The 139,320-nt window shown below is 51.3% G+C and overlaps 4 protein-coding genes and 1 long non-coding RNA gene across 19 annotated transcripts; 3 read left to right on the top strand and 2 right to left on the bottom strand.

Annotated features, from left to right (window-relative positions):
* The first annotated feature begins 55,090 nt into the window (after positions 1-55,090).
* Positions 55,091-60,007, top strand: SRSF6 (serine and arginine rich splicing factor 6). The gene is made up of 6 exons (XM_068912844.1): positions 55,091-55,461; positions 55,816-55,964; positions 57,391-57,518; positions 57,729-57,937; positions 58,300-58,389; positions 58,507-60,007. Exons 1-6 carry the CDS (start codon positions 55,355-55,357, stop codon positions 58,868-58,870), a joined length of 1,047 nt encoding a protein of 348 aa, XP_068768945.1. The 5' UTR covers positions 55,091-55,354; the 3' UTR covers positions 58,871-60,007.
* A 7,387-nt stretch (positions 60,008-67,394) lies between these two features.
* On the top strand, positions 67,395-95,146 carry L3MBTL1 (L3MBTL histone methyl-lysine binding protein 1). 7 transcript variants are annotated; one of them, XR_011135250.1, is made up of 24 exons: positions 67,395-67,472; positions 72,593-72,755; positions 73,558-73,781; positions 74,674-74,818; positions 74,975-75,113; positions 75,961-76,084; positions 76,741-76,855; positions 79,114-79,205; positions 79,883-79,987; positions 80,725-80,860; positions 81,414-81,514; positions 82,606-82,757; positions 83,808-83,884; positions 84,330-84,415; positions 84,969-85,079; positions 85,365-85,479; positions 85,728-85,827; positions 86,852-87,049; positions 87,379-87,425; positions 88,418-88,575; positions 89,447-89,509; positions 90,374-92,696; positions 92,964-93,143; positions 93,245-95,146. XR_011135250.1 is itself a non-coding variant. In XM_068912127.1 (22 exons), the coding sequence occupies exons 2-22, from the start codon at positions 72,620-72,622 to the stop codon at positions 90,506-90,508; spliced, it is 2,523 nt and encodes an 840-aa protein (XP_068768228.1). In that variant the 5' UTR covers positions 67,395-67,472; positions 72,593-72,619; the 3' UTR covers positions 90,509-95,146. The 7 variants fall into 7 exon arrangements, 4 of the variants coding, with proteins under 4 accessions (XP_068768228.1, XP_068768227.1, XP_068768226.1 ...); XR_011135248.1 differs by having other exon boundaries at positions 92,964-95,146; XR_011135249.1 differs by having other exon boundaries at positions 90,374-93,143.
* Positions 95,147-95,843: 697 nt separating this feature from the next.
* LOC104146918 (T-cell-interacting, activating receptor on myeloid cells protein 1) lies at positions 95,844-99,124 on the bottom strand. Of its 4 annotated transcripts, XM_009679207.2 has the most exons (7): positions 98,735-99,115; positions 98,609-98,644; positions 98,140-98,415; positions 97,650-97,934; positions 97,049-97,339; positions 96,537-96,821; positions 95,844-96,177 (listed from the first exon to the last, which is right to left on the bottom strand). In XM_009679207.2, exons 1-7 carry the CDS (start codon positions 99,006-99,008, stop codon positions 96,053-96,055), a joined length of 1,572 nt encoding a protein of 523 aa, XP_009677502.1. In that variant the 5' UTR covers positions 99,009-99,115; the 3' UTR covers positions 95,844-96,052. The 4 variants fall into 4 exon arrangements, with proteins under 4 accessions (XP_009677502.1, XP_068768849.1, XP_009677504.1 ...); XM_068912748.1 differs by lacking the exon at positions 98,140-98,415 and having other exon boundaries at positions 98,735-99,124; XM_009679209.2 differs by lacking the exon at positions 97,049-97,339 and having other exon boundaries at positions 98,735-99,121.
* Positions 99,125-100,833: 1,709 nt separating this feature from the next.
* On the bottom strand, positions 100,834-104,408 carry LOC104146917 (uncharacterized). Of its 3 annotated transcripts, XR_011135277.1 has the most exons (4): positions 104,338-104,408; positions 102,667-102,967; positions 102,008-102,203; positions 100,834-101,827 (listed from the first exon to the last, which is right to left on the bottom strand). It is a non-coding gene; the product is annotated as an uncharacterized lncRNA (long non-coding RNA). The 3 variants fall into 3 exon arrangements; XR_694802.2 differs by lacking the exon at positions 104,338-104,408 and having other exon boundaries at positions 102,667-103,580; XR_011135278.1 differs by lacking the exon at positions 104,338-104,408 and having other exon boundaries at positions 102,014-102,203; positions 102,667-103,580.
* Positions 104,409-104,456: 48 nt separating this feature from the next.
* Positions 104,457-118,701, top strand: LOC104146950 (sacsin-like). 4 transcript variants are annotated; one of them, XM_068912139.1, is made up of 7 exons: positions 104,457-104,669; positions 105,015-105,102; positions 105,312-105,417; positions 105,962-106,108; positions 106,455-107,787; positions 108,057-108,145; positions 108,750-118,701. In XM_068912139.1, the coding sequence occupies exons 1-7, from the start codon at positions 104,647-104,649 to the stop codon at positions 118,217-118,219; spliced, it is 11,256 nt and encodes a 3,751-aa protein (XP_068768240.1). In that variant the 5' UTR covers positions 104,457-104,646; the 3' UTR covers positions 118,220-118,701. The 4 variants fall into 4 exon arrangements, with proteins under 4 accessions (XP_068768240.1, XP_068768242.1, XP_068768241.1 ...); XM_068912141.1 differs by having other exon boundaries at positions 105,274-105,417; XM_068912140.1 differs by lacking the exon at positions 105,962-106,108.
* Positions 118,702-139,320: the final 20,619 nt, after the last annotated feature.

The following is a 139,320-nucleotide window of genomic DNA, read 5'->3' as shown; positions in this document are numbered from 1 at the left end:
AGGTTTAAAGAAACCCAGACATTACAATTCATGAAGGTCAGGCTGAGAGGAGTGCTTGGTGGCCTCCATGCTCAGTTCCTATTTTACTGTCCTTCTTTACTGTCCTCTGTGTCTCATTCCCTATTTTCTTGTCCCTGTCCCCATCTCCTGCTTCTTCCCTGGTTTCCTGGTTTTTCTGTCACCAGTTTTGGCCCAAGCTGATATCTGCGGCCAGAGAAAAAAAGTTAAGCATCAGTCTCACTCTTGGATCAAAGTCTGTTTTTTCTAAACGCAGAGAGTAAAGATAGTTTCCTTAGAAATCTGGATCTTTTCCCCTTGCTGCCATACCCCCAGGCAGCATTGAGTCCTGATGTCCCTCCAGAGTCACAACTCCCAAGGTCCTCCTGCCCATAGCTGGCTCCTTCTCCCACTGCAATAATCAACACTCTCCCCAACCCCGGGAATCACAGCCTGAAGGATAGAGCTCAAAACCAACAGGCACCACCAAGATCTGGGACCTGCAGGGATCAACTGTGAGCCCCTCCTCTATCACAACAGTAGGGAACTGCAGGTATTCAGAAATGCCTGTGTCCTGAGGGCACCCTGCTTCTCATTTCACATGTCCCATCCCCTCCCCAAGGTCCCTTGCCAGGCTCAGGTCCAGGAGCTTGTGTCCATGGATTCTCCTGTTTTTATCCACTTCCTCCTTCTCCTTGTCACCTTCCCTTCTTATGCTGCTCCCTGTAGCCAGCACTGGTGGAGCCTGCTTTTAGGAAACTAAAAGCTTTCCTAGAGTCTATAGTTCATGATATGCGAGGGTAGAAATGTGCACAGGCACTAGGTCTAACACAAGCTGATTAAATACTCGCTGGATCTGAGGAGCGAGGCAAGTTCTACAAGGTGTGAATGCTCTGACACGCTTGTGAATTTGTTTGTGAGACACTGAGCAGTAAAAATGAGCAAGAAGAGTATCAGGATGGTGACAAATGAGGAAAACCCAAAACAGCTTGTCCAATATTCCCTTTCTGACTTTCTTGACATATGGGAAATACAGTTGTTTTTCCTTATAAGATGCATCTAAATCCCTGGGTCTGGGATGGACCCTCTACAGAATCACAGAATCACAAAACTGTTGAGGTTGGAAGGGACCTCTGGAGATCATCTAGTCCAACCTCCCTGCTCAAGCAGGCTCCTCTAGAGCACATTGCCCAGGATCACGTCCAGACGCGTTCTGAATATCTCCAGCGAAGGAAACCTCTCTGGGCAACCTGTTCCAGTGATCAGGCACCCTCACAGTCAAGAAGTTTCTCCTCATGTTCAGATGGAACGTGCTGTGTTTCAGTTTGTGCCCATTGCCTCTTGTCCTGTCGCTGGGCACCACGGAGAAGAGGCTGGCCCCATCCTCTTGACACCCTCCCTTCAGATACTTGTACACATTGATCAGATCGCCTCTCAGTCTTCTCTTCTCCAGGCTCAACAGGCCCAGCTCTCTCAGTCTTTCTTCAGAGGAGAGGTGCTCCAGTCCCCTCATCATCTTTGTAGCCCTCCGCTGGACTCTCTCCAGTACTGCCATGTCTCTCTTGTCCTGAGGAGCCCAGAACTGGACACAGCACTCCAGGGGAGGCCTCCCCAGGGCGGAGGAGAGGGGCAGGATCACCTCCCTTGACACTCTGCAGCCAAGGCTGCCCCCAACCTTCACTTCTCCAACTAGACCCTCTCTGTTGGTTAGTACAAGGTCTAGCAGCATGCCTCTCCTCATCGGTGTCTCCACCACCTGGGTCAAGAAATTATCATCAATCCTCTGCAGGAACCTCCTCGACTGCTTGTGCCTAGCTGTGCTCTCTTCCCAGCAGATGTCAGGGTGCTTGAAGTCCCCCAGGAGAACCAGGGCCTGTGATCCTGAGGCTACTTCCAGCTGTCGGTAGAAGGCCTCATCGACTTCCTCTTCCTGATCAGGTGGCCTAGAGTAAACCCCCACCACCGTGTCACCCATGTTAGCCTGCCCTTTAATCCTTACCCATAAGCTCTCAACTTGCTCTATACATTCTAGTATGGCAGAGCTCCATACATTCTAGTTGCTCCCTCACATAAAGAGCAACTCCAACACCTCTCAGCATTAGGCTGAGAGAGGAGGAAGAGAGTAAATAAGCCAGTGGGACATCTCAGTGGGGCTGAGGACAAACATGGATGGCCCTTGTAGAAACTCCAGATCTGTGCCACCATGCTGCTTTGTAGCCAATCCCATCAGCACTGGGAGGATAGGCAGGGGAAGGAGGACTGGAGAGGACTCAGCCAAAGACCTGGCTGGTGTGCCACAGCCCCTGAACAGCATGACGAGACCTCAACACCCCGAGTGCTTGCCTCACAGCCTGCAGCCGCCCTACTCAGGGCAGGTTCAACAGTGGTTCAGTATGCATCCGTCTGGATTATCAGCTTCACATGCACACAGCGGCTGCCACCCAGGTACTGTGCAACACCTAATTCACACTCATTATGCTGTAGCCACCTTCTGCAAGCTCAGAAGATACTGCTAGCAGGCAAACTGGAGCAGGTGTGCCAATGGCCATGCTGCAAGCCAGGGGAACTCAGAAGCCCCCGCTTGCAGGCTGCCAAATTTGAATGCTGGATGGCACACCATTAAAAGACCCTAAGTTGAAAACCCTGGTATGCTGCAGCAGCAGATCATTGGGTAGATGAATCATCCTGAACATGCCCTTGTCCCTGGAGGCTACTCATTAACAGGGATAGTGGACTAGGTGACAGCAGCTCCTCAGTTTGAGGACTGGTGACATCTGCCATCAGGGACAGCTCCTAGGAGCCCAGGCCAGCCTTGACCTGGTGCTGTCTCTCCCTGTCTTGAGACTGATTCCAGTTTTCCCCCAGAGCTGGATCCTGGCATGGCAGAAGGAGACCATGGTTTTATCTCCAGGGCTCATTTCCTCATCCTAAGCTGTCAGTACAGTGCAAGAGCCTTCCCATGCCATGGAACACCCACTGTCTCTAGCTAATGGCAGGAATAAAAAGGGGGCTATGACCCCACTAACCACCCCATTCCCTCCATCTGCCCCTCACACCAGCAGTAGAAGGAGCGCTTCAAACAACTGGCAGGAAATAGCAGTCTGTAGATGTTATTTCTCCTGTGTGGCCCAGTAGCACCTACAGGACTGAGCAGTGCATGGTCACCATTCCTGAGAGATCACGACTGTGATCCAGCAGAGGGATCCAGGATAGAAAGTCCAGAGTCACCTCACATATTGGCAGCACAGCCAGAGACAGATCCTGACTCCTGAGCACTAGTCCTAACCATGTGTCTGTGCCTCATGTAACCCATATGTATGCTGCTTTGCAGAGCAATTCAAGGGTATGAGTTAGTCTGTGACATTTAAATAGCTACTGCACCAGGTCTATAATTTTAGCAGCTTGGCTGCTACCTTCTAATCCTTCCCAAAGTCCCAAGTGAGAAGTACCATCACATACAGCTGGTCAGTGCAACCAAGGGTGCGCATCATTCCCCTTGCTGCCTTGTGGCTGGAAAATGTATAAATGTCCATGAGGATGCAGAGTCCTTGGCAAATAACTAACTGTGCATTTCCCAGAACCCACAGACAACACACAGACAGAATTCAATAACTCCTGCGTCTCAAATGAAATATGGATATCAGTTTGGGCTCCTTTCTAAACTCCACTGTGCAACCAAGGGTACCTCAGCATAATTTTCTCTCCTCTTCCATTCTGCGCAGATGTAGGCAAACCTACTGTACCCATAGGACTGCATTTCTGCTCACACTGCAGGGAAATGTATGTGCCTAGAAGTCAGAGGCCTGGCTGTCCGTCCCTCCCTGCTTTTCTGAAAATCCAGGAGCCTGCCCAGCCATCATTCACTAAGTATGTGTCACAATTAGAGGGAGGCAAGGGAAAGCAGTGCAGATGGAATGAGAAAAATAGCAAAGCAGGCAACCTGGCAATGGAAAACTGATACTAAGTAGAACCCTTGAGAGAGCTGAGCAGCGCAGGATGTGCAGGTCACAGAATCACAGAATCACAGAATGGTTTAGGTTGGAAGGGACCTCTGGAGATCATCTAGTCCAACCTCCCTGCTCAAGCAGGCTCCTCTAGAGCACATTGCCCAGGATCACGTCCAGACGCGTTCTGAATATCTCCAGCGAAGGACACTCCACTACCTCTCTGGGCAACCTGTTCCAATGCTCAGTCACCCTCACAGTCAAGAAGTTTTTTCTCAGGTTCAGATGGAACTTCCTGTGGTTCAGTTTCTGCCCTTTTCCTCTTGTCCTGTTGCTGGGCACCACGGAGAAGAGGCTGGCCTCATCCTCTTGACACTCCCCCTTCAGATACTTGTACACATTGATCAGATCGCCTCTCAGTCTTGCCTTGTCCAGGCTGAACAGGCCCAGCTCTCTCAGTCTTTCTTCAGAGGAGAGGTGCTCCAGTCCCCTCATCATCTTTGTAGCCCTCCGCTGGACTCTCTCCAGGAGTGCCATGTCTCTCTTGTCCTGAGGAGCCCAGAACGGGACACAGCACTCCAGGGGAGGCCTCCCCAGGGCGGAGGAGAGGGGCAGGATCACCTCCCTCCACCTGCTGCCAACACTCTGCCTCATGCACCCTAGGATCCCATTGGCCTTCTTGGCCACAAGGGCACACTGCTGGCTCATGCTTCACTTGTTGTCCACCAGCACTCCCAGGTCCTTCTCGGCAGAGCTGCTTGCCAGCAGGTCAGTCCCCAGCCTGTACTGGTGCATGGGATTATTCCTGCCTAGGTGCAGGACCCTGCCCTTGCCTTTGTTGAACTTCATGAGGTTCCTCTCCGCCCAGCTCTCCAGCCTGTCCAGGTCCCTCGGAATGGCAGCACAGCCTTCTGGTGTGTTAGCCTCTCCCCCCAGTTTAGTATCATCAGCAAACTTGCTGAGGGTGCACTCTGTCCCTTCCTCCAGGTCATTGATGAATATATTGAACAAGACTGGACCCAGCACTGACCCCTGGGGGACACCACTAGCCACAGGCCTCCAACTTGACTCTGCGCCATTCACCGCAACCCTCTGAGCTCGGCCATCCAGCCAGTTCTCAATCCACCTCAACGTCCACTCGTCTAGCCCACACTTCCTGAGCTTACCTAGGAGGATGTGATGGGAGACAGCGTCCAAAGCCTTGCTCAAGTCCAGGGAGACAACATCCACTGCTCTCCCCTCATCTACCCAGACAGTCATTCCACCAGAGAAGGCTATCAGATTGGTCAAGCATGATTTCCCTTGGGTGAATGCATGCTGACTACTCCTGATCACCTTCTTGTCCTCCACATGCTTAGAGATGACCTCCAGGATGAGCTGCTCCATCACCTTTCCAGGGATGGAGGTGAGGCTGACAGGCCTGGAGTTTCCTGGCTCCTCCTTCTTGCCCTTTTGGAAGACTGGCGTGACATTGGATTTCTTCCAGGCCTCAGGCACCTCTCCTGATCTCCAGGACCTTTCCAAGATGATGGAGAGTGGCCTAGCAATAACATCCGCCAGCTCCCTCAGCACTCGTGGGTGCATCCCATCGGGGCCCATGGATTTATGGATGTCAAGTCTGGACAAAAGATCTCTAACCTGATCCTCCTCCACCAAGGGAGAGTCTTCCTTTCTCCAGCCTTCCTCTCTTGTTCCCAGGGTCTGGAATTCCTGAGGACTGGCCTTAGCAGTAAAGACTGAAGCAAAGCAGGCATTCAGTAACTCTGCCTTCTCTATATCCTTTGTTACCAGGGCACCCGCCCCATTCAGCAGCGGGCCCACGTTTTCCCTAGTCTTCCTTTTGCTCTTGATGTATTTGAAGAACCCCTTCTTGTTGTCCTTGACATCCCTTGCCAGATTTAATTCCAACTGGGCCTTAGCCTTCCTCGTCGCTTCCCTGCACACTCTGACAATGTCCCTGTATTCCTCCCAAGTGGCCTGTCCCCTCTTCCACATTCTGTGTACTTCCTTCTTCTGTTGGAGTTTTGCCAGGAGTTCCTTGCTCAGCCATGCAGGTCTCCTGCTGAATCCGCTTTGCTGGATTCCTTACTCAGAGGGATGCACTGCTCTTGAGCCTGGAGGAGGTGATGCTTGAATATTAACCAGCTTTCTTGGACCCCTCTTCCTTCTAGGGCCCTACCCCATGAGATTCCCCTAAGTAGGTCCCTGAAGAGGCCAAAGTCAGCTCTCCTGAAGTCCAGCCTTGCAATCCTACTCATTGCCCTGCTCCCTCCTCGCAGGATCCTGAACGCCACCATCTCATGGTCACTGCCGCCAAGGCTGCCCCCAACCTTCACTTCTCCAACTAGACCCTCTCTGTTGGTTAGTACAAGGTCTAGGATTGCACCTCTCCTCGTTGGCGTCTCCACCACCTGAGTCAAGAAATTATCATCAATCCTCTGCAGGAACCTCCTCGACTGCTTGTGCCTAGTTGTGCTCTCTTCCCAGCAGATGTCAGGGTGCTTGAAGTCCCCCAGGAGAACCAGGGCCTGTGATCGTGAGGCTACTTCCAGCTGTCGGTAGAAGGCCTCATCGATGACCTCCTCCTGGTCAGGTGGCCTGTAGTAAACCCCCACCACTGTGTCACCCATGTTAGCCTGCCCTTTAATCCTTACCCATAGGCTCTCCACTTGCTCTTCATTCACCCCGAGGCAGAGCTCCATACATTCTAGCTGTTCCCTCACATAAAGAGCAACTCCACCACCTCGCCTTCCTGGCCTGTCTTTCCTAAAAAGCACGTAGCCACCCATGACAGCATTCCAGTGATGTGAGCTAGCCCACCATGTCTCTGTCACTACAATGAGATCATGGCCCTGCAACCGCACACAGATCTCTAACTCTTCCTGTTTAGGTCCCTGCACCAGTTTTCTCTGGATTCGTGAGAGAGGAATGATCTTCACTTGGAGCAACCGTCCCCATGCTACATTGGTTCTTAGATCCTCATTGAGGATCAGACTGTTCAAAGACTACTCAGACTTTCTTGAGGAGTCAGATTGTTCAAAGATCACTGTATTGGAGCCAAGAATTTTAATGCATTAGCATCTACAGACTGCATCAATGAGAATGTGACCAGACCTGCATGGGAGCTAAAAGGCACTGGCCTGCTGGACAGCTCAGCCAAATCGCTTCTCCAGTCTGTGCCTTGGTTTCTTCATCAGTAAAATAAAACAGGAGACATGACTCTGCCCTCCATTTAAAATGCCAATGGAAAACACATTGTCCAAGCTGCATAAACATTACAGTTCACAGGCCTTATCCTGAGGGGGTAAAACATATGGCCCTTTCTCTTCCCAGGGCAGTTACTTAGAGCAGATGCTTTATCTGCCTGGGGAAGGCCAGCCTGGGCAATGGTGACATCCCACAGTTGTCACAATGGAAGCGGAGCAGCACAGCACCCTCTGCATAAAGCTGTACCCTACACAGAGAAGGCATACTCTGGAGCAAAATACAGGCATTAGACAAGCAGATATGACATTTGGAATGTTGTCATATCTGGGCAGCTATCATGCAAGACGCCAGCTGTCAGAGTTGATTCTTTTGCAATGTGTAATTCAATTGCATTCTCAAATGGAAACTGTTTGTTAGTAAGGTTACAAGGCATAGTGCTGAAGTTGAGAAGTGCCAGGCCAAAGGAGAGCTGTGTCCATTCGTCCCCTGTGGCACCTTGCCACATCTTTAACGACACTCATGAGCTTTCTGTTCCATAAACCTCTATCTCCTCCCATGGATGGGACAGGACTCCCCTGGTGTTCTATCACCTAGAAGAAGGTGAGGAGGGGGAGTTGCCCTTTTACAGGCAGAGAGCAGCTGAAATGCATAGAGCTCTGCTTGGGGATGGAGAATGAGCCAGTTGAGAGCTAATGGGTCAGGATTAGTGGGCAGACCAACATGGGTGACGTTGTCGTGGATGTCTACTGTAGACCTGATTAGGAAGACAAAGAAGATGAGGCCTTCTTCACAATGAAAACTTACCATTGGTGGAGGAAGATCAGGTAGGGGAACATTTAAACAAACTGGACATAAACAAGTCCATGCGCCCTGACGGAATGCACCCACAAGTGTTGAGGGAGCTGGCCGATTTCCTTGTGGGGCCACTCAATAATCTTTGAAAGGCCATAGCAATCAAGAGAGGTTCCTGGGGAGCGGAAGAGGGCAAATGTCACCCCTAATTTCAAGAAGGGCAAGGCGGATCCAGGGAACTACAGGCCAGTCAGCCTCACCTCAATCCCTGGGAACATGATGGAGCAAATCCTCCTGGAAGCCATTTCCAGACATGTGAAGGACAAGAAGGCGACCGGGAGTAGTCAGCATTGATTTACGAAGGGGAAATCACACCTGAACAATCTGATAGCCTTTTACAAAGTAACTAGCTTGGTCAGTGAGGGGACAGCAATGGATATTATTTATGTTGACATTAACAAGGCTTTCAACACTGTCTCCTATAACATCCTCAAAGACAGACTGATGAAATATGGACTATATAAATGGATAGTGAGGTGGACTGAAAACTACCTGAACTGCTGGGCTCAAAGGGTTGTGATCAGTGGCATAAAGTCCAGCTGGAAGCCAGTCACTAGTGGCATCCCTCAGGGGTTGAAACAGGGGCCAGTACTGCTTACTTCTTCATTAATGACCTGGCTGATGGGAGAGAGTGCCCCTGCAGCAAGTTTGCAGACAAAATAAAACTAGGAGGAGTGGCCAATGCACCAGATGGCTGTGCTGCCATTCAGAGGGACATGACAGTCTGGAGAAAGGGGCAAATGGGAACCTCGTGAAGTTCAGTAAAGGGAAATCCCAAGTCCTGCACCTGGGGAGGAATAACCCCATGCAGCAGTACATGCTGGGGGCCAACTGGCTGGAAAGCAGCTTGGCAGAAAAGGAACTGGGGGGCCTGGTGAACAGCAAGTGGTATACATGCCAGCCACGCATCCCTGCAGGAAAGAAGGCCAACTGCATCCTGCGCTGTATTAGGAAGAGCATTGCCAGCAGGTCGAGGGAGGTGATCCTTCACCTCTGCTCAGCACTGCTGAGGCCACATCTGGAGTACTGTGTCCAGTTCTGGGCTCCCTAGCACAAGAAAGACATGGACCCGTTGGAGTGAGTCCAGCAAAGGGCCACAGAGATGATTAAGGGACTGGAGCATCTCTCATACAAAGAGAGGCCAAGAGAGCTGCGAGAGTTTAGCCTGGGGAAGAGAAGGCTCGGGGGTCCTTATCAATGTGTATCAATACCTGATGGTGGGCAGTACAGAAGACAGAGCCAGGCTCTTCTCAGTGGTGCCCAGTGACAGTACAAGAGGCAATGGGCACAAACTGAAACACAGAAAATTCCATCTCAACACACTCTTTTTTTTTTACTGTGAGGGTAGTTGAACCCTGGAACAGGCTGCCCAGAGAGGTTGTGGAGTCTCCATCCTTGGAGATATTCAAAATCTGACTGGATACAGTCCTGAATAAGCTGCTCTAGTTAACCCTGCTTTGAGCAGGTTGTTGAAAGAGAGGCCTTTTGAGGTCCCTTCCACCCTCAAATATTCTAGGACTGTGTGGTTCTGTGTTGAATAAAATCATTGATTTCATAGCATCAGATGCTTAATGCAACGGCTGTCAGATCCTTTGCAACATTAGAAAAGACTATACTACTCCCTGGTATCTTTTTCAGCTAAAGATACAGCTCCTCCAGCTCTGCTGATATGTAGCTGCAATATGCAAGATCCTAACCTCAGCCTCTTCTAGCGAGGTGCATGCATGATCTCCTGCTGCTGGCACAGCCCCACAGCTTAGCCATGTTGTGAACAAACACAGACGATTGTGTCCTCCTGCCACAGATGAGCCTCCCTGTGATGTCCTGCTTGGATTGCCTTCTCTATGCATGTGCTTCTGGCAGCTCAGGGCATGGTTTTAGGCTGCAGTCATCTGAGCTACTCTGTGAATGGTTTTTTGTGGGAAAATCCATGTGTCCCTTTGGGACGTGCAGGGCCACAGGAAGGAGTGGAGCCCGCCTGAGCCCACAGTGTGAAGCACAGGAGATGTGCTTTCTCACACAGGGCCATCCTCCCACTCCGGAGCCCATTAATTTAGGTAGAAAACACCCCTAGAACACCCCATTAAGGTTCAAGGTGTGTGGAAGGAGCCCAGCTCAGCAACACCATACAAGCAACTCAAGTTAAATTAAATCAGTGGAAGTGATTACCTGAATCAGGAGTGCAGCTGGGCATGCAGAAGGGCTGGCCTTTGCGCTCAGAAAGACAAGTCAGCTGAGAAAGGGGGCAAGTGTTAGCAGAAAGGGAAAGCATCTCAGATGCCTCCATCTCTACTGAAGTTCAGGGAGTAGACTAAAGCACAGGTCAGCTCTGTGGACCCTGCTAGCCCTCCGCAGGAAGGTAGGATGACTGATGCTGTGGTTGACATAGCAAAGATGGCATGGATAGAAGCAAAGAAAAAAGGCAAAGAATCAGGCCTGCTCAGATGTGCCAGACCTCCAGGCTGGGAGAACAGGAAATATATATGTAATTATGGCCTATAAAATAACATCCAAAAAGCAAGATCCATATTAAGTGAGGGTAATGGGGGTTAAATGCAGACACTAACGGGAAGAATAATGAGAAAACCAGGGTACTTTGACCTTTTTTGATCTCACTTCTGCTAATATAGAAGATATAATCATTAGATATAAATGGGATCTGCTTACCCACCAACTCTGGGCAAAATGGCAGCATATACCAACAACATGACAACAACATAGTAGTCTGTTTTACACACAGAGTGCCTCTGCCTTCCCACCTCTTTGGCAGGATTTAAGGTGATGTTTCTCTGCAGAGCCCCACACCCTGCCTGGTCCCTCCTGTGCAGGCAGGCCCATGCATCTCTGAAGACACATGAGGACCAGGGCCATCATGCTGTAGTTTCTCCCAGCTGAGGAAGCAGGGAGTTCCCATGCTCCCACTGCCCCTTTGGGTGACCACAGTGAGGAGAGGCTGTGACCAGCATGCAGCACAGCTGCTCCCAGTCTCATGCAAGTAGCATGAAGACAACACGAACTGCAGAACAGGCAGGGCAGGGAGGCTCCCATGCCACCAGACACAACAGTTTTCAGACAGAAGAAAGACTAATATCCAGCTCTGATACCAGAGAACAAGGAACCAAAACATATATACATGTTTAACATCCTTACGGAGTTTACTGGGTTTTTGCTCCTACAGCCACCTCTCTCCGAACAAGTGCCCCACAGCTTTGAGCATGCATGGCCCACAGCATGCACTGGCAGAGTTTTAGCTCAGGTTTCACAGTACTGCCAGGAGGAGTATGTCCCCTTTGCACCCAGATACCCATGCTTGGACATTATGACTAATACGGTTGGCTTTCTGGGCTCCCCATGGCATAGAAAGGTTCACAAAACCACTGGGACCAGCAATCTTCCCAATCCCAAACCAGACTCAGCCCACCAAGCCCAAACTGCTATGTTACTGCTGTAGTTTTTACAGAAACCTGTGGATTCTGGTGCTGTGGCCCCAGGCAATGTTTCTGAAGCACAGTCAATCCATGTCACACCCTAGGAACATCCCAAGCTAAGGCCTCTAGGCAGTTGGGAAGGCTGTGGACAGCCTCCGGCACCCAGTAGGTATCACCCAGCAAGGTTGGCCAAGAGCTGACGAAAACAGCAATCTTCCAAGGGCCCTGAGAAGGGGGAAAACCTGTTAATCTGAGTTTGGACTGAACCTTCAGCCTGATTTCCATGAAAACAATCTGCTTTTATGACCAGAGGAGCCTGCTTGTGGTACTTCCAACTTCCAAGGATCCCCAAGTGAGGGTCCAGGCCCTCAGAAACCTTGCGTTATTTTCAACTGAGCAGTCTGGGGACTTTTCATTCCCCTTACCATTTCTGAGCTTGCAATTTTCAATCGCTTAGAAAGTTCAAGACTACAAGTGCTGGAATAGCTTTTACTAAGAAAAAAATCTCAAGATGAAGTTGCTGTGCAATCTCTATTCCAACAACACAACCTTGGAAAAAAACAGCAAATATAATAAACAGAAAAAGTTATTCCCACTTCTTGTTTGACTAGAATTTCATCTGTTTACACAACTAGAGCCACTTCACCCAGCCCTATTTTTGACAGGTGAAGCTGCAGTAAATCACCACTCCTGAGCAAGGCCATCAAGATTTGGCCCTGTGCCTTCAAGACCCCTGCAGAGTAGCACTCCAAGATAGGACAGCTTGTCAAACTAGTAAAGCAGGTCAAATTTGAAGACTAACTCCTTTTGACAGAATCCCATCAATCTGAATAACAGATCACAATTTCCTTGCTAATTACCTTCATTAAGGATGATTGTGAATCACTCAGCCAGCCAAAATGCAGGTTTTGAGAAGGCAGAGGAGCATGTGTTGTGTGCAGAAACAGCTCCAATATCAAAATCAACAAAAGGCAGCCTAAAATTAATGGTATTTGCGTTCTTGGGGCTCTTGAACTATGGAGGAAATGGGTATGGGGCCCAGTCTTGTTCAATATATTCATCAATGACCTGGAGGAAGGGACAGAGTGCACCCTCAGCAAGTTTGCTGATGATACTAAACTGGGGGGAGAGGCTAACACACCAGAAGACTGTGCTGCCATTCCGAGGGACCTGGACAGGCTGGAGAGGTGGGCGGAGAGGAACCTCATGAAGTTCAACAAAGGCAAGTGCAAGGTCCTGCACCTAGGCAGGAATAATCCCATGCACCAGTACAGGCTGGGGACTGACCTGTTGGAAAGTAGCTCTGCAGAGAAGGACCTGGGAGTGCTGGTGGACAACAAGTTAAACATGAGCCAGCAGTGTGCCCTTGTGGCCAAGAAGGCCAATGGGATCCTAGGGTGCATTAGGCAGAGTGTTGGCAGCAGGTGGAGGGAGGTGATCCTGCCCCTCTATTCAGCCCTGGTGAGGCCTCACCTGGAGTACTGTGTCCAGTTCTGGGCTCCCCAGGACAAGAGAGACATGGCACTCCTGGAGAGAGTCCAGCGGAGGGCTACAAAGATGATTAGAGGGCTGGAGCATCTCTCCTATGAAGAAAGATTGCAAGAGCTGGGCCTGTTCAGCCTGGAGAAGAGAAGATTGAGAGGGGATCTCATCAAAGTGTACAAGTATCTGAAGGGGGAGTGTCAAGAGGATGAGGCCAGCCTCTTCTCCGTGGTGCCCAACAACAGGACAAGAGGCAATGGGCACAAACTGAACCACAGGAAGTTCCATCTGAACCTGAGAAAAAACTTCTTCACTGTGAGGGTGACAGAGCATTGGAACAGGTTGCCCAGAGAAGTGGTGGAGTCTCCTTCGCTGGAGATATTCAAAAGCCGTCTGGACGTGATCCTGGGCAATGTGCTCTAGAGGTCCCTGCTTGAGCAGGGAGGTTGGACTAGATGATCTCCAGAGGTCCCTTCCAACCTCAACAGTTCTGTGATTCTGTGATTCTGTATCTTATCCCATGTCAAAGGGAACACTACAAAAGAGGTCTGGACAATTTGGATGCCCTGAGAATGGTAATCCTTGTGCAGGGACACTTACCTCCTTATACTAGTTCAGAAAATGGCCCTCAGCAGCCATTCATGCTATACTGTGAGGACAGTCCCAAACAGAAAGCAATTACCCTACAGAAGTAGCCTTTGGCTGCTCATAGTTTGGGGAAAGCATGGCACAGAGTGACAGAATGTTCTGCAAAAGGGATACATTTCTGCTCTGAAAAGCACAAGTTTTGCAATGTTTCTGTTTTGACAATTGTGCTCAGTGCTGTATGCTTGCTAATGCTGTCTGCCCTCTGCTTCCAAGCTGGATGACCAAGAAGGAAGGATCAAAGTCATTTTTGCCTTATTTTGGTTGAAATAAAATGGAAAAACATTGGAAAATTAGGATGTTCTTTGTGCAGTGAAATAGGGTAAATTTTGCAATGTTGAGGGCAGTGCATATAACCGCAGTGAAAGTAGTACTCTTCAAGAGGGCTGGATTAATGAGGTGGTGTTCATTAAAGGGTTTGAAAGTACTAATTGCTCTTAAAGCTAAGTGCTATTCTTACTCCCTCTGTTTCATTGGCAATGGGTTTGCCATTCGCAGTTCTGCTTTTGCAAGGTAAAGGTTGTCCACTAGTAATTGACTCTTATGTTGCTCACAGCTCAAGAGGAGACCTGAGGCTGGAAGCAGATTTTCCCCATCAGCTCATTTGGAGTGCTACAACTTTCTCTGCAGCACCTGAGGACGGGCATTGCTAGCAACAAGTTACTGGGTTCTCCAGACACAGTTTCTTAAGAAAGTGAATTTGTGCTTGGACCTTGGGGAACTTCATTAGTGTTTCTTCTTACAGCAAAACCCAAGCAGTAGTCCCATGAATTCCCCACAGGGCTGAGAGCCTTGGGGCCAGTGTGCAGCACTGCAGGCTGTACAGTGCTTTACTCTTTGCTTTGCCCCTCTTGATGCCAGCATTATCTCAGGTGCCTCAGGAGAAGGGGGGTTTTGTCTGCACATCAAACAAAGTGAGGGATATCGGGATGGAGGACCAGCTTTCCCATTTGAAGGAGGCCTTCTGCAAAAGGCAGCAGGGTTAAAACAACTCTCCATTTTCATTTCCCCAGGCTACTCTCCAGTACATTTCTTTACCCCCTGCCTAAGTGTCTGGCAGGCAATTTTCACCACAGATGCATTAATGAGCAGATAGCTGCTAGCACCACGCAGACTCACTGGCACTTCATGAGGAACAACTGCCTCAGGAAAAATGAGGGGGGATGGCATGCCTCAACCTTCATTTCTTGCAAAGAAGAGTGGAATTAGTGCAGGGGTGCAGGCCAGGACACCACTGTTTGCTCAGTGCTCCAGACTCATCCTTCATCATCTCTCCAGCCAGCAAGGTGAAGGATGCAAAGCACATGGTCCAGTGCTCAAGAGGCCCTTCTGCAACTGCTCTCCTCCCCAGCCAGATGCTGGCTGAGCGCTGCAAGGCTCCTGTGAGCACTGCTTGCTGCAGGGACATGCAGCCCCTGCAACACAAGGCCCTTCTGTGCAGTGAGCATTGTTCTGGAGGAACCAGCATGATGGCAAGAAAGGTGGGGGCTGATCACAAGCCATACCACAGCAGCTGTTTTGTGTTGCTCCCACTATTCTGCCTAGAAGGAGCATGGGGTGGGGGTGCCCACATGCTCTGAGTGATGAGACCTGTGTGCCTGCAGGCATGGGAACGGGATAGCCAGGAAGCACACAGAGCCAAGGAGCTTGGCAGAGCCCTGCTGCAACCAGAGCTACATGTTACCTCTGCTCTCCAGACCTGTCTGGGGAACAGGAAAACAGTCTCCAGCTCTTCAGGATCTCTTACTAATCTTGAACATAATAGGAATGTAAAACCCATTGCATATTTGTTTGCATTTCATTGGAAGGAGAATAGGGTGCAGAGTAGGTTCCCCATCCCATTTAACATCAGTTCTGGTGAACTCAGCAGCAGCTCCTTGCCCTTGCTCAGCATGGGAGCCCTACTCCATCTCTACGGATAGTGCTACTCTGGAGTGGCGTGGCGTGGCATGGCCTGCCCATTGGCTGCACCAGGGGCAGAGCTGCTCCTATGCCACTGATCACAGGCCCAGCGCATGTGGATGGAGGTACCAGGGAAAACTGCAGAACAGAAAGAGAAATACATTGGCAGGTACAAAGCACCTGATGTGAAATCACTTCAACACACAACTGTAGTGACTGTGATGCTGTTTTTTTTCTTTCTTTCTGATAGATCTCGCCTGAAACACAATGTTTGACTCTCATCATTAGCCACATTCCCTCTGCAGCAAAGCCAGCAGCCCAGGTGAGCATTGCTCAGCCCTCTCTGGCACTGCATCAGTGTTATCTTTCCTGAGAGGTGAGGGGAAAAGAAACCAGTGGGAATCTTGGAAAGAACATATGATAAGCAAATTCTGGTCATTTAGAGGTGAGATTTGCTTCATATTTCTTCTCTCTCAGTCTGGAGGAATTAGCACCAGACAGGTAAGAGAACTGCCAAGGCACTTCCAGCAGCCCTTGCTCAGCATAGCCTCAATTCCAGTCAAGCTTATTTCCAAAAGCCTGGACAGCTCTCTGCGGCACCCTCCAAAAAAAGACCAAAGGAGGGTCTGAAAGGAAGCTGCTCTGGAAGCTTTTTCTTGTGCAAAGGATGGCCTTCCATCACCAGTGCCTCTGGGCTCCGACATCCACATCCCTGTTTAACCTGGGAGCACTGCCAGCGGCTTGATATTTATAGTTCTTCAAAGTGTGCCAGGCTTTCGCAGAGCAAAGAGAAAGGCCCAGCATGGGCCCTGCCCCGGGGCACTGCCAACTTGCAATGTGACACAGTCCAAGCGAGAGGTAAGAGAGTACGCTGGGAGCCGCAGTGCTCAGCAGGGCACTGCCAGTCCTTGCCGCTTGGGATGCAAAGGCTCAGGGTGGCTGGGCTCCCCCAGGGGGTGCAGATGTGGTGATGGAGTGAAACATAACCCTGAATACTGAGAACACACCATTTTAGCTTTAAAAATACTCAGTTTTGTTCTCCTAACTGATAAAGGGGGCTCCTTTCCCAGGGATGCCATCCTTGGATCTCTGAGCTCATATCAGACTTTCTAGCCTGCTTCTACTGTGGTGAGAAGCAGTAAGATTTTGCTTTTGGGTGCAAGCTGAGCTTTATGCTGACCTCCGGCATGCAGAGCATCAGCAGGAGCCATGAGCACAGCAAGGCTGCGATAGCCCATGTAAGCTGGCAGCGCAACCTCCCACCTGTACCACAGCCACCTATCATCTCCTTTGGGTGGCAAGGCAAACACAAGATGTGGTTTGGAAGGTTCCTCTCTTTTCAGCCAGGGGTATGGAGGGATGCATGGGTGCCTATGGCTGCTGTATGGGTGCTCCTGAGCTGTTCCCAGGGACATCATGGTGGGTGAGCAGTCGAGGTCTGCCTGCTCCCCCCAGCTCCAGCGGGAAGGCAGAGTGACGTCACTCACAGGAGCACCAGCCAGGCATGCGAAGCCCCCAAGAACGCATGGGGGAGCTGTGGGGAGCTCACCCCTCAGCCAAACTCTGCAAGTGCTTTTGAGGTCTACATTTGTAGCTTTGGCTTTTAAAGCCAAACAGAGAAGCTGTCACAGTACAATGGCTGCAAATTGGGAGGCCAAATTAGAGCAACTGTAATGTTGTCATGTACAGGATAAGAGGGTTGCTGTGGCTTTTTTATTTAATTTATACATGTCAGAATAGTGGGCTAAAGGTTCCTTTTCTGTTTCTTCCTCTTACAACAGCTGCAGTGAAGAGCAGGAGTGTTGCTGTTGCTGGCGTGCTGAGCTCTGCTAGCCCTGCTGTGAGACTGGAGCTGAGTTCCAGCTGCAGCACGAGAAGGGGAAGAGGCAGATCAGGCTGCTAACATAGATGGGGAAGAGAGGGAACCGAAGGACATGAGGGGCCAGGACAGTGTGGGGCATCTTAAAGAGGGGCTGCACAGATGGATGTGCCCTCTGCCCTTGCCTGTAGCCCTGTATCCTTTGGTTTCTCCAGCTGCAGAATGGGGATAATGCCCAGGCAGCAGCGGTCACCAGGCAGCACTGCTCCCCAAGGCAGCAGTGGCTATGCAGTGCCAAGCCCCATCTGCAGGCACATCCATCCTCCAGGAAAACCTGGGGTGCTGCTCTTGGAGTGACTACTGTGTTTATGGAGACAGATGGCATCTCCTCCTTCCCACAGGGAAGGCCCTTTGCAAAGGAGAACACAGGTTCATTGCCACTAGTCATGCTTGCCACATGGTAGCTGGATAGAGATGTATCAGTGAAACACAGAAAACAGCTGCCTTTACACAGAATCACAGAATGAGAGAATGGCCGAGGTTGGAAGGGACCTCTGGAGATCATCTAGTCCAACCTCCCTGCTCAAGCAGGCTCCTCTAGAGCACATTGCCCAGGATCACATCCAGACGCGTTCTGAATATCTCCAGCGAAGGACACTCCACAACCTCTCTGGGCAACCTGTTCCAGTGATCAGGCACCCTCACAGTCAAGAAGTTTCTCCTCATGTTCAGATGGAACGTGCTGTGTTTCAGTTTGTGCCCATTGCCTCTTGTCCTGTCGCTGGGCACCACGGAGAAGAGGCTGGCCCCATCCTCTTGACACTCCCCCTTCAGATACTTGTACACATTGATCAGATTGCCTCTCAGTCTTGCCTTGTCCAGGCTGAACAGGCCCAGCTCTCTCAGTCTTTCTTCAGAGGAGAGGTGCTCCAGTCCCCTCATCATCTTGGTAGCCCTCCGCTGGACTCTCTCCAGCAGTACTGCCATGTCTCTCTTGTCCTGGGGAGCCCAGAACTGGACACAGCACTCCAGGGGAGGCCTCCCCAGGGCGGAGGAGAGGGGCAGGATCACCTCCCTCCACCTGCCGGCAACACTCTGCCTCATGCACCCCAGGAGACCATTGGCCTTCTTGGCCACAAGAGCACACTGCTGGCTCATGTTTAACTTGTTGTCCACCAGCACTCCCAGGTCCTTCTCTGCAGAGCTGCTTGCCAGCAGGTCAGCCCCCCCAGCCTGTTACCGGTGCCTGGGGTTATTCCTCCCCAGGTGCAGGACCCTGCCCTTGCCTTTGTTGAACTTCAGGAGGTTCCTCTCCGCCCAGCTCTCCAGCCTGTCCAGGTCCCTCGGAATGGCAGCACAGCCTCCTGGTGTGTCAGCCACTCCCCCCGCCCCCCCCCAGTTTAGTATCATCAGCAGACTTGCTGAGGGTGCACTCTGTCCCTTCCTCCAGGTCATCGAGGAATACGCTGAACAAGACTGGACCCAGGACTGACCCCTGGGGGACACCGCTAGCTACAGGCCTCCAACTAGACTCTGCGCCATTCACCGCAACCCTCGGAGCTCGGCCTTCCAGCCAGTTCTCCATCCACCTCACCATCCACTCATCTAACCCACATTTCCTGAGTTTAACTACGAGGATGTGATGGGAGGCAGTGTCCAAAGCCTTGCTGAAGTCCAGGGAGACAACATCCACTGCTCTTTAGTGCGTGTGCTGCCAAGAGCCATCACATCAACTCCACAGTGAATTTCAGCTTAACTACCTTCATCTCTCTCCAAGACAGATGAATCGCAGTGCCCACACACTGGACATGCTCCATACAGAGCTCAGTGTTGGCTAAGTTCACTGTGCTGCACAAGGTGGTTGCCTGGAGATTTTCTTTTGCTCTGGAGTACTTCTGATATGCATCCCCAGGTCTCAGTGGAGAGAGACACTTTTGACATCCTCTGTGAGAGGCTGACCTGACTCTCCATCCTAAAACTTCTAGCCTGGGGGTCTTTGCTAGTGAGAATCTGCCTGATACGATGGTGGACTCTGCCTAGTTGATGGCAGTATTAATTCTTCAGATCTACACATTAATGGTGAGTTGTCATTTATTCTATTGAGTTCAGACACTTCAATCGTCTCAGTAAAATAGCGCTAATGACACACACAATGAAAAATAATTAAACTGGAGCAGCAAAAACCATTAACAATCACCAGGCTTATTTTGTAAGATCAGAAATTTGCCTAAGTAGCTTGCGGAAAACCCCTCCCTGTACTTTCAGGTGCCATGTTTCTTACCAGCCGAGTGCTGTGCTCTGCCCCAGCAGCAGCTGTACTTGAGTGCTACCCCACAGCTGCAAGTCACAAGCAAGGCTAGCACCGGAGAGGGGCTCTCTTACATTTACTTTATTGGGTAAGGGGAAACACTTCTGTGTTCCAGCTGAAACCAGACAAATTTGACCCATAATGATATTTTCTTTTGTTTTGGTCAAAAAGCCAAGAAATACTTTTCTGAGGAAAAAAGACTATTCCCTGCCTCCAAACCACCTCTCCACAGAACCAGATCTGTAAAGGTTTGGAGACCCTTAGCAGGACAGAGGTGTCTTTAAGGTGCTCAGTTTGCTAGGTGCCCATAGGGTGAGGGGAAACGCTAAGGGACAGAGAGTGGGAAGGTGCAAAGGCAGAGGGGAGAGAAAACCAGAGCGAGAACCTGACCAAAGCAGCATTCAGTGAGAATCCCGGCCTGTCTGCACCTCAGAGCCTGGCTACTGCTGCTTGCTTAACTCTAGGCCAAAAATGCCATTTTCCTCTTTCTCCTCTCTTTTTAATTTCAGCCTGCCAGCTCCCATTAGCCCCCTTTAGAATGAAGCTACAGCATTGAGACAGAGCACCTCCCCCTGCTCTGGACACGAGCAAGGGAGAGGCAAATGGTGAACAGATGGAGAGACAGACATGGCTGCAACGGACAGACAGTGGTAGGCATTGCTGCCAAGCTTTGTGCAGCTACATGTGTGATATTTTATGCAAACAGTTTTAGCTAACTTGCCTGCCCAAAGCCAGGTGAGGCTCGTACTTCTCTGCCACTGCAGAACATGGAGCAGGACAGTGTAATTACTGCCCTGCAGGGAGGAAGCTGCTGGTTTGAGCATTTCCAAAGCAAGGGATGTCCCATTTTGGCAAAGCACCAGTTGTGGGACCTGATAGCTGCTCAGAAACCCATAGAGCAGCCATGCAAGCAGGGGAATTGAAAGTAAAAAAGGCATATCTAAACATCACGTGTCACAGAGCAAGCCAAGGGCTACATGGCTGTACACAGAGTCCCCACTTGGAGTTTTCAAAGCGTTAAAAAAAAAATACCAGGGGAAATTGAGATGTTCCTAGGGGAAAAACCCAGCCAATTATTTTTCTCTGCTGTTTAATCAGTTCCGCAACAGCCTCATTTCTTCTTAACCTTAAATCACTTTCTTCTATTTTCTGTGCCTCAGTTTCCCCACAAAGAAAATGGGAACATTAACACCTGCTTCCCAGAGGAACTGGGAGGATAATGCCATTTCTGCTTCTGCTCTCTCTCCCTTCATGTCCTGTTCCAATGGGGAATACCACAGTGAGCTCCACATGTTATAAATAACACATCCTGCACTGCCCTGCAACATGGCTGACCTGTTCCCACCTAGACTCCCTTCGCAGTGATAGACCTAGTGTACCTGGAAGCAGTGTGGATGTGATGGAAGCAGCAGTAGCATGGCAGCAGTCTGCCTTCCTACCTGATACTTCTTGTCAGAAAAACCTGATGCACATGAGCCAGCACGCTGAGGTGCAAGTGTAGCTGAAAAAAGCAGAGCCAAGTAGCAATCACTGCTGGGAAACACAGACGTTCAGAGACCATCACCATGAGTAACCAGGCCTTCAAAGGACCATGCTACATGCTGAGGGCTGAGAAGAGAGGGTAGGCCAGAAAGAAATCAATAGATTGTAATTTTAAAAGCAAGTCTCAGTGGGAGAAGCGGTCTGGAAAAGCAGTTGCAGATTGCCTTTCTAATGAGTTTTGTTTCACTGTGGGCTATTACGCTCCTGCAATGTCTGCAGCAGTGCCAGCTTGCACAGACATGCAGATGGGTGTGTGCACTTATTCGGCTTCCCTCATCAACTTGTCTGAAAACAAGAAAGCATGTCAACTCTTTATGCATACAGAAAGGCAGTTATATTGGATGGGACAGTTATTCACAGCCGATTATAACCCTGTGGACCTGACCTGCTAAAGGGATTGAATGCCCAGCAGCAACTGATTTTAGGAAAGAGGCTTTGTCTCCCTGCTTAGGTAGGGTAATGCTGAATGTCTCCTGCAAAACAGGGTGAATCATTCGGATTTAGGAACTTGAATCAATCTTTTATACTGCCTGTCTGCAGGGCCAGGGCAAAGGTATAATACAAGATACTGTGGGAAGCGAAGCTATGACATCTGCTTGTCAGTCAGAGTGACTCTTTTTCTGCACTTGATGCTATAGCTGAGGTGCTCCAAGCACTTCAGATGTCCCTTAGGGTCAGTGGATGGACAGTGACCTGTCTCTAAAGAGGACCCTAACCTTTGCAGCACGATCCCCTCTCAATATACAGGCATATCCAGCAATCAGCAGCTGATGACTTGACCTCGCTTCTGCTCTAACCATTTGTTGATCTTCTCTACTACTGAAGGTCTTCACAGAAACAACTGTTTCTCTCTCTACACAGCACCTGACACATGAGGAGCCTTTCAGTCTTATTGCAATACAATAAATGAGAAAGGTCATCAATGAGAAAGATCTCCATTTAAATGGATATAAAAGCAGAAGAGATGGGGAGGTGAATGGGGGCAGAGTAAATTCTGCTGGGCCACTCGACAGCAAGCAGCATGACAGCACAGCCGCAGGAGGCAAGGTGCTAGGCACAGTGACAGAGAGAATGAATGACTGGGCACATATTTGGAGGCTATCAGAATGCACAGATAATAAAAGCCAATTAGAGGCATATGACAGATTGTAAACCTCTTGTGTGTTGTTTAAGAAAAAACATGTTTTCAGCTTGTCTGCCTTTAGAGAGCTTCTCAATAACACAGTTTTACTCTGGCTGAGAAATTACAGGCATCCCGCCCACACCACGCAAAGCCTGACATTTCCAATCACATCATCTTTCCTTTCATATTTAACAGGAAAAAAAAAAAACCAACAAAAACACCTCAACATGAGTGATCATTTGTAAGTGGAGCCAGATGTGGTTCCATCCACAGCTTCTGGAGCTGATCAAATGGTATTTTGTCTTATAAATAGTATACCTGGATTGCTATTATAATTGGGTATAAACGAGTGACTACCTCGCATTAGCTTCTGAAGTTAATGGCAAGTCCAGCAAACTGGCTACTGAAAAGGGTATTGACATTATAATTTGTACTGTGTCTTCATGCAAATAATGAAACAGGTTTGATCTTTTATAAGATCCAAACAGAGGCTAGTTGAAATGGAAACAATTTTTCTTATGACGTCAGGACACAGCCATGACAGGGACGGTCACACTCTGAGCAGCCCAGGCTGCTGAAGGATGTGCAGACATGCAGGGGAAGGGATTTCTGCACCTCACTTTGAGGTACCGGGCAGGTCACAGGCAGGGGTGGTAGCAGTGCATGGGCAGAGGCTGTGTCTGCTGCCTGGTGAGCTCTCCCCTGCAAGAGCTGGCAGAGGAACAGGCATCATGCCGGGGTGTTTTCCCTCTCTCCTTATGCCTGCACAAGCAAGAGTGTTCAAGTGCGTTTAGTAGATCTGCTCTTGGATGTGTGATAGACTTTGCTTTGTATTCCTGGCAAAATCATACTGAAATACAGGACTGTGGAATCCAATTTCTACAGTGTAAAGGAGATCCGTGGTGGGATACTCTACCTCCCACTCACAAATAAGCATGACAAAATGGGTGCTTGTGCTCTTATCACTTTTGCAAAGAGGCAAGGACTCAACCACATCTTGAAATCCTTCCCAGCCCTTTTTTTCCTGGATCACATTCTGAAATCTGTTTTATACTGTGTGTTGAACAAACAGCTACACTTGGCCTGAGAGCTGCCTACTTCAGCACAGCCCATGTAACTGCAATGCCTGGGAAGAAAGGTGCTCAGCATCTTGTTAAAGTGTTGCAATGCCAGACAAGGCAACAGTGTGAGACCACTCATCCTGTCATCTCAGTCTGCTATTCCAGAAACCATAGAAACCCAGACAAGGACACCAGTCCAAAGTGCACAGGCTCTGATGGACAGCATTCCTATTGATTTCGGCAGAGGTTGGATTCAGTCCTCAAGCATTTTGGAAGACAATTGGCCTAAGAAAGTTGCGACGAGTGTCAAGCAAGCAGAAACCTTCCTGTGTATGTTTGAAAATGCCTTGCTAGGACGAACTCCTGGAGTACATGCGCACTTCTTTTCCTTGAGCAGTGGCAAGGGCTTGTTGGTTGCAGGAGCCAGGGAAGAGATTTGGAGGCAGCTCCCATGCTGGCCAGCTCACCATCAAAAATGGCACCTGCTGCTCCAGCACCCAGAGGAACATTAGGACAGCAGGCTGTCTACTGACATGGACAAAAACCCAGGGAAAGTCTCCAGAAAAGATGGGGCCTCTCACCAAGGGGGACCAAGCACCAGGAGCCACTTAAATCTTGTGTTGTTCATCTTTGTGGATACCTTTTGCAGAGGAGGATGAAGGAATGCAGTTACCGACACCTGCTGGAGAGCACTGAGCTGACTCTCTGGAGAGTCCAGGGGGACAATACAGGTGGGAGCAGCTTGGCTGGCATGGGCAGGGCCCATGTCATTCAGGCCTGCTATGCAAGCATGTCTCCTTTCCAGGGGGCTACCAAACCGCATGGTACAAGTACTGTTGCAGTGGGTCTGTTGGCTGTGCCTGGAGAGGAGTCCAAACCTACAGCTCCCCATACAAGCCTGCAAGCAGACAAGTTGGGAAGGAGAATTCAGGAAAATCCTGCGCTGCCCAAACTGAATGCTTCTTCTGCCAGTGGAAGTATCAGTGAGACAGGCAGGTTTATTCTCTTCATTTTATGTGTAATATCTGATTATAATACTAAACATTCCCAGGTCTTACAGCTGTTGCACTTGGTCATTAGAGGAACTATATTAAGAAATAGGGAATGAAGCCCCTGGCCTGGCAGATGTTTTAGAGAGTACTTTGGTGATGAGATGTAGCCTACAGTCAGGCACTCAGGTAAGAGGACTGGCCTTCTAAAACACAAAGAAACAGGAAATTGCTGTAGCTCCTTGCAAACACACACACACACACACACAAAACCATGGCACAAGTGGAACTAAAGGCTTGAAGACAGAAGAAAGGAGAAAAACATTGTGAGTCTTATTTTAATTTCATATTTCAGCCAATAATATTTGTATTCTACTTCTTGAAGTCTGACTCAGGATTTTGGAAAGTTTAATGCTGGCATTACTGAAGAAGAAATATGACGTGAAGATAAATTTAGTTTCCAAAGAACCTGATTCAAATGGCTACAATTTTGCTTTTAGGTAGTACAAAAAGCTGGACTGACACTTTTGTTGCAGTCTGGGATAACATCCCAGATGCATCTGGGATAACATCCTCCTCTGCAAGGAAAGGCCTGGCACACGGCCCTAGCCCTGCTTACACCCTGTTCGAGTGCTATTTAGTGGTTTCCAGGGGATTGCAAATGGGGTATGGGCTTTGTCCTGGCTCCCTGCTCATGGAAAGATGTCATTCTCCAGGAGAGCTGCTCTACGGACGAATCTTTGTGTTACTACATGCTCAAATAATTTTCATCTGAAAGTGCCTGCCTTTCATAACATTGTATCTAATATTCAGCTAGCAATTGCACCCATTATCTGAGAAACCTTAAAAAAAAAAAAAATCCAGAGGTCAGAAGGATGGTTTGTCACAGAAGTATCCCTTCCTGGCCTTGTCCATGACCCTGCTCCTGACTCTGCAGGGTCACATTGCACTGTCAACGTGCCAAGAGTGTGCTCGGCGGTTGTATTGGCTGAGACACTCAGAGCCCATCCAGCAAGAGCGACGATCAGTCCCCTGTCCTTGCGCTGTACCATATTTTGCCAGCTACCCATTGGATGGCAGTCAGGGAAGAAGAGATTGCTGTGGTTGTCTGGCCTCCTTCTCTACCCACCTTGACAACTGCCTTGCATTAAAGCTCCCTTGAAAGCATTTTAAACATTTCATTATCTTGCCTCTCCCAACATAATCAGCCCCAGAAGTTCCTGATTTAGCACGCAGCCTGCAGTAAACAAATCCATATATGCATGATATGTCATATTTTTTAGCCTAACAACTCTGGCAGTGCTCCTTAAGGGGAAATATTCAGCTAAACCCAGTGTTCAGACCGGGAGGTTTAAATTAGCAGGAGAGTCATATTGATACTGGCAGGTGCAACAGCTTCCATCATCCACCTACCTTGTGAAAAAGCACAACTGGCCCTCGCAGTTGGCAATGCTGGAGATGAAGCGAGACAGTGGGAGAGGTTGCAGGCAGAGTTCGGCAAGCATGTGAGGGCCGGGTGCTGAGCGTGCCCCGAGCTTGGATGTGGAGATGAGCGCCAGGTGGCCTCCTGCAATCCTGCGGACATAATGACATCTGCACTCATTGCATGTCCCTCTTTTTTTTTTTTTTTTTTGCCAAACACTCTGTGATACATTACATCCCGTCAGCACTGAGAGGGACACTGCCTCCGTTTTGGGAAATGAGCCACAGAAGAGTAACCAGCAGAGCTCTCCAAGAGGAGAAGAAGGAATCAAAGGCTTTGGGAATAACGTGGCAAATACATCCTACCACTGCTGGCCACCCGAAGGCAGCCTCAGCTCTGCCCAGGTGCATGGAGGTGTGGCAGTGCTGCACAGGGCACTGGTAATCTGAGCACCAACCCTCAGCCAGCCCCAAGCTTGTTCCAGGACAGCAGTGGGTGCCAGGGAAACCTGCTGCCACTTTCCTCCTGGATATAACCCACTGCCAGTTTACTCTCTGGGCTTGGAGGACTGCTGGTCTCTCAGCAGAGTGGTCCCTGGGCTTTGCTGGCAGCCTGGGATCCCCGCTCTGGGATGCTGCCAGCCAGGTGGCACAGCCGTTCCCTGCTGCGGCCCTATGGCTGCAGCCTCCCATGGGTAACCACCACCTTTGCCACAGCACAGGCCTGTGGCTGCTGCCACACACCAGCCCCACAGCTCTCACTACGTAAGACACTTGTACCCCCCGGCAACCCACGAAGCACTTCCCTTTCCCATCAGCTTTTCTCCCCCTACTCTGCTGCAGGACCAAGGGGAGCTGCTTCCCCATGGTACACAGGGCCCAGCTCCCTTCCCAATCTTTGCCTGGACATAAGGAAGAGCCTTTTTTCTTGCCTCTAAACCTAACAAGCTGCCTTTGCTCTCCATGATGTGAGAGCATGGCAACCCATGGCCCCACTCCCACCATCCCTGGGGATGGACATGGGGCAGAGAGTTCGCAGTGGCGCCAGCAGTGCTCCCCCCAACACCAGAGCTTCAGGGCTCTCTTCCACACTCAGAGGTGTCATGTTTGCTTGCAAATGGGCCATACTCTGGAGAAATGCAAGACAGATGATTGAATTATCACAGGCATGCATTACTAGGACTAGGCTATCGCCATGTTCCCGCCTCAACTTAGGGTTTCTCTTGGTGGAGCTAAAGCTAATGGTTCTGGTTGCTGTGGCCCATTTGGATTTGGTACATTTCGTCAGTAAAGGAGAAAGATGCAATAAAGAAAGGGCCTAAGGAGCAGGGTTGACAGATGTTCATTGATTGGTTGGTATCATATATTAGAAATACATCCAGTTGTTCAAGAGAAATGTGGCCCTAGGAATATTTGATGTGATTTACACACAGTCTCTAAGAACATGGTGAGATGAGATGCAGTGTCTTTATCTCACACTCTTCTAGTAGCCTTCTTCTTCAGAGCATTAATGTGAGAAGGGGCTGTCCATGTCACAGAGGTGAAGAGACAGGCCGGGAGAGTACTGCTGTTTTTAATCTGAAGTGACCTCCAAGCTAAGAAAAGCTGCTGGGCCCACCTTGGCCAGCTGGGCTTTCCTGAGCACAGAGCAAACATGCTGCCTCCAGGATGACAAAAGTCTGGAGAAGCTAGCATTTAAATGATCACAGAGGATAAAGAATGGAAACCAGGGGCCAAGATGCAGGTCATAAGGTAGAAATGAGGGCTCCAGAGGGAGACTGGAAATATTGATCGCCTCTGCACAAATCAGGAAAAGCCTGAAATTGCATACAAAAAAAATATATGATTTTTTCACTGGCAGGGAGCAGCAGTCGCTCCACAAGCCAGGCAAGGGCCAGCTCTGGGAGCAGCTCAGCAGAGCAAGGCAAATGCAGGAACACCAGTTAACGTGCTGGCAGGACATAGAAGTTTTGAGCCTGGAAAGCTTCTGAGCTCCCATGGGGAATGCTTCTGCTCAGCGGACTTCAAGTAAGATATGTCCAGGAGACCTGGGATAGGCAAGGCTAGGAGATGCAGTGGAGTAGCACGTGTGGGCCACCTTGGCCCCGTCCAGCCCTAGTGCAGAGGATGCAAGCTGCAGGCCCTGTGAAGCTTTAGCCTCTTGCAAGCTGAAATACCATTAGGCTTCTTCCTTCCAAGAGTTTATGTCTTCTTATTCTTTCTCTGATCAAACCCTGCCTTGCCAGTGTCTCCCCATACTGCAGTGAAGCCCCAGCTGATGGTCAGATCCTCTGCCCTAGATCCACAAAACAGCCTGGCTGTGTGATTCACACCTCCTGCAGGGCCCATAGGACTGGCCTAGCAGCCATACAGGCCTGGGCTCTGTGGTTGCCCATGCCAGGCCATGGTCTTCCCCAGAAAAACTGTTCCCCATGCTGCCTGGCCCAGTAAACCTCAGGATGGCCATGTAGAGCACTCCTACCTAGCACATCAGCACAGTACAGGAAAGCCCCACAACAAGCATCACAACTAGGTGGACTACCTCTTTAGAGGCCAGCGAACTGCTATCTGCAGTGTGTGCCAGGAGTGACCTGAGCTCGTGATCTGCAGGTGCGCATGCTGTGTCCAGTGCTCTTGCTGCACCTTTGCCCTGCCAGCTCTTGCCCAGTCACTCGCCTCAGGAGCTCAGATCCTTCACTCCCTCGTCAGTAGGGTCCAGGTATGCTGAATGAAAAGGGTCATTCAGGCAAATTCAGGGTTTTAAAGCTCACACACATTTCACACCTGGGCTCTGCCTCCAGAGACAAGCTCCATTCCTCTCTACATGGCCTTTCACAAGGACTAAACAGAAGAAAGAGGAATAGCTTGCACTAATCACAGCTTTGCTGTTGTGGCCCTCATGCCTAAGCCTGCTGCTTGGATCGGTACTTTCTTCCCCAGCTTATCAGCCTAGCTGCATTATCCCAACCATGAGCAGGGTACCCCCTTTCCATTCCTCATTTGAAATGAATCCTTCACTTGAAGCTGTTTCTTTATGGCATGCAGAGGGTTCCGCTTTCCAGTCTGCATTACAAAGTGCAGGTCAGCTCCAGGTGTCTTGGTCTGGTGGTTGTTTTATGTGTACCTATATTCATTTCCTTGACAGCTCCATGTGGATGTTGCCATCGCTAATACAATAACAAGCAGCTTTGGAAGCAATTGTATTTTACAGCGTATCTTTTCAGTACTGAGGATTTGCCTAATATCAGTGTATATTTGCCTAATACCAGTGTTCGTTTCTGCACACAGGGGCTCTCCATCCTCGGCTGTGCCGGCACCATGCATACAATATCACCTGTGCACAGACAGCTTGGAAGAGGAGCTCAACAACTAGCACAAGGCTGACTCTGAGGACAGGGTTTGCTAATGATGGTGCGCATGCCCTGGTAGCTTAGGAAAGTGCCAGGGAATACTTACAATCAAATAATGGCATTCTAAAGAAGCAAAACTGGGCACAACCCCAGTTGGGTAAAACTGTGGGTGCAGGAAAGGCCTCTGGTTATAGCGGACAGAAGAACTGGGGTTATGATGAGCTGGTGGACTTGGATGAAGCTGTAGATTGGGAAGGCAGTAGAAGGGATGATAAAGGTTAGGCACACCCTGAGAGGTGCACATCCTGCACCTAACAGAGCAGGGAACATCTCTGTGGGACATCTCTGTGTGACATGCCACCTCCCAAGGCAGCGAGGCAGAGCAGGCCCCTGGTCTCACCCCTATGCAGCACAGCTACCGCTGACACATGGCTGAGCCCTTACTTTCTGCCGAGGACAAAAGCCATCAACAAGGTCCTAATTAAAAAACAACCATAAAGCAAAAAGAACAGCTAATTGCTTTTTGACTGCAGAACAAAGGCTGCTCCTCTGCCTAATTACACTGTGAAAATGAGAAGAATTTAAACAGGAATTATAAATAATGACACAAGCAAAGAAATGGGAGTGAGCGCCTACAGAAACCTGAATGCATGCCTGAGCACAAAGACTCAGGCAACAGCTAAAAGAGGGAGAAGACAAGGCAAGTGTTTAAGAATCATTATCTGGAGATAACGGGCTGCTCCTCAAGTACCTTCCTTCTCAGGCACTTCAAGGACTTTGTGCATCCTGGTAACTTTACCCTTTACAATACTCCAAAGAGGTCCTAGGGGTCAAAATCATCTACTTTCTTTGGCAGATTGGGGAAAATACATCATTAAGAAGCCGAATGAGTCATTCACCCAAAAAGCCTGGGAATCCTGAAGTGCAGCCCCCACTCAGGGAAACAGGGATTTCTTCCTTCTCTTCTTACCGCTGAACCACAACTCTTTGCTTTGCAGGGAACCACACAGCTTTGCAGAGCTAAAGACCATATAAGGTCTCCTGAGAGCACTGCACCCCTGAAGATGGGTGCTACAGGATCTCTGTAAGGTGGACAAAATCAGACTCTTGTATGGGCAAAGGGTCACCAGTGACTGAGAGCCCACACCTGAACACTGCAGCTTGCCTCATCCCAACCCCACAGCTCTTCGGTGGCCTATGTGAAGTGAGCTGAGTGGACTGTCTCTGAAATAGGCAGCTGGCCTGGAGCACAACTTGGGGAAAAGGAAAGAAATCATTTTGTTCCTCAAACAGTCAGTGGGGGAGCAAGGATGTGGGGAAGCAGGAGAAGGAAAATAGGTTTGCATTTGAACCCTCGGTGTTCACATTGGAAGAATGAGTCCTGTGCTACTAAGGGCTGCAGACAGACGTAGGTCAGGAAAGACAGAAGCAGCCAAATTAACATTTCCCCAACCAGAGTGTAGTTAACCTGCAGAGCTCACTGTGCCATTAAGTCCATCAAACATAAGGTGTCAGGCCACAGAGAAAGGGATGTGACATATGACAGAGTAAAGTGTGCATCCTCATCAAGGTATAATCCAAGACCTGACCTGAACCCAATGAAGAGAAAGAAAGGATTCAATATCATCCAAAGGGCCCTGGACTCACTTCCAGACAGCTAGGTATCAAAAGAATGGAGACACAATGGAGACATTTGGGAAAGAGGAGCTTCCTAGTAGCTAAAGCACAGGACTGTGACTCAAGCCTGTTGCACAGGCAAGAGGCAGCCTTTGCACAAGCCACTCTGGCTCAGTCCCTTCTTCTCTGCTGCCCCCAGAGATGCAGCTCCCATGTCTCCAGAAGGGCAAGCAGAGCCCATCAGAGCTGGGTGCGGGAAGGGGCTCACACTGCTGCACAGCCTTGAGAAGCCCTACTGGGAACCTGCCCTTCAGTCTAAATTATCATGCTGAGCTCCAAATGAACCCCGGATGCACTCTGTAGCATCACAGCATTTAAGCCTGACTATTCCCACTTGCAGCAAGGGATGGGTGAGAGCTCCCCCTCTTAAATGCTGAGTGCTGCATGTGAATCAATAGTTGTTTTGTTTTTTGTTTTATCAAAGGGGATTGGGGAGGGAGACACCATCAACATGAAGAAATTAGAGCAAATGGAAATGACATGGCAACAAGCTGAAGTCTGAGTGAGCTCTCTGACATCAGTTGGAGATCATTCAAGTGATGACTTAGACATGCTTCGCAGAAAGTGCTGAGGGACTGTCAAATCACTATCAAATTCAGAGACACTGGAAAATATGAACTTCAAAAGCTTTTTGTCACTAGGTTTTGTAAGCATGGCTTCATGCTCCAGTTGACTAAGAGGGTGGCAGCTGTAGTCTCGCTCCACACTGTCCAGGGGTTACGACCTCAGCATCACTGACTCCCCAAGAGCTGCTGTGTGGCCCTGGCTCTCTGCACCCCACACCAAAGGAATGGCAAGGGTTCATGCCGCATGCCATATTTGTTGCTTCTGGGCATGGTCTGTGGTTACGCAGGGCCAGAGTCTGCTTCAAACTAAATCCAGCAGGCCCCTGCAGAGCTGGCCACACTGGGAGGGCCAAGTTCAGGGAACAACTTGTTACAGGGATAGGGCCTGAACTGCCTCGACATAGGTCCAGTACTTTCCTCTTGGGACCATGGGGCTTCACTCGGTGGCTGGCAGGGAGAGACATACCTGTGCAGGACGTACCATGCCTGTACCACGTCCGTACCATGTCCATACCATAACTTCTGCTCTAAAGCCCTACAGAGAGCCTGGGTTTGTGGCTTCAGTAGTGCCAAAGTGCTGCCTTGCTCCAGGGCAGTCCTTTTCTCTGCAGTACTGAGTCTCGCCTTTCATAGACAAATCCCCACAGGTTTGTAATAGAAAGTAATTGCCTGAAAATGCCAAAGTCCCCAGAAAGACTGAGAGGAAAATTGCTAGCATGTGATTAAAGATTTTCAGTGCTAGCATCACAAGATCTAGGATGATGGAATCACTCAACCTTGAAATCCCTGGTTTGCAACAGGAGGTGTGGGCTGGATCATCAATGCAGCCAGTCCAACACAGGCAGATGCTCTTCCAAGCCTGCTATGTACATCAGGTGCCTGGGAAGGCCCTCAGCATCTACTGCCACACCACCTACTGCTCTGTCACCCCCACGACTTCACTAGGGCCAAAGGGCCCAGTTATCACCATCACCAAAGGCCCAGCCATTAAGCTTTTTATGGCAGCAGGAATGTCGAGCCTCTGTAGAAAAGTCCAATGAGACTTCGAGTTCAGTAAATCCTGCTCACTTTAACTGCCCAGTTAGCCACCCCAGTAGGCTATAAACTCTGTGTGCATCTTACATTCATCACCACCAGCCCACCGTGCTGTGCTGTTTGCCTGTATTATTTGAAAACAAAAATTACTCTGACACACTGTAGAAAGAAGCAGTTTCTCTCTTAGGCCTTGACTTCACAAACTAAAAGTGAGGTTTCCTCTCTGGCTGGCAAGTGAAGACATTATCCAGAGATATGAAGACACCAAAGACAAGGATCTTCCTTGTGAGCCACCCTTGGGAAGTCTATACTTAAACTCTGCCCAGGGTTGACCTTGCTTCATTTACATTGCAATAAAATTACTGCGCCTTCTTTCTGCCACCTGATGGTCAGAGCTGAGGGCTGAGGATCAGGGACTGATACTATCCCTACAGCCCCCGCCACAGGTGCAGGGCTCAGAGAGCTGTGTTCCAGTGTGTCTTGACTAGGATGCTACTAACCCCAGCTGCTTGTCCCTACCACTTCCAGAAGTGGTTGCCAAACCTGTGTCTGTGCCGTGGCCATCCCACTTCACTGAGTTGGCTTTAGCCACTGGTGCAGGTAGCTTTATCCAGAGCGCTGAACTGTGTTCAGGAGAAGCAGAGATGCAGTGATGATGCCTGTGCCACCAACTCCATTTCAGGGCAGCAGAGGGGACAGGGGAGCATGCAGGATTCTGGTATCTCCAGCTAAGGGATTATACATCTGAGCCTGGGAGTATCAAGTCAGCTCAGGTTTTCCAAAGGTGGCAGCTCAGTTTAGCTCCTGCTGATTCTGAGCCTTGTAGGTGCCACGAGATGATTTAAATATTCAGGTTCCTGTGAGCAGTGGCTACTTTTGAAAATCCTGGCCTACCTGCTAAGTGCCTATATACCTCTGAGGTGGTCAAAGATAGGTAAGATTCAAGGAGAACCATGTCTGAATCATTTGCCTCCCCTGAAATCATGTGCTGTGCTGTCTTTGCCCTTAGCCCTCAGGAGAAGGCAGGTGCTCTGCACAGTGGCGTTGTGAGAGGAGACAAAGATAAGCGCATGAAGCAACTGAGCTTGAGCTCACATCTCCCCTTTGCTCCCACTGGGCTTCATGCAGGGTCTGGATTGAAGAGAGTCACGCAGAGAGGGTTGTTCTCAGGTGAATGATAAGAGAGGGTAGGAGGAACAAATATTCTTCTGTGAAGACACTTTTTTTATAGAGAAAAGTAATAATTCGTGAAAACAATCTGGTGAAACAGAGAAATGAGGATGACAGCAACCAACCAGATGGCAAGAGCTCACAGCCAGGGAGCTCTGCAGGGCACAGCTTCATCTCTTCTGCAAGATGGAGAGCACATTTCCTTCTTTTCTGGGATTGAAAATCACCCCCAGAGCCAGGCTCAGCTACCTGGATATCAGCTACCTGGATAACACCTCAGCTACCTGGATATCAGCTTCTCCCACACAACCACCACCACAGCATGATGTGCAGGGAGGGAGGCAGAGGAGTATGGGCCTGATCCTACCACAGGCAATCGCAGACCTCTCTCCTGGGCAGAAGGGGTCAGGACCCAGAAGATCAAGGATTGCTGAGGCCAGTGAGAGAAAAATCAGGAGCAGGATTTTAGGCAAAGGGTTGAAGATGAGAGAGCCAGATAGTGGACATGGGAGAACTCAGTGCTTGATCTTGCAGTGCCTTTTCCCAAGTAGAGGAACAGCAGTAATAGCAACTGTGCAAACTCCCTCCATCCTCTCTTGCTTCTGGCCAAAAGGCAGAAGGCAATGCAATCTGCTTTTTAGTTGTTTAATGGTTACTGTGGACACATGTTCAAGGGATACCTTACCCTAGAGACGTCATCTCAAGATGCAGGAGATAGACAGATAAACTTTTACAGAGGAGCTGTGCCGGCAGGTGAAAGGGCACCCGGTGCATCCCTGAGCTAACGTGAGCACTCAGGAGATCACCAGCCCACTGCCAATCGCCATCAGTCTTGCAGAAGGAGCTCCCAACTCTCAGAGACAGACTGAAGAATGGGGGGTGGCATCCTCCTTGCCAGCTTGTACTTAAACAGCCTCTGAAAGGGGAGCGTGTGCGCAGAAAAAAGCACAGAGGGCTTTCGTAACCACTGAAATCTCAAAGTCTGTCTGATACCTGATGAGACCTTTAGTCCATGGCTCCCCTTGCTCTATGCCCAAAGCCAGAAGTGAATCGTCAGTCTCAACTGTCCTGGTTTACTTGTGCTGGTGGTATCTGCTTCTCAGTTCACTGATTTGGCACCGTGTCTCTCTCTTCATCCTTCCCCAAAATATACTCAGGGATCCCTGCCATCAAACTTCCAGCTCACTTTTGACATCCCCTTGGCTGCAGGGTTGGAGGCATATTCCCAGGAAGAAAAATTTTGGTGCGTTTGTGCTAACCAGGAACACATCTGCAGCTCTGGCTGTGGGACTCCAGGAACAGAAAACAATTTTCTGCCCAGTCTGGTTTAGAAAATAACCAGTACAAGATCTTTGCTAGATTTCAGTTGAACCTGGTACAGAAAGCCTAGAATTAGCTCTATGAATATCTTAGGGCTTTAGGTCTGAGGCTGGTGGAACAAGAGTATTTTGATGGTTATGGGACTGGTCCAGCACTTAGGTCGTTTGAGATCAGTCTCTGTTTCATGCATGCAGGCCTCCTGCCTGAGTTAGTCCAGCCAGAGTGGGAGGGATGCCTGAACACCCAGGACTAGCTTACAGCTGAGCAATGCTGGGAGTTTTGGAAACCTAGCCTGCTATCCTTCTGTGCACAGTTCTGCATCTGTAGCAAGGGACTGCAGACATGCCCACCTAGCTTTACTTTGTCTCCTTCCATGGTGAAGCTTTGGTGCTGGGATCAAGTCCAGCACTGCATTCTGGACTCCTGCCAAGCTGAGACCTCATGCTACTGCATTTCAGTTAAGAGCTGACAATTAAACAAGACCTTGCGTTGGACTGATGCACTGGTAAGTCTTCTTCCCTGGCCAGTACAAAGATAAAGACAGAAATGTAGTGCAGAAAAAAGGATTTTTTTCTTGAGCAGTGGCTGCATAATAGGCTGTTACAGGAGTGTGGAGGCCTTCAAGGTCACAGCGTCCCTCCCTCTGCACTGAGAAAGGATAAATATATCTAGGCCAGCTTTCACAGCTGCCTGTTCGACCTGTTCTTCAGACCCTTGCGGATAACAGGCTCCACAAAGTCCTTCGGCAGCTGAGATTCAAAAGCTATTTTGAATCCTGCAGTAATGCCCAAGGGTTACAAGCTGGGTGCTGTACGCTTGGGGCTGGGATGTACATGGGTACATTCCTCTGCAGTGTCTGTAATTTAGTAACAACAGGTAGGGTGGTGCTGGCAGGCTGAGACAATTTGCTCTTACATATGGGATCACTGCATTTCAGGACTTTTAAAAACAGGACTCACAGTCAGAGTAAGGCAAACAGCTGGTGGATCATTTATCCAGATAAAGTCAGGTATGGTCTCATAGCAGAAGTGAAGGGAAGATTTTCTTCCTGCTTATCTTCAAAACGCTCTGCTGTTTCTGCATGCACTGGGTTTGCTCTAAAATCATCGTGCTTTAAGGGGAGCTGTGGCAGCTGCTGAGCAACAAGTACCTGAACTCACTGGAAGGGATTACGGCCCTCGCACCTAGCCATACAGCCTGCTATCCTGCTATCTCCTGGTCTTGCCTGATTTCTCCCTACGCTCCTCTGCTTCTGGAAAGAACAAATCTCACTTACTCCATCTTATACAGTGTTGGAGGCAGCACACGCTGAAGCCATTGCAGTGCATTGCACCTTGGTTTATTCTGCTTGTATACACCTCTTAGCGCTATAGATCTGGCCGTTGTCTTTGTTATTTGTGTCTCCAGTTCTTCCCCTACAGAGTACGTTAGTTACTATGGAAACAATTATTTCATTGGTATGAGTAATCTTCATGACAGCCACAAAAGCAGCAAAAAGTCAGTTCATATACTGTACCTTCTACTTAATTCAGTCAGGCGCTAATTAGATCTTCCCTTGAAACAGATCAAAAATTCTGCCACCAATATTTTCTGTAGGGAAAAATACAGAGTTTTGACTTGCTGCTTTGATCATTTTGTGCTAACACATCTTTAACGACACTCATGAGCTTTCTGTTCCATAAACCTCTATCTCCTCCCATGGATGGGACAGGACTCCCCTGGTGTTCTATCACCTAGAAGAAGGTGAGGAGGGGGAGTTGCCCTTTTACAGGCAGAGAGCAGCTGAAATGCATAGAGCTCTGCTTGGGGATGGAGAATGAGCCAGTTGAGAGCTAATGGGTCAGGATTAGTGGGCAGACCAACATGGGTGACGTTGTCGTGGATGTCTACTGTAGACCTGATTAGGAAGACAAAGAAGATGAGGCCTTCTTCACAATGAAAACTTACCATTGGTGGAGGAAGATCAGGTAGGGGAACATTTAAACAAACTGGACATAAACAAGTCCATGCGCCCTGACGGAATGCACCCACAAGTGTTGAGGGAGCTGGCCGATTTCCTTGTGGGGCCACTCAATAATCTTTGAAAGGCCATAGCAATCAAGAGAGGTTCCTGGGGAGCGGAAGAGGGCAAATGTCACCCCTAATTTCAAGAAGGGCAAGGCGGATCCAGGGAACTACAGGCCAGTCAGCCTCACCTCAATCCCTGGGAACATGATGGAGCAAATCCTCCTGGAAGCCATTTCCAGACATGTGAAGGACAAGAAGGCGACCGGGAGTAGTCAGCATTGATTTACGAAGGGGAAATCACACCTGAACAATCTGATAGCCTTTTACAAAGTAACTAGCTTGGTCAGTGAGGGGACAGCAATGGATATTATTTATGTTGACATTAACAAGGCTTTCAACACTGTCTCCTATAACATCCTCAAAGACAGACTGATGAAATATGGACTATATAAATGGATAGTGAGGTGGACTGAAAACTACCTGAACTGCTGGGCTCAAAGGGTTGTGATCAGTGGCATAAAGTCCAGCTGGAAGCCAGTCACTAGTGGCATCCCTCAGGGGTTGAAACAGGGGCCAGTACTGCTTACTTCTTCATTAATGACCTGGCTGATGGGAGAGAGTGCCCCTGCAGCAAGTTTGCAGACAAAATAAAACTAGGAGGAGTGGCCAATGCACCAGATGGCTGTGCTGCCATTCAGAGGGACATGACAGTCTGGAGAAAGGGGCAAATGGGAACCTCGTGAAGTTCAGTAAAGGGAAATCCCAAGTCCTGCACCTGGGGAGGAATAACCCCATGCAGCAGTACATGCTGGGGGCCAACTGGCTGGAAAGCAGCTTGGCAGAAAAGGAACTGGGGGGCCTGGTGAACAGCAAGTGGTATACATGCCAGCCACGCATCCCTGCAGGAAAGAAGGCCAACTGCATCCTGCGCTGTATTAGGAAGAGCATTGCCAGCAGGTCGAGGGAGGTGATCCTTCACCTCTGCTCAGCACTGCTGAGGCCACATCTGGAGTACTGTGTCCAGTTCTGGGCTCCCTAGCACAAGAAAGACATGGACCCGTTGGAGTGAGTCCAGCAAAGGGCCACAGAGATGATTAAGGGACTGGAGCATCTCTCATACAAAGAGAGGCCAAGAGAGCTGCGAGAGTTTAGCCTGGGGAAGAGAAGGCTCGGGGGTCCTTATCAATGTGTATCAATACCTGATGGTGGGCAGTACAGAAGACAGAGCCAGGCTCTTCTCAGTGGTGCCCAGTGACAGTACAAGAGGCAATGGGCACAAACTGAAACACAGAAAATTCCATCTCAACACACTCTTTTTTTTTACTGTGAGGGTAGTTGAACCCTGGAACAGGCTGCCCAGAGAGGTTGTGGAGTCTCCATCCTTGGAGATATTCAAAATCTGACTGGATACAGTCCTGCACAACCTTCTCGCTTACCCTGCTTGAGCAAAGGGATTGGACAGGAGTTAGAAGGGACCTCTGGATGATTTCCACAGATCTCTTCCAACCCCAGCTACTCTGTGATTCTGTTATTGTGTTACATGGCTGTGGTGTTACATCCCAGAGCAAAGTGTATTATTGAGCCCTTGCAGTCAGATGGGGGTTGCACTCAGCCAAGAGCCCTCAGGGAGGGCTTGCAGCAAATGCAGGGAGCGATAGCAAACTCAAGCAGGATCAGGGTGCAGTCTGCCGAGGCAATGGGGAACAGCCTGTGGCCCACTGAGAGCATGTGCATGTACTGGGTTCACTTACATTCCAGCAAGGTCTGGGAGCCTGCCTCTCTTCTTGCCCACGTGGGGGGCTCTGGCAGCCAGCTGGCATGGACGAGTGTACTGGGAGCATGCCAAGGGCTTTGGTCAGAGAGCTGGGAATGGAGCCACTTGGGAGAGCAAGAAGGCCTCCTTCCCCTCTGCAGTGGATGTGCTGCTCCTAAACCAGCCCCTGAGCCCTACTAGGAACAGAATAGCAGTTCTGGATGAAGGGAAGGATAAGAGTGATGACTGCAGTGCCCCAGCAATGGCTCACAAACATCACTGGGCTTGGCATCAGAGTCCTAACCTGCTCAGCACACCCCATGCCTGTTGTCTGGACAAGCTTTAAGCCTCATTCCAAGGATTCGCCCAGCAGGAGCTGGAGGCACACCCAGGACAAGAAGGGGTCTCAGACCACTTCTGTGGAGCAGTAAGAGCATTTACATGTGCACATGCAGGCACAAGGCCCAGGCTACCGTGCTGGGAGTCCCTGGGCACGTTCTCTGCTGCCCACGACCAGCACTGAGTGGTTTGCATCCACTCCTGCTGCAGAAAGGCAAAAGGCTCCATCAGCACTGGGCTTTGCTGACACACAAATGAGAACTCAGGGCGTTGCTGGAATATTAGATCTTCTCTCTCCCCCAGCTTGATCTCAGCACTGCCAGGGCAGAATGGGCTGGCACAGACCCACCAGGACCTGAGTCACCCAGCAGTGAGTGCCTGGGGTGAGACTGAGGGTGCATACTCGGCTGACCCCTTCCCTCCAGATGCCACACAAAGCCCATTTGCTACCTACCCTCCCTCATACCAAGTACAGCCCCTCTTTCTTTCCATCTATCGTTGTTGCCCCTGTCCCAGCAAGCCAGGATGCTCTTGTCCACCTATAAGACTTCCGAGCAAGAGCAAACCTCACTCACAGGGATATGCCACAAAAAGATCCTAAAGCACATAGCAGGCAGAAATGCACCAAGGCTTACCCTCTTTCCCAGATGAGGGGAAAGTATTTATTTCCCCTGTGTGGTTTGTGGAAAAGGCACATCCTGCAAAAGGAATCCACTGTGGAAGCTGCCATGAAGCAGTCAGGCATCATAGCGTTGCATTTCATTTTTGCCCTGCCCAGGGTGCCTTGAGCATGGAGACACCTGAGAACACAGGGAAGGGACCCACTGCCCATCCAGTCAGGCTCAGCACCCCAATCCTTCATTGGGCAGAGCTGGCCCTCCAGACATTAACCCCGGTCCTGCTAGCCCCATCACCAGCTCAGCCCTACAGGGTGCAGAGGCATTTGCTCCCTCGGCCTCTGCCGAAAGTGCTCAGGTCAGCTCGTGGAGGGCATTTGCCAGGCTGTGTATGGACTTTGATAAGGGTTGTGATGTTGCCCTGCGGGCCCCGTCCAAGCTATTCCAGCTCTGCTCTAATGCAAGCCATTGCAATACATGTGATTTCAGAGCTCTCAGGACCCCCCCATTCAAAGGCCGGAGGGTTAATAGTTGGGAGAGAGGCCAGGACAGATGCCTGGAAGGAAGGAAGCCTAGCATGCACAGCCCTCGGACACTTCCCTGCCCGTGTTGCTTGCAGCTTGCCCTGGGGAGGTGGGTCCCACGATGAGCAGAGCCAAGGCAGCATGGGACACCCCTGCACAAAGAGGAGAATTCCTGGGCTGAAGGGACAGAGTCCTTAATTTAAGGTTATATAAAAGTTGCTGCCAGGCCACCACTAGGTTTCCCTAGGGTTATTTTCCAATTGCACAGAATGATTTTGGCACCTTAGTAATGGATGGAGCAGCTCTCTGCTACTCCTGCTGCTCCTGAGCCCTCTGAAGTATGCTGGGATTCATTATAGTAGCCCAGCCCCTTCTCAACTGGCCAGTCCTAGTTTTCCTCCTCTTACTTCCTCTCTTCCAAAGGGAGGAAATTTTCCTTTTCAAATGATATCACAGCCCAGCGTTCAGCAGAGTCCTCAGTCTCTGATTCATGCTACCAAATGATTGAGGCCATTGCCTGGGCTGGAAACATCTGCAGGATGTGCAGGCTGTGTGAAAATTAAACACGCTAGCTGAGGCTCTGTATGACTTGGGAGTCCTATGGTGCTACATGGCATTTCTCAGAGCTGCAGTTCCTGCAGACAAGGGGATAGAAAGAAATACCAGCTTTCACTAAAAAGTTTCCAATCTCTTATTACCTTCCAGTTGCTAAGAGAGTAAGAAAATGTGATCTGAGTTTGCAGTAAAGCTACAAAAAAAGTCAAAATGTGAATAAAAAGCCATATAACATGAAGTTTTAAAAATAGTTAATGGAAAACCAATGTCTCAAAAATTAACTATAAAAGCAAACATCTGGGACGTTAGGAGATAATTTCAGACTCTATTTTGTTCTTGGCCAGCTCAGCAGGCCTGACTTTACTCTGTCTGTGCCTTCCCGGGAGCTCAAATGCTTGTGGTCCTAATTCAAAGGCACTCCTATTGTATCATTGCCATCCTCAAAAAAGCCTAATAACCCCCTATATTTCATGAAATCAGCAGACTCTTCTCATTTTTGAATTCACTGCTAGGTACAGATGACCTCTAATTGCCTGTCAACTGTCATCAGCCACCTTATTTTCGTGCTGCGTGGTCACCACTGCCCCCAAAGCTCTACGGCCAGCCCTGGTAGGGACAGGATAGTCCTCCTTGGCCACGATGTGCTCATCTCTCAGATCAGTCAGGCAGCAACAGCAGGGTGCAAAGCACCAGTATTCAAGGACGGCCTGCTGCTGGCAAAGGGGAATGCGCCACTGTGGCCGCTGGTGCAGCCCTGGCCCATACACTGGGACTTTATGTGCAAAGCCAGGGTAAGGTCTGCAGCACTGCTTTGGCTTCACTCTCCCTGCCAGCTCTTGCCGCTACAGCTGTTCATATCTGTGCAATGGGCGCAGGAACTTGTGCAGCCTGCTTGGTCCCTGGGAATACCTGTGGTTCATGCCTTGGCAACAGACTGTCTGTTTAGCTTCCGCTGTTGAAATGGGCATCTCCTGGGCTTGTCCTGACTCACCCAATATCCCTCCATCCTCTGCACACCCAGAACTCCCCATGACCTGGGGATGCTGGGGCCCTGGGGATCCCCACACCCTGTCCATGAGAGCAAAGACCAGCCAGTTTTTGCTCTGGAGAGCCCAAGAGATCCAGAGAGTGGCAGATCTCCATACACCCTTCCTGCCCCTTTTCCAGGTACCTCTGGTGAGTGCCTCAGTCAGTTTTAGAGAGTGGGACCCTGCTTCAAACTCAACCCTCCCAGGCATATCTCTCTTTGACTCTTGCAGTCAGTAGCCTTGTTTTGGGTAAGGCTGATGGCCAAAAGAAAGTTCCCTTCTCTCAGGAAACCTTCCTCAAACTCCTCACCTGCTACAGCCAAAGGCAAAGCAGCTGCTGCTTGCCTGAACCCAGAAGCCCTCATCCACCTCTGCCATTCTCCCACTGGGGTGGGGGTAACACCGAGACCCACCTGGGCACACCTTTTTCAGTAATGGGAATGAAATCCCTCCTTTGTGGCCTTCACATTGATGTCTCGTGCTCAGCCCCATTCCTTGCTGGGAGGGGGTTCCGGCCCAGCGGGGTTTTGGGGTGCCACCATCTCCCCAATCCCAGGGGAAGCTTTGCTTGGCAGCGGCCTTCTGTGCCCACCACACTTGGGAGCAGGCCCTCTGACTTCTGTGCCTCTCCTTAGCACCAGCCACAGGAGGCAAAGATGCAGGAAGATAATCAGGAGGTCAGAAGCCTGGCGATTCAAAAATCCTAAACAGGCTAACTCCTAGATCATCACCTTCCCTCCTTATTACCCTCTTTACTCAGGAGAAACATGCTTCTTTAATATGTTCTGCTACCTCTTCAAAGCATTTGGGATGCTCTGGTGTCAGCGGCAGCTGAATGGCAGCTAGAGGGACCACAGACTCCTCTGACAGGTCCTATCTGCTTGGTACTGGAGAAGTGAGCGCTGGAGTGACTCCAGTTTCGCTGCTTGTTCCATCACCTGGGGAAACCAATGCTGTTCACCGTCAGCAGACTGCGCCCTGGAGGACACACTCTGGGGTAATCCAAAAAAATGCACATTGCTTTAGAGATAAGGCTGTGGCTGCTACTCCAAGACCATCACGAGAGAGAGTAGCGGGGACAGGAAGAGAAAAACCTATATCAACTGGTTAAATAAGGACCAATTCAGCAGCCAGCAATTGTTTGGATGGGAGAATCATGCCCAAACTCTCTAATACAAAAGGCTCAATCCCAATCAGGAAAATCTTTTTCCTGTCTAAGGGAAATCTGTCTAAGGCATTTGGAGAAAGTCTTTATATTATCCCTTGGAGGAAAGAGCTCATGTTTGCAGCCGACTGTCAGGTTTCCCCTACTTAGACTTCACAGTGAATATCTTGTTCTGTGTTTGTATAGCACTGTGCACTACGGTGCCCATGCCTGGTCTTCCAGTGTGCTACCAGCATCCAGGGCAGCAGCAATAAGAGCAGGCAAAATTTGCAAGTGTGACTTCTTTTGCCCCAGTGTGTATCTCAAACTGATCCACTCTTGCAACGTGGGTTGCAGTGGAGAGGAAGCCCAGCATTGTCTATCTGGCTTGCCAGAAGCAGCACAGATTTCAGTCACTGCTGGTCCAGTCCCCTTGGGCCAGCGGAAGGTTTCAGAGAAAGAGGCTAAATGCTTGCAGATGGGATAATATCAGTCCAAGCAATCTATTTTCCATCCCCTCCCAGCAACTCCAGCATTATTAGAAGGTGCTGATGCTTCTAGAGTGATAAACAGGAGTAGAGGAACTGTGAGAGGAGACCACTGGTAATTAGCTGAGAGAGAAGCTGATTGCTTTTTTTATTTTGCCACCCTTTGGGCTGAAATTAATCCTTACATCCACCCCAGGAATATCTTATTTTAGAGAGAATAAAGGATGTGCTGGGTCCAGGCCAATCTCTGGCTTGCCTTTACATAGCATTCCTTTTCTAAGCATGCAGGAGTGCAGGGCTGAAATGCAGCCACTCCAGGCTAGCTCCTCTATTGCCCAGACAAAATTAACTTTTCTTTCTCACCGTCCCTACAGACAGCTTGACCTGTCTTCAGCTTTAATGCCTTGAGACCACCACATTTCACCATGCCCTATGTATTCTTATTTTATCCATATATCCCCGTCTCTGCCTGTCTGTATCCATCCTATACGAAACCTATGTGTTTCAGATAGAGGCTATATGCCAGGGCTGCATAAAGACCTGGCCTGGGGCAACTTTCCAAAGTCAGTGCATGCTCGCAGGTCAGACTCGCTGTAAGGACTTGAAGGCTTAGATTTAGCTAGCCAAATTGCACCTAAATGTCATATTAGCTGGCTCAAGGCTTCATTCCCAAGGACCACTATGCAGGAGCAGAAGGCAGGCCATTCAAGCTCTCAGAAGTGGTTGGTGGTTTGAGTAACTATGGATACCTATTTTTCAGAAAAGTTTAAGTATCTATCCTCCGATAACCAGGCCTTTCTTTGGCTTGTCATCATGATGATCAAGCAGTGCAATGCATTGATTGATAGGACTGCAGGATATTTTGCTCTAAGGTTCAACCCAACTTATGACGACTCCTTGTTTGAATAGGACTGAATCATGGAGGAAGCAGGCAAATCCCTGCACACCACCTACATCATGGTGAAGGTACCATAGGAATAGCAAGTGCCATCTCATGAAAGAAGAAGATCCACAATTGGTTTCAGCTGAAACCCACAGATCTGCTGCCCATGGACCCAAGGATCCTGGGCAAGCTCTCTGCACTGCTGTATGCAGGTCCCACATATCTGAGATACCAGCAAGGTGCCAGGAGCCTGGCCAGCTCTAATGTCTTTCCACCAAGTGGCAAATGGTGGATAACACAGTTTTTTCTTCTTCTGGAGCAATGGATGCATCTCAGGTTTTATTCAAATGAAAAGAGGGTACAAAATTTAGTTTATTAATTGACTCTAAAATAATCTTTTACTCGGGTTTGGATTCAGTGAAAACTAAACCATTCTTGTAAACAAGCTTGTCAGAAAGAAGTAGGAAAGGGGTAAAATAAAGCAGTAAATGAAAATTGTTTCCTTCTTTCTATGAAAATCTGGAATGCTGTCAAACTGGAAGAAAACAAAGAAATCACCCACTCAGTAAAATCAGTGGAAAGACATATTAATGAACTATTCCTACAAAGGTTAACCTTTCTTAAAATATCAGAAATGTTATCATTCACAAACATACTGATGTCCTATTTTATGTCATTTAAAAGCTACAAAAATGTTCTCTTTTCAGTAGCACCTCCCACCTCAGGCCCTGTAAGCACAACACAAAAGAACGTCCAGTCCTGTGAGTAGTTACCTGCAACAGAGTCATTCTCCTGTTTAGTTGTGTGTGGCGCTAAATATATCTCTCTCTAACAATGCATAGCCCAGAGATGTTTTGCTGGATTTACCAGGTTAATTCTGAAGTCAGATCACGTAAAGCTGTGGCAGAGAAAAATAAATTCAAGACATCTTAATTCAAAGTCCAGAGATATAACCATAAGATCCTTCGTGGAAGGCAATCTGCACTGCTGAGAATAAATCTCTATTTCTGCTTGCATATAAACGTCTAAGAATAAATTATTTGATAATGTTTATCCTTGCAACGTGTGTGAAAGTCATTAGATGTTTAGATTTTAGGATAAGCAGATATGCATGAGCACTGGCTGCTAGTCTCTAGACTCGATAGAAATGTTATGAGATCTTGTCTGAGCAAACAAATTACTCTCCCACTACTTAGATAGAACAGGGCCCTTGTCCAAAAGCCGTTCCTGAACTCAGTCTGGCTCTCATGCATCAGGACACCTCTGTTCTCTTGCCAGCCCTGTGCTAAAGGGGTGGCATGACCTGATCCACCCACCATCCACCTGTTGCTCCCCAACTTCTTTGCTCGACTCACCTGATCTTGGGGGCTGTGATTTTTCCATGCTTTTCCAGGCCCTCTAACAACAGGGCCTTGCTTTCCCCCGTGGCCTCATCACGGTGCTCCAGCTGAAAGACCTGCCAGCATCCCAAGACTCCCACCAGCCCAGCTGCAGCTCAACCCAGCCCAAAACAATGGCAGAGGAAAGGACACACATGGAGCAGCTTCCACATGCCACAAGCCCCACGCAAGGTGCACCAGCAGCTCAGGCCAAGCAAAAAGGTGTGAGACCTTAACTCTCCAATTCCTTTCAGAAACATTTTAATTCATCCCTACCTGGCTGCAAACCCGGTTCCTTCCCTGTGCTTTGACAGAACCTCTGACAGATTGTTTCTCTTACGGAGGTGGTCTCTTTGAATTCCCAGCCAGAAGGGTTTAGATTTTATTAATAGTTTGGAGTGGGTTTTTTAATGCTAAGTAAGTTTTAGCCTGAGCCAGGGAGACCCAGTATCATGGGCAGCATAGAGAAGAAGGATTCAAAGGAAGGATTCACAGAAGTTAAGGAGGCTTAAAAGAAAAAGAGTTGTGATTAATCTCCTTAATGCAAAGAGAATTTTCTGTGACATCAGTTTAATGAGTCAACACTTCTTCAACAGTGCTGCAAAGTCCTCTGCTTGCTCCAGCTCCTGGCGTCCTGAAAATTTCTGCTTTTTATTCAGAATAAAAGCTGCTGAACCCCCTGGGTCAAGGAGAACTGCTGGAAAATTGAATAAAAGTCCCCCAGGAGGGGACATAAAGGGGTGCAGCTCATCATTCTTAAACCAGCCTTAACAGTTTTGGAGCCTAGTGCCCACCTTCAAGCGGTCCGCCACTGCCACCAGGCTCTTCCCACCCTCCGCCCCAAAAGCCCTCAGTGCCAGAGGCCAGTGCTCTTATCTCCACTGTGCACACAGGGAGCCAAGGCAGCGGGGCACAGCCAGGTGTGGCAGCTTGCCATGCTGCCCATGTTGCAATGTCAGGTGCAGGGACACAGAGGGCCAGCACAGGACCTGCCTGTGGGGACGGAGAGGGTTGGGGCCATCAGTCTGGCTCAGCACGTGCCACTGCCTTGCACAGAGCTGGCAGGTGGCACCAATGCTGTTGGGGACACTGGGGAGGCATAGCCTCAGTGAGCACATATCAGGGTACCCCAACTGGCTCCCTGCACCAGCATCTCCAAAGAGCCATCCCTTGGTAGCACATTTCAGCCAGGGCTGATGGGAACAGAGAGCAGATGGGCAGAGGCTGGAAAGCAGATGGAGAGAAGGAAATTTGGACATAATGTGAAAGCCCTTAAGTGTCTCGTTAGGAAAACACACATAATGGGCAGCTCTCTGAAAGGCAGACCAGCCTACATCCAAGCATGAGCACAAAGCCAGAAAGAAAAGGATGCAAGAGGACGGCCAAGCACAGCTACCAGTCACGAGCAGATCTTCACCAGTTCAAATCACCTGGGGGTTGCAAAGAGAGACAGACCTCCTGGGAGAGACATGCACCCAGCGCCTCAAATTTGCTGGCTGCGCTGCTGTGAACAGAGACGCCACCTTTCATCAGCCCTCAGAGGCATCCAGCCATACCACCCCAAGCAAATAGTTGGGCCTGGCATTGCCCTGAGCTCTGGGCTGGGGATGCAGGTGTACCTGAGGCCAGAAAAGGCAAGGACAGCTTGGTCTTCCATCCATCACTTGGAAAAGGCTGGGACTTTGGTCAGACCCTAAACTAGCCTGCCTTGATGTCATGCATCAGTGGAGCACTTCCTCGGGTTTCTTTCACCTCTTCCTTTCAAACCCACTACCTTATGGTCTCAGCCACATTCCCTGTGCTGGCAACAGCGCCCACAGAAGGCAGCCCAGTTTCTGGTCATTGCACTGTTCATGGCATGGAAGCAACAGGACATGGCATGGAAGCCTGCAGCGACAGGAAAACCCTTTCTTTCCACCCTCCCATCCCTGTCCTCTCTTTCCCTGTTAGCTCCACACTGCCCTGCGACTGCCAGGCCTTTGGGCCTGTCCCTTCTGGCAGTACAGCTGCCACCTGTCCTCTCCCCCAGCTCTCGGCGCCTGGCTCTTCCCAGGGCGGCAGGGTTGGCTACAGCACCGTGCCCAAGCTGACGCGTGCATGGAGGTCCTGCAACTCTGTGGTCCTCAGCCCCAAGGTTGGCAGAGCTCTTGAAGCCTCCTTAGTGTCACCGTCTCTTGTGCGGAGGGGTACAGGGGATGATGATCTGTCCTGGGAAGTGACTTGAGAAGCTGTCTGCCAGAGAGAGCAGGATGGGGGAAAACAGCCAAAATGGGAGTGTGTTTGCTGTCTGTATATTGGTTTCTGCACCCCTCTGCTGGACAGTCAGTAAAATTGCTAAAAAATATGAAGAATCACAGGCATAAATGATGAAGAAAAAAAAACCCCACTTTTTTCATGAAAATGCCAGTGAAAGAAAAAGCACGTCATCAAAATTTCACAATGTGGAAGATCTCCATCATCTACATGGCTAGCCAGGCTGGAATCAATGTTAAACCACCCACCCTCAAACATATTCTGTTCATGGAGGGGATAGGATAAAAAAGTAAGATTTTCTTCAAGAGAATCATTGAAACACACATAAGCCACAAATCCTTGACCTGCTCTTTATGTGATATCAATGCTGAATAGGAAGCATTTACAAAAAAATCACTCTTAATTCACTGAACACTCACCTTTTAAAAACATAAGGTAGCACAGGTTGGGGATCTAGGCTTCGAGACATCCAAATTAGGGTGCTTTTGGTCAAAGCTCAGCCAAAGGTTATTAGCTGCATGTGTCACATGAATGTTGTGACACGTTATTAAACTAGCAGTGTGCCAGCTATAGAGAGACTTTATACAGAGGGATAGAAAGATAGTTTTATCTTATACTACTATATGTATGCATCACAGAATCACGAAATCACAGAATCACAGAATGGTTGAGGTTGGAAGGGACCTCTGGAGATCATCTAGTCCGACCTCCCTGCTCAAGCAGGGTCCTCTAGAGCACATTGCCCAGGATCACGTCCAGACGCGTTCTGAATATCTCCAGCGAAGGACACTCCACAACCTCTCTGGGCAGCCTGTTCCAGTGATCAGGCACCCTCACAGTCAAGAAGTTTCTCCTCATGTTCAGATGGAACGTGCTGTGTTTCAGTTTGTGCCCATTGCCTCTTGTCCTGTCGCTGGGCACCACGGAGAAGAGGCTGGCCCCATCCTCTTGACACTCCCCCTTCAGATACTTGTACACATTGATCAGATCGCCTCTCAGTCTTGCCTTCTCCAGGCTGAACAGGCCCAGCTCTCTCAGTCTTTCTTCAGAGGAGAGGTGCTCCAGTCCCCTCATCATCTTTGTAGCCCTCCGCTGGACTCTCTCCAGGAGTGCCATGTCTCTCTTGTCCTGGGGAGCCCAGAACTGGACACAGCACTCCAGGGAAGGCCTCCCCAGGGCGGAGGAGAGGGGCAGGATCACCTCCCTCCACCTGCCGGCAACACTCTGCCTCATGCACCCCAGGAGACCATTGGCCTTCTTGGCCACAAGGGCACACTGCTGGCTCATGCTTAACTTGTTGTCCACCAGCACTCCCAGGTCCTTCTCGGCAGAGCTGCTTGCCAGCAGGTCAGCCCCCCCAGCCTGTTACCGGTGCCTGGGGTTATTCCTCCCCAGGTGCAGGACCCTGCCCTTGCCTTTGTTGAACTTCAGGAGGTTCCTCTCCGCCCAGCTCTCCAGCCTGTCCAGGTCCCTCGGAATGGCAGCACAGCCTCCTGGTGTGTCAGCCACTCCCCCCGCCCCCCCCCCAGTTTAGTATCATCAGCAGACTTGCTGAGGGTGCACTCTGTCCCTTCCTCCAGGTCATCGAGGAATACGCTGAACAAGACTGGACCCAGGACTGACCCCTGGGGGACACCGCTAGCTACAGGCCTCCAACTAGACTCTGCGCCATTCACCGCAACCCTCGGAGCTCGGCCTTCCAGCCAGTTCTCCATCCACCTCACCATCCACTCATCTAACCCACATTTCCTGAGTTTAACTACGAGGATGTGATGGGAGACAGCGTCCAAAGCCTTGCTCAAGTCCAGGGAGACAACATCCACTGCTCTCCCCTCATCTACCCAGCCAGTCATCCCGTCATAGAAAGCTATCAGATTGGTCAAGCATGATTCCCCTTTGGTCAATCCATGCTGACTACTCCTGATCACCTTCTTGTCCTCCACATGCTTAGTGATGACCTCCAGGATGAGCTGCTCCATCACCTTTCCAGGGATGGAGGTGAGGCTGACAGGCCTGGAGTTTCCTGGCTCCTCCTTCTTGCCCTTTTGGAAGACTGGCGTGACATTGGCTTTCTTCCAGGCCTCGGGCACCTCTCCTGATCTCCAGGACCTTTCCAAGATGATGGAGAGTGGCCAAGCAATAATGTCGGCCAGCTCCCTCAGCACTCGTGGGTGCATCCTGTCAGGGCCCATGGATTTATGGATGTCAAGTCTGGACAAAAGATCTCTAACCTGATCCTCCTCCACCAAGGGAGAGTCTTCCTTTCTCCGGCCTTCCTCTCTTGTCCCCAGGGTCTGGAATTCCTGAGGACTGTAGCAACCTGTTTCTGAGACGGTACTTCTTTGTCAGTCTGCTTCCCTCCCCCATTCTAAGGAAGCAAAGTTTATCCTTTGCTCCCTTGCTATGCTCTTTGCCTCTGGAGCTGTGTGAGAGAGGAAAGATGGTCTCATTGATAGGGTCCTTGGCAGCTTGAGGCTTCGTTTCTAGGCCTGCCAAACACCCGCCAAAAACCTCATGTCTTCTATGTCACTCTAAGCCTCAGTTCCCCACATATAAAATGAAAACCCTAGTACATCTGCAGTTAAATACTTTCTAGACGATGAGATGCTTGGCCTCAGGTACCACAGTACCTGAATACACTCGCTAATGGCCTGAACTGAATTTACCCATATTTTGCCTATGAATTCAAACTTGACCTCCAGTATTAGTGACTGTGAGATTCATCCAAAGAATGGGTGTGAAAACATGACAAAAGAGCCAGTCCAGACAGCCTGCACAGCATTCATCCCTTGAGCTGCACCCTGGCTTCAGAACTAGGTTCTTTGTCAGAGAGAAGCATGACAGGGAGGAGTTGATGGGAGAGAGAAGTGTAATAGAAACACTGTCAAACACTTGACAGCAGCATCCTGAGACAGTAGTCTTGCAACAAACAGCTGGTGCATAATAAATGCATGATATGCATATTTTATACTGTTTGCATGAGACACTCGCATGTGGCTGTACCCGCTGCTGGCAACATTGGAGAAAGATCATCAGTTTCACACTGAGGGCTCCTTTGACAACAGATTATAAGAAACTACATATGATTTTTTTTTATTGAACTAACAATAAAGGACCCTTAAAAGATTACCAGAGTTCTGCTTTGTCTCACAGATTATGATTAATTACAGACTATGAGCCTTTGCAGCAAGAGTTTAGAGTCTTTCACCCTTAAAAGGAAAAAAGATGAAGTGTAATTTCTTCTTATGACTGTCCTCCCACCTTCCACTGTATGAAAAGACTGTAATATTTATATTTCTCCATTTCTCTGTTCCTCTCTTTGTCTTCAATGCCCAGCAAAAAGCACCAAAGGTTTGAACTTCCAACTTGCGATTTATAATGCTGTAAAGCCTGCAGGCCTGAAAAGACACATCAGTCAGCTCTGGTGCATCAATATCCCATAGAATAGGGGACTTCATAAGTTATATGGTCGCATCCTCTGCATCCTTATAAAAAGCATATCCTTATAAAAAGCACAAGCAATGCTATCTCTCTGGAGAAATGGCTCCTGCGCATGTGGAGATAACTGTGCAACTCTGTCACTGGCATGCAGTCACTGCATGTATGATGGAGAGCTGTTCTGCATGTATGCTTTACTGCTCCAGAACTGCAGAGGTCCCTGTGCCCTGGCTTCAGGCAGCTCTTGCTCTCCTCATCAGCAAGGTGCATTACTAGTGACCCAGACTAACCCGAGAAGTGATTAGGCAACTGTCCATCCTTTCCTTTCCTACGCAGGCCCTTCATTTAGTGAATGCATTCACAGTGCTGTTCTGCCCCTTTCCAGACTCCTCTCCCTTCCCCACTTCTTTGCTGCTTACTCATTTTTTGATTTTTCCAATTTGCTCTTGCTTTTTGGAGGTGGGGTTGTCTGATGAAGCAGTCTTGTTGCAGGACAACTGACTTTCACTTCTTTGCTTTTCTTTCACCACACTCAGGATAGGTAGGTCCCAAGTGCAATTCTATGCACACATAAAAACAAACAGGCTAGAAAGTGGTGCGACTGCCTCTATTCATTAAGTTATGGCCCTTAGCTGAATAGACTGGTTTTTCTCCATTTCTATAGCATTATTTGAGGTTATTCTCCCCCCCAAAAACTATAAAGCAGAGAAATAAATACCAACTGAGGACACAGAGTGCGTAGGATGCATGGACAGGACTTTTGTCACGAATAATTTATTTTCCTGTCAGAAGGGGGAAGGAAATTCCCCATACTAAGGGTTGATAAGAGGGCAGAGATGTTGAAATGAGTGTCATCACCTACGAAAGAGAAGCTCCATGGGCTGTGAGGAAAGCAAGGAACTGCAGTCCTTTCAGGAGAGGCAGTTCTTTAAGGCTCTGATCCTGCAGAGCATCTGCTTATAGGGAAGCCCTTAAGAACAAGCTTAGCTTTCCTTTCTCATCCTTGAACTTAAGCACGGGCTTACACATCATATTGAACCAAAAATGCGAAGTTTTAGCAAGAGCTATCTAATTGAGTTGTTTGCACTGAATCTCAGCATGTAGCTCTCCTATTCTGTGGGTGCCAGCACAGACAATTTCAGATGAATGCTCATATCCAGGATTTTTTTTTTGATTTGGGTCAGTGAATCATTATCCTCTTATGAGAACAGGTAGTGAAAAATATCAGAATTTGGCTGTGCAGGGGAGAGGATTTTTATGATCAGACATTATAACCTGCAGTTATCTCAAAGAAGACAAATATGACATATAAGAATGGACTTTTTTAGACTGTTTCTGGTAGGAGGAGCCATTCTTTAGCTCTGTGTATGCAACATGCAGCATAATGGTCCGTGGAAGAGGCTTATGGATGCTATCACATTTTAGCAATAAAGAGCTATAATACTTTTCTCAGTTACCTTTATCTGAGCAAGAGCTGATGTTTCCAAGCTTATTCTCCAGACAGAACAGCTGCAAGTTGAAGACTATGACTGTGGGACACCTCAAGTCTTCTAAGAGTGTGTGAACTGCCTACTGGTGATAAACTTCTGATTGCAGTAATGAACTGGAATTAAAGGACCAGGTTAGGCTGAAACCCTTACTTTCATTATAGTTGCTTTTTATGTGATGGCATCAGAAAGATCTCCAGCTCCACAGATACTTCTAAATGGGGTATGCCTTTATGTTTAGCTATGCCTCAGGCTAAATGCTGCATGTAGCCAGCAATCCCATGTAGCCAGCATTGTTGGTTGACTCTGTTTCCTAGTACCAGTGAGTCACTTCTACATCTGTGCTGCATAATAGGAGTTAGAGAGACATCCCTGCATGACTACCTCATAACTCATGTAGCTAATGAGTAAGGTATTCCCACCTCAGCCATCAGTAGAACTTGACCAGTCATTTTCCTTATCTCTATAAAAAGAGCAGGGACAGCCTGCTGTCATGGTGCACTGAAGGGCACCCAGCTTGAACTGTATACCCAGGAACTCTGCAGCAGCTCAACTTCAGAAACATGCCAGGCAAACTCTGATGGCTGCTTTAGTTCATGACCCTCTGGAAAATGGTCCCAATAGACTCATTAGGGGGAAATTGATACCCACAGTTTGGAATTTCCCTCACCATCAGTCTTCCCTTTGGTGTTTGTCCTTTCCTTCCTTCAGTCTACCTGTAAAACCTTCCCTTTCAAAAGCCTCAAATGGCAGCTCTAGACTAACCAGCAGAGCTCGAGAGGCCTCTCCCCTTCCTGTTAGCATAAGTCCAAACCTGTGCTGCAGAGAAACTGGCCCCAGTTTTCAAGAGACAGTCACAGGGCAGGACTGATGGAGGATTCTCCAAAAAGGGCTATATTTTCTTGACAGAACTACAGAAAATCTTTGTAGTTCAGGATGAATTTTGCAGGCTTAGGAAAAATACTTATAAAGCCTTTGAAGAGGGGCAATAGAGTACTACAGTAACAGTGTCCCTGTTACTACAGCAACAATACCTGCTAGGACTGAGGCTGAGTTAGTGATCCCAAGAACATCTTCTAACTCAGTAGGTTCAGGGCATGGTACAGCACTGGTACTAGTGCTGTTCCCATCTATGCCGGGCTATTCAGGACTACACAAAGCCTTTAGAATTTCTGCACAGTGTTCTGATGAACACAATAGCCTGGGCTAATAGCTAAACTAACCCCGAAGTCAAAATATTTCCTGGTGACAGTGTATGAAAAAAAATACAGTGGTCCGTAAATTAGCGAGTAATCTCCATAAATCTTTCTGAAGCAGACAGAAAACATTCAGTGCGTTCATGAAGTCTTCTGAGCGCTGTCCACTATGATGGAAGAGAAAGGGGTCACCTGTTGCCTGTTCTATTATATGGATCAAGCTTTTACGGAATGAGAAAAGGTAAGACTCAGAAACTACCACTTCCTTAATACACACTCAGCAATTGGTTTGCTGTAGATATACTCCGGGACTGGAGCAGCATTGTGAAAATCTGAAAGCAATTTTGGTGTCTTTGGTGAGTTACATTACCAAGTGAGGCTCACAGGAGACTCACAGTGAAGTGTTAGGAGAACATGAGTCGACTTTCACACAGCTAAGGCAAGAAAATCTAAGAGTAGGGTTCTTTTTCTAATATATTTACATTAGGAAATATGTATTATTAAATGGTACAGTATACAAGTCTATATAGTATAATGTATATTACTATATGAACATATTTATGTTAAAATATGTAAAACACAGTAATATATACTGTGAAACAGTGCTTCTGCAAAATGCCTAGCAGACTGATATAGCAGTTTTATTAACATATAGGGAGAAATGGTTTTGTTATTTAGAACAGATATTAAAGGGAAGCCAGGAAACAACCGTTGTTAACCATAGGTCACAATTATGGGTAACTCTCACATAACTGCATCTGGAAGGCCTCTAAAAAGAGAGACCCCAGGGCATCTCTCAGCTTGCAAGGTCCATTATGGATCCTAGAAAAACTAGTTCTCTGGTCCCATAGATTTGCTGTCTGAATCCCTGACAGACCCCAAGTTATGGGGACGTTCGTCTCAGACAGACTGAGAAAAAAACAACCGAGGCAGCAACCATTTTCCCTATCAGTACAGCACAGAGCACGTCCGCCAGGCCGCGAAACAACACGGGCAAAGACCGCCCGCCCGTGCGCAGCGCCGCCCGGCTCGCCCCGAAAGCCAAAGCGCGCCAACGCTCTACGCACGCGCAGTTCTAACCCTCACCTCGCGAGCGCAGATCCCGAGCTCCGCGTTTGCGCGCAGGCCATACCACCTCCCCTCCCCCGTCTCGCCACCGCCTTCTCGAGGCAGCGTGATGACGCACTGGCCCGCGTTTCCCTTCCCCTCCACCCCTTTGCTGTGACGTCTCCACGGGAGCCCACCCCTTGCTATAAAAGGCCGCGCGGGCGGCGGGCGCCATTGTGCTGCGGAGCAGGCCGCGGCTTTCGTGGTGTGTTGGTCTTGCAGCACCGGCCTCCGCGCCCCTCGCGCCGCTCCCTCTCTTTCTTCCTCACTTTTTCTTTTCCTTTCCCTCCCCTTTCCCTTCCCCTCCCCCTTCGGACATGCCGCGCGTGTACATCGGCCGCCTGAGCTACCATGTCCGGGAGAAGGACATCCAGCGCTTCTTCAGCGGCTATGGCCGCCTGCTCGAGGTCGACCTCAAAAACGGGTGAGCGCCTTACTGAGGCCTGTGGGGCAGGAGCCGCCCAGCGAGCGCCGCGGCCCGCTCCCCTGTACGACCGAACCGCGCCCGGCCGTTCTCTCTCCCGGCACCCCCCATGTTGTCGGCGGCTGCCGCGTGGCGCCTGACTCAAAATGGCGGCGGTGAGGGGGGAGCGGAGGCGCTGTGGCGGGGCCGGCCGCATTGTCCCAGCGCGGGGGCTGCTGCCTGCCCTTGCCCTTGCGAAGCGGGCGGGGGCGGGAGAAGCCGGGCGGGGCCGCCACTCGCGTCGTCCCCACCCTGCTCGCATCGGCGCATTCAGGGCTGGGCTTGTGGCTGACAGGCCCTTTTGTCTTCTCTTAGTTACGGCTTCGTGGAGTTCGAGGACTCCCGAGACGCCGATGATGCCGTTTACGAGCTGAACGGCAAGGATCTGTGTGGGGAGCGGGTGATCGTGGAGCATGCCCGCGGGCCCCGCCGCGACAGGGATGGATACAGCTACAGTAGTCGCAGTGAGTAGGGCCCTATCTTTTTGCTTGGTTATAGGGCTGCTCGGGCAAGGGGCAGAAGGAGGCAAGGGGAGGCAGCTCAGCTGTGTTGGCAGGGCAGAGCCTGGGGTGACTGAGTGGATGGAGCCGAGTCCCATGGAACTGTGGGGTGGGATGTGTATCGCAGCAAACGAGGTGTTAGAGGATACCTGGTGCATCGTTGTGAGCAAGCTATCTGCTGCCTTTGCCTTACAGAAATTTTTCCCAACACCAACGTTGCACTCAGCTATTCTCTAAGCAATTTGGGTGTGAAACTGAAGCAATTCTAGCTGCAAAACTGTGGCCTTGGTTTAGAAAGGGCTGCTTGTTAATCAGAAACTATGCTCTGGTACTTTAAAGGCTCCAGTGTTCTCAGAAGCATTTAGATGAAACAGTGATGTTGCATCACTAATGCTGAGTAATAGATACCAATGCATAATTGGGGTAGAAGCACTCAGATGTGAACTTTAATGTGATAAACTATTTCAGTTGAGTATATAGAATAAAGTCGTGGGTGGGGGAGGACTTCAAGCAGGAGTCTGTACTAAGTGGGGGATGTTGTAAGCATTACTATATTCAGCTGACCTGTATAGTTTCTTGAGGAGCTGTGCTATGTTAAAACTTAACTGACCTAGTACTGTAGTTTAAGTACTAAGGTTCATCTTTCAGTAATCTCTAGAGTCTTGTTATTGGGGGGGGTGGGAATCTGTCTTTTTTTAAAAAATTCAAATGTATGTTGTTTAAAATTGTTGCATGTTCAATTCCAACTTTTTAACAAGTCCTTGATGTTTCAATTTAAAAGTGACCAGTGGGGCTGAGGCTGTGTCCACTGAGGCTAAGATGACTGCCTTTCCTGATTGGCCATGGCTTTTCCATACATTGTGTGACCCTTGCCCTATGACCCTTTGGCTGACCTTACCGGAAGCCATGACGACAGCAGCCTTTTGCCATTAGACGCAGGGTGATGGTGAGGATTCCAAGGGTTAGACAAAACTGTTTAAACTGAACTAGGTGACTGTTACCTTGCGTGTTTTGTGGCCAAACCACCACCAAAAACCTCATACTGTGATGTAAGTACTTAGTGTAACTAGTAAACGTTTTTGTAAAATGTAGAAATGCATGTAATCAGTTAAGTTTTATATTTTACAATGTTCTGTAAAATAAAACTTAGCAAGGTGAATCTAATAAGGAGCAGTCACTCTCTAACAGATCTTAGGAGCACAGACTTGTAGGATTTTAGTCTGTATGATTTGCCATTAATATAGATTATGGCAAAATTGCAAGTTTATTGGAGGCTTAGAGAAATAAAGTCCTACTCCAGTAAATATAACTGTCTTAACTAACTTTTTCAGAACATTTGATTTTCTTTCTGCTAGGAGATGATCTAACTTTATTTCTTTGTACAATAAAGGTGGGGGTGGTGGCGGATATAGCAGTCGGAGACAATCTGGAAGAGATAAATATGGACCACCTGTTCGTACAGAGTACAGACTGATTGTTGAAAACCTTTCCAGTCGCTGTAGTTGGCAGGATTTAAAAGTATGTATTCATGTTCTATTGTAGAGTCTGTTGTGACTAGCAGGAAGCTGTAACTTTTTATATAAATACTTAACTGTGATGTAGGCTGAAGTATTTGAAATGTATTTGCCTGTGACTTTTTATGCAAGTCTTGTTCAGGCTTGTCTTAATCTAGTTGCAGGGCATAAACATGTGAAATGGTTGTGTAACTCTTATGTACTCTCTCTAAAGGATTTCATGAGACAAGCTGGTGAGGTAACCTATGCAGATGCTCATAAAGAACGTACAAATGAAGGAGTAATTGAGTTCCGATCTTACTCGGACATGAAGCGTGCCCTGGACAAACTGGATGGCACAGAGATAAATGGAAGGAAGATCAGGCTGGTTGAAGACAAGCCACGATCAAGCCATAGACGATCTTACTCTGGCAGCAGGTCCAGGTAACTTTGGGGATGTTAGTCTCCACATCAACAAGACAGCTTACATTAAAAAGAGTATATATGTGTAGCCTTACTTCTGTTGTCTTTTTAAAGTTAATGTTAGTTGCTATTTTAGGAATAGGGTGGTCCCTGGGAGTGTGGAAGGGGCTACTGTATTTAATACTGTAAAACTGGCTTTGAGGATATTTAACTCTCTGAGTGATTCACTGACAGTGTATTGAGTTCAAGTGGATTGATGATGTATCTTGATGTAGTTACACTTGTTCTTGAAAAGTTTATGAATGCCTTATCTTATGTTAGATGGACTGTCTCCCTTTTTCTTAGTCTGGTATAGCCTGCTATGCCATTTGAAATGTTTCTAGGTCACGATCTAGAAGGCGGTCTAGAAGCAGAAGTCGTAGGAGTAGGAGCAGCCGCAGCAGGTCCCGCAGTGTCTCCAAAAGCCGTTCGCGGTAAGTGATGGGTTGTTTCCGGATAGTGCAGGAATTGTTACTTATTAATTAATAACTACTTAGGACTGCTGTAAGTATACTTCAGTTCATGAAAAATAAACACTGTTTTCTTGAAAGATCTAAATCCAGGTCACGAAGCAAAGACCGCTCACGTTCCAGATCTAAAAGCAGGAAGTCTAGATCAAAGAGCAAATCGAAACCCAAGTCTGACAGGGGTTCACGCTCCCACAGCAGATCCAAGGAGAAGTCTGAGAAGTCTCGGTCCCGGTCCAGGTCCAGGTCTCGGTCTCCCAAAGAAAATGGTAAAGGAGATGCTAAATCTAAATCCAGGTCAAGGAGCAGGTCTCGTTCCAATTCTCCACAGCAGCAGCCATCTGCCAAGGCTCGTTCAGAGTCGCCACCCAAAAGAGCTGCATCGAGGTCCCGCTCTAGATCTCGTTCAAAATCTCGCTCACGATCAAGATCTAGTTCAAGAGATTAAGACTAGAACTCTCCTCTTATGTTGCACACTATTATGGAACATTTTCCTACTTGTCAGGCCATTAGTGTTATGTTAGTACTTCAGAAGTTGGTTCCTTCTCTTGCAGGAGTGAATGGCCTAAGAACTAAGTAATGAGGCATAAAGGTTTGACTTGTATCCCAAATTTGAACAGATGAGGTTGTGTGGAGATGGTGGTACAAAGCAGGAAAAGCCCCCTTTTGTAGAAATTCAACCAAGTTTGATTTTATAGCATTTCAGCAGGAGTAACTTATCTACTCTTCAGTGCAAAGTGGTTTTTATATTAAAAATAAACTGAATATAAGAGGCTTAAATCTGAGGTTTTTTGGAAGTATCATTTTTTCCTATTTTTTTCATGGTTTTAGAACTATGGGTATCATTAGCTTAGTAGGTTACAGCTTGCTACCAAAGGCAGGATTGCCTTGCTGGACGTGTCAGATAATTCTCTGGTTTAGCTTAATTTGTGATAGCAGGCTGCAAACTATATAAATGTGTAACAAAACTAGGCAAATTTTAGACCAGCGATAAACTCCAGTTGGAGCACTTGTGCTGAATCTTAACTCAACTTGCCAAAAGAACATTCCCCCCATACTGTGACTGTATTAAAGGTAATAAAGGTACTCTGTAGCCTGTGTCATGCAGTATTGCTGAAAATCATAGGTTTCAAAGTTGAAAGAATGAAAGCTTTGTGACGTTTTTTGCTTGAATAAGTGACACTCAGTTGTCAGACACTGTCTCTTGGATGTGGTCCAAGTCACTAGTATCCTGTATGGTTTGTCAGCCTCTAAATACCTATTGGATATGAAAACTAAGTAAATGAGTCTTCCCTCCCCTTTGAATCATTTTTTACTTCAGAATAGGAGAACTGCAATCCTATTGTGTGTGAATCTGAACTTTATTGGAAGTGTAATCTCTTGGAGCTAGAGTTCTAGTCTTAACAAAGGCTTTGCTAAACCACAGTTGCCAATTCACTTAAATTGTGGAATAGAATTTGTCCCCAAAATTCCCCTTTATAGCTAAATTGATCTTTGTAACATGCAATAGCAAACATTAGAACTGCCTTGTACTCTTTATACAATGTGTAGTTTGACTTGTATAAAATTAAATCAGTGACTTGAACTCTTGTGTTTATTGCAGTGTAATGGAATTCCTTTTTTGCCTCTCATGCTGGGGGTTCACAGTTGGTTCATGATCTAAACACCTACCTAGAAAAGAATCTTGGGTTTTCACCGTCTCCTGATCACATTCAGAAAGCTTGAGCTTTTATTGGCTGCTTCATACAAGCCATGCTTGTACAAGAGATCTAAAGATCAGTAAAGTTTTTATTTTGCCTGACTTGCAAGCATTCATTATGAAACTTGAAAATGAATGATTTCATAGCTTGATATCTTGCCAAAAAGATGAGGCTACTTGTTGCTTTTATGTTGTACAGTTTCCATGCTGTATTTATCCCAAGTGTTGAAAAATTTGCACTATATTTGAGTTGCTGAGCCTAGCTTTCACATGACTCTCATACAACTGTAGTCTGCCACATATCCTAGCATAATGAATTCCACACAGCAAGTACATTTAGTATTGAAGTTTTATGCTTTGCACTTGGAATGACAGGAGACTCTCATCTGTTCAGTTAATTTGGGATGAACAAAGCTTAAAATATGGCTGCAGTTTTGTCTTTCTAGTTAAGATATATTTTAACATAAAACTGTTAAAAGCTGTGTTTCTGATCACTGTGGGTAGTATCTTCTGTGCAATGGACATGAAAATGGGGGGCTACTGGGGGCTTTTTCACAGAAGTGAAGAGCATGCAAGGAGAATAGTTTAATGTGCATTTCAGTTAATTTGTCTGGGGAAGTGTTATGAGCCTACACTACACACATGGAAATAGTTTTACTTCCCTTAAAACTGACATTAAAGCACGATATTACCTTCATTTTTATCCTGAACGTATGGGGTAGGTCAGAGTTCATGGAGAACTGCTGCTCTTTGTTTATCCTCCAGGGTTTTTCAGTCGAATATACATTGTACTCTTGAAAACAAGAGCTGTAAGTTTGGAACTCAGTAGTACAAAAGATATATACACCTACATTTTTAATCTCTGTATGTCCTGCCTTGGTGGTAATAAAACAAGATGTTAACAATTACTTTTTTTATACATGCCTGTAGATTATTAATAACTTATTTCTACAACGAGTTTCCAGTCCCAGCCTGAGAATGTCTTGGCATTATCATAGCAGTTACCACCCCAACATCAATTAGCTATGCATGTGTTAAGGTTTTTAATAACCATATTCTTCGCTTTCTGAAACTAGATTGTTACAAAAATAGTTAGGTTTCAAGTCATCTTCGTTTATCAATACTTGTAGGCAGGGTCTATAGCTTTAGTGGTGTTTAACTGGGAGCAATTTTGTGCATTGTATAACAACTCAATCTGAATGGGAGAAAATGGGAAATGGATTTAACCAGCTTGCCTGTAAAAGCTTTAAATATTGGAGACTTTTTCTGTTACTGGAACCATGTGCAGTGTCTCCCTTAAATATGATGCAAAAGAGAAATGGCCCATTTCATAGCCTGTGTGGCTATCTTTTAAAGGATGTGTTCATGTAATAGGTGTCCTGACTTTTGTTTTCTGCTTTTAGTATAAAACGATACAAATTTGTTCTTCAGAAAGCAAAAGATAAACATGCATTCTCATAGAATGTGGAGTGCAGGATTGATTTGAACTCTTAGTGCCTAGTATGTTTTGAAGGGGAAATCAACACTGTACTGTTAGAAAAATTGTGAAATTTACAATCTCTGTGGCAACATCTGGAGTCTGTACCAAGTCTTGCTTTATTTCAAAGTCTTTAACTGTTCTTGTGTTTAATGCAAGTTCAGTACTAAAGTCATTAGCAATTTATGTGATGTAAAAATACATACTTTAAAGTTAGATGGTGAAAATACCTCACCCCTTTAGTATATTTCACCTAAACCCTGCTGGATAATTGGAAAATGTTTCTGTTTTCTCTAAGTGGTAAATCAGAAAACTTAAAATAAAGCCACTTAGAGCTTTGGAATTGAATTGGAACCTTCCTACATAGCAGCTTCTGCACTGGGAGTTTATCAGGAATGGTTATATTCTACATCAGGTCAGGACTAATCAATTTTTTCTAGATACACACTGCAGCAAGTAATTTAGTTCTCAGGTAGGAGCTGTGACAGTGTTTGCCCCTCTTACCTTGGGTGGCAATAATACAAAATAGGGACACAGGGAAATCTGGTATTAAGCAAAACTTCAGAACTTGTTGGTGAACTTGATCTGAATTGCCCGTGTCAGCGTGTCCCAAAAGTGTGTTCTTTTTTCACACCTCAAAGTGTGCCTTGCTCTCGACGTGCTTTAACAGGCAGGCACGCAGGCAGGTCTCATGGTAGGTTGTCTTGCAGGGTAAGTTACTTGACCCTAGATAGGGAATCATGGCGTGGTACAAGGGCTAGCCAAGTGTTTAGAAGTCATTGCTTCAAAGAGAACAGGAGATGGCCTAAGAAAAAGTGAATTTGAAGTTTGCTGTTGCAAAATGTTTACTCGTTGAAATGGCAGTTTATCTTACATTGCCAAATGAGGTACAATGGATATGCGTTTGGTTGCTGTAAGGAAGAGCACAACTTTTTATTAGGTATACACCAAAATATATACTTCACCAGGTAATGTTACTGTGTTTTGAGTGGAACTGTGAGTAACTAGAAAATAAAGGCACTCCTTTTTCCTCCTTTTGCATTTTTAGAATCAATTTACAAAGGGGAGAAAACTATGTCTAAAGCAATACTGCAGCTGTGTTAGCATGATGAATAGGGAGGAGCATTTAATATATACTTGCTGAATTTATTATTTCACAGAGGGAATAACTTGAGCTGTTTCCAGTTCCTCCTCCTCCAAAATCTCTTTGGGGTGGGTTTGTAGTGAAGGTGTCGGTAGAATCATTACATGCTTAAGTCAAAGAGCAAAAACTGGAAAAGCGGGAATTTGGCTCAGGAGCCTGGAAATCCCCAAAACTTAAGTGAGCTGGCATTCAGTATGTCCTTTGAAGATGGAGCAAAAAGCTTAGTAATTTGAGAGGTGCGTAACTAAAATCTTGTTCATCAGAAGGTAAAGTTCCTGCAGCAAAGCAGATCTTTGCTGTATTTCTGATGTGGTTTATGATGTCTGTTTAATGCGAATAGGAAACCATTATTTTATGCAGGCAAGAAGCAAAAATAATATAAATATTGATTTCTGTAAGTGGCAGATATTAACAATTCAAGAATTGTAACTTCTTGAGATCATAATGGCATCTGTTAACATTATGTTCAACCCTTTTCCCCCATGTTTTGTTTTGTGGTTAAGTGGGAAGAAATAGAATGTTGGCTCTCAACTCTCAAGGCCTCTTCGCACGTTATTGTTTTTGCTAAATATGTATGTAGATGTTGGAGGGGAAGTTTCAGTAGTTTCATTTTACATCATTTAGTGGGATTTGAGCTTAATCCAATAAAAATTTGAGATAAAAAACAAGCTGCTCTTAAATGTCTCTTAAGCCTCCACCCTTTTAGCTACATCTTTCAGTAACATGTTGTTGGTTTATATATCGGTTAGACAATCATAGGTGCACTGGCCTAAAGAAAGAACACATCACAGGAATTGGTACGATTTACACAGCTGAAAAAGTAGTGGCAATAAAAAGCTGTCTACACCTTTGGGATGTACTTCACAATGGTTCTCGTTAACCCCCAAGATCTGGACATACAGTTCTGTGAAAATTCTCTGACTCAACAGCTGCATCCTCTTCCTCTTGCTCCCAGAAAGTGGCTTGTGCAGGGAGGTGTACTTAAATGTAAAACATCAAATACTCATTCAAAAATAGTACTGCAAAAACTTAAATTTTGCTCAAATGTTTTGTCCGTGGGCAGGAATAAGGTACAGTAATTTCAGTTCAGAATATACACAAATAATGGAGAGAGAGCTCTGCAAGTGAAGCCAGGATCAGATGTGCTTGGAAGATGAAGACTCTGCTGTCAGTTGGGGGTGGGGGTTTTACTGTGGTAGATTTATTAATGCTGTGTGCAGCTCCTGGAACAAGACTCTCTTGTATATATGAATAATGCACATTAGTGCCATTAGGTAAGTAGGTGTGAAATAAATCCTGTCTCATCTGCTGGGTGTAACCCACAATGCACAACTGCGCCTGACTGATCTGCTAGTCAAAGGGTAATGCTGCTCATGAAAATGGGCATTTTAAAGTGTAAAAAGCCTTTGCACAGCATTTGTTTCTCTTGGTGTTGGTTGTCAGCCTCATTGCTCAACACCAAAATGGGAGGAAAATTGTGCAGCAGAGTCTCATGTGATCGTAGTGGTAATGACAGTGAAATTGTACTGCTAACAGGAGGGGTAACGGAAGTGGCTGAAGGGCAGTATTAAGCAGCTGCCCTGTGATGACAGCTTCTGTTCTGCTCGACTTCTCTGCTAGGACTCATGCCACTCCCATGGTGTAAGCACTGACAGGAACTCCGAAGGCAGGAGAAAGCTTTCTGAAAGACCCTCTTAAGTCATCTCATCATGGTCTGTTTGCTGCTGATTAAAAATTGTGCTGCGAGTTGAAAGTGTAAACTACCATTTGTCATAATTTGAGTGTCACCTATTATGTCTGACAACCATAAGCAGAATTATTTTTGTAGTTATCTGTACATAAAAGCCATTTAGAGACAGTGAAACTGAGGAACAGAATTGAAGTGCCTTGCCCAGTGAAAAAGTAGCAGGAATAAAAGCTAAGCATTCCAGTTTGTAATTCTTGTTAAGCGCAGCCCTGTTGCAGCCTGCACTAATTAGGTCTAGTGGCATAAGTGGCACAGTGGAGTCTGATTAGCCATGTAAAAATAAATAAAAGCATTATTAGAGTGAAATTTTAATCAATAAAAGTTAAGATGCTTTACAAAAGAGGATGCAGAAATGGAAACTGAGGCACACGAGGGTAAAATGGTCTTGTACTGCATCAGCCAGAGTGCATATGGTGAAGCCAGGAATACCATCTCTTTTTTTTCCTTAAGTAGCTGTTTCGCAGGAATTCAATATTCTGAAGTCATGAATTTTTAGGACAAGCATAGGCAGGACTAGGGATTCTATGGGATACTCTTTCAAAGTGGAGAAGGTGAATGAATGCTGGGTTGCTTTTTAGCTGAGTTGCACTCTGCTCCTGATCTGAATTGATCTGAACTTCCCACAGCAGTATATAAAAGCATTTCTATGTGACTTCCTTTTTTTCTTCACTGTATTATTGAAGGTTCGTTTAAGAAGGGGGTGATGAAAGCAGCAAAGGAAATACCTGTTAGATAATTCTTCATTATCAGGATCTAATTACTTCATCTGACTCCCACCTTGATTTTTTTCTTTTTTAATGTATCAAAAATGTTGGGATACAAAACTCAAGGCAGGCACTCGTGCCAGAAACAAAGAGCTTGAACCCTGAAGTAAGCAGGAATATTAATTGCCTCGCAATTCAGCATGACAGGACTTGGCCTGCAGCGTGAGCAGACAGTTTCCTCTCCTAGCCCTGCCAAGACAAAGTGCTGTTCTTACCAGGTCTATAGCTTTTTGCGCGCTTTGGTCCTTGTGCTTCCGGTCTTGGTTCCTTCCAAACCCAACTTCTGTTCATAAGTAGGACAAACATTGTGTAAGTGTGTAAAAGGCATTTTTTGTGTGGTGCTCTAGGTAGCCATTGAGCGCTGGAAGGTGGAAAAATATGCTTTACTAGTTTTTGACCAGAGCACTTCTTAGTGTTACCCAGATGGCGGCACTGTGCAAGAGCAAATGCTACTTTTCCTCCAAAGAGCTAGTTAAAGCAATGCTTTTTGCTTTTCAGTGACCTTTTTGGATTTTATCTTAATTTTTTCCAGCTGTTTTTTGTGCCTGTGGTATGGATGCCTAAATAGGCAATCCTTGCCCCTCTCCACTGGGAAAGCACATGCCTTCTTGCCTATCTCCTTCAGCTGAGGCCTGGAGCAGTAGTTCAATCTCTGGAGCATCTTAGCTGCTAGACAAGAGGTAGGCACGTTACCATCAGCGATGTATTTCAATTGCTCTCCAAGGGGGTTAGATTAACATTAGTGTCTTGGAGAGGAAGCAGCTTCCACCTTCCAAGCCCCACTGCCCCACATAACTCAGTTTGAAGCCTAAGTTTTAAGAGAGAGAAACAGTGAAAATTGTGTTTGAGCTCCACCTCAAAGCAAGGATGCAAGATGCTGGGACACCAGAGCTCAACATTTGCTTTAATTTCACCATCACCAACCCCCAGACTTCTCAATAGCACAGGGAAAACAGCTTCATGCCTTCGCTTGGGCCAGGCCGCTTCCGCCATAGGAAGGGGTGGACAAACACTGAGGGGGCAGAGCTGGATTTACTGTTCCTGACAAAGTTAAACAGTTACAAAGATTAACAGGTCAGTCAGCATTGCTGAATGGGGCCACTGCCTCCAAGAGCCACCAAAGCTGCCCTGTCTTGGCCATCCTGGCCCTCTAGGGACTGGCCGTAAGTGGGGGAATGGCTGCTTTGCTGAGGAGAGGCTTACAACACCCCTTCTCCTTGCCCAGAGCTGGCACCACAGGCTGTGCCCAAGCTGGTGAGCTCTGCATTTACACATCCTGCCAGCGCTGGCGGTCCGTACTGGGCTGCTTGTCTTTAGTCCTGCACAGCAGCTATCAAGCTGCCCTGTGCAGCAGCAGCAGCCGCCTCTGGTGTGGCTGGGCCAGCTCTTCCACAATGCACCACTCTTGGTGTCCCAGTCGCAGCCATCTGTGGCTAGGCTGGGCGTGCAGCAGGACACAGCGGGGGACTGTGGAGACCTGCTGCCCGCCATTCCCAGAGGCCAGGCCATCCTGGCAGTGTCTGGAGCAAGGGACAAGGGAGCTGAAGGCGGGAAGTGGGCGGTAACAGACCATCCCACCCAAAGGGCACCATCTGGCCCAGGCATTTGGCTCTGAGCTGTTTATACTCCTCTGTGACTGTCTAGGGGAAGCTTCCCTTACTCCTGGGGAAGCTTCTGGGCCAGGTCCCACGGTGGCCTTATCTCCGGGTGCCAGTGCCCCAGATCACAGCCAGGCCAGGCCGAGCTGCGCCATCACCATGGCGACCCAACTTCCACCGCGAGGCAGCTCCCCTCCAAAATCATGCGGTGGGATTAAAAATTGACACTGCAGCGTGGAAGAATACACAGGTTACCATAGCGACGGCGCTCGTTAAAGACATACATTTGAAACCTGCCCAATTACCGCCCCCCGCGCGCGCACACACAGACGCACCCACACACGCCCCGGCCCGGCCCGGCCGTGCCGTGCCGTGCCGTGCCGTGCCGCTGCGGGCCAGCGCGGCGGGCCGCCCCGGCGCGGGGCTCTGCCGTCACCCCCCGCCCGCCCGCCGGCGGCCCGCCACCGCGCCGGGCCCGCCAGCGCCCCCGAGCCCGCCGGCCCGCGCGCCCGGACCTGCGCAGCGCGAGCCCGGGCCGCCTCGGCGCGGGCTGCAGCGCGCCAGCACCGCCCCGCCGCGCCCCGCGGGCCGCCGCCGCCCGGACCCGCCGCGCCGCTCTAGGTAAGCCCCGCGGCGGACAGGCGTTGCCGGAGCCGCGCCCCGGCTCGCATGGCGGGCAGCCGGCGGGGCGGCGCGCCACCCCCGCGGCAGCTTCCCTCGGCTTTTGTTTGTTCCTTTGAAAAAAAACAAAGAATGGTAATAAAGCAGCTGTGCACTTTGGTCTTGCAAAGGGCAAAGTGGGAGGCGGGAGCTAACGCCGCGGCGGGTACGAGGCACCCCCGGGGGCTGTTCCTGATGGGTGCCGCGAGCGGGCTCTCCCCGGCCTCTGCGCGGGCCGGCGGCGGCGTTCCGGCGCCGGGGGTGCGGGGCGAGGGGGCTGGCACCCTCCAGGGGAGCAGCGGGCAGGGTTGTTCCGGCAAACTTTCTCCTCCGCGCCCTCGCCCCCCCCCCCCCGGAGGAAGCGGCGGTTTCCTGTGTACAAGAGAGTGTTTTTTAAGAGAACGGAAAAAAAATTCCGCCATTTTGATGTTTAAAAAAAGTCACCCAGTGGGGCCGGGCCGGGCCCTCGCTGCTGCCGGCGACTGGGCCGGGGCGGCCAGGCCTGCGGGGCTGCGCGGCCGGGCTGGGCCAGGCCGGGCCGGGATGCGCTGCGGCGGCTCCTAGCCTTGGAGCGGGGCCCGGTCCGGCTTCGGCACCCTGCGACTCCGGACACCGTTAACATGGAGGGAGGGGGGAGGGAGGCTGCCTTTCTTGGTCAGGCTGCGGTTTTGGCCGGCTTCGCGGGGAGGCGCGTCCCTTTGTGCCAGGCGCGGCCGTCGGCGCTGCCCGAGGTGCGGGGCTGTGCCGGGCGGTGACAACCCCGCGTCCCCCCGTGGAGCCCGGCGAGAGCCGAGCGGCCCGGGCGCTGCCACTGCCTGCCTGCACCCGAGGCTCGTCTCTCTCTGCCCGCATAGCAGAAGGTGGGAGAGAGCGTGCTTTGGACCATGTTATGACTGTTACATTTATGTGCAGCAAAAGTATTTTGTTTCTGCACAATTACACTAAACGTGGTGGTGGGGAATGTGTTACTGCACCCCCACAAAATTACATGCGGGTTTGCATCTCTTTCAGAGGAAACTTGCATGAGCTGGTGCTGCAGAGGATCACGCTGGGCTGACCTATACCCCCCTGCCCCATGGGCTTTGCTCAAGAGAAGGGGATGAGCCCCTTCCTTCCCTCCCCACTGTGGTGCGCTTTGCTGACCTGCAGTGGTAGTGGGCACGGGATCTGTGTGTTGTTAGAGGTGCTCTCCCTCGTCCGGTGGAGTGACCCAGGAGTGGCACTGGCACGTGGAGCTTTAGCTGCTGCGTCCAGTGACTCTGGCTGGGGCAGGGGCTGGGGAATTGGGGGTTGGACTGCTTCTTCTTGGGATTCTCTCTGAGATGCGCTGAAGTTGGAAGTCCTTTCCAGGATGGATGCTTGGCAGTGTTCCTTTTAGTGTTTCTCAAACGCTGCATGAAAACATGCTGTCCTGGAGCCTGGCAGGGACACCACTGCAGTCACTGAAAGTGTCCTGTAGGATGGAGGACATTAGTCCGGCCTTTGCATTTCCTGGGGGGGGTGCCGAACAGCACAGGCTACTGAAAGAAGGCTCTACACGTTATAGGACAGGCTCTGTATTTATTTCCTGACTAATTATGCAAAAAGATAAAAGGCTAGACTTTTTGAAATATTTGGGGACCATGTTTCAATTCTCCTTGAATGCTTTTGCGTACTACTAAGTGTAACTTGTACTTGTGTGCAAAAAATACCCTGCATTATACCCTAAATCCATGCAGGGCTGGGTCCCACAGATAGGCTGGCACAAACTAAGTAGGCAGCGGCCTCTGGCACCAGGCATGTAAGGTGGGACCCGGGCAGCCCTGTTGTCCATCTCACCGCAGTGGCCTGGGGGTCTGCACCTAATTGGAGCTGCCTGGGCTTCAGGACACTTTCTGGCCTCAGCAGCGGGCCTGGATGGTGTCACCTGGAGCCATTTAGGGAGGGTGGTGCTTTGGGGACACTTGCAGTTTGCCGAGGAAAAAAGTTCCAAGTGTCTCTGCTTTGTTCGCTGTGTCTGAACCTGAAGCTAAGGCAGCTTGTTGCTTTCTTGCCCTCCTTCCTTCCATCGCTGTGCTCACAGCATCTATTCAGCATTTTAAAATGTACAATACAGCCTCTCAGTGCACTAAAGGGCATTTCATCCTGTTTTGCAGTGTTGATAAATATCACAGCACAGAGAATGGCAAAGAAAACAGCTTCAGTCCGCTCTAAACCTCAGCCCTTGCTGAGCAAAACTGTGCAAGGAGAAGAAGGGTTTTGTGCCCGCTGATTTAACCTCCAGAGGACATTTTTCCTCCTGGGCTTGAAGCAGCAGTGAGATTTGGAAGAGCAATCATCTGTGTTTGTCTTACTCTGCTGGGCCACCTGCCTGTGTGAGGGGTATTACTGAGTGTGCCCCAGTGTATATGCAGAGCAAACACTTTCTGCATTGCTGATAGTCTCTTGCTTTAACATCTGCCCTGGGCAATGCCAGTAGGCAGAGGAAGATCCAAGGAAGCAGCTCCCAAGTGACTGTGTCTCCAGAGTGTTCTGTTTTACCACTTGTAGTTTTAGCATGATCACAGGTGGTGCTTTTTCTTAAAGGCTAAGTTTTACCAGTGGAGGCAATTAATAGTCCACATCTCAGCTGCTGTTACAGATGGAGAATTTGTCTGTTATGGTTGAGGAAGAAATTCTCAAAAAAATAATTCAAGACATATAATAACTCATTTTAAAACCTCAGAAACCACAAAGCCAATATACATGTTAATATTGTTTTAAATGTGGTTATTCTAAGCCAATTTTATGATGAAAAAGTATCCATATTTTGATTGGACTGTGATTTTGGAAAGCATTGGCTTTCAGGGCTGTACCATGTCTCTGAGCTGGGAGCTGATTTCTCCATGTTCCCTTATGGCCTGTTGCCCTGAATATATCCTGTGCTATTATTTGATATTATGTTCACAGAACAGACTACTGTACAGAGGTGAGGCAAGTTTGAGCATCACCCAGCTTGGGCACTGGAACTAGTTGTTTCTCTCTTACTTTCTGTTTGATAGGCATTTGGAGTCCTGAGTCCTGTTTAAATGAAAGGAAAAAAAAAAAAAAAAGCTGCCCACACAAAACTAGGAGCTGTCCTAGAAACATTTGACCCAAATGGTGAAGTGAGGCTAAATATCAGATTTAAGTGACTAGAAAAGCAGATAGGTGCCTGGTGTGTGTTAGGAAGCATCCTAACAGATTGGGAAGCGTCCTATTTTATTTTGGCTTTCAGTTGCAGTCAGGTGTCTAGCTGAGTTACTACTTTCAGTTCTCCTGCTACTTAACTGTGCCTTTCTGATGTTGCCTCTAGAGCATGTTAAAGGTCTTTATCAGCTGGCAGTCAGATATTTCCGATCACAAATCTGACAGTGTTCTGGGAGAGGGGAAAAAGACGTTACACTCTTCATCATCTGATTGTAACAAAACGTCTATTTTATTGTTGTCTTGGGGTTCAAAATACCAAACTCAGGACTTTGTAGCCTAGCATATTTGTATTTTAAAAAGCTTCGATGAAGCGCTCCCCTTTTCCACATAGCTTCCTTCTCTTTCAAATTCAGGTTGCAGAAACATAACAAAGATGCGAGTGTGATCCTGCCAGGTAGTCCAAAGGGCAGCCTCACTTCCATCCCATCTGCAAGGGTGGCCAGCTGGTAGCAGGCACTTTAAGAGAGCACAGGAAACAGGGCAAGTCTGAAACCCTTCCCTAGTCCAGCAACCTCAGTTTCTGGGACCAGCAGCATTGAGGTGATATCTAGACTGTCAAGTTCTGTAGGCACAGAGAGACCTATCTTCCTTAAATTAATCTGAGGATATTACTGTCTTTAATATTGCAGCTCAGTGTTTGCATTGCATTTTTCATTAGGGTAGGAGCAATATTAAAAATCTTCCCTTGCTTATGCTCTCTGAATAGCAGGAAATAACGCTGTTGATGCCTCCACTTTGCAAATGAGCCTTGGTCTGGAGCTCCTCTTCTGTTGTTACTGTTCTCTCTGTCAGGGCACAGCAAGAGTTGGCTGCTCCCTAAGGCATGGGGAACCAAGGTGGATAACACAGCTGGCAGGACAGGAGCCTTGCTAGCCAGGGCTCAGTCCCACAGTACCCAAGTGATGCAGGCCAGGGATGGCAGCCAGGTTCAGCCAAGAGTCCAGATCACCAGGCGAGCTCATGGTGCTGAGGCAAGTCCAACATCAGACCAGGAAGTCAGCTCACAGCTCAGAGTCAGGTCCAGTAATTGCCAGGCAGTTCCAAGGTCAAGCTGAGAAGTCAGCTGCAGGTTGGGGGTCTGGATCAACAGGGTCCGTAACTAGGCACAGCTGAGCTGGAAACCAGTACTCCTCCAACATAACTCAAGCGGGGACTAAAGGCAGCAGACTGAGCTTAAATAGAGCTCCTGGGCCTATGGTCAGGGGTGGGTGCAGACCCCAGGGGAGGCTGGTCAGGGCCAATAAGGCCTTCTAAGTGCCCTTCAGGCCATGACACGCCTTCTCTGACCTACTCCTTCTAATTCATGGCTAAACAAGTTGAACACTGCGGACTGTGTGAAAAACCTGATAGTATGCTGTGAACTTCATGCCCTCCTCCTACTTAACTCATGTCACTTGTGAAATGTAGTCTTATAACCAGTTAGAAGGAAATCAAGAGTAACTGCCCAGACAGAGAACTAAAAGGGGGAGGTCAGGGACTTCTGTCTTCTCCTGGGTAAGGGTTCCCAAACCAGCAGTTACAAGCCCCATCAAAGTGGTACAAGCCCCAGAGAGAGCCAGGAATAGCCGTTGCTTGTGGTGGAACCCACCACGCTCATTCCTTCTCTGGTGGTGCCGTGTAAGAAAAAACCCTTGGTGCTTGCAGGCTCTGAGCTGGGATCTCACAGCAAAGACTTTCCTAGATCATGTTGGTACCAGCAGTGACTGTCACGCTGTTCTCTGTTGGCTTTGCTCCTCCATTAAGTGGTACTTTAATGTATCTTATGGAGTGTCCTACTAGGAGATGGTGAAAAGGGACCATCTTCCACAGTGTCTCTCTCGCTCCATTGTCAAATTTGTACTACTCAACTTGATTTCTTCCTTACTGCCTTCCAGTTTTATGCTCCGTGCCCAGGCAAGGTGATGGACAGCAGAGCAGAGATGGAAGTTGTAAGAAGCACAAAGGGGAACCCTGCTGGGGAGGTCAGCGTCCACGTGGTCACCACTGAGAGCACTGTGCAGAGCACCCACCTGCCAACAACTGCCTTCATCATACCAGGTATGTGGTATCCTCTGTATCCGCTGCCTCTACAGCCTTCTAACCATGGATCACTCCTCTCACGCTCCTTGTGTGTCTGTGCTCCTCACAAGCCCTAGGAAGCAAAGCAGTGCTGCTACGACCATCTCTGTGGCTGACCAAAATCTCCTAAGTCTTAAACTGAAGGTCTAATCTTTGGGCCAATGCAGCACAGTGTGCTGAGCTCGGACGCCTGCTTGGCAGTGCATGCAGGTGCCTGAGCTGTAGTGTTAGGGCTGATCTGGCCCAGCTGACCAGTGTCTTTCAAGAAGTGTGCAGGCAAAGCCCATGCTAGCCTGGATGTGCCTACGTTAGCATGTAGGTGAGAATGGGGGTTTGATTTTGAAGCAAATCTCCCAGTTGTTCCTGCTCCCTGAGTCTTAGTTCCCACTGTAGAGAAGGCCTGGCCTGCAAACTGCATTTCTTTAAAATGAAACTAACTTGCAAGATGCAATCCAGGTACTCACCACTACAGTCCTGCCACAACTGGGCATCCTGGCCATGGGGACAGGCTGAGGTGAGGCTAAAGTAAGACCTCCCTGAATGTGGATAGTGTGGGTGCCACCACCTATCAGAAGCTGCCTCTGGCTGCAGATCCTGTTGAGTCACACTATGTGCTCATGGATACTTTAGCCTACAGCACTGAGCCCCTGGCTAGGAGACTGTCCCCTCTCCATCACTTTGTGCTGCTTGGGGCTACTGCATTGCCTTTGTGCCTTGTTTGCATCTATGAAGTGTTTTCTGTATGTCTCTGGTTGTTTGTTTCTTTTCTTCCCATCTCCAGCAAATGCCACTACCATCAACCTTCCTGCAAGCACCTTAGAAATCCAGCGATTCCCCCGGGAGCCACAGAGAAACACAGGGGCCGAGAGGCCAGAGAGGGGAGCAGGGAACGAGCCCATCACAGCTACTGTCATCCCCCAGATCAGTGGGGTTCAGACCTGCAACACAGTCCGTGTGCTGGAGTGGAAAGACGGGGTGGCTACTCTGCCCGGGAGTAACCTGCGGGTAAGTGTAACCCTGGGCCACCGTGTTTGCCTTCCCAGCAGCTTGCCTTTGTCAGAGGCAGCCCCTAGGCCTGTGCTGGCCAGGGACTGCTTGGCTGTGATGCAGCCACCCTGGCAATACCTGCACCCCAGCTGGAGAATCCCTCGGCTGTTCCTGCTCTGCAAGGCTCTTCTTGTGCCCCATCCCAGCCACCCTGTGTTGTGAACTTAGCAGAGAGAGCGCACGCATGGCGCTTGGGGGTTGTGGCAGCTCTGTCCTTCTCAGGCGGCAGAGGGGTGCTGCTTGCTGTGCAGGGCATCTTGTGTTTCCAAGCTGTGCTGTAGAGTTGGCCAATTTCCTGTACTTACACTGCAAACAGTGGCCTTGCACTCCTCAGGCAATGGATGCCTTTAGATGTACCGAGGCTAGGGATTGTGGGGGCCTGGTAGCATGAAATAGCTTGCACAGAGTACACTTTCTCTCCTCCAATTTCTCAGCTGCTCTCAGGCCCAGGGCACCACATCCTCCAGCCATCACCTTGCCCCCATCGATGCTGCCAGCTGGTGCTGGTCTCGCCCAAGTGCAGGCAGAAGGCAGGGGAGGCTTGGGGGCTACATTCTCTCTTGTGCTTTGTCCCTCTCCTTGAGCCATGTGTCTCCCTGCTAGTACACCAGCCTGACAGGCTTAGCAGCCAGTGGAGATTGCACGGAGGGGTAGCCGGACAAGGGACTTCAGTGCTGTGCTTGGCTCCATCTTTGCTACCCTCAGCCTTGTGCTTCTGGGAGAGCTGTCCCCTTGTTGGACACCATGTCCCTCTCATTCTCGAACTTACATGCACCCACTAGCTATTGTGTTACATTTCTATCCTCCTTGTTAACTTTTTCTCCTTTGTTTTTTTGGGTCTATGACATAGTTTCGGATAAATGAGTATGGGACGCTGAAGGTGGTGAGTGCCGATAAGATACCTCCAGTGGAACCTATAAAGGAGGGTCACCTAGAGAAAGACAGGGACTCAGAAGTGGCACCCACCAGCAGGGACAATCCTACCGTTGCTCAGGGTAAGGGCACTGCTGTGGCACTTCTGGGGTTGGTACCATCATGTAGCAGGTACTGTGGCTTAGACCCTGAGCGAGGCAAATGCCTGCTGCTTCCTGCTCTCCTTCCTTCGCTGCTCCTTGGTCCTCATTGCTCCTCTTCTATCTTTCCTGACTCAGGTGTGCCAGAGCAGCCTAAGCTGCCAACAGCAGAGAGCATGTGCCACTGTGATACCTGTGGCCGGAGACATGTTTCGGACGGGGCCCGGGAAGGCAGGGGCTTCTGCAGTGAACACTGTCACCAGCAGTTCAAAGAAAGGTAAAGGAGAGGGAGTCTGTGCCACACACAGCTGTAACCATTTGTCTGTCTGCTTACTCTCTCTGATCTGTGCGCTGCAGCAAGGGATGCAGGTGCAACTCTTTCTGGCGGGTGCTGGGACCCCGTTTGTTTCCTTCTTTCCTGTAGGTAGGGTGGCCTGGCTACAGCTTGGTGGGATGAAGACCCCAGGGGGGGACACCAGAGTCCCAGGAAGCCAGATTTTCTCCTTCCTAGTTTGTGGCCTCATAAATGTGCAGTGGTTGGCACAGGATTGCTGCAGGAGCTGCTGCAAGAGGTGCACCCATGCTGAACTGCACACAGAGGCATGGGTCAGGAGAGGGTTTCGAATCTGACCCCTTACAGACACGTTCTCTAGGGTGTCACCGAGTGCAAGGTGTGACTCCCAGGACTAGGTTTCCATCTTCTCTGAGTGATTCTGATGCAGCTTAGAGCCTTGCTACAAAGCCAGTTCACCTGTGATTCATCCCCAGGTCCGGGTTTCTGACACTAGAACATGCAAGGTGGTTCAGACCTGTCCCACAGTTCACAGAATCACAGAATCGTTTAGGTTGGATGGGACCTCTGGAGATCATCTAGTCCAACCTCCCTGTTCAAGCAGGGTCACCTAGAGCATATTGCCCAGGATCACATCCAGTTCTAACCTCTTGGCAACTTTTCTCTAAGAGGAGTACATACATCAGTCAGGAGGGATGAGAATGTGTGCGTGTCTAAGAAATGGGATGACAGCGATTCTCCAGCAGTCACTCTCTTGCGGCCATGTTGATTGACACCCCAGCTATTGCCACATGCTCGGCTGCAGTAATTTCCTCTCGCTTTCTCCATGCAGGTCTGTCATTGTGGAAAACTCTGCTAGCAGCACCAATGTCACCGAAATCCTCAAGCCAGTGAAGAAACGAAAGAGGAAGGATTACCAGAGCCCTTCAGAGGAAGAATATGAATCTGAGCAAATGGTAGGAAGATGGGGGGGCTGCCTGCGTACATGACAATACCTGGGTGGCCCTTGGCCCACCCTGGTATCTGGTGTGTGTGTATGCAGTTCTCATGGGTGCCTTTTAGTGCCAGGTCAGCTTTGTGTCCAAGTGGTAACCAGAAGCTGTTAATGCCAAAAAGACTTGAATGCATGGATTGTTGTGGCTTCTAGACACTTGGCCTGCTGTTTGGCATGCCGAACATGCTGGATTATACAGCGCTGGGCCCACCCTGATTGGGTTGTAGGTGCTGAGCTCTCCCAACTGATCTCTTGAGTCTGGTCCACCAAACTCAGTGTTGAAGTAAGAGAGCATCTGTCTGCTGACTGTATACTGTGTTTCCTGAGGAAAGGAGAGTGACTTTGACAAGCCAAGGAACAGCCTTGCTTGCTAGCCTTGCCTCTAGCAGATTCACACCAGGTGTGGTTGCTACCACTCGGTGCCAAAATCCCCCTCAGGTTCCCATCACCAGATCCTCTTGGACACCCATTTCTGGGCCAAGCATCATCCAAATCATGGATGTTGTAAAGGCCCCTTATGGCACTGGCATGCGGGTACAGCACACAGTGTAAATCTCTGCACGGGAATCCATAACTTCCAACATAACGGGCTTCTGTTTTGTCTGCTGTCATGCTTAGGAGGAAAAGCAGGAAGAGCGGAAAAACTCTGTGGGAGACTCTACCATCGGCAATCCAGATGTTGAAGCATGGAACGGGAGCCAGCATGGTATGGAGGGGCTGGACGGGTTGTGGGGTGAGTGCTGTGCCATCACGACCCCTTCTCGCCTGCACAGAAGTGAGTGGGGCCACACAGTGGAGGCTGCAGGGTCCCTCTGCAGCGCCAAGGAGCTGGGCTAGCATTACAGTGCTCCAGCAGTGAGTCAAACATGCAGTGCCATGAGCCGATACATGTTCCTGAAGGCTTGTAAGCTCCTCTGCTTGCTTGGTCCTGCTCTCCCTGTCTCTTTCCTTTTCTCTCCTTCCTCTCTTTCTCTCCATGGGTGCACCCTTACAAGTGTACAGCTGTATCTTTTCCAGGAGTTGGGCTGTACAGTGCTTTCTGGTCTATCCCATTGGGAGCTGATTTTATTACTTGCTTGTGAATATGTTATTTGTGATGATCCCGTTTTGCTCTGAGAGACGTTATCGTGAGCTCTAGTGTGACTATATGCTACATCTGGCTTTGCCCCACTTTGGAGAGTCTCTTGGGGAACATCCCTCACAGGATCCAGAGACCATGAGTTTGGGGGCTGCTCCTGTAGGTGTGGTGCCACTGAAGCCCAAGGCTTTGCCATTGTCTAATCTCACAGGACAAGTTGTTCTTGGACCATGTCAGAGCAGATCTCAAAGACAGAACTGTGGGCACTGAGGGAAAAGAGACAGGCTGAGGGATGCAGTGTTTGATTTATTTGTTTTTCCCTTACAGTGTGATAAGGAAGAAAGTAAAACTTGGAAAAATATTGGACATAAACATTTATGGGGAATATTTCCTCTTTGGATAGTGAAAGGTCACGTTTAGAGTCATTTTGAAAAGAAATTGTTCCTGCTGCATTTCGGAAGCCCCTCCACAGCCAAGTGTAGGGACTCTAACAGGGGACAGGTTATCGGAATAAGTCAGTCTTTGCTATTACACTGAGTTAACCTACTAAATAGGGAGCTTATATTCACTGCCAGATCCTTTTCTCTACAAGTATTAGTCGTCTTTGTGGGAAGAGCAGGTTTCTACTTGCATTGTTTCTGAGCCCTGAACACGTAACCTTCTTTGCTGCTTACAAGTGAGCATCATTGAACCCTGTAATTTTCAGCATTTTGTTTTCTCCTATTTTAGAGATACATCAGTGGACAAAATACACACTTGGATACTTCAGTGCAGCAGAGCTCTATGTCTAGGCGCATTTGTCCAAAAGCGCAGAATTCATATTTACCCAAAAGCACCTACCGTTTTTTTTCTGTGTGCTAAAGATTAATACAGGTGTTTGTCACTCTTGAGCATTAAATGAAATATATTTGTTAGTGTCCTTTTTCACTGGATCTCAGCTTCAGTTTCTTCCACAAGTTTCCATTTTTTCCTTCTCTGGCCCCTCTAAATCCGAGGGAAGAAAGGAGAAAGGATTTGGTCTGTTTTCCCCATGCATTCCTGGCCTGCCCTACAGAAGGTTGCCTGCTGTCATGGCTGCTCTGTAGTTGCGAATTATTTTGTGCTGAACTAGAAAATCACACGCCCAGAATCCCTTCAGGTGTGCTAAGGAGCAGGGAGAGCAAGAGATTTGGGGTGTGTCTTGTGTGTATTGGGCAAGGCCTCTGTAGCCTTCCTGAGGAGGCTGAATGCATGAAGAGACACCTCCCTGCCTAAAAAGGGAGGGTGCTGTATTCTTTCATGAGTTTCCTAAGAGTAAATGCATCCCTAGGGCATGAGGGTGGCCGTGGTCTGCTGGGGGGGCTCATGTGGGTATTTCAGAATAGAGGATAGCAGAGCTGGTACCTCCAGAGCAGCTCTGCCCCAGCTGTGGTGGGAGGTGAGCCCGCTGCCAGCCTGACTGGCCAGGACCCTCTCTGCAGCTGGGGGTGACCTCCTGTTGGATTGCATTGGCTGGCCCAAATCCTTCAGCGCTGGGGCCATTTTGAGTGTACCAGCTGGAGGAGGAGCGGTTGCATAGGTCTCCCAACATGCTGTATGCTTTGCACAGGATGGTTTTTCCCTGAGGGCTCTTAGACACCGTGCCAGAGCACTTGTGTAGTGACAGAGGACATTTGGGGTCACGGGGACCTGTGTGAGAGGGGGCCCTCAGCTCTGTCCCTCATCGAACAGCCAGCCAAGTTTGCTGGTGAAGGGGCTCTGGTAGGGTGGTGCTGAGCTTCACAGGGATGCTGGACTGTGTGTGGGAGCAGGATGTGGCCTCAGCAGGACCCATGGCCTCACCTGCACTCCGCGCTGCCCCGAGGCAGGCAGGGAATGGGGCTGGAGCCGACCCTTAGCAGCGCCTCTTGTGTGTGCGTTTGTGCTGCGCTCAGGTGCCAGCGAGGAGAAGAAAGAAGGCTGGTCTTGGGCGTCCTACCTGGAGGAGCAGAAAGCTGTCGCTGCCCCTTTAGATCTCTTCCAGGATGTGAGTTGGGATTTTCCTGTCTTTTTCCCTCTTTCCTCTTTTCTTTTCTTTCCTTTTTTTTCCCCACCCCGCCTCTTTCTCCTCTCTTCCTTGCTTCCCTATTTTGCGGGGCTCTGTGCAATAAGCAAGCTCCCTTCTTCATCCAGAGGTGACCAGTTAGCCCCACTGCCTTTCAGTTGTGATTTGTCCCCACTCTTACTTCCTGATGGGATCCTGTCCCCCAGCCCTGCACGCCACGTGTGCCTAGGAGACCCTGGTGGCTCTAGAAGGGTGGTGGAGCCCTTCCAGGCCTTTTCTGAGCTCGTGCGTGAGTGCTCCAGGAAGCTGTGTGCCGTGTGGGACCTCTGCTTCCAGCTGGGTGCTCACCAGAGTGAGAGAGGAGCCCAGACCTCGGTGCCCCCGCTCTCCTGTGGCCCCAGGGCTGTGCAGCTCTCAAGCTGGCTAGTGGCCCAGGGACACCCTGTCCTGCCAACAACGAGAGAAGCAAACCCACAGGTAGATGGAAGAACGTGTTTTTCTACAGAGAAAGAATTAAAATTTGGCTGACAACTGATAACCTTTTGCCCACCATCTCCTGGGCCCAGAAGCTCCCATTACATAATGATTGCTCCATGGGATTTTTCTAGACCCCTTTACCTGTGTTGTTTTTTACATTTTAGTTTAATTTTTGTTTCCAGTACCAAGTAGCTTCCCAGCACAAGAATGGCTTTAAAGTGGGGATGAAGCTGGAGGGGATCGATCCACAGCACCCATCTATGTACTTTATCCTTACTGTGGCTGAGGTAAGGCACCTCCAGCTTTGAGAGTGTATTCCCTGGCTCCTTCCTTCCCTGTCCTCATGCCCAGGTAGTGGAGGGCTCAGCGGGAGAGGAGGTGCTGCAAGGAGGCTGGCAGAGGGCTGTAGGCCCTCATCTGCACATCGCTGTCAACGTTGCTGAATCTCTGTGCTGGAATCTCCTGCAAGTGCAGAAGAGGGAATCTTTGTGCTTGCCACATCTGGCAAGGTGCCCCACCATTTCAGAGTCACGCAACAGTTGAGGTTGGAAGGCACCTCTGTAGATCATCTAGTCCAAACCCCCTGCTCAAGCAGGGTCAGCTGGAGCAGGTTGCCCAAGACCATGTCAGATAGCTTTTGAATATTTCCAGGGATGGAGAGTCCACGACCTCTCTGGGCAACCAGTTCCAGTGCTCAGTCACCCTCACAGTGAAAAAGATTTTCCTTAGATTCAGATGAAGCTTCCTGCATTTCAACTTGTGCTCATTGTCTCTTCCCATTTCCTCCTATACCAGCATATAGGGCTGGGTGCACGGTGGCTCAACAATTACCTTGCTCCATGCTGAATGCCTCCTGGGATTGACATGTGCCTCCTGGTTCAGGGTCCTGGCCTATTAATATGCTTTTGGTTTTCCTAAGTGATATGCTGAGATTGTATGTGGGAAGGGAGGTGTACGTGATGCTCAGCCAGGGCAGCAAGAGGTTTCCATGGTCCTTCCCTTCTCCTGGCCTCCCTGCTGGTAGGTGTGTGGTTACCGGATGCGCCTCCACTTTGATGGCTACTCCGAGTGCCATGATTTCTGGCTGAATGCCGACTCCCCCAACATCCACCCTGCTGGCTGGTTTGAGGAGACAGGGCACAAGCTCCAGCCCCCAAAAGGTAAGGAGTTGGAGATTCTGGGTCCACAGGCCCTGTCGAATGTGGGGATGAAGAGCAGACCCTCAAACTGCGAGTGGGAGCTAGGGGCCAGGCTGGCTCCAGAGTGCCAAGGAGGGATGCTGCTGTGTTGAGGGTGTTGCAGGACAGCCCTGCGGGTACTCGTCACCACTAAAGAGCTTGGCTCACTCCCACTTTAGGGCAAAGCCTTGTCGCCCTGAACGTCACTGTGCTGCTGGAGTCCAGCAGCTGCGGCACCCCAAGCAGAACGCAGTGCGCCCCACAAGACGCCTGGGACCAGTGCTCTCCAGGGAGGAACTGAGCGCTGGATTTCCGCTCCAATGCTAACATTTCTCAGCATCCCTCTGAAACAAACCACTGGCGGGTGCCAGACATGGCCAGGCTGCAGGATGTCCCAGGGTGCCCTAGGGTCCATTCTCCCACAGTGGGGCAGCCTTGACAGGGCAAGGCCTGGCCAGACTGGGGTGGCTGGGCTCAGCCGTATGGCCTCCTGCCTGCTCTCTGTGAACTGGCTGCTCTCCTTTCCCTTCCTGAGGGGTTGTAGGTTATAAGGAGGAAGAATTCAGCTGGACAAACTACCTGAAGATAACAAAGGCTCAGGCAGCTCCTAAGCACCTCTTTGTGATCCGAAACAGTGTGAGTAGCAGCTTCTCCTTCCTGGAACCTACAGGTTCAGGTATAACTTCCTCCCTTCCATCCCAGCCCAGTCTCTCCTCCAGTTCTGGGCTTTTCAGTGTCCACCCCATGCCTCTGATCCCTCTAGTGCAAAGGGCCAGGAGAGCGCACTGCTGGCATTGCTTAATAAGACATGCTGTGACTTGCTGCTGAGGATCTGCAACTTGGACACTGGTCTGGTCTGCCCAAAACTGGGGTGGATCTGATACGCTATTTAATCTGGATCCATTTCATGTACAGTTAAATCTCTCACAGATGTACTGTGGGGGAGAATTAGCCTTTTTTCCAATCTGTTATTTTGCCAAAAAAATCCCGACAGTAAATGTTTCATCGATGTAATTCTTTTGTCTCTGTTTTCTCTTGACCTTTATTTTTCATATGACAGCTTGGGTTACCCAAGAAGGAGAGAATACAGTGGAATGCTAAACACTGATGGTTTCTTTGTTAGTTGCAGAGGAAACTCAACCTATTGATCAATCAGTCTCTCCAAGTTATTTATTATGTCTAAATCCTCCTCCTTGAATTGATGCATCCCTGACAAGATGGGGATGCATGATTGCTGCAGTGATCCCACTAATGCAGTGTTTTGCACAGATTTTGCATCCAAGAAATAAAGGCAAGGTACGATGCAGGGCTCCATCCTAGATCTTCCTGCCTAGGGGATTTAGTAGCTGCAAACAGTGGAGGAGCATGACTGCAAACAAGTATTTGGTGACAAAATCTGAACAAGTATAAGCTGGAGGCTGCTTCTCTCTTGGAGGTTACTGCTTATAGAAGATCTTGAGGGTCTGAAGATGCTTTTTCCTCTTTCTTTGTGTGGCCAGGTGTGACCACTTGGTAAGCCAAGTTACTTAACCTCTGCCTGTTTTCAGCAAAGCAGTGTGCTGCCCTCTGGGACCCCTAATTGGTCGCAGACCCCAGCTGGAGACCAGGGCTCAGTCTCATTCTGGGAGGGTTTGGGGAGGTGCTGCGTTGCCACAGGTGAGGGACGTGGTGAGGAGGGGAGCTGGGACCACAGACACGAGCAAAACCTGTCCTCTCTGTCCTCCCAGCACGAGGCTCCACCAGGCTTCGAAGTGGGCATGAAGCTCGAAGCTGTGGACCGCATGAACCCTTCCCTGATCTGTGTTGCCACAGTGACGGACGTGGTGGACAATCGCTTTTTGGTGCACTTTGACAACTGGGATGATACTTACGACTACTGGTAAGCACACAGAGGCTCCTGGACACCAGTGCTGCTTCAGCAAGAGTGACAGGGTGCTCTGGGATGCAGTGGCCTGATAAGGCAGAGGGTTGTCTACCTGTGCGGGAGGAGAAACCTTTTCCTGTCCTATGTCACTTTTATCACTTGCTGGGATGTAGGCATGTCTCTCCTATTAATGTGAGGTTGAAACAAGCCTGATCACAAGCCCTGACCTGGGCCTAGAGCCCACTTCAGTGTCAGGCAGGGCCACCTATGATGTAGCCAAGGCAAAGGCTGAAGGCCTGAGCTTAAAAGCAGTTTGTGGGGCCATGGGCAGGAGATGTGTGCCTATGTGGGAAAGGGAGTCGCAGCTGAGGCTGGCCAAGGCTGCTTAAGGTCAGTTAGTGCATTCAGGGTCCTGAGACCGAGTCTGCATCCTGCTTCATAGCTAGAGCCTGCAGACCTTCTCTCTCTTCTTGTTTGCTTCAGTTTCCTGCCCAAAGAGCTGTGTTTCTGTAGCTGTTGCTGTGCCAGCCATTTTAAATGCCTGACCCTTGCTGCTTGCTCCTTGCTTGGTGATGCTGGTCACAAGCAATGGCTCCTTTGTGCTGTGCCCCAGGCCAGACTTGCGAAACAGAAGCACCTGAGTGAGCTATGATCTGTTTGGGGGCCACAACCAGGGCTTGAGCACCCCAAACCACTCAAATCTGCCTGCTCTGAGCTCTGAAACGCACAGCGTGTCTCCCTTCCCACAGCACCCTGGGCAGCTTTTCCCTGGGCAGCTCCACTGCTGAGCTTGCATCCAGGACATATTTTCAGGGTACATGGCCTGCTCCTATGAGCTGGAGCCTCTCTTCCTCTAGCCCTTGACCCCACAGTACCCTGGGCTATTCAGGAAGGAGTATACTGTAAAAGACCCAGGCTCATGCAAGGCCTTCTGCAGATGACTCAGGCCTGGGCTGGGCTGTGCTGCCAGGCAGCCTACCCCAATTCCTGGCAGCCCACACTGTCCAGCAGTGATGATGGCCCAGGTGTTGCAGTGCTGCATAAGTGTACAGGTGTGTTTTGCAGGTGTGACCCCAGCAGTCCGTATATCCACCCAGTGGGATGGTGTCAGGAGCACGGCAAACCCCTCACACCTCCTCAAGGTGAGTAGGTGGTCAGGGAGCACAGCCTGCCCTAGCGCGTCCCCTTGGGGACAGGCTTACCCCAGGGAGACAAAGGTGCCAGGGGCTTAAATCCCACAGTCTCTGCTTGCCTGCAGGCCCAGGGGGTTTTATTGAGCAAGGCCACAGCCAAGGAGGCAGCATGCACTGGTCAAGGGTCTTGTACCTGTGTTCAGGTGCAGCGCCACTGTTGTCGGGCCAAGTGGAGAGGTCAGGAGGACCCATTGCAGGCCTGGATGTTTTTACTTCCTCTGCATTCTGTATGTCACGGTCCATTAGAAAATAGTAGCACATCTGGATGTCTTTCAGGTTCTCGTATACCTGGCGCAGGCTTGGTTGGTCCTTCAAGGTAATAGGACATTCTGGGATACTTGCTGTCCTCCTGCAGTCATGTGTGTCTCACCTTGCACATCATCCCCCCTTCTAGATTATCCTGACCCTGACAACTTCAGTTGGGAAAAGTACCTGAAAGAAACTGGAGCATCTGCTGTCCCAGCTTGGGCCTTTAAAGTGGTGAGTGCCCCATCCTCTGCTCCGCTGTGCCTTGGCAGGCCTTCAGGTTTTCTCCTTCGTCAGGGCTATGCTTTTATGAAAGATGATGTTTAGTGTGCTCCTGCCACAGCCTGGGGTTCAAATCTATGCTCAGGGTGCAGAAATCAGGGCTATGCTGGGCAAGTGGATGCAAACTGGGAAAAATGAGAAGTATAATCACTCTCTTGGCTAGATAGGAGCCAGGTGATGGGAAATCATTTCAGCTTGCTTGGTAGTTTTTGTCTCCAAATGCAGTAACAGCAGCGGTGTCAGGCCAACTGCAGCCACAACGTAAATCCCCAAAATGGGTCTCCTAGAAGCCTTTTTCCCTTGGCAGAGATTTCCCATGTTGTGTCAACACAGTTCAGATCCAGGAGACCCATCCCTACTCTCTCCTGCTTGTAACTGTGAGCTTGGGAAGGCTCCAACTCAGATGGGCTAGACGCGGGAGCTAGGCTTTGGGAGCACGTGTTGGTGGAAATATGGGGAAGCACAGCCCTGCTCCTCAATGACCTGGTGTGCTCCTTGCCCCCAGCGCCCACCTCATGGCTTCCTGGTCAACATGAAGCTGGAGGCAGTGGACAGAAGGACTCCCTCCTTCATCCGAGTGGCCAGTGTGGAGGATGTGGAAGATCACAGAATAAAGGTGGGTTCTGGGGTCTTGATGCTGAACCTGCATCCAGACACTGTCCTGGCTTGCTCCTGCCCTCTCCATTTCACTGTGCCAGTTGCAATGGCAGAGTATGTGGAGGTCTGTGGGAGCATTAAGTACACAGGATGGCAGGTCTCATTGCCCAGCTCCGAGAGTGGAGCAGAGCCTTCTGCTGCAGTTCAGCTCTACCTTGTCACTTGCCATCACCTTGGAGGGCTCCAGGGTTTCTCAGGGAGGTGTCTTGAGGTTTAAGGATAACCTTTCTGCTTGTCTCCCCAGCTCCATTTTGACGGCTGGAGCCACATCTATGATTTCTGGATTGATGCAGATCATCCGGACATCCACCCTGTAGGCTGGTGCTCGAAAACTGGGCACCCGCTGCAGCCTCCTCTCAGTAAGTCCTTGGCCTGGGGCAGCCCCTCACACTGGTGCCCAAGAGTGCCGGATCCCTACTGTCACTATCGCCTGACCATGAGCAGAAATGTGTGCTGGCTGATGGTGGGCAGGGAGGAAAGGTGTTTCCCACAGAGCTGGCAGCTGGAAATGTTCCTGCTGTTTGGAGCAGGCAGGGAGCACAGATCTCTGGCTCTGCCAGGGGCCGTGGCCGTGACCGTGTCTCTCCTGTTTTTCCCTCTGGTGTAGGGCCAAAGGAACCAGCCTCCTCTGCCCATGGGGGCTGCCCAACTCTGGGCTGCAAGAGCATCCCTCACACCAAGGGCTCCAAGTACAGCTTTCACCACAGGTGAGCTCCCCCAGCATGGCTTGGAGGGGCAGGGGTTTCCTGTGGGCCCGGCACTGGGGCCTTCCTCCTCTCCTCTGCCACCCATGCGGCTTCTTAGCACCCTTCTTTGCCCACATCCTGCCCACCACCCCAAATCTGGCTCTCCCTCCAGCTCAGGGTAAGCCCTTGTTCCCCCCATGCTAGGCCTGCATAAAGCACAGAGGCTCCATTCCTGGTGTAACTCCTTATGAGCTGGTGCTCCCTGCTCTGTACCTGCCCTGTGCCACTCAGAGCCCCCCAAGGGCACCCTAGACACCCATCTGCCTGTGGGGCCTATGGGCTATGTAGGGGACAGCCTTAGGTACCTTTATGACACTGCTCGTGACCAGCTTCCAGGATGGTATTCTTCCACTCCCTCATGGATGCTTTTTCCTGTGAGATTTTGAGCTGGGAAGCACTGAGACAGGACAGTAAATCTCCCCCAGGTCACTTGTGTGAGCCTTTTCTGGGGAAGTCAGGAATGGTGTAATGCTGACCCCAGCACAACAGGCTGGCATCAGAGCAGAGAAGCATGTCAGGTGGAGAGTCCTTGAGGACAAGGGAGGCAGATCAGGTTCCCAAGGGTTCCTCTCCTGGCTCACAAAACGTGCTTCCTCCTTACTCTGTTGATTTTGGGGTCTGTGGATATAGTCCAGATGTCTGGGGAGGGAAGAAGAGATAATGGAGATTCTGTGAACCCTACTGACCTGGGTTGATCAGTACTGTGGAGGCTTGTACAAGGTCGCAGTTACAGCTGTGTGGAAGGTGGGATGGGGAGTTGTACCTGGAGGGGCTAGACTTGTCCTACCTTTGAGCTCACGCACTCAGCGCCCTGGACCCAGGGCATTTGTTCAGCAAATCTTTGACCTCGCTGTGTGCGGCCAGGGCTGTGGCCTCCTGTGGTCTGGAGCGGAGAGGTAGCCCTCTGCCAAATGTGCTGGGCCCGGCTGGCATCCCTGTGCTGCCCTGTGCTGGGTCAAACGCTCGCCTACCCTCTGTTCTCTAGGAAGTGCCCCACACCCGGTTGCGATGGGTCAGGACACGTGACCGGGAGATTCACGGCCCATTACTGCCTCTCAGGGTGCCCGCTGGCAGAGAAGAACCAGAGCAGGCTCAAAGCAGACTTATCTGACACGGAGGCCTCAGCTCGAAAGAGGAACCTGATTGGCTTTTCTCAGCGAAAGAAATCTCGGCACCATGGGAGGTAGGGGCAAGCCTGATGAGGCCAGTGCAGGTAGTGCTGTGCTTGCGCTGTGCTGGGTGTCCTTGGAGGGGGCAGCTAAGCCAAAAGAGGCACCTTACCCGTGGGGGTGCATGCTTGCTGGCAGCTGGTGTTCATCCTTCCAGCTCTGTTGGGTCACCTTGGGTATCTCTCCTGCCTCTTCTTTCCACTTTGTATGATCTTGACCCTTTGAGTCAGGGTCCAAGAGGCAGTCTTTGTTCCCACTGCCGACGCACGGCTCTGTGCTATGCAGGGAAGGGCCCTCAGGCCAGTCCCAGCCGAGTTTGAAATCCATCTTCTTGTCTCTTTAGAGGGCGACCTCCAAAGTACCGAAAGATCCAGCGGGAAGACTTCCAGAGTAAGTGCCATCCTCTGCCATGGTGTCATTGCAGAGCAGGGACATGGCTTGAGGATTTGACATAGCGGGTGGGAGAGAAAGATCTCCCCTTGGTCTGTTTGGTCAGACCTAGTGCAGGTCAGTACCTTGTGGAGGGCTGTGCCGAGTCTGTGGCTCATGGCCTGACTGTCAAAGCTCTGTGACAGGGGATGTCCCCGCCTCTTACCAGAGCTGTGCTTGGTCCCTCATTATGTCTCTTGATTTACGTTTGTGATTCCTTTGAGTGCATTAGGGCAGGGATTTAGGATCCTCTCTCTATGGCAGCACGTTTTCCCAAGCCATCTCTCTGCTTCCAACAAGGATGTTGGGCCTTCATCCTGTGGGTGCCATATGTATCCCAAAACATCAGTGGGATTGTGAAATGTCATGTTATTGTCACAGCATAGCAAATTAATGCTGAACAGTTTGCTTTGTATTTAGTTCTTATGATTGAAATAAAACACTGACTGGCTGCAAGAGACAAAGACGTTTCTTCTAGCAGTTACCAGTTTTACCATGGGCTGATCTGGTGCTTACCCCAGCACTGGGAACAGATGGAAAGGATCTCTTCTTGGCAGACATCCCTGCCTCATTGGGGCAGAGAGCAAGAGAAAAGCTTTGTTCAGAAACTGAAATGAACTAAGTGATTAAGGATGGCATTCTGGTGAGAAATTCGGCATTAGAATTTATTTCAGTATGGAAACTGAATGATGGGAGGTAGTAAGAACAAGGAAATGACAAGCTTGTTGGCTCGAAAATTCTTCCCCCGCCACCTCCAATCCCACCTACCTGGGCCCTTTGATACACTAATAATCCTGTTAATACAAGGGACAACCTGGCTCTTGATAGTCTGGATCCATGAGACCATCTGTTCCCAGCCCCAGGTCCTCCCCTGGCAGGAGGTCTCTCTAAGGATGGGATGGGATGTTCATGTCTCTCTACGTTGTATCACATTTTGCTTTTTTTATTGCCAGCTATTTCCTCAGACAATATGCACCAGTCGCTCTTCATGTCTGCCCTGTCTGCCCACCCTGACCGCTCCCTGTCCCTCTGCTGGGAGCAGCACTGCAAACTCCTGCCAGGGGTGGCTGGCATCACAGCAACAACAGTGGCCAAGTGGACCATTGATGAGGTAAGGCAGTTTTGGAGAGAGCTTGCTGGCTCCTAACCCACTGGTGTGGCTGTGCAACGATGTTAGCACATGTGCTGGGTGCTGAGGAGCCTCGAGGGCCAGTTCCCTGGGCTGATGAGGAGATGGCCAGCTTGACACGCTTGTGCTCAGCAGGGGAAGGTGTGGACGCCTGCCAGTCAGAGGTGTCCTGGTGGCAGCTGCTGGGAAAGGCACATGCAGGATAGACTGCCAGAACTACCAGTTTGTGGCTTGGCTTGAATGTGACATGAGCTCAGGGCAGCAATCTCTTCATTTAGCCTATTACGGTTTTCCAAACAAACTAGTTTAATCTTTTTTAAGTGATAAAATTAGACCATTGACTCAGCAGATAAGGAATCACTTCCCTGGTTCTCCTCTCAAGAAATCTTTGTCTCAGTCCCTTCCTTATCTCCTCTCATTCACTTTCTCAGGCCTCTGTGGTAACCCTTCTTGAGGCCAGGGTAGCTGGACCTCTGGGCCCAGAGTGCCAGCCCTGGCTGCCAGGCTTGCCTGATATCCCCATTACCCTCCAGTATGTCCTTTTACTGCCCTAGACCCTAAATGAGAATCATCTTGCCATACTGGATACGGCTTGCTGGAGATGAAACTGCTGTGGCATTTGCTGCTGTGGGGCTGAAGAAGGCCAGCGTCCTTCCCCTGATCTGACAGTGGTCTCCCCTAGGCATAGGAGAGCGCTGCAACTGCAGCCCTTTGTCCTATCCAACAGGCATGTGTTACCTTACAGTAGGCAAAATACCACTGCGGAAGTGAGGGTGTGGGCTTGGGGTGTTTCCAGTCAGGGAAGTTACTTCTTCAGGGAAGTCTTGACGCTGCTCTCCCTGTCTGTTCCAAGGTCTTCAGCTTTGTTCAGACTCTGACGGGTTGTGAGGACCAAGCCAAACTCTTCAAGGATGAGGTGAGATCTGCTGGAGAACAGGCGCAAGCAGCCCAGGACAGTGAAGGGGGAGGGAGGGATTGGCAAGCAGCTTTTGGCGCGTAGCGCAGCCACTGAATTCTGAGAGTGTTTGGTGCCTAACAGCAATCCCATCCTGCTTTTTCCTCGCCCATTCATCCTCCTCATCCCTGCACAGTCTCACTAGAGCATCAGTCCAGCATCATTCCTGTCCATCAGCCATGTTCATAGTTTTTAGACTCCTCTGCAGACAGAACCACAGAGGAGCTGCTCTCCACCATATGCAGTATGTCTGGGACAGGCTGATTCTGGGTGCGCTGATGCAGTGAGTGTCCCAGCCTGTTTATTAAATAGCCTGTGCTTTAATTGTGCTCAGGCAATTGGAGCCCAGCTGGGGTAGCCTTCATGCAGGCAGGGGGCTGGAGCAGGGAATAGATTGGTGTTTGCGTGGAGAAAAACACCTGTTGGCTGTATGCTGTGCCTGCTGTGGTCTGGCCTGCGAGCCAGTTGGCTAGCTGCCGTGTGAGCTTTGTGGCCGCCCTTGGAAGGGCATTTCCCCCCTGTTCGTGGGTATGCACATCCCCCAGTTTTGGCTCACATGACACAGTGGATTGGGACATGGTGGGAACATTGTGTGTGGCTCTTGCCCTGCTCTATATGAACGGGGGTGGCCTAGAACAGGGAAGAGGCTATGGCACAATGCTTCAAAAGGCTTGGAAGGGAACAGCTCGAGGTGTCTTCTCCCTGCAGCAGATGTGAAGGTGAGTGTGAATGTGCGCATCCCCAGGGAGTATCTGCGCTGGTTGTCCCTCAGAAATTGCAGTCTGGCTTTCTGATGAATGCCCTTGTCCCTGCTCTCCTCTCCAGATGATCGACGGCGAGGCTTTCCTCTTGCTGACGCAGGCTGACATTGTCAAAATCATGAGCGTCAAGCTGGGCCCGGCACTCAAGATCTACAATGCCATCCTCATGTTCAAAAACGCTGATGACACCTTAAAGTGACTTTTCTTGGCCCAACTGAGACCTTCCCTCAGCACCGGTGCTGCCAAACTGTCTGGCCAGGACAGAGATCCCCCCCACAACAACTCACAGCTTGTCATGTCCTGCCTATGCCCTCTTGGATGTCTCATCTCTGCCCTCACAGCAGTCCATCTCCTTGACCCTCTTCCTCTCTCTTTCTGTCTCTCTCTCCGTGCTGCCACTCTCTTCCAGTGCTGGTAGAGGCTGACCTGGCAGAGGGTGGATGTGGGACTAACCTGCCTTAGCGTGAAAGCCACCCTTAACATGCTCCGAGCGCGGTGACCGCACTAGCTCAGGGGTTTGTTCAGGGACACTGGAGCAGCACAGAGGGAGCAGGGGACCAAGGGCTGACACCGCTGCTCAAGTAACCGAGGAAAGGGAAGGAGCTGACTACCCACAGGCATGCTCACACCCATTTAAAGGCTTGTCTTTCTTTTGCTCAGCAGCTGAGAGAGTTTTTTTACTTTTTTGTCAGCGTGTTCCTCTGTGGGGGCTTATCTTAACATATCTGAGGGACACTCTCTCGAGGATCTTCTGCTCACTTTGCCTTTTTCTCTCTGACTTCTTGTGACTCCCCCTTTTAAAGCCTGATGATAACTTTGCTTTGCCCCTCCGCTGCACTGGGAACCAGTGGCCAACTTCTTGCCCCTTTGGCAAGGGGCTCAGCTGTGGCTCTGCCCATGACCAGCATCAGTGTTTTATTGCCCTTTACTGTAAGGCAGCAGCCCCGGGGCCCCATGTGGCCGGGGCTGTACGGATACAGAACAAAGCTCCATTTCCTCTTATGCTTCCTGTTGTCTAGGCCAGCACATCTCTGGGGGAAAGGCTGCTTGGTTAATTTGTGCCCCTTGTATAGCAATTAAAAAGCCCTCTACAAAGGACAGGCAGACCCACTTTAGTCCCCATGTTAGGGGAAAGGCCCTTTCTAGCGTTGAAGCAGCTGCATAGGGCAAAAAGCCTCTATTTACAGAGCTTGGTTCCTAAGGAGTTCTTAAGATTGCTGACTCTGTCCTGCCAAGCTACCTTCTTGCCCTGTTTTGCCCTTGTGAGGCCCCCTAAGCTTTGGTATTGGAAAGGTAGGATTATTTGCTTTCATTCTCTAGGTTCCTTCCCCACAGAGCTAAAAAATTCAGCAGTGGACAGGTTTTTCTATCCCTTCAGCAGCATAGCGCCTTTCAGAAAGGGTGCAGGCACTTTGGAAATGCTCATGTAATGCTGTCCCCTGTGATGGAGTGAAGGCCAAGTAGTCTAGGATTTTTTTAGCCTGGAAAGTTGAGGTGAGAGGGGGTCCAGACCAGAGTCCCAGGTGTTTTCAGATAGTGCCCATGTCACCACCTGCCAGGAGGGAGAGGCCAGGCAGTGCCTATGCAATGCTTTTGGGGTCTTTTATCCCTGCCTGCATGCCCTCCGTGGGTGAGCACTGGAGCGAGGACACCAGGCAGAGGGACCAGTGGTGTGGCCATGCAGTGGTTGTGGTTCTGCTGTGATGCGCCAGGAGGAGGTCAGTGCAGGCTGGGCTGTGCGTGACTGGGGGTGGGCTCCTGGGCCCCTGAGAGCTTTCCACAGTCTGAAATGGTGTGATCTGGGTCCTGGATGCTCCTTATTTCCCATTCCCATGAGTGACATTTCAGTAGTGAAACACATCTTTTCCCCTTTCCCAGTGCTCAAAGATGAGTGAGAGATCTTAGCATGTGCACCAGCAACATGTGTCAGAGCAACACTGCCTTGGAAGCCGCTGTCACACATGGGTCAATTCGTGCTAGGCTTCCCATGGAAATGTAGCATTTTGACTTTCTTACTGAATATTTGGGGTCACATTTGACCTGCTCTTGAAATGTCAGCTGCTTGCTGTTCATGTGGGGCTTGTAGCTAGTCCGTGTATTTATTTTGTCAATGCTTGGGTTTGGTTTAGGCAGCTCTCCCTCTCCTCTCCCTTTTTGTTTTCTTCCATCTCTTCAAGCACTGCAGTGTGGCCAGCTGTGGAGAGAGGGTGAGTGGGAAGGAACAGATGTGTCCTTGAGTCCCACCATCACTCCCGGAGTCACCCTCAATCCGTAGTGAATGGTGGCAAACTTGGTCTCTTCAGCTGTCAGAGAGTATCTTCATGGGCTGCTTTGTGCTGGGGGAGAGGAAGAGGAGCTCTAGGACCTTCAGCTGTGAGATTCTCCAGGTAAACCGTTCTCTGAAACATCTCCAGGTGTGATCTGGATTGGCACATTGGCTCTCAATACCCTTGCACAGAACCTGGTCAGTGAGCTTATAAGGAAATATCTAATGAATCCTGTTCTCGTCTGCTCCATTTCCTTATGCGAAGTCATTCCTTCTTTTGGGGAAGGAACTAAGCACTTGCCCTGGATGTGCAGGAAGAAATTGCTACCATGGTATCAGATCTAAAACCAATGCAAAGGATGGAGGGGAAGTCTTTTGTCTTTCCCAGGGCTGCCCCAGAGAGCAGAGGTGGTGGGATGCTCCCAGGATCCCTGCTGAAGGGGAAAAGGAGCTGTAAAGCCAAACCATGGCTGGCCCGCAGGACCGCGTTGCCCACACTGGCAGCTGTTGCTTTGCTGTTGTGGCGACCAAGCCATACTCTGCCTGGGCCCTGGCAAGATGGGCAGAGGTGAGTGCTCCAGTCTGTGCTGGCCTCGGGCACCAGAGGGTGCAGCTGGAAGCTGCTCCTATTGGATACTGCCTTCCTGAGTTCTCATGACCTCCCTGTAGGAGCAGATGCAAACTGACTGAGTCTGCTATGCATGGCCACCCTGCTGCATGGCTGGAGGCAGGGTCTCTAGCTGGGACATTGCTGGGTCCAAGCTCTGCACAGGGAGCAGCTTGCCAGGAAAAACAGCCTCAAGGGAAGTGTAAAGTGAGATGTGAGGATTTCTGTCACACTGGCTCATCTGCTGTCTCGAGCATCAGTTCACCTGCCTCTTGGGCTGGTTCCTTTCAGTCCTTTGGGTACAAAACTTCTGAATTGGTCTAGGTGAGGGAGTTACAGGGTTTGTAGGCGGTCAAGGGCTATTTACTGTTAAAGCGTATAACTTTCTTTTTGTTTCCTTAAAAAAAAACAAAAACAAAAAACAAACCCAAAGCATTGTGTGTATGTGTGGATGGGTGGTTGGGGGTGCCGGTGTAGAAAAATCACAGTGCCATTTCCTCTGCTGCTGATCTGACAGTGTTTTACTGTGGTAGTCTCTGCCTGCCACAAGGATGTAGCTGGGGAGGTGGTAGGCCCTGGGCCCTAGGTAGTTGTGGCTGGGGGAGCAGGTCTCATTTCAGGGAGCCTCAGGCCCCAGCAGGGAAGCCAGGAGAAAGAAGGGTGGCTGCACTCTGGCTGCAGCGGGTCCTCCATCTCCATAGAGCCCCAACCAGGAGCCCCAGGTCAGGTAGCGTTGAGGCAGCTGTGGCCATGGCAGAAGCACCAAGAGTTTTTCATTCTTCCCTTGTCGACTGGCCAGGCTCCTCCTGGACACCTCCACTGCCATGTCACCGAGGAGCTGGAGCAGATGCTGGGGCTGAACCTGGCCAGCAGGTCTTTTTGAGGCTCTTTTCAACAGATGCGACAAAGGGCCTGAGTTTTTTCCGTTCATGGAGGATTTCTAAGTCAAATGTATTTCTTGAGTTGAGGCCCCTGAAGCCTGTGCTCCCACAGTCCTGCCTGTGCTGCCAGAGGTGAGGCTGGCTTAGCTGGGGCCATGGGAGACTTCCCGCCCTCTTACGGGTGCCGCAGGCACCACTGCCCCTCAAGCCCCGGCCTTGGGTGTGAGGGAGTCTGCCAGGATGGTGGGTCCAGGGATGGCTCTGGATGTGTTTGAGCAGTCTGAGCCTCCCAGGAAGGTGTTTTTCTCTTTAGTGAGAGCCTGAGGTCTCTGCAAGGAAAAGGGCAGGCCTGAGGCTTGGTGAGGAGCAGGACTTTTCTCTGGCCAGAATGTGGCTGGCTGCCTCTCTCTTGCTCCAGGAGGCCTGAGCAATTTCTGCATCAATCATAAGCACTTTTTAAAAGAAGAGGAGGAGAAAAATCCACCTTATACAGGAGGGTTGATGGCTTAGGGCAGCTGCCTCCTGCCAAGGCAAATCTGTGGACCTGAGTGCAATCAAGGGAGTGCCAGAAGAGGAGGGAGCTGCATGGAGAGGTGACTTGGCAGCTTCTCTGCTGTTCTCCTTTACTCCTTTGTTTCTTGGATAGAGGGGGGTGTCCTGAATGCAAAGGGAAGGGAAACAGCCAGCGGATGCAGCCCAGCTCTGTCCCCACTCCCCTCCTCTTCTTGGGCCTGGGGCTTGCTGTTACCTGGTGGGAGGAAAAGGGGGTTGCATTTTGGAAGGAGTGTGTTTGTGATGACAAAGCTTTTTTGCACTTTCATTCATTTTGCACTTGTTTTTAATTTCTATTTTTTGAGTTTTTTGATATTTGCACCTCCTCTTTGTGTTTTCATAATGGAAATACTATTGTTGTAGCCAGTGCAGGTATTCTAGAACTTTGTGTCCTGAGTATACAGAGGTTTAAAGATCTTATATATATAAATTTATGTTTGTACAAAAATAAATTTATATATATAGATCAGTGTGTGACATGTTTTGTCAGTGTTTCAAAATAACAATAAATAAATGTGAACAATGGAGTTATACACAGCTGGAGACTGGTTACTCAGCCCTGGGCTGTGTGCTGGCAAGGTGCTCGGTGGAGCAGAGAAAGCAGCTGCATCTGCCTTTGGCCTCGAGGGAAACTGGGGGGGGGGGGCGGGGTGTGGCCTGTGGCCTGCCCCTAGCCCCACCCCAGTGACCTGCCCCACCCTGGCACCCTCTGCCCCATGCCCAGCCCCACCACTGTGGTCCCACCCCCCCAATCAGCACTGCCTCTAGGGGAAAGTGAGAGGCTCCTGCTTTGCCTCTAGGATGTCCAGGGCAGAATTGGTCCAGATCACAGATATCAGGAAGTGGGGGATAGAAGGGTGTGGCAGGGCGAAACCTCTGTGGGGGTAGGGCTCTGTAGTCCTGTGGTGGTGTGAGGGACCACAAGGGCCTGGGCCATAGTGGCCTGGCCTGTATGGGACCCTGTGGGGCTGCCATGCCAGGTGGTGAATATGTTATATGGCCCTGTGCAGGAGTGACTGCATCTGGGGTTCTGAGGAGCCCGCGCTACCCTGCCATTGGGTGGGTGTCCCTGTGCTGCCATGGGGTGAGGGACCCCACGCTGCCACAGGGTGGGGACCCTGTGCAGCCATGAGGTGGGAGAGGTTCCTCCACTCTCTTGGGGTGGGGTTACCCAGGCCATACAGGGTCAAACATCCACCTCAAAACTTTCCTGTCCCACAAAGGCAGCTCCTGGAAGCAACAGGATGGGGAAGGACTGGTTTATTGCATTGTCAGGAGATAGAAGGGGATATCAGCATTCATTTACCAGTCTGAGTTCAGACAACAGCAGTTACTGGGAGCTCCCCATGCGGGGAGCATATGGGCCACCTCCAGCCTAGGCGGCCATGGCAGCATCGCCTTCTCTCCTGGTGATTTGGAGAGGAGCTCTGTTCCATTCTAGAGGGTACCCAGGTGTCCCAGTGTGGGCCTATGGCTGTGCATGGCCTCAGCCACAATCAGCCCCAGCAGGATGAGGATCCCGGCACCCAGGGCCAGGCGCACAGTGTTGCCCCACGTATAATCTGCAGAGGATAGGGAGGGACAGTCACTGGGGTTCCAGGGCAAAGAAGAGACCCCAGAGAGTTCCCAGAGCACAGGGGCCTCATAGGTGCAACAGGGGACCCCAGGGGACAAAGCAGGGACACATGGGGGCTCCCAGGGCAAATGGACCCATGTGAACAATGGGGAACCATAGGGGTCTCCAGGGCTAAAGGAGGATACAGGCAAGTTCATAGAGATCAAAGGGGAACCCAAAGGGCTCCTAGCTGCCCTGTTCCCTGCCCCACTGTGACCTCTCCCCAGTCTCCGACCTGTCACCCTTCCTGGTGTGTCCTGGCACTGAGACCACAGAGAATGCCAGGAATATGGAACCTGCCCTCACCTGCCACCACCAGCCAGACAGTGTTGCTGAGCTCTGATGAGAGGTAAGGCTGCTTCCGGGAGTGGTAGGTGCAGGCATAGGTGCCCCCGTGGTGCCCCATCACATGGGGCAGCACAAAGGTGGCCACATTCCCCTTTGTCTCTGTCTTCTTTATCATCTTCCTGTCCATCCAGAAGTAAACCTGGGCACTCTGGCCCACACCGGTGCACAACAGGGTGGCATTGGTTCCTGGTCGGACATGGCCCCGTGGCTCCAAGAACAGACTGGGCCTGGCTAGCCCAGGATCTGCCAGGAGGAACACACGGGGCAGTTGGAGGGGGACATGCAGCCCTTTCCTCACCCCATGGCCACCCTGAGCTGTCCAGATGCAGAGTATCCCCTCTGTGCTGGTGGGAGCAGTCCCCCAGCCCAAAGCCCATGCGTTTCGAGCCCATCTCAGGCTGACAGCTGCTCATGTCTTCACCAATCCCTAAGCCCAACAATGGGGTCATGGCCATGTTTCCCCCTCTCACCTTTCACCAGCAGCTCTACAGAGTGGCTGGGCTGTGACAAGTTGCTGGGGTCGGACTCATTCCCATAGCGGCAGATGTAGGTACCCCCATCTTCCTGGTCTACACGGGCGATGGTGAATGTTGCCATGTTCCTGACCACCTGGGCTCTTTTCCAGGCGCTGATGTTGCCAGCCTTGTACAGCAGCATGGCTGTCCCCTGGCAGGGACACTTGCAGAGAATTGTGGCCGGTGTCCCTAGGATGGCTCCATCCCAGGGCATCACAGAGATAGAGGGTCTGGGAAGCTGTGACTCTGATCACAAGCAAACATGGCAGCCTCTCAGGGCTGGATCAGACCCCATGCCCCCCCACCCCAGCTCGACCACATATCTTTCCCCTATCCTCTCCCCCCTCCCCCCCAGCCGGTGTCCCAGCAACACCATGTCTATAGGGTCTCTGAGGGGTTGGCAAACCTCAAGCGCATCTGGAGGAATTTGTAAACCTCTGCTTGGGACCCTATTTCAGCTGCTTTCTTTCCCCACCTCCTCTTTTCTAGCTCCCTCAGGATGTGGCAGATGCTAGTGAGGAAAAAGAGGGTAAGATGAGATGGGGGGATGTCTCACCTCTCACAACCAGCTCCAAGTACTCACTGGTGCTAAACCATTTTGGTGGGGTCTCTTTGATGTAGCATTGGCAGCTGTAGCGGCCCCCATCACCCTTCACCACCTGGGAGAGGTGGAACTTGGCTTCCCTCTCAGGGAAGTAGCGGACCGCCCCAGTCCGGCCCTCCAGGTACAGGAAACAGCCAGCATTGGCATACTGGAAGGTGCATTGGAGTAGCACACCAGACCCTGCAGCAACCTCATGCCCAGGCAGGATGGAGAGGACAGGTTTGGGGCCCTGGAGCTCTGTGGGGAGAGACATGGTGCCAGGAGCATTGTGGGGGTCTCCGAAATGCCACCACCTCACTAAGGTGGAGGCGCAGATGACCATCACCTCTCCAAGTCAGGGAAGAGGGGAAAAACCCTTCCCGTCATGCAGATGGGGAAGCCAAGATGCCCAGTGCTTCTCCCCACTCAGAGGGTGTTGGAGTGGCCATGACACATCCCTCACCTTGCACCAGAACCTCCAGGGTGTCACTGCGAGCCAGCACAGCCCCATCATCTCCATGCAGGTAATGGCAGCTATAGGGACCCGAGAAACTCTGGGTGGCGTTGGAGATGGAGAAATTGACCCTGCTGCCATGTGGCTTCCAAGTGTGGAACTGCTGCCCATTCCTGTACAGCACAAAGCTCCCACCGTTGTACTGGCACTCACAGTGGATAGTGGCAGAGCCTCCCAGTGGGATCACTCCAGGTGGCTGCAGGTAGATGGTTACATTAGGGCCACCTGCAGTGAGAGAGATGCTGCCAGACAGACATGGAGTGCTCTGGAGCCTAGCTGTCCTGCTGCAAATGTGGCACCAGCTTCAGGCCCCGTCTCCACACAAGGGTGAGTTTGGTGCTGTGGGGCTGGAAAAGGGCCCCGGGAAGTAGACAGGGGCTGTGTCCAAGCTCCCCATTTCCCACCTCATGATACTCACTTGTGGCAGCCATGCTCTGCACCACCAGCCAAGCTCCTGCAAGAAAAATGGCCCTGTAACATCTCTGTCAAGGGCTCAAGGCACCTTGTGTCCCCTCTGGGAGCCCACACAGCCACTGGCACTCACCAAAGGCTAGGATGTGGGTCACAGGCAGCATCGCAGTCCCTCTTGGCTCCCTCTGTCCCTGGCTCAAGCAGGGCTTGCTCAGGAGGAAGGGTTGCCGGGGAGGCACTGAGTCTGTTCCCTTGCAGCTGGGCGGCTTCTTGCTGTGTCCCGGCAAGCCTTGATCGTCACAAGCCACTTCCTGCCCCACAGCTTGTGTTTCTGCAGACTCAGTGCAGGGCTGGGATGGTTGAACTGGCCAAAGAATGTCCCGGTTACCCTCCGCCGGACTGTGCATCCACAATGACTGGTCTTAGGCTCCTGGGGACCCGAGGGGTGAATCTCTTGGGGCTTTTGGTTTCTCTTCCTTGACTCTGAGTCACTTGATGGGGAAATAGCTTCCTCTCAGCTCTTGTGAAATTGGGGCAGTGCTGGAGGCAGGGGAAGAGGATACTGAGACCAGCCATGGGGAAGTGTCCATGCTGCACCTTCCTCATGGTTGTGGGGGAGGTTTGGTGGCCTCATGAAATGGAACAACAGGGAACTGACTTGGCTTCCCTTTTTTTGCCACTTGAGAGGCTATTTCCTCCCACCTGGCCTCGTCTCCTGGCGACCCTGAACTCCAAAGACTCCAATTCCATTTATTGTCTGCCACCCGGCACAAGCCTGCTCTCTTCCCACTTAAATGATCTCCTAAAAGCTGGGAGGAGACATCCGCAATGTCTTTCATTGGGGCAGGGGTGGGAGCTAGGTGGAGGAGAATGGTACAATTAAAGCCCTAAGAGACAGCAACATCTCCTTCACCTGTAGGTCTGAAGCTACTCCATGTCCCACAGAGTCTGACGTATTCCCTGGCCATGCAAGCCTCCTCAGTCCTATATTGGTGCAATGGTATGGTTCTTAGCCCAAATAATTGCCCCTTTCCTCCACACCCTGAGCCTCACCTCCAGCCTCCCCATCCCCTCTTGGTTTGGCCAGTGGTGTCAGCAGAGCTCCCTTTGGCAATAACAAAGGGTTAGTTAAACTGTGGAAAGGCTCTATGTCCCTTTGGGTGACATGGGAGTGAGGCGAGCAGGGAAGAGAGGGGCTGGGGGACTGGAGCTGTGTAGGATAAGTGGTGGCCTCTGCTGTTTCCTTTGTACTGGCGGTGGGGGGGCCCAAAATGGGCCTAGTATTCTGCTCTGGCTTCACCAGTACCCAATGGAGGACAAGCTCCCCTTTCTTACCTTGCTGGTTGCGCTCTGGCTAATGTAGCCCACAATAGAGTTGGTGGCATTGCAATGGGGCCAAGCCATGGACATGTTGGACTCCTGGGTCTTCTGCAGAGCCTTTTCTCATGTCCCCTAGCCTGGAGACCTACCTCGGTGTCCAGGTCAAGGGTGTGGGAACATGGAGCTGGCTCAGCTCTCCGTCACCTCTGCTGAATCTTGTGGCCCAGAAGAGGTGAGGCTGCCACAGCTCCATGCCCCCAGGTCCAAACAGTAGTGAGGTTGGGCATGTATCCCCAGTAGACACACACAAACATGTATACGCAATACACATATACACATGGCTGGCCACACGGAACAACAGACAGAAACATTCAGCACTCACACAAACACCAGCAGCGCCAACAGCCTCATCCTGTTCCCCTCTCTGGCTGATCCGGATGAAGGTCCATTAGGGGGAAATACATATATACATATGTGCAATATGGATCCCTCCAGTAACTAGGCATACACCCACCACTCATCCAGGAGCTGGTCCGGTACTGATCTGGCACAGGGCATGGATGGACAAGTGTACTGACTAGCCCTGTTTACATGTGACCAGCCCTTTTTACCCCCTCTGTTTTCCCATGTTTGTTCCTCCCCAAATCACCTGAATCCCTCCCTTTCCCCGCCTTTTGTTCCTCCCCTAAACATCCCATAATAAGTCCAGTGCAATCCCCAGATGTTCTTCCCTGCATCTCACAATGTGTCCCGTACCCCAAGGCAGTAACCGCCTTCAGCCACAAAGGTGCTCTGGAGAGCTGGTCCCCTTGACTCACAGCGATGGGTGTCCCATGTGGTGAAGCTCTCCTGGGACAGCCTTGGGGGGGTGGGGGGGGAGAGGTTGAGGCTGGGGTGGGTTTCTCTGACTGGGTTATGGGGGGGGTCTCTCCCCGCCCTTGTGCTTCTGCGCTCCTTAGTGTGGATGGGGATGAGCCTTTCAGGAGTTGACTGTTCACCTGTGGTGGGCTTGGGAGCAGCTAGTGTAGGGTGTTATTCGGGTTCCCCTAGCTGCCACTGTGCCTCTGTGCTCCTGTGTGGGTGGAAATGAGATTATTATCACATAATCTAACAGTCACCAGGTCTAGGGGTCTGTTGTGCACTGGGTAGGTACCAGTTCTTTCTAGATCTCAGTAAGAAGGACTGCCCACTCTAATCTTTAAGTATAATACAATGTTTAATCAGGATATTCAAAGATAGGAGTGGAATAAAAGATTAGCAATTAAATCTTGCATCCCTTCTGATGCTGGGAACCCTGCAATGATACAGCATCAGATGGACCTCTCAATCAGGACATGGCACACTGTGCAGACCCTACCTGTGGTGAGGTTCACCAGCATTTTGGCCTTCTAAGCTTTTATAGGATTTTCTTAGAAGTAAACTATTCTATTCATCATTTCCACTGTCAAACCAAAAGGATGTTCCCATGAGAAATTGTTGCTGGGCTTTTAAAGATGAGGACGTGCAGATGGTGTAATTCCCAGTGCCAGGTGGGAGCTGCCTACAGGCTCCTTCGTTATAATTAGCCCGCTAAGTTTATCCTGCGGCCAAGCAGGACATGCGCAGCACAACACAGGCCTGTGCCTGCTCAGGTTAATTGTTACGTGGCTCTCTATCTCCTCGATGTACAATGGTCTTCTGGTTAGGATCACTACAGGCCCATTGTCTGTCTTGCTGACCTGGGTGAAGGAGAACTCAGCTGCATCCTCCATAGGTCCTGGCCCTGTGCAGGGCCCCATCTCCATCCTTGTAGAGGAGGAACATCATGTCCCAGCACAGGCACATGCAGCAGATGCTCACAGCTGCCCCCAGTCCCACCACAGCTCTGAGGCTCATGGAGATGAAGAGCTTGGGGGGGAGCATGAATCTGCATGGAGAGGGAGCAAGGCCATGAGGCACTGACCTGTACACCATCACAGCCAGGAGCAAGGTGAGAGAGGGAGGAAGGGGAGGAGGCATCCCGCAGACATGCGTCCCACTGCATCCCCTGAACTTTGTCCTACACTTGCCCCATGGCAGCATGTCCTACTGGTGTGATCACCCCTACCTTCACCTGGTCTCTGTGGTCTCCATACAGTGATCTGCAGTCATGTGGTCTCAATGGGGTATCCTTGTGGTCTCCATATGGTCTATGCAGTCCGTACAATCTCCATACAGTCTGTGTGGGCTCCATGATCCATACATTCCAAGTGTCTATATCTGGTCCCTGTGCAGCCCCATCATTCAGGGCAGCTCAGCTGATTCTGAAAAGTGGTCATAGACAGGGGACCAGAAACTGCACCCTCCCTCTGGAGGGCACAGCTGTCCTGGGGACATGGGTCCTATCCCCCCTCATCCTTAGCACTGATGTCCTCTGTAATCTTTCCCAATGGATCTGAGGGCATTTGCCATCTGATATCCTGCCTTGCCTGAGCAGCTGCAGTGAGATGGCAAGAGACATTGAGATAGCACATGCACAGATCGTTGGAGAAGGTCTCTGAGGCCCTGGTCTGAGATAGTCACCCTCCTCAGGCACATGTCCTGGTCCCACAACTCCCTGGATGCATGTCCTGGTCTCACATACTCCCCTCGGACACATGATCTGGTCCCGCCTCACCCCAGAATCATGTTCTGGTCCCTCAACCCCCACCTGGACAGATGTCCTGGTCTCACTTCCCCGTTTAAGCCCCTCCCTGATCCCTGACCCTTCTTCCCCTCTCCACTCACCTGGAAGGAGAGCAGCAAAAACTGAAGCCATGCTGGGGTCACGGATCCAAATTGTGCCAGCACAACTGCGGGATCAGCAGAGCTGGGGACTGCACCACCACCACCACCTGCAGTTACAGGAAGCCAGCAGCAGGACCCCTTCTCTACCCCTGTCCTTCACAGCTCACTGACATCACTGCCAGCCCTCACCTGCATCAACCACATCAGCCCACCAGCCCCAAGGGACCACCTTTCCTTCTGTAGCTGGCTCCCCAGATATCTCTGAGGGGATGTCTTTGGTGAGCACACCTTGGAAGAGTCCCTAGGAAATGAAAACACAGCTGTTGGGTTCGATGTGGAACAAATGCAGCAGGCCAAGCAGGCTGGACATCTCAGATGGCTCTAGATGTGACCTAGGCCACATCATTCCAGATGTGGTCTCAGCTGACCCTCAGTATGGCTCTTGTTACAAGCCTGCCCTAAGAAGATGCTTATTATGGCTGTCCACATGCTAGCTCTCCATTGCTTTCTGTCTCCCTAGCCCTGGATGTGGCGCTCAGATGGCCCTAAGTATGCCTCTGAATAGCTACAGATGTGCTCTCAGGCAGCCCAAAATATGGCTCTTGGATTGCCTTAAATGTGTCCTTAGACGGCTCCAGTTGTGGCACTCAGATGGCAAGAGGTGTGACCCAAAGTATGGTCCTCAGATGGCCTTCCGATGACCCTGAACGTAGCCCTCTGATGGGGCCAGATGTGCCCTCCTCGGAGGTCCAGCTCTGTGCTCAGCTAAGATCACAACGGCCAGCCTCCCTGGTCCTGTGCCCTACTAGGCCCTCTGTCCCCAGCTACCCACTGTGCACAGGGACACTGCAGGGGCAAGGACACCACATATTCTTTGTCCCCCAGTGCCATGTCCCTGGAGGTGCTTTTCTCAGTGCCCTCCATGTCCCTGTGCCCTCCCAACTCCTCTGCCCCACCCAGTCCCTCTGCCTGGGGGACTGCCTTCAGACCCTCTGGCCCCCTGTTTTTAGGGACTTGCCCCGTGGGACCCACCAAGTTCCTCTAATGGGGACATCCCTTCCTTTTGGAGGAGTCAGGTGGGTATGCAGTGCCTGCTGTCACCTCAGACTTCCCTTTGAGCAGGCAAGCAGGGAGATAAGAGAGACCTGCCAAGCCTTCCCCCCTCACCAATCCCACCCTGTGGCCATGTCTCTCCACCATGGCCTTCAACCTATGACGATGTCCCCATATCACCCCCACCCCACAGCAATCCCACCCCATAGTTATGTCCCAAAGTCTCCCCACCTTACTGCTATGTCCCATATATTCCCAAGTCCCACAGCCATGTGTCCCTGACCACAGCAATCCCACCCCATAGCCATGTCTCACATAACCCCACCCATAGCCAATGTCCCTCCAGCCCCATAGCAACACCCCCACACTGCTCCACCTCATTGCTATGACCCCATTTCCTCTGCACCCACAGAGCAATCACACTCCACAGGTATGTCCTCTATATCTTCCTACTCCATGCTGCTGTCTCCATGTTCCCACGCCCCATTGACATACTTGCATGCCCCCCACCCATGACCGCACCCACATGGCTCCCACCCATTGCTGTACCCCCATGGCTGTACCCCGATGGCCCCATCCCTGTGACCGCACTCCCACGGCCTCCACCTATGGCCGTACCCCCATGGTGGCCCCCTGTCCCCCCTTTGGCTCCAGCGCTGCAGTTTCAGTTTTAGAAGAATCAAAACGGCTGCTGCCTGCAGGAAACGAAACTGCTGGAGTGGGAGGGGCTCTGTGGAGTCGCAAAGGGGCAGAGTCGCAGGCGTCTGAGGCGCAGAGCAGGAGCGGCTGACGGGGCAGAGTCCCTGGCACCTGGGGCACGGAGCAGGGGCAGATAACGGGGCAGGGACTCAGGTGTCCCAGACGTGGAACGGGACAAGGACCCAGGCGTCTGGTAGCTCTGCCCTGCACCTTACTGCAGTTTTTGTCATGGCTCTCAGACAGCCGAAAGCGTGAGTGGGGCTGGGGGGTTTAGGGACATATTGGGGCTTGTGGGGGCACTGTGCATTAGTGGGGGACACTGGGCATTGTGAGGAGACATGGGGATTACTAGGGCTCGGGTTACTAAGGAGGATCCAGGGTTGCTGGGGGAACGTGGGAGTCCTGGGGGGCACCTGGGAGGACATTTGATTCTGGGGCAGAAGTTTTGGAGGTTCCCATGAGAACATGGTGGGACTTGGAAGCATTCTGGGGCGGATGGAGGGGTTGGGGGATCCCAGGGGTTCCAGGAGGCTCACAGGGGTCCTGGGGACCCATGGGAGCCACCCCACACTGACCGCCCTCTTTCTGCTTTGCAGTGAGGCCTTCTGCCAGCAAGCACCCATCTTCCTCGACTACCTGCGCAGCATCCTGCAGAAGTACCCCGATGGGGGGCAGATCCTCAAGGTAAGCCCCTGGATCCCAGGCACCTGGGCACTCCCACCCAACTGCAGAGCTCACTGCTGGGCAGGGAACCCAGGCATTCACCCAGGACTAACTCCTAGACCCTGCTGCCCACCTGGGGCAGACAGAGGACCAAGGGGGCTGGGCAGGGTTGATGCGTTCTCTGGAGATTAGGGGAAACCAGGTGTCCGACTGCTGATCCCTAATCACAGGAGCTGGTGCAGAATGCGGATGATGCAGGTGCTACTGAGGTCGTGTTCATGCTAGACGAGCGGGAGTTTGATGTCATTGTTGGAGGGGGGCTGGAGGGGACTCAAGGTGAGGGGCACTGGGGGACACTGGGAGGGACTGGGGAGGATTGGGGACACTGGGTGGTAATGGGGGAGAATGTGGGTGGTCAGAGGGAAGGGGAGGCAATGGGAGGGACTGGGGAGGATTGGGGACACTGGGTGGTAATGGGGGAGAATGTGGGTGGTCAGAGGGAAGGGGAGGCAATGGGAGGGACTGGGGAGGATTGGGGACACTGGGTGGTAATGGGGGAGAATGTGGGTGGTCAGAGGGAAGGGGAGGCAATGGGAGGGACTGGGGAGGATTGAGGGGCACTGGGAGGTACTGGGGGGCAGTGGGTGGGATTGGGTATCAGAGGATATTGGGAGAACTGGAGGCAGTGAGGCTCTGGGGGTATTGGGGGCACTGAGAGGACTAGGTGGTACTGGGGGCACTGAGGTGGGTTGAGTGGGACTAGGGGGACTGGGAGAGATTGCGGAGGCTCACCGGGCACTGGCTGTGGGTCCAAACCCTTCCCCCTCCAGCTCCCCACATGTCCCCACTCCTCCCTAACCCTGGTGCCCTGGCTCCCTAGGCCCAGCCCTCCTGGCCTACAACAATGCCCTTATGGCCCCCCGGGACTGGACTGGGCTCCTGCGCCCGGGGGTGTCCCATAAGCAGGGGGACCCTAGCACTGTGGGGTGCTTCGGCCTGGGCTTCACCTCTGTCTACCACCTCACTGGTGAGCAGTTCTGGAGGACTGACCTGGGTGACTGGGATTGCACTAGGGGCATAGGTGGTTTAGGGGGCACTGGGTGGGGGACAGGTAGCCAGTGATCCACTAGGAGTCAAAAATGGAGGGTTGGGTTTGAAATGGGGGAACCTGAGAAACCAAGGGCTGGGAGGGCTGGGCAGCCTGGGGTGGCCGAACGAAGGGAGGACTGGGGCACTGAGATTAAACTTGGGAGGCATGGGGGAGATGAACTTGGGGGTTCTGGGGTGGGCATTCATCGCATTGGTGGGCTGGGAGGGCCCAGGTGGGCTGCGGGGACCATGTCCCTGTGCCCTGATAGTGTCTCTGTCCCCAGACCTGCCGGGCGTGCTGAGCCCCCCATTCCTGGCAGTGCTGGACCCCGAATGCCGAGTGCTGCCAGGCGCTGGTGCCCGCTGGGACATCTCTGCAGCCCAGGACCTACCTGGCCTCTTTGAGCCCTTCTGGGCTGGGCTGGAGGCCATGGGGCAGTGCCGTGGCTCTGCCCAGGGCACCCTCTTCCGCTTCCCCTTCCGCCAACAACCTTCAGGCATCGCCGTGGGGGTCTCCAATCCTGGGCGCCTCCATGGCCTCCTCCAGACCTTCCTTGCTGAAGCCCCCCTTGCCCTTCTCTTCCTTCGCCATGTCCGACATGTGGCCCTGCACCACGTGTCCCCTGATGGGGCCCAGACCCTCATGGGTACCCTGGTGGCGTCCCCCCGGCCTCTCCCTGTCCTGGAGCCAGCAGGAACCATGGGGCTGAGCCTGACGTGGCGCCTGGTGGCTCTGTGCAGGGACGGTATTGGGGACGAGGATGAGTGGCTGGTGGCCACAGGCAGGGCCACATCAGGGGCAGCTGTGGAGCTGGGTGCACGTATAGGGTGCAGCCCTGAGCTGAGCCTGGCACACCACCTCCACGGAGCCTGCCAAGGGCGGCTCTGCTGCTTCCTACCACTGCCGGCCACAGAGGAGATGGCCACAGGGCTACCTGCCCATGTCAGTGCCCCCTTTGCCCTTTCCGATGATCGCTGCCACCTCCGCTGGGCCTCAGAGGATGGGGAAGGTGAGGAAGATGCCAGCTGGAATGCCCTGCTGCTCCTCGACCTCCTGCCACGGGTCTATGGCCACGTGGCGGCCATGGCTGCAACCCTGCCTGGCACTGACCCCTATGGCATCTGGCCAGACCCCGAGCACGCTCCACGCCATGGCCGCATCCGTGAGGTGGTGGCCAATGTCTGCCGGGAGCTGGCAGCTGCCCGTGCCTTGGTGCCGGCTGCGGAGGGGGCCCCAGGACTCCTGCAGGCCACTGAGGCTGTGCTGCTGCTGGAGGACATGGAGGACACAGCCACACAGCAGGTGGTCCAGGCCTTTCTGGTGGCAGCCGGGGAGCCGGTGGCGGTGGTCCCAGCCCACGTCCAAAGGGCGCTGGCACTGGGACTGGCCAAGGGCCTGCAGGAGGCCACGGCAGGCCATGTGCGGGAGGTGCTGAGGTGCCATGGGGACGCAGGGCTCCTGGCCTCCGACCGGCTCTGCCTGCTGCGCTATGTGGCTGCGGATGGATGCTATGCCAAGCTGCAGGGCCTCCCACTCCTGCCTCGTGCCGATGGTACCTTTGTGGCTTTTGGCAATGTGGCAGCCACTGTCTACGTGGACACATCTGACTGCCCCAGGTGAGTTAGCAGGGGACCCAGGCATCCCAGTGCTTGTCCTACTCCCAGCCCTTCTCAAGCAGGCAGGGAACCCAGAGTGGGCCTGGGTGGGCCAGGGCACAGCCTGGCAGAGGGGAAGGGGGAAGGTCAAACCCAGGCATCCAGGCACCTCACTCCCCACCCCCTTTCTCCACAATGTCACTGAGTGGGAGCTGAACCTGGGTGTCTAGGAGTTCCCTGTCCCCTCCTTACTGCTGTACTCCCTCAGAACCTTCCGTTTGCCCCCACAGGGTGCTCCTACCTGGCCTGGCTGGGTTATTCCTGCCCCCTAACCTGGAGCCTGCCCTGGACAATCTCCTGCAGGACATTGCCAAGGCGGGTAAGAGAACAAGGGTCCCTAAACCCCCGCTCGGGTTCTGTGATCCCTATCTGGGCCCCCAAATCACCTGTCAACCAATACCCTCTTGCATCCCCCAACACATCTGGGATCCTCCCCATCCATCCCACAGCACTGTAGATCTGGAGTCCTACTCTCCCCATAGTCTGGGGTGCATCCTCAGAGCCCAGGTCTCCCTGTCCATTCCCAGATCCTGGGTCCCCTTGTCCCAGCCCAGGTCCCCTGTATCTCCATTTGTGGGCCCCTTGGTCCTTGATGTCCCTCCCGCATTCCCTCCGTCACCTCTGTCCCCTATAAGATCCAGGGTCTCCCTGTGTTCTCCCATCTGAGGACCTCCCTGCCCCCCAGTTCTGAGCACCGCTATCCCCTCTCGCCCTCTCAGATTGCCTCTGTCCCCCCCAATCTGGGGTCTCCATGTTCCTCTTATCCGGGGTTCCCCATGTCCCACCAGAGACTAGGTCCCTTCACTTCCTGTATGAGGTTTCTTCATCCTCTCCACAACTCAGATCCTTTCCCCCAGATCCCATGTCTCCAAAGTCCCAGGTGTCCCAATGCAGCCTCTGCTCCCCCCTTCCCCCCTCCCCAGGTCTCTTCCCCAACCTGGTTCTGCTGGACCCGGCCATGACTGCCCGGACCCTGCACTCAGCTCTGCCTCCAACCTGGACATCGCAGTCCTCAAGCCTGGTGACCTGGTGCCCAGCCCACGGCCCCCCCCAGCCCCCAGCCCCATGGCTTCCAGCCCTGTGGCTCTTCCTGGCCAACCACATGGAAGACCTGGGCCCTGTGGAGGGGCTCCCCCTGGTTCCTCTGTCCCTACCGGGTGCCCCCAGAACCCGTCTGGCCCCACTGATACCCCAGTCTGGCCTTATCTTCCAGGTGTGGGAGGACCAGTGCCTGCCACCCACTGTGGCCCCCATTCTGGAGGCCCTGGGCTGCCCCGTGGTGCCCCCAGGCATATGGCACCGCTCTCTGTCCCGCTACATCCTGCCCCCATCCCCCCTAAATGCTCTGCGGGCCCTGGGCATGCGGAGGGCTGAAGACGTGGCCTCCCGCCTGGCCTCACTGCCCGCTGCAGCTGTGGACACCCTCCGGCTCTACCTAGCAGATGTCCCATCCCTGGCAGAGCCAGAGAGAGCCATACTGGCCACTCTGCCTCTCTTCATCCCACTGCCCTGCCTGGCCACCCCACAGCCCACAGGGCTGGTGCCTGCCAGTGCCACCCCAGCACTGGAGCCAGAGCTGGAGCTGCCCAGAGATGTAGTGCTGCCGAAGACTATGTTGTGGTGCCGGGACGAAGCTGACCGGCAGCTCCTAGGGCGGCTCCAGAAATCCTTTGTCAGTGCTGCCTATGTGGCACTGGAGGGTATCAGAGCTGTGGCCCAGGGTGCCTATGCAGGGCGGGCAGCTGAGGCCCAGGGGCTGCTGTTTTGGGTGCTGCAGCATGGAGATACCCTCTTTGCACAGAGCCCCCCGCTCCAGCAGGCCTGCAGTAACCTGGCCTTCCTGGAGACCCCCAGTGGCCCTGTGCACCCACGGGACCTCTATGACCCCTGTGAGAGTACCTTGCAAGTGCTGCTGGGCCCTGAACACTTCCCCCCTGCCTCCTTCTGCACTCCACTCATTCTCCGTGCCTTGAGAGTCCTGGGCTTGCGGCATGGCAAAGGTTGCCTGGTGCCTTCAGACATCCTAGAGGCTGCAACAACTGTGAGTCAGGGTGGTGGGGCGGCTCTGGACAAGGCTAAGGCGCTGATCAAAGTCTGCAATCACCACAAGGCACTGGCTGGCTTCAGTGCAATGGAGCTTAGGCAGCTCTGTGCTCTGCCATGGGTACCCCGCTCAGAGTGCACTGGAAAGCCTGAGCAGCCCTTCCTGCCCCCAAAGGACCTGCGATCCATCAGGTACATGTATCTGGTGGGGCTTGCCATGCCTCTAACGGGTGTCTTCACGCTAGAGGCCGAGGAGAAGCTGGGGCTGTGCCAGGCCCCACCACCAGAGAGGGTATGGGAGCAGCTGAGATGCCTGGCAGGGTGCAGGGACACAGATAAGGTAGTTCCTGCACTCCGGGCTATCTACCAGCACATGCAGGAAGATCTGGGGACCTTTGGGGCTGCCCCAGAGGGTGCTGTGGTGTGGACTGGGGCTGGGTTTGTCCTACCAGGTGATGCTGTGCTGGGCTACCCTGAGGAGCTGGACCTGGAGGCACTAGTGCCCCGGGTGCCCCCCGACTTCCTGCCCTACAGCTGCCTGTTCAGGGCTTGGGGAGTGGAGGCAAGGGTGAGTGAGGAGAGGGTGGTCACAGCCCTGCGCTGCCTGGGGCAGACCATAGATGCCCGCAGCTCTGGTTCTGGTACAGAGGCAGAGTTGAAGGTGGCTGTGGCTGTCCTGGAGTGGCTCAAGAACCAGGGCCACCGGGCTGAAGGCATGGTGCCGGTGCCAGTGAGGGTCCCGGAGGGCTCTGGCTTCACCCTTCGTCCAGCTGCCTCTGCTGTGTACCTGGATATGGAGCTGGAGGCAGAGGAAGACATGCAGGAGGTGGTGCACGAGGCAGTGCAATGCAGCACAGCTGCATTCCTTGGCACAGAGCTGCTCAGCACCCGGGTGCTGGGGCCAGAGCCGTTCACAGCCTGCGGACCTTCAGAGCCCATCACCTTGCGGCTCCGCAACATCCTCCAGGAGTATTGTGAGGAAGGTGACCTTTTCACAGAGATGGTTCAGAACGCAGAGGATGCTGGAGCCACTGACTGCCGCTTCCTCCTGGACCTCCGACAGTGCAGAAAGGCCATCACTGGGCTGCTAGACCCAGGCATGGCTGCCTGCCATGGCCCAGCCCTCTGGGCCTACAACAATGCCCTGTTCACAGAGGATGACCTCCGTAACATCACTCGGGTCGGGGCGGCTACGAAGAAGCACCAGTCAGGCCGGATTGGACGCTTTGGGCTGGGCTTCAACTGTGTCTACCGCATCACAGATGTGCCAGCTGTGTTGAGTGGGGCCACACTGCTCATCTTCGACCCCAATGGCACCCATCTGGGCAACCACATCCCCAAGACCGGCTGCCCTGGCATCCGCCTAGACTTCTCCACTCGGCCCCGCATCCTCCGTGCCTTCGCTGAGCAGTTCCGGCCCTACCAAGGTATCTTTGGGTGCCATCTGCCTGAACCAGGAGCCTTTCCAGGGACCCTTTTCCGCCTGCCTTTCCGCACCGAAGAGGAAGCTGTGACATCACAGATCTGCTCAGAGGCCTTTGGCACAGAGCGTATCCGGTCCCTTGGCACTAGCTTCATTGGCTCTAGCCGGCTCCTTCTGCTTTTCCTGCGGCGAGTGAAGGAGATATCCCTGGAGATGCTGCCAGATATGGCCACCTCACCTGAGGATGCTGTGTCTCTGGCCATACTGCAGCGAAAGGAGATCCGAGACTTGGGGGCCCCTGGGGATCCCCCGAGCTGGGCAGCCATTGAGCAGCTCACAGCCCATGAGAAGACCTCCAAGACCACCTGGCACTACCTAGTTCTGGTGTGCCAGGGGGATGGGGAGTCCCTGGAGCTGTTTCACCAGAGGACACAGGCAGGGCTCCATAATCTGCCCCCCATGGCTGGTGTGGCTCTTCCCCTTGCCCTCACTGCAGATGGCAAATGGGTGCCGCGCATGGGTGCTGAGGAAGGACAGGTCTTCTGCCACCTGCCCATGCCAGTGGCCTCAGGGCTGCCCATCCATGTGCATGGGGCCTTCAGCATCCTCTCAAACCGTAAAGGGCTGTGGGACACGGCAGAGCAGGGCGAGTGGAACCGGGCACTGCTCCGGGATGCCGTGCCGGCTGCTTGGCTTCGGGCACTGGCCCACCTCCGCACCCTGCAAGAGGCAGGTGAATTGAAGAGCTATGAGTATCATGTCTTCTGGCCAGACATCAGCGCTGCCCGGTTCCCCTTTACTGAGGCAGTGGCTTGTTTCTACCAAGTTGTGGCAGCCAGGAATGGCCCCAGGCTCTTCTCTGATGGCTGCTCATGGTGCCCACTGCAGGATGCCCGCTTCCTGCACCGAGCTGTGGCCAGACACCCCAAGCTGGGGGCCGTGGCAGAACGTGTCTTCGCCACCACCTTGTCTCGTCCCCTGTTGGCTGTGGCCTTGCCAGAGCGGGTACAGAGGGGCCTTGGGAAAGCGGTGGCTGCTGGCACCTATGACTGGCCTCGGTTTTACTGTGAGCTTGTGCTGCCCAACTTGGAAGACCTCTCCGTGGCTGACCGGGACCCACTGCTTCTCCACGCGCTAGATATGTCCCATGACGATGTGGACAAGGTGCTGCAGACAGTGCCCTGCATTCCTGCCACCCCTCATGGCCACCTGCAGCTCATCAGCCACCTGGTGCATCCCAGAGGCCGTGCAGCTTCTTTATACAACCCCAAGGATGGGCGCTTCCCCTGTGGGGATGCATTCCTCTCTCCAGAGAGACTGGGTCGGCTGGAGCAGCTGGGCATGGTTCGGGACTTGTTGGCCCTGCCAGAGCTGCTGGAGCAGGCAAAGACAGTGAAGCATATCTGGACTCAGGACCATGCCCAGGGATGCCGGAAGGCTGCCTGCATCCTTGAACTGCTTCAGGATGCAGTGGAGCAGGGGGTGAACAACATCATGCAGGCTGCTTTCCGGACTGTGCCATTCCTGCCTGGGACACTGCCCACTGGTGAACATGTCCTGCTCCCAGCTGCCCAGCTCTACCATCACCTCCATGCCCCACTAGTGGGGCTCATCCACCCTGTCTTGGCTCATAAAGTGCTGGGAAAGGACTTCAGCCTCTCTGAAGAGGTTGCATCCTTCTTGGGGCTGGACCGGCAGCTACCAGCAGCTGCAGTTCTTCAGCAGCTACAGGCGCTGAGCCATAGCTCCAATGCCCTTCCTGCTGAGAGCCTCCAGGACACCACCCACTGCTGCTATGCTTACCTGGATACGCTGCTCAAGAGAGAGCACACCAGCTGGGGCGAGGTGGCTGCTGCAGTGGCCCAAGGGGAGCCCTTCATCTTGGTGGACTCCCACTTCGTGCCAGCCACAGCTGTGGCAGAGACTCTGCCATTTGAGGCTGTCCCATATCTTTACCAGCTTCCGGCGCAGTACCGGCCCTACAGCCAACTCTGGGAGTGTGTGGGGCTGCGCCACACATTCACCTGGAGCGATTATGCCCGGGTGCTTCGCATCCTGGCTGAGAAGCATGCTGGAGAGCCCCTGCCTGCCCCAGAGCTGGCCCTGGCCTTGCGGCTGATATCCTGTGGCTTGATGACAGATGGTGAAGAGCCAGATGCCTATCAGACCCAGCAACTCTTTCTGCCTGACCATGAGGGTATTTTGCGTCCGCGGGACAAACTCCACTTCAATGACACGCCGTGGCTGCCAGTGGGCAAAGGGGCCATGCTATGCCATGAACAGCTGGCCTGGGCCACAGCCCTGCGCTGCGGGGTGCCTACCACACGTCATCAGGCACTGGAGAAGAGCCGGCTGCTGACGGCAAATCTGAGTCTCTGGGCACAGCCATTCGGAGCCCGTGAAGACCTGCCCACACGGCTGAAGAACATCTTGGGCGAGTACCCAGCATCCACTCGTGATGTGGTGATGGAGCTGCTCCAGAACGCGGATGATGCTGGTGCAGGGACTGTGCACTTCGTGTGGGATCGCCGGCAGCACCCAGTGGATGCCACCTTCAGTGAGGCCTGGAACACTCTGCAAGGCCCTGCGCTCTGCATCTACAATGACAGTCCCCTCCAGCAGCAAGACATTGAAGGCATCCAACGTCTGGGGGTGGGTGGCAAGCAGGGCCGGCAGGATGTTACAGGCAAATTTGGCCTTGGCTTCAACACTGTCTTCCACCTTACCGACTGCCCAGCCTTCCTTACTGGAGACAGCGCCCTGTGTGTCTTTGATCCCCACCTCACCTACGTGCCTGGAGCCACAACTGAGAGCCCTGGCGGGATGTTTGCTGTCAACCCTGAATTTAAGAGGACCTTCCCAGATGTCTATGGCACCTTCCTGCCCTCCCTCTTTGACCTGAGCCAGGGTGTCCTTTTTCGGCTGCCCCTCCGCACTGCAGCTGGGGCTACCAGCTCCAAGGTGTCTGGCATGGTTGTGCGGGACCAAGACCTTGTGGCCATGCAGACAACACTAGTTGAGGAAGGTGGTGACTTGGTACTTTTCCTCCGGCACCTGCACACTGTGATCTTCTCCGAGATCCCCATGGATGGGGGACCATTGGTCAAGAGGCTACAGGTGGCCATAGAGCTGGCAGAGGAAGATGCAGAGCTGAGACGGGGTTTCCAAGCCAGACTGAGCCATGCTGTGGATGGCGATGGCCCCATCTCTGTATCCTACATCATGAAGGTCAAAACAAGCAAGGCCACGGCCAGTACTGTCTGGAGGGTGACTGCCCAAATTGGGGTGCAGAAGGGGGCTGAGGAGTCTCCTGTGCCTGGGCGGATGCCGTATGGAGCTGTGGCCGCCTGCCTGAAGCCACTGGCCTTGGAAAATCCCATGGGCAAAGCTTTCTGCACCCTCCCACTGCCACTGACCACAGGGCTGCCTGTGCACATTAATGCCAACTTCTCTGTGGATGCAGCCCGACGTGGCTTCCACCAGGACCCGGGCAGCACTGAAGCAGCCTGGAATGGCTTCTTGCTCCGGTGCTTGGTGGCCCCAGTCTACTGTACCTTCCTCACCAAGCAGTGGAGAGCCCTGGGGCCTGAACAGCTCCAGTTCAGCTCCTTGAATGTCTGCCAGCAGCACCTGACTCCCTGCTACCTCCGGTTCTTCCCTGCTGTGACAAACAGTGTGCCACCTACCTGGCATGAGCTGGTGAGGGACATCTACAGGCACCTCAGCCACACACGCCTGCCCTTGGTGCCCGTATGCCATGTGAAGCTACCTGACACAATGGTAACAATGGCCTGGGCATCTCCAGGTGGCAGGGATGCACTGACAGAACCATATTTCCTTGAGAGGGAGCCTGAGTCACCTCTCCGGGATGTGCTGCAGCACTTGGACATGAACTTGGTGCCAGCATTCGCTCACCTGTGGCAGATCTACCAGGAGCTTAGGGCAGCCGGTGTGGCAGCTGTGGCTTTGCAGCCAGCTTCTCTCCGGTGCTTCCTCAAGGCCCTGGCACTCCCTTTGCCTTGCCTGCTTGCCGAGACACCCCTGAGGACCCCGAAAAGCTGCTCCATCCTGCTGCAACACTGCCTGGAGCCCACAGAGGACGTCAGGACAGAGCTGGAGGGTCTACCCTTGCTGGCCATGCAAGATGGCTGTCTACGTGCTCTCAGCACACACCAGCCAGTCTTATGCAGCTCCTTTGCCTACCTCTTTCCCCACCACAGCCACAGCTTTGCCAACAGCCTTGTGGCTGTCATGGCCCCGCCTGGCTTTGTGCAGGACCTTGGCCTCCCAGAGGCCACGCCACTCATCCAGGAGGCACTAGGACAACTGGACTGGACCACAGAGGGGCAGAAGTGGCTGAAGGGGCTATGGGATTTCTTTGACGCTGTGATCTACAAGGCCACACAGGCCAACAAGGAGAAGTTGGAGGCAGCCATGAACGCATTCATAGACCATCTCCAAGATGCAGTGTTGCTGCCTGTGCAAAGACATGACAAAGACTCAAAGTGCACTTTGGTGCCACTGTCCTCCCTCCCCAATGTTCTCTATGATTGTGACAGGGATGTAGCCAAGGTACTGCACAAGCTGGGCATCCCTGTGCTCCAGAAATTTCTGCTGCCCTTTCACTTTGCTTACCACTGCCTCAAGCCACGGGCCCTGCAGGCCACGAAGCCCACGGCTGTGCTGGCCTGGCTGGCAAACACCGTTGCTGATCTCTGCTGGAGGGACCTAGAAGCATTCGAGGTGACTGTCCTGCTGCGCTTCTTCACTCAGGAGAGGCTGGACTGGCAGGCACTGGAGCATCTCCGGCACCTGCCTCTATTCCAGAACCATAGTGGAGACCACGTGGCTGTGGCACCCTACCGCAAGGTGATGATGTTCAACAGCCAGTTCCCAAAAATGCCTCCAGGTGCCCAAGCCCTGTACAGCCTGGAAAAGGACATGTTGTTGCTCAAAGAAGACCTGATCCACCAGCAGCTTGCCAGGCATTTAGGATGGGAGGCCACAGATGACCGGCAGCTTTTCATGACTGTGGTGCTTCCCCGGCTGCCCCAGCTCACAGCGCTAGAGCTTGTGAATGCTGTGCAGCTGTTCTTAACCTTGCAACACGCCTATGAGGGTGAATTCGGGCAGGATGCCGTGGCAGCCTTTCAGACTGTGGCCTTCATACCTGATTCCCATGGCACGCTGCACCAGGCATCCTACTTCTATGATAACAGTCCTTCCCTCTGCACGCTACAGCTCCAGCACCGCTTTGTGCCTGAGTTCTTCTTCAAGGCGCTGGGTGCCAACCAGGCAGCTGCTAGGACCTTCATGCTCCAGGCAGGTGTCCGCACCAGCCTCTCTGCAGAAGACTTTGTGGTACTGGCCCTGGAGATAGAGCGTGAAGCCTCCCAGACCGAGGGCCGTGCTGAAGAACTGCCCCAGCGACAAGAGGAGATGTTCAAACAACTTGTCATCCTGTTAGACACCCCGTTGCCAAAGGGTTTCCTGGAGCAAATTGCCTCCATCCACTTCCTGTCTCCACTGGCAGTGCCCCAATGCTTGAGGGAGCTCCACCCTCCCTTTGCAGCCTGCACACAGCCTGTGACCCTGAAGGGCAGTGTTTACTATGACTTCCAAGATGTGGCTGAGCTCCTGTGGACATCAGCCACTATCCTGCCATTGTCTGACATACCTGAGAAGAAGCTGGGCCTCCTGAAGGCTATAGGAGTCCTTGTGGAGATACCCACTGCCCTGGTGGTGGCCAACCTGGAGCAGGTGTGCAGAGCAGCCTGCTGGACACCAGAGCAGATGGACACACGGACCAAGGTTCTCCAGAAGATGTACAACTTCTTGCAGAGCCGGCTGAAGGAGGTGGATGCAGGGCGGCTCGCTGAGCTGCCTGTGGTGCTGACCAAGATGGGGGGCATGGCCACACCACAGCAAGTGGTAACATCACTCCCAGATGAGGTTGACTTTCATCCCTATCTCCTCGTGCCTGACCCCCTCATGGCCTTCTACAGAGACCTTCTGAAGCACCTTGGGGTGGCCCCATGCCCCACACTGGCCCACTACAGCCATGTCTTGGCCCAAATCTACCAGGACAGCCAAGCCAAGGGGACCCTCCATGCCATTCAGAAGAAAACAGTCCTGCTGGCCACATGGCACCTCTTCCAGCTGCTACAGGAGACACCAGTGCCCCCTGATTTTTCTGCTGTGCCTGAGTTGTACTTGCTGAGCACTGCTGACTGCCTAGAGCCATCCCACAAGCTCTTCTTCAATGACTGTGTGTCCTCAAGAACCTACTGGGCTTTGAGGAAGACCTTTGTTTTCATGGCTGAACTGCCCAGGACTGGGTTCAACTGGCACCTCCTGCAAAAGTTGCCCCAGCGCCTGCGGCCACGGGCACTCTCAGAGGTGCTGGAGCAACGACTGGAGGAGGGCAGCCTGCAGCCATGCCGCTACGGTCCCCACTGCCAGGAACAGAAGCGTCTACAGACCCTCCTGGTATCCCCATGGTTCAGGATGGGACTGGAGGCCCTGCTCCAGTGGCAGAGCCACAGGGGGATGATGAGAATGGAGGAGTCCAGTGGCTTTACAGTAGAACAGTTGGAAGTGCAGTGCTGTGAGGACATCCGCACTGTGCTGGTCCATTGTGGTGCAAAGGTGGAGGGCAGCTCCCAGTCACGGGCCGTCCATGTGTGCCTGGCTGGTGGTGCCCGGCGGCTTATCTACCTGCGGCATGCAGAGACGAGGCTGGACCGGCACCATCTGAGGGCCCTGGAGATGCTAGTGCAGGTGATTAATGAACTTCTGGGAGGGCAGCTGGCGGCACCTGCCTTGTCTGTGCTGCGGGAGATGCTGGTGTGCCAGGAGCCTCAGGATGTGGCCAGTGTCCTGGAGGAGAATGATGTGGCACTGGCAGATGCTGCACCAGAGCCATAGGAGGCCATGGTGCTGGAGCCAGGGCCAGGGCTGGAGGGAGAGACCGCAGAAGGCTATGGGGCCAGAGAAAGAGGGAAAGCCACAGCAGGACTGGCATAGCCCAACACTGGAGGAGATGAAGGGTGATGTGGATCAGAGCCTGGCAGTCTTGTGGCAGCTGCCTGCTGTGAAGTGGATGAAGGCATTGCTGTACCTCTGCCTCCAGTACTGCCCATAGAGGAACCCAGAGCAGCCTGAGTAGTTGCTATATAGAAGTGTTTGGAGGAACCTGCTGCTGCAGCAGAAAGGATTCCTGTGAGGGGACACTTCTCTGAAAGGCCTGTTGCTATACACTGGGCATGGTGTACAGGAAAGCCCTTCTCTCCCTCTCTCCTTTAATTTTAATTTTTTTTTCCCCAAACACGCCTTTTCCCTGTTACAGTCAATGTCTGGCATCAGCTATGGACACTGCAAATAAATCTTGGAGTATGTTTCGATATCCAGATGCTTACCGGCTCTGCCCATGGTATCTAGGAAAAATGCTCATTTTTGAAAGAGTGGGAGCCTTTCTCCAATCTCGGTCCATTCTTCTAACAGAAAACGTGGCTACTGTAAGTCAAATGTTTCTGTAGGTGTTTTTGAAATCAACTCTTGACAGCAAAAAAATGTTCCTTCCTGCCCCAAGCAAAAGCTCAATTCCCAGTATCTTTTTTTCATACCATCTCTCCCCTCCTCCTCCTTCCAGATAGAGGAACTGTTTCACCCATGATCTATTATGACAAATACATCGTAATTTTGAGTGTTTATAGGCTTTTGTTTACCAATTTGCCTGGTCAAATCTTGGGCAAAGGGAAGGTACCTTGGGCAAGGTACCACCATCCAACAGACAAAAACTCCCTACTTGTGGGAAATCTTGATCACATAGTTTAATACAAATCAGTCTCCAGATATTATGGTGAGGAGGACAAGATGAAAACTTATATGGAAGGAAATAAAATTGTCTTCCTCTTACATCTGAGTTACCCCGCTCAAGAGGCTGAAAGATGGTTTTGTTCAGTCTGGAGAAGTGAGGGCTGCAGGGTGAATCTTTCTTCCTGTCCTCAGCTACCTTATGGGTGATTACACGGTTACAGAGAAGATGGAACTGGACTCTTCTCTGAGGTGCACAGCAAAAGGCCCTCAGGCAACAGACACAAGTTGCATCAAGTAAAATCCCAACTGGATATTGGGGGGAAAAAAATCATACTGAAGAGATCAAACATCAGAACAGAGGTCCAGAAAAGATCTGGGGAATCTCTTTCTTGGAGCTATTGAAAGCTCACCTGCACATGGCCCTGAGAAACTGGATGTAACATCAAAACTAGCAGGGGTTGGACCACAGACCTCCAGATGACCTTACTGACCTATACTATTCTGTGAGTCCACACTCTCCCCTTACAACCCCATTATCAATGTCTGTTATTCTAGTGCTGTTTACACTCAGCCTCTCTAGCAATGATTCCTGGGGGCTCAGCATGAGTAAAATAAAAGAAAGTCAGCTAAACCACGGCACCAGATTTTGGCTTTGCTGGTAACAACTACACATTATGACTCCCTTTAGGTTCCCATCACACTCAGCTCTTCCTCAGCTTTTATTGTCAGCAGTATTGCACTACTGTTCTGAAAGGCAACTCTAGGCTAATATTGCCTCATGCTGTAATCATAGTCTACCTGATAACCAAAGGATGACAAAGGACTGTGTGCACAAAGAATTGCAAAACCCCAGGAAGGAAAATGCACTGAAGGATAACAAGGTGATACTGGGCTGATGAGTCTAGACAGTGCTTACATGACTTAACAAATAAAATGGGACTGATCTGACTGGGGAATTTCCTGAGCTGGTCAGGTGATTGAGTTGCTTGCCTGAAGAAACCATGCTCTGGTTCCTGCAAACTTGCCTGGTATCTATGGTTTTGTAAGTAGCTGTGCACCTACCTTAGCTCACTATTACTGGATAGCTGGGTTTATTGTCGTTTCGACTGGAATCATCATCACAGAATCACAGAATGGTTGAGGTTGGAAGGGACCTCTGGAGATCATCTAGTCCAACTCCCCTGCTCAAGCAGGTTCACCTAGACCATGTTGTCCAGAATTGTGTCCAGGCAGCTTTTGAATATCTCCAAGGAACAACACTCCACAACCTCTCTGGGCAGCCTCTTCCAGTGCTCAGTCATCCTCACAGTAAAACAGTTTTTCCTCATGTTCAGACGGAACTTCCTGTGTTTCAGTTTGTGCCTGCTGCCTCTCATCCTATCACTGGGCACCACTGAGAAGAGTCTGGCCCCATCCTCTTGACACCTTCCCTTCAGGTGCTTGCATGGTAATATTTGGTAATACATAGTAATATTTGTTTGTCTCTATTATTATTCTGTAATTTCCCAGGAAACTAGTTAGCCTTAAACTTCTAGTTTTGGTATCTGTTACCATATCCCGAACCAATATTGCAACTAAACCTTTCTGTACACATTCCTTCAAACACATCTGGCTTCAGCCCTACCCTATGTAGACAACCTAACCCTATCTTATTGATTGCCCTCTCACTTTAACCAACTGACACCCCATTCCATACTGACATTCCTCCCCATACTTGCCTTCTCATCTTGGGAAACTGACAGAGGTCTAGCCCTGTTCTTGGCCTCAGTAAGAACACATGGCTCTGACCCTTGACACAACTTAAAGCTCCTACAGTGAGAAAAATCCCAATTCTTATACTTCTCCTAGTGACTCTCTCCTACCTTCCTCTCACCACGTATGAGCTTATACCACCACCTTCAGCTTCCTAATCAACACCACAAACCTATGGTGACAACGCCTGTTCTTACTATCCCAGAAAACCACTTAAAACCAGTACTTGGGAGCTGATCCTGTTTTGGCTCTCTTAATAGTCCTTACCTGCTGATTTCTCCTGAAATCATTAGTCAGTCAAAACCACTTCTCACCAAAGCCCCTAGCATTAAAGCTGATATTTATAGTTACTGTAATTTGCTTTCCACCTTTTCTGACTTTGTTATTTTCAGCTAGGGCACTTCTCTTATTTTATATGACATTTACAAGTCTCTATTCCCATCTCTGTGGCTATCACATGACAGCAAAACTAAGCAGAACATTCACATGATGGACTCAGCTTCCTCTCCTGTGCTCTAGTAGTCTCTCTTCCACCCCTAAATACCCTTCTCTGTATGCCCTGTTGCACAGGGATAGTGCTCTTTCCTGCTCTTTCACATGCCCAACATTCCTGCGCTCATATGCACACAGATACCATGGGATGAACTGCCTGGCTCCTAGACTTCCTAGTAAAAGCACCCAGGATGTCCTCCAGCCATGACTTCCCAACCACATTAACCCTTTGTAATCTTTGTGCTGTACCATCAGGACTATCTCAGCCTGCTTATGACAAACTGACCTCAAATCTCTGCCTGCTCACTCCTCAGCACTGCCACTGAGAGCTAGTCTAGCAGTGGAACTAGCAGTTATTATCCCCCTACTGCACTGACTGAGCTTCAGGTTTCTGTAGCAGGACTTGGTGCTGCCTTGTGCACCTTCTACTCACTCCACATAACTGAGGAAGGTAAATGCCCACCCAGAGCATATCTAACAGCAAGTCTTCCACACAGGAATAGCTCTTCACATCTGCAGTCCTCCTTATCCTAAATGCAGAATTCGTTTTAGGAAGTCTCTTGTGCAGAGACGTTCAGCACAGACATTAGACTGTGACTCTATGAGAGGAGTTAAAGCCTACTCATCATGTAGGAAGCATTTAACCAGCAAGGCCTGTCCACTTCTGTCCCTGAGAACAGACCTTCAGCCGTTTGTGCAGAGCAGTGATGGTTGCCCCCCCAACTCAGAGACCTATGGGAGAGCCATAGCCTGTTTCTGACTTCCAGCACCTCTGTCCTAGGAGCAGGTCCTTTTCTACTGACCTCAGCTCTTCTGCTCTTGAACCCAGACACACATCACCCAAGCAAAATCCAAAACAGTGAGGCAAAGAGTCATCTTTATAAGCCACTTTGCCATCTTGACTTCCTCTACTTTGATACTAAGACCAGCATCACAGATGGATGCTGCAGCCATATCTCATCCTTCGCAGTTTATTCCAGTGTATTTGATTGCTGTTGATGCTACTAAGGACACCTTCCCTCGCTGTCTTCCTATCTTGATGTGTCTGAGAGCTCTTGAGCTGGTACTTTGCTTCAGACCTTTATGTTTTTAAAATGTCAGCTCTCTCCTGATACTACTCACGGACAAAATATGGCTCATTCCAGCACCTCTCTGAAGCACGTATGAGGGGGGCACTAGCAAGCTGATAGGCCCTCACTGCTCTGTCAGCCTTTCTAGGTTGGCTGTCTGTCTCCTGTGGGAGCCTCAGGGTTGGCAGCCTTTTGCTTTTCAGTTGCATGTGCTTCCACCACTGGAAATATATCATCCAGAGGGAGTGGAATGCAAAGGCCAGTGCTTCAGGGCTGAGGAGTGAATCTGCCCTGAGGTAATCCTTGAGTGGGCTGACAGGGGCACCTGTGCTGTGATGGCAGCAGAGGTCTGCATGCAAGCACATGGCAAGCACTCACGGCAAGCGAGCCAGCTGGCCCTCTGTGCAGGTGAGTGGTGGAGGCAGTGATGCCGCGCACCTCCCCTCTCACAGGCACAGGCACTTCTGCAACAGGGCCTTTCAGGAGCAACTGTACACGCTCTCACTCCTCAGCTTGTCCCCACTGCAGGAGCAGTTACCATGTCATCCCTGCATGGCCTTCCCCCCACTGCTCCTATCTTTCTCTGCCTGGCCTGCTGCACAGGGAGGCCCAGCTGCAGTCAGCCACCCCAGGGTCCCAGGCAGCCATGTGAGTGGCAGGGAGCCTCAGTGCACTCTCCTGCTCACTGTAGCCTCAGGAACAGAGATGTCTGTGAGGATACAAGAGAAATGGGTCAAGGAAGATAAACTACAAGACCCCATTTATAGCAAGACATGTTAAGGAAACAGCAAGTTCAGCCTCTGTCAAAAACTTGGAAAGCTCCTGCCCCACAGCGCTGGGCAGGCCTGCATTGCTTGTGGGAGGAGGATTAGGGGAGGTGTCTCCAGCCCACCGCCTGCAGAGGGGGAGGGTCATTGTTTTGGGGGTTTAAATAAAGCTGCTTTAAAAGGTTAAAAAAAGACATCTCTTTTGTGGGGCCATCCCACTTGCTTTTCCCCCCAATTCTGGGACTCATCGCTTTGCTGTGGGAGGAGCATCCTGCTCCCACGGAGGCGCTCAGATGAGAGCTTGAGGGACGCTCGCTCTGAAAGGGAATGGACCCTGGAGACCCCCTGACCCTGTGAATGGTCCAAAGATAGGCCAGGAGAGAGAGATGGGATTGCACATCTCACCCATTCCCTTGGGAAGAGGGGAAGCTCAGCTCAGTCAGAGCTTTTCCTGTTGGGAACCAACCCTATTTTATTAGCTTCATAGCAAGGAGTCTCTGCTGTGCAATGAGGTGGAGGCCAAACATGCTCACTAAGAATAGTATGAGATTAGCCACATCCCAGTCCTGTGGAAGGGCATGGTGAGGGGGATTTGGGAGTTGCATGCAGCTTTTCTCTCACTCCTATACATCCCGAAGAAACTGGACAGTCCCCTCCCTGGCCCCAGGCCTGCACCCGCTGTCCCCTGTGCATCCACAGCCACTGCCTCCCACACCTCCATGTGTTCCTCTGCAAGCCCCATTTGCTGTCCCCTATAACCCCCTGCCCCCCCAACTCCCCTTCCTCCTCCATATCTCCACTCTGCAAATCCCTGTCCACTGCCCCCATCCCTACCCATGCCCCAGGGCTCACTGCCAGGACCCCTCGCCCCAGACAAGCACAAGCCTGAATTCCCAATAAGCACAGACAGACACACACACAGCACAGGTTGGACAGCAAGGTCAAAGAGCAGATTGTTCAGAATAGAGTTCAATAAAAGGACAGGATAGGCTGCAGTGATCAGGCAGACCAATGTGCAGGCTGCTTAAACACACTCAGCCCCTTTTAATCCCCCCATTTCTTTCCTTTTTCCCATGCCTGTGCCTCCCTGATCCCCCTGGATCCCTCTCTTCCTCTGCCCTTGACTTTCTCCAAAACAACCCTTAAGAAGCTCTGCACACTCCCACAATCACTCTCAAATATTGCAGAATAAGTTTGCTTTTCTCCCATGAGACCCATGATAATCTTGTTTTTCCTTGTTATTCATTCCAAAGTTCTGGCTGAACCATTTCATTATTTTTGAGTGTTTCTCTCAGCGGCCCACCGATTCTGAGAGCGCTGGGCTTTGCTTTTGTCTCTGTTATCCTCTTGGTGGAGTTTGTGTGTCTGTGCATTTGATGTATTGCCTCTCCTGCTTCTTGTCTGCTTTTTGTTGCATAGCTGTCAGCCTGATACCCTTACCCCCAAATTGCTTGTGGCTGCCCATTGCACATGGGAGCGCTCATGAAACCGACAGGAACCATCCTGCTGTGCCACAGCATGATGTGCCATACCCACCACAAAGTGACCTCCTGGAGACAAGTCAGAACTTGGAGGGCTCCCCAAGTCCTTCAGGTGTTCCCTGAGACCCTTCACCTGTGCTATGGGGGATGGTTTCACCCTAGAGATGCTTGGATGCTCTGGGAAGCCTCTAGGCTCAGCCCTTGTGAGTTCAGGAGCACATCTTGGCTCAGGTCTGGAAAATACCTATGTTTTCCAGTCACCACCCTTGCAGATGAAGTCCTCATCTCTGTGGTCCTCATCTCTGTGGGAGTACCTCTGGCCCTGTTGCCATGGGGTGATACATAAGCCTCAGCCAGAACAAGCCTGGGCCCTAGTTTGGGAAGCACACAGGGAAAAAGGGATGCAGAGAGGGAAATGTGCACACTGCCTTGGGGAGAAGGAAATCTGGCCTTGTCCATGGTTTGTATCGTTACATCATTTTGAGTGCCACAGCCACTGCAGCTGGAAAAGCTCTTGTCTCTTCTTCCTGGAGTCCGGAGGGACAAGCCTTCTACTAGCACCATGGTGTGCCCGTGCTGCAGGAGTGCCTGGCTCCCCTGGCTGTGTACAGGCACGGGATCTGGCTGTTTCTTGCCTTCCAGGGTGGTCTGGGTGAGGAAGCACCATTTCATGAGCGAGCGTTCAGTGAGGCTTTACCCTGATGGTGGTGCATTTGTAAGCTCAGACAAAGCTTTTCCTGAGAAATGCCTGTGTTTTGGCCAAGAAAGCCAGCATGTAAGCATCCTTCCATATTTCCTTTGTTAGAAAAATGGGTCTGGGTCCAACTTTTGAAGAGGTGGGAAGGTCTAGGCACCTTCAGCCACTCATCTCTTGTAGGGCTCCCATCAGCAGGCCTTCATGGTGGTCTCGGCTGCAGGAGGGGCCGAACATCCAAGCCTTAGTGTTCCTTCACCCATGGCAGCTGCACCAGGGGTGCAGGGCTGGTGAGAACACCCAGGGCCTACTCATCCAGTCTTGCCGTGCTGGGCCAGGTGTTCCACACTGGGACTTGACCCTTTCCTTCCCAGATATGCAAAGATTCTCCTGGCACCAGAGCATCTCACTGGATCCATAAAGGTGTCACAGAGAAGTGGAGTTAGCCCTCTCAAAGAGGATCTGGCACAAGGAAGGGACAGACCATTCCCAGTGGATGCTGAGCTTTCATAGGAGCAGTGATGCCTTTGCTAGTGCTGGCCACACTAGCCCTACAAGCACTGGTGTCTTTTCCTGTGGTTCTGCCCAGGCTCAGTCCCACAGATCTGTGGAACCTGCTGGAGCTGGTCCCAGGATCTCTGCTGGCACATCCTGGCTCTGGAACACTTCACCCCAGTTGCCTTTCAGGCATCCTTCCTTGCTCTGGATGCTGCAGCCACTAGCCTGTTTGCTTCCCCAGGCCATGGCAGCTGATGCCCTACTCCCTGTGTACCTCCCATTGGACCCACTGACGCTGCTCCTCTTTGGCAGATGCCATGGGCACAAGTGTGACAGTAGTGCTGGCCTGGACACTGGCAAGAAGCAAAGAATGTGGGTCCTAGGGCAACTCTTGGGGCTGCACAGTGGAGTGGTTTGGGTAGGTTCCTGGTGAGGAGAGTTGCATGCCCACAGCCAGCTCTGGGGAGACCTGGTCAGCAACTCCCTGCCTCATCCTTTGGGGGTAGCTCCCTCACAGAATCACACAACAGCTGAGGCTGTAAAGGACCTTTAGAAATCATCTAGTCCAACCCCCACGGTCAGGCCTGGGCAACTACAGCAGGTTGCCCAGGACCATGTCCGGTTGAGTTTTGAATATCTCCAAGGATGGAGACTTCACAACCTCTCTGGGCAACCTGTTCTCATTTTCAATCACTCTCACAGTGAAGAAGCATTTTCTCTTGGTGTTTTCTTTCTTCTGAAAGAAGTTACTATTTCTATAATATCCCATTCAGGTCTATATGGTCATGCAACACATCAGAAGAATTATTTTGGCTTTTTTTTTATGCTAGACATGTCACTATGAGGCTTTTCTGGGATGGAAAATAGCCACTTTCTTTATAGCTCCTCAGTCATGACAGAATGGCTTTTCAGTTGGGCCTGTTCTAACTTAGGAGCAAATCACTGCTGACAAAAACAAGCAAGACAAGGGGCGGAAGAGAGAGTGAGAAATATCTCTCCTCTCCTGCCTACCCCTTGTCCCACCCCAAAAAATTCAAGCGAGTGCTGTTGTGGTCCTGTGGCCCTCCAGGAACCACACCACAGAGGAGGAGCCAACAACCTCTGGGAAGCCTTGCAAGAAAGGTGCTTGAAGAAATAAAGGGCAAAACTGGCAGCTTCAATGCCTAGAAGAGAAAAAGCTGGTATATTGAGGCACCAGCTACTGGAAATATTGTCAGACACTCAGAGAAAGCATTTCCTTTCTCCAGGGAGGCTGAGCATGTCATAATAATGTTGCTTCTGGGAACTGGCAGGATAGGTGATTCATGTTTCATGCTTGTCTGCTCATTGCTCAAAGGAAGAAGCTGTGTATAAAAAAAAAAAAAAACCAAAGGATAGAAATAGTCTGCTATAGTGAGGGCATGAGTGGACCATCTCTCCATTGAACTTGGGCAATCTCTGCGTACTGCCCTTGCCCCTCAGTTTGAACACCAGCTCTCCTGGTTGAATGGTTTGAGCCAGTTGTTCCCAGACTTCGCTAGATTGGCAGGAGGAGAGCTCAGGGGGTCTTTTTGTTTCCTACACCTCTATTAGCATGGTTAGTAATATTATGATTCATGATAAGTCATACTTTCTGAAAGTGTAATTTTTAACTGTTGTCTTTGAACTCACTCCCAAGTATACAGACATAAATAAATCTTTCCACTGGCTTCTGTGACTGAGATGGAGTCTTTAGTGTTCACTTGGTTGGAAAGATAAGTCTTCAGGACTAGATGTCCTGGGAATGGCTGTACAACCACTAGACACTTTGCACACTGCTCAGTGATACTGCCTCTGGTCACATCTCAATCTAAAACTCATTTTTCTTTTCCTCACATAGTAGCTGAGTCCTCTGGCAGAACATGTCAATCCAAGGAAAGATTCTGCCTTGAGCCTGGGGGTGGCTGAAATGAACAAAAAGGCTACTGAAGAGAGAGGAGAACATTTCATAAGAACTTATTTTAACTAGAATGACTTGATTGCCTACCTTAGTAGCTTCTTTGTCAAAGCTCTGGAGTTTTTTCCAGAAGCGCGTGTGACAGGCCAAGAAACAGCAGGGTCTTCTGGTCAAGAAGGTGTATTAAAGGTGCCCTGCTAGGCCACTGGTTTTTGGAGAAGCAGCAAGCAGGGTAGTGACATTATAGTGAGGTTAAAGCCTGAAGTCAGAAGGTATTATTAAGGTCATTTGGTCTGAGCTGCCCATTTCCACGATAGGATTTCATTAACAATTCCTACTAAAAAAAATGGTCATTATCTTGCCTCAGCAGTCTAGATCATAGTGTCACAAGTGAAATCCAAATGCTACAGAGGGATCAAAGGCATATTGCAGGGAGCCCCAAGCGAGGCTCTGACCTACCTCAGCGAGGCTGAGCTGAGCTGAGGCACTTCTCTTGGTTCTCCAGCCATGGCTGCAGTGTCACTGCTAGAAGTCATCTGCACTATCTGCATTTGGAGAAGAAGTCCCATTGCTTTGCAGTGCTGCTGCCTGAGGGTCTCTCTTCCTTAGTAGAAATTGGGTTTCATTAGCAATGAAACTACCAAGCCCCAGACTAAAGCAGGAGAAAGCAGTGGAAAATCTGAAGAGGCACTGAAGGAGACGTAGGAGAAGGCTGCCAAACCTCCTTCAGCAGAGAAGGAGAAAGATGCAGACACTCAGAAATTAGGATCTAAAGATCAGCAAAACCTCCAGGTCCAAGTGGAGACATGTACTGTCAGTATTGCTCCTTTTACAGCAGTGGAGCTTTTAGCAAAAGGTGAAGGAGTTCCTTCCTCAATGCTAAAATCAACTTAGAAATGCAAAATAAAGATTGTTGGTGCCTGTTCACAGCTGAAGTAACCAGCCTGTGTCTTGCCATGGATTTCCCAGCAAGAACACTGGAAGGAGAGGCTGTTCAGAACCCTAGGGGCTAGTCCATGTTTCTATGTATGACCATAATGGAATAAAGAAGAAGTGGATCCTCAACTGCATTAGGAAGAGTGTCGCCAGCAGGTCACGGGGAGGTGGTTCTTCCAATGTAGTCAGCACTGGTGAGGCCAGTCCATGAGGACTATGCCCGCTTCCGGGCTGCCCAGTACAAGAAAGGCAGGGCCCTTCTGGAGGGAGTCCAGCAAAGGGCAATGAAGAAGATTAAGGAACTGGCGCATGTGTCAAATGAGCAGAGGCTGAGAGAGCTGGCCTAGTTGAGCCTGGAGAAGAGAAGGCTCAGGGTAGATAATTTTAATGTGTATATATAGCTGATGGGAAAGTGTCCTGGCTCATAATTCCCTTTTTTTGCCCCTTGACAGGTTGATTGTTGTGACAAAACAAAGTTAACCTATGGTAGAGAAAAAGGTATCAAAACCTGAAGCAAAAAGATACACATTTCCATTAGCAGAGAAAGCCTGGCATTTGTAAATGTACACAGAAGGAAAGCAGGAGACGTTTTCAGTCTCTCAGAGCCTGTATTAATATCGCTGGCCTTGATAGAAGGACACCTTTGCCAGTCTCTGGACACCTTGTTGCCTGCTGCACACAGGGCACCAGCTGTGGCCTTGCATGGTGCCAGAAACCAGGCTGGCATTGGCTATGGCAAGCACATGCATAGACAGAGACCATTGGTGGGACACACTTTCCTGACCATTGGCAGGTAACGGGCCCTGCTCTTTGCAACTCCTCCCTTTTCTCAGCAACATGGATCCTGCAGCTTGCTTTGCCACCCAGCCCTGTCTCATTTAAGGACTGCAGCTCCACATGGATTTGTTGGAATTAATGTTTCTTTTCCAGGCTGCTCAATGTATTTGGGCAGGAGGTTATGAAAAAGAAGGGACTTTTCATACTACTTTCTACTGCTTTGACCCTTTCCTGTAGCTTGGTCCAGGAGAAGACAGGGTGGAAGCCAGGCAGCAAAGGTGTTTGACCCCAAGCATGATGTCCAGCAGCTTAGTACATCCTACTCCAAGCAGCTGTCCTCTGCGCCCAAGATAGAAAGACAGACACTCATGGACATTTGGGCCATGATCTCAAGAGCGTTCTTGTGCAGCAATTACCACAAATGCTCTTTGAAAGCCTCCAAACAAGGACTGCACAAATAGTGGCCTGTTCAAAAGCAGGTTTCTGCTTCATCATCTCCTTCCCTACAACTCCAATCCCTATAAACCAAACCCGACCTCATTTCACACCACCCCTTCCACCTTCTGAGCTGGAATCCAGGATGGGCAGAGAAACAGGACTTCCTGAGAGCCTCCACTGGCCTTACCCTATTTCTATCACTATCAGTTTCCTTCACACTTCTGGATGCACCAGAGAAGGCCCACGTGGCCTCCAGCTCTCAAGCTAAACCCTCTCAATCAGCCTCATATGCACTGTATCCCTCTTCTCCTCTGCACTCAGCAGTTCATTTATATTTTGGATGCCAGCAGTGAGATAGCTCCTTTCAAGAGCCCTTCTGGAGCTGTGAACCTCTGCTGCGACCTCTCACTCCAGCGGAACCCAGTTCCAGCTGTCCCAGTCAGCAGCACTGCCAGAAGAATTGCCCACTGTTGCATTGCCACTTTCCCGTACTGCTGCACTGATGCTGCCAGGCCACCATAGAGCTGACCTGCAGCCCTAGCCTGCCCTTGGCTTGCTGGAGAGTTCAAGACCAAAGCCAACAGAGTCCTTGATAAGTCTATGCCAGGGCTTCTTTTTAGCCTTTCCTAAGCACCAACCACGGCATCCAAACTGGGAAATCAGTAGTCACAGAAACGTCCAGGGAGTACTGCCAACCAGATACAACTTTCGTTCTCTCTGTGCTGCCCCATACCTCCCCCTCCACACAGTCCCCTTTTCCCGGGGGGCTAAGAATGGACAAGGCCCCAAGTTTCACCAAAAGGCACACAGAGACCCTTTGATGTCAGCCCAAAACAAACAAGATATCATTGGGTCATGCCAAAAGCCACTCAGAGGTGGTGGAGTGCAACAAAAGGCACATGAGTCACTCTGGGTCTCAGTGGAAGACACAGCCAGGGCTGCTTAAAAGGCTCACCTATCAACCCCACTTGCCTGGATACACCTATTCCACCACACAACTGTGTCTCTGCAGTTCCTTCTGTTTCCCAAACTGACACCAGGCCTGCTCACCACTTACTACTAGGAAGGCCAAGCCACTCCAATTACTCCCCCACCAACCAGGACAAACAGGGAGGAGCTCTTGGGTCACCAATCTGGCCTTGACATTCCATGGGTGGCGCCACAACAGGTGCCCTGCTCGGCTTCGTACCCTGCCGAAACCTACACCGGGCCTACTTAGAGTTTATTACTAGCAGGGCCACCCTGCTCAAACTGCCCCCCAACAAAAAGGGGACAGGAAGGGACTCTTGGCTCACTGATCTAGCCTGGGCATGCCTAGGGCAGCACACAAGCGCTCCATTCAAATTACTCCTCTGTCAAAACTTAAACCAGGCCTACACATAGAATAGTAGTGCCAGGGCAACCCTGCTCAAATTGCTCCACCACCAACTAGGACTCACAGGGAGACCTTGGCTCCCCAATCTGGCCTTGACATGCCTTGTGCAGCACAACAAGTGCCCTGTTCATTTCTTCACCTGCCGAAGATTACATCACACCTACTCACAGCTTACTACAAGGAGGACCGCTCTGCTAAAAGGCCTCCCTCATCAACTAGTGCTCATAACCAGGAGCTCTTGACTCACCAGTCTGGGCTTGCCATACATAAAGGCTCGTCCACAGAAGTGCCCAGATCGGCTTTCTCCCCTGCTGAAACTTACATCAGCCCTACTCACAGCTTATAACTAGCAGGGCCATGCTCCCCAAATGGCTTCCCCAGGAGACAGTGCTGACAAGGATAAGTTCTTGAATCACCAATGTGGCCTAGGCATGCCTAAGTGAGGCCCAGAAGAAGTACCCTGCTCGGCTTCTAGCCTTGATGAAACTGACACCAGGCTTACTCACAGCCTACAGCTATCACGGTGACCCTGCTCAAAGGCCTCTGACAACAGCCAGCCCTCACAGGGAGTATATTTTGCATCACCAAACTGGTTTTAGCAGTCCTAAGACAGACTTCAGAAGTGCACACCTCAGCTAACTCCCTGCCAAAACTTACACCAGGCCTACTCACAGCTTACTAGTAGCATGGCCACCCTGGTGAAATGGCTCACCCATCAACTAGTGCTCACAAGGAGGAGATCTTGACTCACTCATCTGTCCTAGCAATGTCTCAGGCACCTCCAGAAGTACCCTGCTCTACTTTTTTCCCCAGTCGAAACTTACACCAGGCTAATTTCCAGCTTACTACTAGCAGCACTACCCTGCTCAGATGCCTCCCCCAACAACTATAAAGCATAGGAAAGAGCTCTGGACTCTCCAGTCTGTTTTAGGAATGCCTATAGAAGTACCTGTAAAAGTTCCCTGCTTGGTCAAACACATGCACCACCTCTCGCCTCACCCATTTCCCTTGCTATGCCTCATGCACTTCCACAACAAGTGCCCTGCTGCTTTCCTCCCCTCCTCAAACTCACACCACACCTACTCCCCCCACCTTACTACCTGCACGGCCACCTTACTCCCATGCTTCCTCTACCCAGCAGCACAAATGCTTGCCTCCTGAAACGGGCCTTGCCTTACTTTGGCCAGCAGCACAAGAATCGCCCAGCTCCACTTGCTCCCTTGCCGGAAATTACACCAGCACTATTTCCACATGAGCCTAGCAGTGTCAAAAGCCTACAACCACTTCTCTAACAACTGCCAAACACAGGCAGCACCTCTTGCAGCACCAGCCTGCCCTTGGCAGCCCCACAACAATTGCCTTCCTCACCTTCCTCCCCTTCTGACACTTACACCACGCCTGCTCCCAGCTCACTCCCTGCAGAGCCCAACTTCTCCAAGAGCTGCCCCAACAACTCCCTATCCCAAGGACAAGCTCTTGCCTCCCCATTCTGGCCTTACCATGAAGGGAACAGCCCCAAAAGAAGTGCCCAGCTCCTCTTACACCTCTGGTGAAATGCACACCCACTCTGCACCCCAAAAGGGAGCGGAAAGGGGCAAAGAAATTGGGATCTAGAGAAAAGAGGGGTGAAAGAAGGGGGGGTGGGCGGCAAAAGGGGTGGGAAATGGCAATGTGAAGCCAGAGGGGTGAAGAAGTGGGGGTGAGGACACAAGAGAGGGAAAAAATTGGGGGTCTGGATGGCAGAGGGAGTGAGAAATGCAGGTCTGGAGACAAACAGGGGTCTCTGAACCACAGAAGGGGTCAAACCCCAGAAGTCTGGACCCCCAACGGGGCCAAATAACAGGGGCTTTTGCCTGAAAGGGGCAAAAAGGGGGGTGTGGAGCCCCAAAGTGGTGACAAGTGGGGGTGTGGAGCCAAAGGGAGTGAGAAATGGCAGTCTGGAGTGCAAAAGGAGCAAGGAAATGGGGCTGTGGAGTGGGAAATGACAAAAGCTGGGGGTGTGGACCACAAAGGTGGTGGAAACTGGGAATGTGGAGCCCAGAAAAGGCGAAAGAAATGGGAATGTGGAGCCCAGAAGGGGCCAAGGAAATGGGGGTGTAGACACAAGAGGGGTGAGAAGTCAGGGTGTGGAGCGGAAAAGGGGGTGGAAAATGGGAAGGTGGACGGAAAAGGGGTGAGAAAGGGAGGTATGGACACAAGAAGGGGGCAACCAAATGGGTGTGTGGAGGGAAAAGGGGGCAGAACGTGGGGATGTGGAGGGAAAAGGGGTGAAGAAATGGAAGTGTGAACTAGAAGGGGCTTAAGAAGTAGGGCTGTAGAGCCCAAAGGGGTGACAAATGTGGGTGTGGAGGGAAAAAGGGGTGGGAAAAGGGGATGTGGAGGCAAAGGGGGGAAGAACAGGGAGTCAGAAGCCAGGAAGCGGTAAAGAAATGGAGGCCTGGACCGTAAAAGGAGTGAGAGATGGGGGTGTGGACCGTAAAAGGGATGGGAAATGGGAATGTGGAGCCAGCAGGGTGGAAGAACTGGGGGTAAGGACAAAAGAGAGGGGAAGAAAAGGGAGATCTGGACTGCCAAAGGGGTGAGAAATGGGGGTCTGGTCGCAAGCAGGGGGCAAAGAATTGGGGTGTGGACTTAAGATTTGCAAAGAAATGGGGGTCTGAACGCAAAAGTGGGGCTCTGAAGGGCAAAAGGGGAAAAGAAAGGGAGCTGTGGACCCCAAAGTGAGGGACTCAAGAGTGGGGGCCCAAGAGTGGGGGGCTTGTGGGCGAAAGTGGCCAAAAGTGGGGATGTGGACCCGAGAAGTGGCAAAGAAATGGAGGTTTGGCCCAAAGAAAAGGCCGAAGACATGGGGCTCTAGAGGCCAAGTGTCAAAAGCTGGGAGTGTGGAGGGAAAAGGGGTGAAGAAGTGGTGGTGTGGAGGGCAAAAGGGGTGAAGAAATAGGGGTATGGAGGGCAAAAGGGGTGAAGAGTCGGGGTGTGGAGCAGAAAGTGGTGAAAAGTGGAGGTGTGGACCGAAAAAGGGGCAGAAAAAGGTGGTGTAGAACTGCCAAAGGGGTGAGAAATGGCAGCCTGGACCCCAAACTGGGGCTCTGCACCCCAAAAGGGGCAAGGAATTGGAGGTATGGACCACAAAGGGGCCAACTAGCAGGCCTTGTCTCCCTCAGAGTGGCCCAAACTGGGGCTCTGTCCCGCCAAAGTGGTGACAACTGGGGATGTGTACGCAAAAGGGGATGAGAAATGGAGGTCTGGACCCAAAGAGGAGTAAGGAAATGGGGGTGTGGACTGCAAAATGGCAATAACTGGGGGTCTGGCTGCAAAAGAGGTGAAGAAATGGAGGTGTGGACTGGAAAAGGGGTGAAAGAAACGGGAGTGCAGACCAAAAAGGTGCAAATAAATGGGGGTCTGCAGGCACAAAGTGGTGGGAAATGGGAATGTGGACCCAAAGGGGTGAAGAAATGGGGATCTAGAGCCAAGGAGGGATGCAGAAATGGTGATCTGGACCCTCCAAGGGATGAGAAATGGTGGTCTGGACCCAAAAGGGGGTGAAAAAAATGAGGTCTGGACCCACAAGGTGTGAAAGAACTGGGGGTTGGGACCCAAAAGGGGCAAAGAAATGGGAGTCTGGACCCCAAAAGGGGTGGAAAATGGGAAAATGGAGCCCAAGGGGTGAAGAAATGGCAGTCTGAACCCCCCAAAAGAGCAAGGAAATGGGCATATAGACCCCAATATGGGGGTCTAGTCCCCCAAAGAGCCCAAGAAATCAGGGTCTGGACCCAAAGAGGAGCAAGGAAACGGGGATCGGGACGGCAAAGTAGCAAACAGTGGGGGCCTGGATGCAAAAGGGGTGGAGAAAAAGAGGTGTGGACAGAAAAGGGGGTGAATAAAGAAGGGTCTGGACCCCAAAACAGAAAAAATGTGGTCTGGGCCCCAAAAGGGGCAAAAAATGGGGGTGTAGACCCAAAAAAGGGTAGAAGAAGTGCAGGTCTAGAGCCAAGAAGTGGTGGAAAATGGGGTTCTGTTCCCCAAAGTAGTGAGAAATGGCAGTCTGGACCCAGAAAAGGATGACAAAATGGGGCTCTGGACCCCAAAAGGAGCAAAGAAATGGGGCTCTGGACCCAAAAGAGGTGAAGAAATGCGAATTTGGACCCCCAAAGGAGTGAAGGAGTGAAGAGGTAGGTCCCTTCCAACCTCTCACTCGTTCTGTGATTCAGTGAGGAGGAACAAAAGAATACCAGGAGGTAGAGGCAGCGCTTGGAAGTAAACTCTTTATTCTCCACAGAGCAGGGTGGAAGGGCTCCGCGGGGGCTCTCCGGCTCTGGGCAGCAGCTCTGTTGGAAGACCCTTGGGCCCGCAGCCAGAGGGACTGTGCCACACAGTGAGGCCTGTTCTCCGCTGACCGGCAAGTTGGCACCATCAGCAGCCTCTGTGGCTGAGAGAGAGCCAGCGGGGCAGGAGTGTGGGCGCCACAGGCTGCTGAGCCTTCTGCTGCCTGGGAAAGGCAGCAGGAGTGGCATGGAGCACAGCCCTCTCTGCTGTGCTCCCTGCATCTTCTTTTCCCCACCGGCTGCTCCAGAGTCTTAGCCATTTCCCTCTGGTCTCTTGCTGACTGTTAGTTCTCTGCACTGGTGTCAGCAGAAGACCTGGAGCCTGGAGCCACCCACCTCCTAAGGACACCCTCCAGCAGACACCCAGCTAACGCCCTCTCTCCTGACTCCCATTGCTCCAGCTCACCCGGCTCAAGCTTTACACGCATGGGTCTCCGCCAGGCTCCTCTGCGGGAAGGGGGCTTTGGAGACAATGGAGGGACGGGCTGTCTGGACAAGTGCTGGCCGATGGATGGGAAGGCATCTTGCGTGCTCCCTGGCCTTGAGGTGGGTGTCGAGGGGTAAACAGAGGGGCTTCTGAGGGCCTTGTGGCGTGCTCTGAGCATCTTGCTCAGAACCTCGGAGAACAGACAGCAGGAGACGACATGACTCTTCCTCTTCAAACCCTGCTTCTGGCAGGGACTGAGGGCCCCGGGCTGAGCCAAAAGAGGGTCCTGGACCCATGGGCAGGGGTGGGTGCAGGCCCCGCAGGAGGCTGGTCAGGGCCACCTAGGCCTATTAGTGCATGCAGGGCCCAGAGAGATTGCCAGGTCATCTTTAGCACCACAGAAGCCATCAGGCCTCACCCAGCATTTGTTGCTCTATTGCTCCTTTGCAGCTTGTCCCTGCTTGCACCTCCTGAATGCTGCCGTTTTTGCACTGACGCTCTGCCATGAGTTGCCTCTTTAGCCAAGGCAGTCTCATGGCACGTCGGCTTGTTTTCTCGAGGATCAAGGGGGTGCACTCTGGCACTTGGGGGATGCCTTCCTTCTTTCCTTCCAGCTTTCTCCAGCTCCTTTGTCCTTCAGAGCTGCCTCCCATGGGATCCCCCTCCCAGGGGCCTGGAGACGGGGAAGTCTGCTTGCCTCAAGTCCAGCTTCTGTCCTCTGCGGCTCTCCTTCCTCACGCCCCTCAGGGTCTGCACCTCTACTCTTTCAGGGTTGCTAGAGCCAAGGTGGCCACGGAGTCTCGTGGCCCCAGCTCTCCTGGTTTTGAGCTTCCCCTTCTGGCCCTTGGGACCCTTCTGCCCCTCCCACCCCCGACAAGGCCAGCACTCAAGTGCACCAAAGGCACACGACAGTTGGCAGTCCCCTCCCACCATGCAGCCAGGCCTGGGCACCAGGAAGGCAGGCCCAGCCTCAAGCCCTTCTCCGCCTCACAGGCCTAAAGCAGCTCTTCCCTCTCCTCCCCACCAGGGAGACCTCTTGCCACCAGGGCATGTGCTGGCCACAGCAGGGCCCTCTCCACAGCTCTCCCAGGGACCAATAGGCCACAGCCACCATGGCTGCAGCCAAATAGTTACAGCATGGTCTTGGGAGAGAGCTGCCCTGGCAGCAGCGACTGACAGCCAAGCCCTGAAGCCTGAGCTCTTGTCTTCAGGCCTCCCCAATGCTCACATGCTGCAAACGGCAGACTTTACACCACACCCAGGAAGGAGTCACACCACTTGGGGCAGTTGGTTTAATTCAAAACAACAACATCTCCTGTGTGCTGCCATCACGGGCAGTCACTGCTTCTTCGTCTTCTGTCTCCAGCCACTGCCCTTCTCCCCAGCGCTAAGGAGTGAGAAAGGAAGCGGCTGTGTTAGGCCCAGGGAGAAAGGCAGAGAAATACTGCTGACTGGTTGAGGTCATGCATGTTTGGCTGTGCTTCTGATGGTGTTTCAATGCTCAGTGCCATGGGACATAGGACCCAGCGTGCAAACAAGGTCCCACGTGCAGATCATCAGCCTTGTGACTGACATACTGTAGAACTAGAGCCCAACCGGCCTCTTTGCAAGCAAGCCCCAGACAAAGGCAGTCGGGGTGGAAAGGAACACTTTGGAAGGGCTCTTCTACATGCAGCAAGGAGAGCAGCAGGGCCACCTCCTACGCCAGGCATCAAGAAACACCAGTATCTCCTGTCCTGCCAAGTGCATTAGCCACTGCTCGCTGGTCCCAAAGACTGTGTCTTTATGGATGGACAATGCATTCTTGCGTTGCAGCTGATGAGGACTATGGGGACACAGACACGGGTCACAGCTACTAGGAGGCTCCTCCTTTCCCCAAGTAGAATATGCACAATAGGCTCGATCCAGCAGAACGGCCTGAGGAAGCAGAGTGCCCCAGGCAAGACCTCCAGTGCCTCCAGGGCCACCAGCTTCCTCCTCAGGCTGCTCCAGGGCTGCCCTAGCCTTCCTGTGAGAAAGCCTCTGCTAAGCTTTGCCAGCCTAATCCCCCAGGCTGCCGCGGCACACCATCTCCCACCTCCTCTCCATGCTCACGTCCAGACACATCACACTACTCCCTTCCCTCCAGCTTTCCACCACCATCTGAAAGTCCACCCTTGCCCTCCACAGCCCTTGCACTCCCTCCCACGCTCAGCCCAGTGCATCCGTGCACAACAGCCTCCAGCACCCAGGCCCAACAACCCCCGTAGCAAGCTGGCACCCAGCACAGAGCTCTGCACAAGCCCCCTCACTCACAGAGCCCTAAGTAAGCCACAGCAAGCCTGCACTCCCCCTGGGAAACAACCCCTGAAAAGAGTTACTCCCAATCTGCTTCCCGAGGGCCTTCACGAGCCCTCGCAGCACAACACGACCAAACACGTGGGGAGAAGCTGCTCGCGAGGGCAGTCAGTGGCTGAAGAAGCAAACAAGCATACTCACGTTGGAAAGTCAATGAGAGAGCCAGAAGAGGTCAGGGAAAGAGTTGTTCCGCTGTCGGAGCTGACTGAATCCCTCCTCACAGAGTCCCTCCTCACAGAGTCCGTGCTCATTGAGTCCCTCCTCACAGAGTCCGTGCTCATTGAGTCCCTCCTCATTGAGTCCCTCCTCACAGAGTCCCTCCTCTCTGGCATCTGCAAAAGCAAAGGACACACGTGAGAGGCGGCCAAGAAAATGATCTTGTTGCTCACAAGGGCAGCCAATGTTTCCACTGTGCAGAGAAGCTGCTGCCTCTCAGAAACTCTGAAACCAACTTCTCCCCTCCTCAAGGCAGCCTCTCCCTTCTACACAAGAGCAGCTGCAGGACAACACCGCAGGCTGGGTAAGCACACTGGCGGGCTTTGGGCAAGGGCAAACCTCACACCACTTCTTGCCTAATGGAGAAGTCCATGGAGGCAAGCACAGGCAAAGGCCTTCCCCTAACACCTAGGCAAGCTGCAGTGCACCCCAGCTAGAGAGCGATGGGGCAGGGCGGGTACAGCAGGTCTCTTTGTGCCTGAAGGGAAGGTTAGTTCTCACCCTCCCCTCTGACCGCTGTCCTCAGCCTGCCCGGCAGCACCCGTTTGCCCTGAAGGGAACCCTAGCAGGAGTGAACAGGCCTTTTTTGTGCTGACCAGTCACCCCAAGGATGATGGAGCTGAAGAGGGACTCCCCATCTCCTCTGCCAGAAAGGCCCAGCACCAGAAGGAGGGCCCAAGAGGGTCTTCTGCTGTGCTCATGCAGAACAC

The sequence above is a fragment of the Struthio camelus genome, chromosome 18 (assembly GCF_040807025.1).
Source record: "Struthio camelus isolate bStrCam1 chromosome 18, bStrCam1.hap1, whole genome shotgun sequence".
In the NCBI taxonomy this organism is placed as follows: Eukaryota; Metazoa; Chordata; class Aves; order Struthioniformes; family Struthionidae; genus Struthio; species Struthio camelus.
The sequence above is the reverse complement of the archived record's forward strand: the minus strand, read 5'-3'. Positions and strand labels throughout refer to the sequence as shown.

Bases quoted from the DNA above. Each gene is read 5' to 3' on its own strand.
- SRSF6 (XM_068912844.1), top strand. From the start codon at position 55,355: ATGCCGCGCGTGTACATCGGCCGCCTGAGCTACCATGTCCGGGAGAAG. The intron at 55,965-57,390 runs GTGAGTAGGGCC...TGTACAATAAAG, and splicing joins ATACAGCTACAGTAGTCGCA to GTGGGGGTGGTGGCGGATAT. The intron at 57,938-58,299 runs GTAACTTTGGGG...AAATGTTTCTAG, and splicing joins TACTCTGGCAGCAGGTCCAG to GTCACGATCTAGAAGGCGGT.
- L3MBTL1 (XM_068912124.1), top strand. From the start codon at position 72,620: ATGGACAGCAGAGCAGAGATGGAAGTTGTAAGAAGCACAAAGGGGAAC. The intron at 75,114-75,960 runs GTAAAGGAGAGG...TTCTCCATGCAG, and splicing joins CACCAGCAGTTCAAAGAAAG to GTCTGTCATTGTGGAAAACT. The intron at 84,416-84,968 runs GTGAGTGCCCCA...CCTTGCCCCCAG, and splicing joins CAGCTTGGGCCTTTAAAGTG to CGCCCACCTCATGGCTTCCT.
- LOC104146918 (XM_009679207.2), bottom strand. From the start codon at position 99,008: ATGCACAGTCCGGCGGAGGGTAACCGGGACATTCTTTGGCCAGTTCAA. The intron at 98,416-98,608 runs GTGAGTATCATG...CTCTCACTGCAG, and splicing joins GCAGAGCATGGCTGCCACAA to GTGGCCCTAATGTAACCATC. The intron at 96,178-96,536 runs GTGAGGGCAGGT...TATCCTCTGCAG, and splicing joins TGTCTGGCTGGTGGTGGCAG to ATTATACGTGGGGCAACACT.
- LOC104146950 (XM_068912139.1), top strand. From the start codon at position 104,647: ATGGCTCTCAGACAGCCGAAAGC. The intron at 106,109-106,454 runs GTGAGCAGTTCT...CTCTGTCCCCAG, and splicing joins CTCTGTCTACCACCTCACTG to ACCTGCCGGGCGTGCTGAGC. The intron at 108,146-108,749 runs GTAAGAGAACAA...CCCCCTCCCCAG, and splicing joins GCAGGACATTGCCAAGGCGG to GTCTCTTCCCCAACCTGGTT.